At 42.1% G+C, this 144,179-nt stretch overlaps 2 protein-coding genes and 1 long non-coding RNA gene across 6 annotated transcripts; 2 read left to right on the forward strand and 1 right to left on the reverse strand.

The window, feature by feature from the left end:
• The first annotated feature begins 200 nt into the window (after positions 1-200).
• LMOD2 (leiomodin 2) lies at positions 201-7,253 on the forward strand. The gene is made up of 3 exons (XM_073331717.2): positions 201-556; positions 4,775-6,151; positions 7,017-7,253. The coding sequence occupies exons 1-3, from the start codon at positions 284-286 to the stop codon at positions 7,041-7,043; spliced, it is 1,677 nt and encodes a 558-aa protein (XP_073187818.1). The 5' UTR covers positions 201-283; the 3' UTR covers positions 7,044-7,253.
• Positions 7,254-33,223: 25,970 nt separating this feature from the next.
• On the reverse strand, positions 33,224-107,409 carry WASL (WASP like actin nucleation promoting factor). The gene is made up of 11 exons (XM_073328229.2): positions 106,827-107,409; positions 70,632-70,766; positions 68,282-68,368; positions 67,490-67,586; positions 62,742-62,765; positions 51,999-52,170; positions 46,457-46,499; positions 45,832-45,985; positions 38,617-39,140; positions 36,960-37,068; positions 33,224-35,947 (listed from the first exon to the last, which is right to left on the reverse strand). Exons 1-11 carry the CDS (start codon positions 106,944-106,946, stop codon positions 35,886-35,888), a joined length of 1,527 nt encoding a protein of 508 aa, XP_073184330.1. The 5' UTR covers positions 106,947-107,409; the 3' UTR covers positions 33,224-35,885.
• LOC140905261 (uncharacterized) lies at positions 106,029-114,885 on the forward strand. Of its 4 annotated transcripts, none has more exons than XR_013635212.1 (4): positions 106,029-106,135; positions 111,298-111,374; positions 111,450-111,573; positions 114,003-114,885. It is a non-coding gene; the product is annotated as an uncharacterized LOC140905261 (long non-coding RNA). The 4 variants fall into 4 exon arrangements; XR_013635213.1 differs by having other exon boundaries at positions 106,048-106,104; XR_013635211.1 differs by lacking the exon at positions 106,029-106,135 and adding an exon at positions 107,997-111,153.
• The last annotated feature ends 29,294 nt before the right edge of the window (positions 114,886-144,179 follow it).

The raw sequence follows: 144,179 nt of genomic DNA on the forward strand, positions 1-144,179 counted from the left end.
TATGGTAATGGTCAATGTGTCAATAATCCCCCTGTTTAAGTGACCTGCAAACACTAGTGATATGACATTCTTTCTGTCCAAATGTCTAGCTGACGTCTGATGCTTAAAACAGAGCATGCTTTCATCCCTTCATGCATTGTCGTAGCTTCCATGACAACTCTTAAAAGGGTGCCTCAGCTAGTCAGGGAAACAGTTGCCGACCAAACAAGATACAGCCCACTTGATTCAGCTTTCTTGAATGCCTAATTATTGCAACTTTCTATCAGCCTGACCAAACGGGACCATGTCTACCTTTGGCTACAGAAGAGAGCTTAGTAAATATGAATCCATTGATGAAGATGAACTCCTTGCTTCTCTGACTGACGAGGAGCTAAAGGAGCTGGAGAGGGAACTAGAAGATATTGAGCCCGACCGTAACCTTCCAGTGGGGCAAAGACAAAAGAATCTAACAGAGAAAACTCCTACAGGAACTTTCAGCAGGGAAGCGTTGATGGCCTATTGGGAAAAAGAGACCAGAAAACTCCTAGAAAAAGAAAGGTTGGGGGCATGTGAAAAGGTAGGATTTCAGAGCATTCACAGTGCCCTGGAAATATTCAGGCTCACTCTTCAATGACTTTCCATCATTTACCATTTTTATTTTCTTCTGATCTACTACAACATTTTAAAGAAAAGTCCTAGTGACAATCTTTTGCTAGAGTGCTGTAAATTAGCAAAGGGGATTTTTGGTTTTGGTCTTGCAGTGCCTTAAAAACTCTTTTGGGGAAAAAATCCTGTAAAAGGATTAGTGGTTAAAATAGTGGTTAAAATAAGTCATAATATAACAATGGTTAAAGTGAGTTTACAAAATTAGGCACGAATTGTGCGTACTTCTAGCCAACCACATAAGTTGTTAGGAAAATTACCTTTTGGGGAGTGGGGGGAAGCTAGTAGACTGCTTTTTCCTCTTGTGAAATAAATAAATAATCAGTATTGCTTTTTGAGGAGCAATAGATTGAAAGAATGATCAACAGGAAGAGAATTCTGAATTTTTAGCAAAGGAGAGGTTGGGCAAAAAAGTGCAGCAGAACCCACTGGCCAGATTTTCATGTGGTGTAACTCAGTATAGATCCATTGCAGGCAATGGAATTATACTGATTTACACCAGCTGAGAATCTGGCCCAATATCTGATTATTTCAATGGCACACTGTGTGCTGTCTTATCAGAACACAGCTGGAGGAATTTATAAGCATAGAAGCCTGGAGTTGGTATTCAGTCAATCAACATATTAATAGAGTATTCATCATGCAGTCTGTCCCAGGGAGTTTTATATAAATAGTAACAATAGATGCTGGTTGCCAAGAGCAGTATAACTCAGTAATAATAATTCAGGACTTGATTCTGTGAGATACTCAACACCCTCAATTCTCATTGACTTCAGTGTGAGTTGAGGCCACCCAGCACCTTGCGGAAACTGCTTTCAGGATTAAGCACCATAAAAGGTGACTTTTTTTTAACACCTGCACTATAACTTTCAAAGCACAGCATGGAGTTTTAGCTGTGTCAATGATTTTGCAGCTAAAGTTCCATACTGAGTTCTGCTGATTAAGGACCTGACTCTGCCACCCTTGCTCACAGGGAGTAGTATGCTGTTGGCAAGTAGTCTCATTGATTTCAAGATTAAGGGTATGTCTACACTGCAAAAAAAAAAAAAAAAAAGTGTGTTTTTAACACAGGTTAGCTAATCTGTGCTAACTAACTTGGGTTAAAGTAGCATTGAAAACACAGCAACTTGGGTTTTAATTTGGGTCAGCAGCTCAAGTTAAAGCCTATAGGGCAGCATGGATTTGAACTCAAGCTGCTAACCTGAGTTAAAAGCCAAGTCACTGTGTGTCTTCACTGCTATTTTAACCTGAATTAGCTAGTGAGAGTTAGCTGACCAGAGTTAAGGACCTATTTTTGCAAGGAGACATGCCCTATGGGTTGCAGAATTGGACACATAGGTCAGTTACTGTTAAAAATGCTAACACTCTGGATCTAGCTGTAGCTCACGAAAGCTCATGCTCAAATAAATTGGTTTGTCTCTAAGGTGCCACAAGTACTCCTTTTCTTTTTGAGACTACAAAGGGTTTACATCAGGAATGAGTTTGACCATCTTTGCATAATGAATATACTGTTATCTTACAATCAGGGAAGAATCACCGGACACAGGATTTGATTGCATATAGTGTCTGTTATACTGGTTGTAATGTCTGTGTAGACAAATACAATCACCATTATACATTAAGCACTAGCTCACATAGCCTTAGAAATAAGAACCTATTTTGATGAGATATGGACATCTGGACAGGATAGCAGAATTAGCCACTTACTTGTTTCTACTGCATCTTTAACTTACATCCAGGCAGGAATAAGAAATGGCCAGAGAAGTCCTAGTTTTGGTGTACTGTCCATAAGGCAGGATTTCTGACTTGGCAGCAACCTCCATCCCAAAAGGCAATATTGGGTTAGCATTTGGTATGAGCCTAGGCTGTAATGTGTCAGTAAAACCCACACTCTCTGCTCTGGAGGTGAGAGAGCTACAAAATGTATCCATAAATGTCAACACTCTGCCATCTGATGTCTATAAAGCGGAATCTGAAGGTGAAATCTTCCCCACACTGAAGGCAACAACAAAACTCTCATTGATTTCAGTGAGGTGAGGACTTCGCCCAAGGTGTCTGTAGCAATTGGGATATAATCTGATATAATCTGATACATTGGGATATAATCTGATCAAGATGACAGAGAGCAAGCAACTGAAGAATTTAAAAGAGAGGAGTAGCAATTTTAAACTTACTGCTAATGCTTACAGCTAGTTATGAAATTAAAGGATGGATATAATATGAAAGAGAATTGAATCCCCCCCACTTCAAACATGATTCTAGCAGGGTTCTTTTTACACTAATCTTTTAAAATCACTGTAGAATATTACCAATTAGTCACAATTAGTACACTTCAAAGTTCAAGTCACGAATAGGCACTCAGAGACCATGCTGAAGAGCGTGCTATAAATGTCTAGATAGATACATGTGTAGGAATCAAAGGGGATGTTCTGTGCAGCAGACATATTCTCAACTTTTAAACCTGTCTGTATATGCACTGAAATTATAGATATAGGTCCTGATCCTGTAATGAGCTCTATTGAGGCAGTGGTATTGAAGTCAAAGGATTTGGGGGTGGCAGGCGGGTGGGGGGTAAGGGGCCTGCCTGCACAGAGCTCATTTTAGGATCAGAGCAATCTTGCAAATTCTACGTTTTGAGCTCCCGATGAATCACACAGAGCATTTGTAAGATTGGGCCTGTGGTTTGTTACTTTGTCAAACTTCTGTAAGCATGATAATGATGATAACCCTATTTTGTATGTGTCCTGCCACAGAAATCTGCTCAAGACTGTGAGATAGTATGCAAGGTGTTAATACTGCAGGGATATATATACACATCATTAACCACACCGTTTAAATTGAATTAGCAAATGTAAAGTTATGCGGGGACTTAAACACTGATGGTTGGGCGGGTTTGCCAATTTAGTAACTTTTTTGCATGCCTCCTGTCAAAGTCAAAAACAGCATCTCTGTAAGTACGTAGCATGGACCCAATCCTTATGTGATATTTTATAAGGATTTACATATTCAATTTAATAAAGCAGTGCAAGCAGCGCCTCTGTTTTTCACCCAGAATTTTACTAAAAATTCAATATTATGGATTTATAGGATTTATTAGATTATTTATATGGATTTATGAGAGTAGAGCTCTTGCGATAGAGGGTTTATGGTCAATTGTATGCCAAGGACCATCACAAGGCCTATGCAGCACTTTACTGCCTCTTAAGCTGTCAAAATGGAGTTGAAATGAGATCATAGTGGTGCATTGGCATGGAGCTGGCCCTGTGTACTCTGCAACTAGCCCAAATTCTGGGGCTACCACTGAACTTTGGGACAGTTTGTATGGAGATCAGAATTTGGCATGTCAGACCCATCGCAATTTTGAACTTGTTAAAGTATTAAAGTGATGCTAGTGTAACATTATAGAGCATATTTTCACAAACAGCGTTTGAGTGTGCACACCCAAAATTGTGCATCCAGAATCTTGGGTGGACAGCTATTGTAATTCACCTTCTTTTTTTGCTCACATTTTCATGTGAAAATGGTATTTGTGTGTGAAATTAGGCAGCCATTTAGCTGATTTGGATGCATATACAGCATTTGTGCATGGAAGTCTGAGTTTTGGGACATGCAAAAATGTGGGGACCTAAACTCCGTGTCATTAAACAGTGGCATGTAATTTTGCACATAAAAAATGTAGCCGTTCGGTTGTGGCCACTCTGAAAAACATAGTACTTTAAGTCTGTCTGAGTGAAGCCCACATGAGCATGGAAATTCAGACAGGGAAAATCCATTTGACATTCCATTGTGAATATATCAACTTATGGGTAATTTTATGTATATCTGTGTTGCAGTGTCATGGGTCAGATCTTCCACTGGTGTAGATCAACATAACTCCTTTGACTTCAGTAGACTAAGCCAATTGATGCCAAGGATTTGGCCTTGAGAGAAAGGGGAGGAAATTAAAAAAAAAGAATATTAGATCAGATGAGATTTTTTCAGTTCTCTTAAATTTCCATGCTTCTGCCAGTTTATTTTAAACCTTTAACATTAATTTCATATAGTTTAAGTATAATTGCTGTTGGGGAAAATCAAAGTAAAGCTTAATATTTTTGCTATCATGTTTAATCCCGACACTTACATTCCTGTTCAGGATTCAAAGCAAGAAGACGGCAATTCAGAAGACACTGAGGAAGAATATTTCACAGGAACTAACAGTGAAATTTCCGAGGAGGCATATACTGAAGAGGAGGAGGAAGAAGACGAAAAAGAGGAAGCAGAAGAAAAAAAGGAACCAGAAGAAAAAGAAGAAGAAGAAGAAAGTGATGAAGATGATTCAGAAAAAAAGGAAAATGCTGCAGTTTGTGAGCGGACTGTGACTTGTGAAAGCGGCAGGAGTTCTGACCACTTGAAACGCAAGAAATGCAACATCCAGAAGGAAAATGAAAATGTCATCAATGGTGATGGTGGCAAAGACACAGAAGACACAAGCTTTAAAACGGGTGCCATCCACCCTTGTGGAAACCCAACGGTTATTGAGGATGCTTTGGAAAAAGTTAGGAACAATGACCCTGACACCACTGAAGTCAACTTAAATAACATTGAAAACATCACCATACAGATGCTTACACATTTCGCTCAAGCCCTCAAGAACAACACAGTGGTTAAGATGTTCAGTCTGGCCAATACTCGTGCTGATGATAGTGCGGCAATTGCTATTGCGGGGATGTTAAAAGTGAATAAGTATATAACGAGTCTGAACATTGATTCAAATTTTATCACAGGCAAAGGGATACTGGCCATCATGAGAGCTTTGCAGCATAACAAGGTTTTAACAGAACTACGATTCCACAACCAACGGCATATCATGGGCAGTCAGGTTGAAATGGACATAGCTAAACTATTGAAAGACAATACCACAGTGGTGAAGCTAGGGTACCACTTTGAGCTTGCTGGACCAAGAATGAGCATGACAAGTATCCTCACAAGAAACATGGATAAGCAAAGGCAAAAACGTATGCAGGAGCAAAAACAGCAAGAGTCTGGTTGTGATGGAGCAATCAATCCAAAGACCAAAGCCTTGCAGAAAGGAACTCCTGGGTCCTCACCTTATGCATCACCTAAGAGCTCACCTTGGTCCTCTCCAAAACTCCCTAAGAAAGCTCAGCCTGTCAAAATCCAGCCTCCAGCTCCACCTTCACCTCCTCCACCCCCTCCCCCACCCCCGCCCCCTCCTCCCCTCATTGTTCCAGAGAAAAAGACACCAACGAGGAATATAGCTGAAGTCATCAAACAACAGGAGAGCTCCAAGAATGCCTTACAAAATGGACACAAAAAGAAAAAAGGCAAAAAAAGCAAAAAGCATGAGAATAGCATATTGAAAGAAATTAAAAATTCCTTAAGATCAGTCTCAGACAAGAAATCAGAAGAAGGATCGCGACCCTCTACCCGACCCTCCACCCCACAAATGTCTCTTCATGATAGCCTTATGGAAGCAATTCGGGGAAGCAGCATAAAACAGTTAAAGCAGGTAAGTAAAGGACCACATTTAAATAACTGTTTATGGCTCAAATACGACACAATCCAAAACATGCATAATGAATTTTAAAGCATAGATATTTAATATAAGATTATACTTTGAGAAATATCACCATAAGTACATATTTGGGAGCAGTTTTACATTTGAACCTGCTTTCATGACTACACTTTCCATTTTAATTTGACCTCAGTTTTGACAGAACCCAGGGTGCTGACAGAACCCATGTTCAGACTTCTTGGGGCTTGGGATTCTCAGTAGAGGGTCGCTGTAGAGTGAGTATAGCAAGCAATGAACCAGAGGTGAAATTTTGCCACCTTCAGGCAAAACTAGTCTTTTTCAGCAAAGCCTTCTCTTCAGAATTGAGTTGTGAAATGGTCTTGATTTCTTGCTCAAGGAAATAAGACACCTCGATCTGACACCTCTTAAAATAGCATTAATCTACGGAGGAAGAGATGGGAATGGCTGCCTGGGCAGTGGGATTGGCTAGCTGTCCTGAGTATGTACCTAGGGTTTCAGATGGGATTGTACTGGTGTTGGCTAGCCACTCCTGCCACTCATGCAGCCATAGCTACATGGCTAGTTCAATTAAAGTTAGCATGGGTATGTCTTCATGAGAGAGAAATTACACCTCCAGCTCCAATGTAAATGTACCCTAGTCTTCTTCACAAAGTGAATGAATGTACTTCTAAATATGTATAATGGTATCCATGTACTATGGCGACAGGCACCTTAGAAATGCATGTAAATCACTGTCATATTAAAAAAGCACAATATACATAACTGGATAGACCATGATGCTGCTTCTTTTCCAGCCAGTATTGTTAATGTAATGAGAAAACCCCCCACTATCTTGTAGGTGGAAGTTCCAGAAGCTCTTCGATGAAAGCATGGAATATAGAAGAACCAAAGCTCTACAGTGGTCAAGGGAAGGTTACTGAATTGTTCAGTTATGGTAAATAGACTATATTGTGAGCTGCTTCCAAAGGGCACTCTTAGAATTGAAATATTTTATTTTCTTTTTAAAGAGATAGACCTATTAAACATTAACCAATGCTTTAAGAATGCATAAGCCTTTTAATCTGTAAATATGGAAATAAACATCTTTTTTATTTAATAAGATTTCTATTGGAGAAATAGCAGTTTATTTAGATATTCTTTTCAATATCTGATTGATTGCACGTCACTGGACATGTTCTTTACATTGAGATGTAATTGTTTAGTGATCTGTGTCTTTTTTCTTTTTTCATGAATTTACAATAAATGTGGTTTGAAGTTTTTAAGCAACCAAAACGATTTTAGTCCCGAGTTTCTGTGAGTACAAATCGGTCAGATGTTCATGTACAGATGTGTCATTGCTTAAACATCCAGTTACTGGGGTGAAGATGTTGGTATAAATGCATAGAGGTCTGATTTTGCAGAATTGCTTAGCACACACAGCATCCATTGACTTCAGTAGGATTTGCAGGTGCTCAGCACCTTTGAAAATCCAGGTATAGCTAGATTGATTAAATAATGCATTGAAACTCTTCGTCAAGAGCACAGCAGCCATTAAAAAAGGCAAACAAGATTCTTACTTAAAATATCAATGGGAATCTAAATATAATAAAAGAAGTGATCTTACATTGTAAAGCAAATGTTAGACAGACTCCATGTAGAATACTGTACACAATGCTGATCACCATGCCACATGTCAAAGAAAGCATATTATTGCCTCAGAAAAGGTGCAGTGTAGGGCGGCAAAGATAACAGGTAATAGGAACCTAAATTATGCCAAAAGGTTAAGGAAATTGGGCTTATTCCCATTATGAAAATGGCTTTGAAGTGACCTAGCCATTTACATAACAATGAAAAGGAGTGACAAAACAAACAGATTGGTGAAGTGGAAGAGGGTGTTGAATTAAGAGGCGATGGGAACCCCAGGGAGAACAGAGAATTAATACAAAGAGAAAAAGATGTTTGAAAAATACACTGGAAACTACTATCTCATAAAAAGAAAAGGAGTACTTGTGGCACCTTAGAGACTAACCAATTTATTTGAGCATGAGCTTTCGTGAGCTACAGCTCACTTCATCAGATGTTTACCGTGGAAACTGCAGCAGACTTTATATACACACAGAAATCATGAAACAATACCTCCTCCCACCCCACTGTCCTGCTGGTAATAGCTTATCTAAAGTGATCAACAGGTGGGCCATTTCCAGCACAAATCCAGGTTTTCTCACCCTCCACCCCCCCACACAAATTCACTCTCCTGCTGGTGCTAGCCCATCCAAAGTGACAACTCTTTACATAATCAAGTCGGGCTATTTCCTGCATAGATCAAGGTTTTCTCACATCCCCCCACCCCCATACACACACAAACTCACTCTCCTGCTGGTAATAGCTCATCTAAACTGACCATTCTCCAGGTTTAAATCCAAGTTAAACCAGAACATCTGGGGGGGGGGGGGTAGGAAAAAACAAGAGGAAACAGGCTACCTTGCATAATGACTTAGCCACTCCCAGTCTCTATTTAAGCCTAAATTAATAGTATCCAATTTGCAAATGAATTCCAATTCAGCAGTTTCTCGCTGGAGTCTGGATTTGAAGTTTTTTTGTTTTAAGATAGCGACCTTCATGTCTGTGATTGCGTGACCAGAGAGATTGAAGTGTTCTCCGTCTGGTTTATGAATGTTATAATTCTTGACATCTGATTTGTGTCCATTTATTCTTTTACGTAGAGACTGTCCAGTTTGACCAATGTACATGGCAGAGGGGCATTGCTGGCACATGATGGCATAGATCACATTGGTGGATGTGCAGGTGAACGAGCCTCTGATAGTGTGGCTGATGTTATTAGGCCCTGTGATGGTGTCCCCTGAATAGATATGTGGGCACAATTGGCAACGGGCTTTGTTGCAAGGATAAGTTCCTGGGTTAGTGGTTCTGTTGTGTGGTATGTGGTTGTTGGTGAGTATTTGCTTCAGGTTGCGGGGCTGTCTGTAGGCAAGGACTGGCCTGTCTCCCAAGACTTGTGAGAGTGTTGGGTCATCCTTTAGGATAGGTTGTAGATCCTTAATAATGCGTTGGAGGGGTTTTAGTTGGGGGCTGAAGGTGACGGCTAGTGGCGTTCTGTTATTTTCTTTGTTAGGCCTGTCCTGTAGTAGGTAACTTCTGGGAACTCTTCTGGCTCTACACAAAGATGGACTACAAGCCGTCAAGAACACTATCCCCGATAATGTCACGGCTAACCTGGTGGCTGAACTTTGTGACTTTGTCCTTACCCATAACTATTTCACATTTGGGGACAATGTATACCTTCAGATCAGCGGCACTGCTATGGGTACCCGCATGGCCCCACAGTATGCCAACATTTTTATGGCTGATTTAGAACAACGCTTCCTCAGCTCTCGTCCCCTAAAGCCCCTACTCTACTTGCGCTATATTGATGACATCTTCATCATCTGGACCCATGGAAAAGAAGCCCTTGAGGAATTCCACCATGATTTCAACAATTTCCATCCCACCACCAACCTCAGCCTGGTCCAGTCCACACAAGAGATCCACTTCCTGGACACTACAGTGCTAATAAACAATGGCCACATAAACACCACCCTATACCGTAAACCTACTGACCGCTATTCCTACCTGCATGCCTCCAGCTTTCACCCTGACCACACCACACGATCCATCGTCTACAGCCAAGCTCTGCGATACAACCGCATTTGCTCCAACCCCTCAGACAGAGACAAACACCTACAAGATCTCTGTCAAGCTTTCTTACAACTACAATACCCACCTGCAGAAGTAAAGAAACAGATTGATAGAGCCAGAAGAGTTCCCAGAAGTTACCTACTACAGGACAGGCCTAACAAAGAAAATAACAGAACGCCACTAGCCGTCACCTTCAGCCCCCAACTAAAACCCCTCCAACGCATTATTAAGGATCTACAACCTATCCTAAAGGATGACCCAACACTCTCACAAGTCTTGGGAGACAGGCCAGTCCTTGCCTACAGACAGCCCCGCAACCTGAAGCAAATACTCACCAACAACCACATACCACACAACAGAACCACTAACCCAGGAACTTATCCTTGCAACAAAGCCCGTTGCCAATTGTGCCCACATATCTATTCAGGGGACACCATCACAGGGCCTAATAACATCAGCCACACTATCAGAGGCTCGTTCACCTGCACATCCACCAATGTGATCTATGCCATCATGTGCCAGCAATGCCCCTCTGCCATGTACATTGGTCAAACTGGACAGTCTCTACGTAAAAGAATAAATGGACACAAATCAGATGTCAAGAATTATAACATTCATAAACCAGTCGGAGAACACTTCAATCTCTCTGGTCACGCAATCACAGACATGAAGGTCGCTATCTTAAAACAAAAAAACTTCAAATCCAGACTCCAGCGAGAAACTGCTGAATTGGAATTCATTTGCAAATTGGATACTATTAATTTAGGCTTAAATAGAGACTGGGAGTGGCTAAGTCATTATGCAAGGTAGCCTGTTTCCTCTTGTTTTTTCCTACCCCCCCCCCCCCCCCAGATGTTCTGGTTTAACTTGGATTTAAACCTGGAGAATGGTCAGTTTAGATGAGCTATTACCAGCAGGAGAGTGAGTTTGTGTGTGTATGGGGGTGGGGGGGATGTGAGAAAACCTTGATCTATGCAGGAAATAGCCCGACTTGATTATGTAAAGAGTTGTCACTTTGGATGGGCTAGCACCAGCAGGAGAGTGAATTTGTGTGGGGGGGTGGAGGGTGAGAAAACCTGGATTTGTGCTGGAAATGGCCCACCTGTTGATCACTTTAGATAAGCTATTACCAGCAGGACAGTGGGGTGGGAGGAGGTATTGTTTCATGATTTCTGTGTGTATATAAAGTCTGCTGCAGTTTCCACGGTAAACATCTGATGAAGTGAGCTGTAGCTCACGAAAGCTCATGCTCAAATAAATTGGTTAGTCTCTAAGGTGCCACAAGTACTCCTTTTCTTTTTGCGAATACAGACTAACACGGCTGTTCCTCTGAATACTATCTCATACAAATGCAAGCTAACACACCTGGGGTGAGGGGAGAGGAGGAATAATCCCAAACAGAGATTCAGTGGGATGACAAAACCAGGAAAGCAAGGCCCAGCAATCAAGCTGAAAAAGACCACCAGGTTATATGGGCTCAACTACAAGCTAGGTATGAATTTTCAGTATGATATGTTGAGAACCAACAAGAATTTGGGATCAATGCAACAGAGGTGTCATATCATTTTTTTGCCTCTGTTTTCACTAACAAGGTCAGCTCCCAGACTGCTGCGCTGGGCATCACAAAATGCGGAAGAGATGGCCAGCCCTCTGTGGAGATAGAGGGGGTTAGGGACTATTTAGAAAAGCTGGACGTGCACAAGTCCATGGGGCCGGACGAGTTGCATCCGAGAGCGCTGAAGGAATTGGCGGCTGTGATTGCAGAGCCACTGGCCATTATCTTTGAAAACTCGTGGCGAACCGGGGAAGTCCCGGATGACTGGAAAAAGGCTAATGTAGTGCCAATCTTTAAAAAAGGGAAGAAGGAAGATCCTGGGAACTACAGGCCAGTCAGCCTCACCTCAGTCCCTGGAAAAATCATGGAGCAGGTCCTCAAAGAATCAATCCTGAAGCACTTGCATGAGAGGAAAGTGATCAGGAACAGCCAGCATGGATTCACCAAGGGAAGGTCATGCCTGACTAATCTAATCGCCTTTTATGATGAGATTACTGGTTCTGTGGATGAAGGGAAAGCAGTGGATGTATTGTTTCTTGACTTTAGCAAAGCTTTTGACACGGTCTCCCATAGTATTCTTGTCAGCAAGTTAAGGAAGTATGGGCTGGATGAATGCACTATAAGGTGGGTAGAAAGCTGGCTAAATTGTCGGGCTCAACGGGTAGTGATCAATGGCTCCATGTCTAGTTGGCAGCCGGTATCAAGTGGAGTGCCCCAAGGGTCGGTCCTGGGGCCGGTTTTATTCAATATCTTCATAAATGATCTGGAAGATGGTGTGGATTGCACTCTCAGCAAATTTGCGGATGATACTAAACTGGGAGGAGTGGTAGATACGCTGGAGGGGAGGGATAGGATACAGAAGGACCTAGACCAATTGGAAGATTGGGCCAAAAGGAATCTGATGAGGTTCAATAAGGATAAGTGCAGGGTCCTGCACTTAGGACGGAAGAACCCAATGCACAGCTACAGACTAGGGACCGAATGGCTAGGCAGCAGTTCTGCAGAAAAGGACCTAGGGGTGACAGTGGACGAGAAGCTGGATATGAGTCAGCAGTGTGCCCTTGTTGCCAAGAAGGCCAATGGCATTTTGGGATGTATAAGTAGGGGCATAGCGAGCAGATCGAGGGACGTGATCGTTCCCCTCTATTCGACATTGGTGAGGCCTCATCTGGAGTACTGTGTCCAGTTTTGGGCCCCACACTTCAAGAAGGATGTGGATAAATTGGAGAGAGTCCAGCGAAGGGCAACAAAAATGATTAGGGGACTGGAACACATGAGTTATGAGGAGAGGCTGAGGGAGCTGGGATTGTTTAGCCTGCAGAAGAGAAGAATGAGGGGGGATTTGATAGCTGCTTTCAACTACCTGAAAGGGGGTTCCAAAGAGGATGGCTCTAGACTGTTCTCAATGGTAGCAGATGACAGAACGAGGAGTAATGGTCTCAAGTTGCAGTGGGGGAGGTTTAGATTGGATATTAGGAAAAACTTTTTCACTAAGAGGGTGGTGAAACACTGGAATGCGTTACCTAGGGAGGTGGTAGAATCTCCTTCCTTAGAGGTTTTTAAGGTCAGGCTTGACAAAGCCCTGGCTGGGATGATTTAACTGGGAATTGGTCCTGCTTTGAGCAGGGGGTTGGACTAGATGACCTTCTGGGGTCCCTTCCAACCCTGATATTCTATGATTCTATGATTGATCACAGACAACATAGTGGAAAGCCCCTCTCAATGCAGCACTGGTGAGTCTCCCTCTAGAATATTAATTACAGTTCTGAGCACTTCAGCTATCAGAAACACTATGATAATTTGGCGGGAACTCAGAGAAAGTTAGCCAGACATGAAGTTCAAAGGGATGTGAGTTTATGAGGAAAATAAAGAACTAAATACGTTTATTTTGTTTCAACATTAAATAATGTCTGTTCTTCCTCTTTATATGTATTGGAAGGATAAAAAATAATTGTTTCTGTTGTCCCAAGCAAATATAATCAGCTGAAACTGAAAAAATAAATGTAAGCTAAAGATCTGGAAATATTCTTAAGCTATAAGATTCTTGAGATGTGGCAGGAGGTGAAAGACACAGGTTGCTTGAGTTAAATAAATCAGAATGGACGAAGCCTACAATACTATGTTGTGGGCAATACTCGTACAATGGCAGGGGGATAGACGACATAAACTAATGAATCTTTTCTATTTCTAATTGCTTTTAAAATATACAATATAACCCATCAGAAGCAATTGATAGATGACTTAGGCTCCTTCCATGACTTACCCTTTTGCCTCAGTATCACAATAAATATAGTCTGTCTGATTATCCACTCTTTGGAAACCTCTAAAATTCTTTAGGCTTTTGAGGCCCAAGGCATAATCCACAGTCTCCCTCAAGCCCATGGAAGTTCGAAATCAGGATACTTAAAGGGTTGAAGCAATATGGCAACCTTACACTGGAACAGAGACTGCAACCAGGAGGACGTACGTGAGCCCAAGATCTTTTGCACCAGGAACCCATTCTGAAGTAAGTATGAGCTACAGTGAAATGGGAGGCAAACATGGAGGGGGAAAGCCAGTGTTTGGAAAGCAGTCTGAAGTACAAATGCAGGATTCAGGGAAAGGGCAGTGTAGGAAATTTGGAGGTAAAGAAAGATATGGAGGTTGTAAGGGAAAAGGCAAGGAAGCAGCATATACGCCAACAGGGAGAGGAAGAGGAGAAAATAAAAAGGGAGAAAAAATGTACAGAAAATGAAAACAAACTGAAAAAAGAAATGAGGGAAAGTTGCAGGTAAAAAAAGTGTTTGTGTGAAGGGAATAGAAAACCTGAAAAAGGGAAGAGAAAGCAAGAAAACACATACTCAGCTTTCAGGTCAGTAAACATTGCTTAATTTATCCATGATTTTAGACACTTCATTTATTCTAACTGCCATAATGGGAGGAGGCAAACGGACACGGACCCTTTTTAAGTTAAGTACAAGTTGCTGACAAGTTGTTCAATATTCCTGCACAGTGCTGGGGCCCACTGTGCTGATGGAGGTGAGTATTATAGATAAAATGTAAAAACAAGGAGCCCCTGATCACTTACAGTCATTCAAGATCCCATGGCACTCTTCATAATGAAGTATTACCCTATGTCCTGGTCAAATTCTAATCTGGGGCATTACATTCTGCCTACCTAAATTTCCCAGTTTCAGTTGGAGAAATTGCAAATCCTGCCCTCTGTTCACAGCTGTGCTAGAGGGGAAGGTTTCTGGGCACACTTAGTTAATATTTTGCCACCCAGCTGCAGGGAAGGTTCAGATGATTTCCCTGCCTTGATGAAGTTTGCTCTTTCTGTTGATGTTGCTATCTTCTCCCTTCCAGAGGTGGCTTACAAATGGGGCTGGAGAGCAGTTTGTCTGCATTTAACTAGATCTGCTTGCACCAAATGATAGGCACACAAAAATGTACTGGGAGATGTTGTTTAGGTTAGAATGAGACATGAGAGTTTATGTAAGGGTTTGAAAGCCTCACACAAGTGAAATATTGACAGGGTTATGTAACTAGCTCATTTAAAATCTCATGGGGAATAAGCAGCACCAGAAGCATGTATTTTTCCTTGGGCCCATTTCCTGCTTGCAGGCCTAGTTCACATTCTGTATTATTCCCTTGAGTCACCAAGGCAGGCAAATAGTTTCATCTGAAAGCTGGGCCTTCTGTTCGACCTCTAAAGAATGTGATCCTCGGGTCAACTGCACTTTATCCAGTAATCTGCTCTCCTTGAAGCTGATTGTAGTACGTTCACAATGGAGTCCAGGAATGGAAGTATGTTCCTTATCCGATTTCCTGAGATTCGTTGCAGGATGGTGATGGCGATGCGGCTATGAGACTACCTGTCTGATCAAACTCAAAGCAAAGAAAGCACCTGCATAGTAAAAGGGGTCTGATCTTGCAAACCTTTCCCTGTTTATATCAACTGGATAGTCCAAGTGAGTAAGAGCTGAAGGGAAAAGCTGACAAGGTAACCAAGATTGCTCTGCCTGGGCTGTAACAGACTGAGAAGGATCTAGGTGCAGAATTGCTGACTCCTACTCCACTCCACCAGGAATGCCCTAAATTATTTTTTCCTGTCGTTAGCCATAGAAATGACTGAGGCACTGAAGAGCAGAGATATTGCAGTTGGATGAATAAGAGGAAAGTAAGGAGCTTCTGCCACCCTTACTCACACTGAGCAGTACCTTTCTCTAGTGTGATCCCACTGAACTGGGAGAGTAGAGTACTATACAACGTGAGCAAAGTTGGCAGACTCTGGCCCTTTAGCCTTTACATAGTTACCTGGTAGTCCAGGAAAGGTAGCTGAGGTTTATAGATAGGAAGGCAGCGTATAGGTTACATGAGATTTTACGTGTCATCTTTTTTTAAATCTCATGATTTCTATTCTAACCCCATGTGTATATCCTCATGTAAAGGTTCTGGTTAATATCATGGTCCTCGTACTGGACTCTGCACACGCATGTGGACGGTAGCATGCAGATCCTGGTTGGGGTGGGCAGGAGTTGGGCCTCCCTGAGTGATGTTCTTAAGACGATTTGCCAAAAAACATATGGAAAACTCTGGAATTAGAGCATGTCTGAGGCTGCAGATGAAATGGCTTGCAGGCCCAAGGAGACCAAGATCATCCAATCATCCTTACAGTGTGAAATTCTTAGCTCAAAGTTCTTCAATATCCAAATTATTTGTATTTCCAATAGCATTTTCAAAGGCACCATCAGTGGAAGCTTTACCAGATATTTTTCCTTCAGCACAGTTAGATCCTGTCGGGTGCTGAGCCCGCTGGCCTGAACCAGCAAAGCACTTAAGCATGTGCTTAACTTTAAGCACATGAGCAGTCGTATTAACTACCCACATGCTTACAGTTAAGCTCTTGCTTAAATGCGTTGCTGCCAGAATGTTCAACACCCTGCAGAATCAAGCCCCTAATGTCCACATGTCATTGGAGTTCTAGGACAGTAATTAAAATATAAACAAGCCATTGTGCTCTGCCAAAGGACACAATGGGTTTGGAATGTTTTGGAAATACAGATCAGGGAATTTCTTGATTCTGTGTGTTCTTGGGCAAATTACTTGTGTGCCTCAGTTTTCCCTTGAGGATATTAATATTGACTTGTCTAACAGGGTTAGTGTGAATTCAAATATGTTTCTATGAGCTCCTCAGATGGAAGGTGCTATAAATATTATTATGATTAAGCTAATCAAGTATTCTGATTGGCTGAATATCTAGGTGCAATTATCAGTGGTACGTGCACAGTTCTAAACTGTTAGAGGACCACAGCCCATTACAAAACACAGGAATTCCTACATCAGCAGCAGAAAACCATAAATCCATAAGACTCAATAATTAAACTTCCAGTTCACTAGGGCTCACAACTATGAGAGGCCTGAACAAATATCTGGCAAAAAATAGGAGAAAGGTGTTTCCCAAGGAAGCAAGCTATTCTTAAGCCACCCAGGTAGGCGTTCTAGATCTACCTCGGTGAGGGTAAGAGAACATTTATTGAAAAAGAAAATGTGTGGAATTCCTGTGAGCTATCCTCCTAAGACAAGTGCACACTAGGAACTGAAAAAAACAGAGGTGACGTGTAGGGAAGGAACATGTGGGGTCACATGCCCCCAATCCCCCCAAATTGCAGCTTGGTTTGTACTGAGCATGCTCACATGGACTGAGCATGCTCAGTAACACTGCTGAAGCCGTCTGCCCTTGCTCTGCCCATTGGCAGGCCTGGGTCATCTCTGCTGGCTCCTCATCTGTTCTGCTTGAGAATGGCTGAGGTCACTCAACAGGATGGGCCTAGGAGATAATTTTATAGGACTAACCAGGTAGGACCTCTACATGGGACATAAAAATTTCCACACCAAGTCAGACCATTGTTGCATCTTGCAGGGACAAACTACTTCAAGGGGAAGAGCCCATCTTTACATCCCATTCACATCATGTACATATTCAACTGTACAAAAGTGTGTAAACCCTTCCTAGTCTTCTTGGGTGATAAAGCTTACACCTAGAAACAGAGGGACCATACCATCATTTTAACTCACATACCCATATGGTACACATGGCTGTAAAATGACCCACATCTACTGCAATTAATTTCACAGGCACTGTAAGGAAGAGTTTTTATATGTTGCACAAAGAAGGGTTATTCCTTTTACTGGGTCTCTGTTTACTGCTCTTTTATTTCATTGCATGTGCACATGTTCCCTTATTTCACAACCAGGGAGAAAAGGCGGGAGTGCTCAGTTCGCTATGCTCTTGTCGTTTTTGAATACCTCAGCCAAGTTCCCAATTCTCTTTGTCAGTCTTACTATAACTTTTCTTTATGATGTCATTTCATATGCACGTCTCATCATACTTCTAAATATTTCTGATCTGGACCTTTCAGTCCCTGCTGTATCTTCCGTGAGGTGAAGTAACTAAAAATGCACAATAATTGAAATGAGGGCAGACCACTGTAGCATTATAACTGCTGCTGTAGTCTGGGTGACAGCTTCACTGAGCTACCGTGACAATGGTTGGGAGGACCCTGTAGTTTCGGAGCCCAACACGTATGAGGAGTTTAGGTCACACCACTGTACTGCCGGCCACGGCTCTCAAACTCCCATTGAGATCAATAGAAATAATCCCACTGTACAGGTGTGCGGCCTGAAGGAATGAGCACAGTCAGGCAGTCCTGAGCAGTAATCCTGGCTTTGCCATTGGCTCAGTGTGTAGCCTTGAGTAAGTCCCTTGGTCTTTCTGGCTTAGTTTCCCCATCTGTAAAAGGGAGAGACTACTCACCCACTTCCACATAGGGTGTTGGGAGGGTTGGTCAGTTACTATCTGTGCAGTGTTTTGGGCATATAAAATGTTAGGTGTGATTACCCCATTGACTACAGTGGGAGCTGAACAGGCCCATAAAAAGAAAAGGACACTGGTCATCCATTCAAATACTAATTGGGGGGTGAGGTGGACTGCAGGTGGAAGGGGGGGGGAGGAGCCCCCACTCGCTCTGGCCCAGGGCCCCACAAACCCCTAATTCACCTCTGCTTGTCCCAGAACTTTTCTCCCCTGCCTTGCCTGAGCTGTCAATTCTCTGAAATTCTCCCACCACTGCACTAATAGGGGTGCTGAGCTAGACTTGCAATGAAGGAGTCAAAGTATCGGGGGGGGGGCGGGGGGGGGAGTCAGTGTAGACCAGAACTGCTGTTGGTGGAGCTGCAGCACTGCCAGTGCAATGATGGGAGCGTTTTAGAAAATTATCCATGAAGGTATAACTGAAATGCCACGTCATTTCAGAGGACTTGCTCCAAGTGTTGAGATCAGCTCTGTGCTGCTGCCTTGTAAGCATTCACAGGCTTCATAACGATCTGATTTTTTAAAAAAAAGTCTTTACTAATATGCCAAAGGCATTGAATCCTCCCTGAGGCCTTAGCCCATAGTAAGGTTGACATTTTAAAGTGAGTTACTGGAGTAAAGAATGTTAGACCCCTTTTTGAAACAGGAACACACAACTTTTATAGAGGCCGTCACAGTTTTAAAAGCAGCTCATCTGATTTGGTTGGAACTTTGAGCTGGGGGCAACCATGAGGCAGTTCAACCACCAGATAAATTATTAAAGACAGCATTAAAGAAATTCAAAATTGGGGTTTAGACTGGACCTGCTGTTGCAGCCATATCTATGTCATCATCTGCATCCTAACCTGGTAATATAGATGATCTAGGAAGTTTTCAAATACAAACATTTTGGTTACCTCAGCTTATCGGTTTTGGAGCAGGCCTCCCCATTGAAATCGTTAAGGGAATTCTGCTCAGTGAATGATAACATGACATATTCCATTATGTTTTTCTAGCAAGTCAAAATCTGATGCAATAGTAGTTTGTGCATCCGTAGGTGCTGGAACTAAGGGTGCTGCTGCACCCCTGGCTTGAAGTGGTTTCCATCATATACAGGGTTTACAATTTGGTTCAGTGACTCCCAGCACCCCCACTATACAAATTGTTCCAGTACCCCTGTGTACATCGACCTAAGGATTTTTTTTTAAAGTAAAGTAGTGTACAACATACTACAAATAAATAACTTCTCACTTCAAAGCTCTAAATCCTCACATTGACCTTACCATTATTTATTACGTCTTTGATTACACCTAGTTAGCTACTGGTACTTTTTTAGTTTTTCCTCATTTCCCTTCCCATTTTTGCAACAACTACTGTCAAAGACAATCAATAGCATCCCCTTTCTATTTTTCCACTACATGTCAGGAAATAAGTACTTTTGTTTGTGAGAAAACCTGGATTTGTGCTGGAAATGGCCCAACTTGATTATCATACTCATTGTAAGGAGAGTGATCACTTTAGATAAGCTATTACCAGCAGGAGAGTGGGGTGGGAGGAGGTATTTTTTCATGCTTTGTGTGTATATAATAAGATCTTTTACACTTTCCACAGTATGCAATAATAGGAAATAAGTACTTTTGTTTTACATGAAAGAGGCTTTATTTCCTCAATGTTTGCTGTGGGATATTTGTCCATTTAACAACTCCTTTCAGAAAAATACAAGAAAAGTGTAAGATTTCCTTTATCACCTTGTGCTCAGACTACTGTTCTCTATTTCACTTTTTCGTGTAAGTATCTGTGCTGGGCTTAGCCATGTCCAGGGACAAAGCATATTGCAAAATTTCTTAATTTTTTCAAAAAAAGAAAAGGAATACTTGTGGCACCTTAACATGGCTGCTACTCTGAAACCTGTTAATTTTTTCAGTCTCACCTGGCATTATTCCTGTCATATGATAAGTAAATTCACTGAAGTAAAGAAAAGATGACTTTACTATTAACTAAGGGAAACTAAATCAAAAGACCATCAAGCTGTTTTTTTCTTTCCACATAACCTGTCTGATAAAGAAACAAATGGTGAAGCTACTTTTGATAGAGCTACAAGCCAGACACCCTCACACTAATTTAGAAGGGAGTCTTTTCATGGTAAAAATACACAACAGTGAAAGCTCTTCAAATCGCTGGGGTATGTTTGAAGTGGAGCATCTTGATTCTGACAAACAGAATTTTTGTCACCTGAAACAAGAGGTTCCCATAGCAAGTGAAGTGATGTGAAACTGTAGCTGCCACTGTAAAACAAACAAACAAACACTGACTAAAATGTCACAGTGGGGATGGGGGGAAAGTAAGCTACTTTTAATGCAGTTCTCACAGTTTTCTTTTCTAGGAAAGCATGCTCTCTTTATCCTCTTTAAAGTGTTTTATTAGGAAAGAGGAGGGAAATCGGAGAGACATTTTGCTGTATATTCACTAATAAACACAATTTAAGGTTCAGGAGGGAAATATATATTTGATTTGTTACAAAATTTCCTATGAGAAGAGTCTGATAAAATAATCTATTCCAAAACTAATGACCCTTTTGTCCTTCAAGCAGAAGAATCTGCAGTATTTTCCCAGCATGCCAGTCTGCAACATTCAGAATCAGTCTTAGCTGATTTCCCCTTTTGATTATTCTCTTTTGACAGCACTTAGATACCGCGAGGATAGATTTATTGATTTTTAAATACACACAAATCTATGACAGATAAATACCCAGTTACAAATGCTCTTAATAGCAAAATGTTTTGGCAACTTTGAAAGAGTTGCCAAAACTGCAATATGAACTTGCGGATCCCCTGATGTATCGTTGTCAAGGATGGTGTTTGTATGGGCCTTGATTTAATTCCTATATATTTAAGCTTTCGTGAGCTACAGCTCACTTCATCAGATGCATGAGTTGTAGCTCACGAAAGCTTATGCTCAAATAAATTGGTTAGTCTCTAAGGTGCCACAAGTACTCCTTTTCTTTTTGCGAATACAGACTAACACGGCTGTTACTCTGAAACCTGTCAGCATGATGAAGCAATTCCCATAGACTGGCATAGGAAGAAATTCCTATAAAAATGGACTCTAGAAACTGAGAACTTTTGGGTCTGATTCTGGAAACCAACTTCTAGGAGCATCAGATGTGCATCTGACAAGGCCCTGCTCCCTCCTTGTGTCCAGGCCACCTGGCCAGTGGCTTGGCATGAGCAACTCTAAGGCTGGTAAATATGATAACAACCTTGCAGAACCTCTGTGTGTATGTGTGAATAAATATGAAATTGAATGGAATGTTATAGCTATAACTAACTACTTACTATGATTCTTTCTGTATTCACAATAAATGTGGTATTTTGCCTAATCCCCTTTAATAAGATCCTGCTGGTTTTTATTTTATTGGTATAACATTTTGGTGGAGAATTGCGAAAGGGGGAATATTGGTAAAAACCTCAGTTATTGTAAATATTGGTGTGCACACCGCCAAGTAAACTTGGCATGATATGATCTGGTTAACCAAACCTGCTGGCCTCCGGATAGGTAGCAGGAAAATAAGAAACTTATAACATATTTCTAAGCTACGATTACAGAATCCAAGTCCTATTGTTCACTGAAGTATCAGGGGCAACAAGAAGGCCTACGGGCCAGGCAGTGCTGCTCACTGGAACAAGGAGTAGCAGGATCAGAGAATCTAGGCTGTGTCACTCGCTGACCTGTGCCAGGTGTGATGAGGAAATTTGATAAGCTAAGATTTCAGAATCTAGGCTGTGTCACTCACTGAGTAATACCAGGAGTGACAAAGAGATTGAAATACCCGTGTTAAGATGTTTAAAAGAAAACAGGGGAAGCCAGTATCAGAGGGAGGAATGGAGTCAGAAGGAACTCCAACCTCATCTTTTGTTAAAGAAATTACACCTTTTAAACAAATCCTTCAAAAATTTGGGCACAGTCCTTGGACTAAACAAGCCCTAGCTGATGTCTGCACTATTTCGGAGCTAGAGGATAGATTGGCTCAGTATATCCTCATATACAAACCTTCTAGTGCTGCCAAAAGAGATGCAGCATCAATTTGGTTGTTGTGGGAGGCATGTAAGGATTCTTACCTCAGCTTGTCTTCATGTAAAGAGGAAAAGGCTTCTTTACAGGAAAAGCTAAACCAAATGGAGCAGACAATTGGAAGGTGCTGGCTACAAATACCTAGAGAGTCAGCTGGAAATAGTGAAAGAGGCCTATCCCAGGCCCTATCATACAAATAAATAATAATACTAAAGATACGTACAGTACACTGTAGATACTGAACACAGGGAAACATCCATTGGCATTCTCAACAGATGGTAATATCACCAATTTTTTTACAAGCTTGTACTTAAAGTATGACACCACTTAAGCACAAATGTTTAAATTCAGACACACATGCCAAAAAGATCATAGTTAGTTAGTTTAATAAAGCACCAAGAAGGGTTCTTTCTGCACAGGCATTCCCATTCCATCAGCACAGCCGTCCAAGAATTTAACTGAGCAAGGCAGCACAAGCATTTCATTTTAATTTGATAGTTTTAATCATATGCTGCTTTGAAAGGTTCCATGGATGGATGGCACAGTGGTTAAAGCATAGCATGGGGCATCAGGAGAAATGGGCTTGATTCTGGACTCTGCCAGAGACTTCCTTTGGGACTTTGGTCAACCCATTTAATCTTTGTGCCTCAGTTTCCCATCTGTAAAACAAGCAGTATAATACTTTGCTTCTGTACAGGATTAGTCTTAATGATTAGTGTTAGTGCTTTAGAGCTCCTGAGATGGCCGGTGCTACAGAAGTGCAAAGGCTTATCAGTAATTAAAATGGGTTAAAAACACTGTGGCTTTTTAACATACATAATCTTCCTTTTAGTGAGCTCTCCTGAACAGGGCAGGAGCATGCTGCCAGTTTGCCTTACTTTAGCAGCACAGAAGGCCTGAGCAAAGATTTTGTTTTCCTCTTCTTTCTCCAGCATTGCAAAATGGATACTACTAAATTAGAACCTCCCTGCCTTAGTAATAATAAAACCAGGAGGTCAGATTTAAAGTGCTCTGTTTGCCCTTGTGGTTCTTGGAAGAACTCCCAGTCTCTAAATCGACAGTGCAGCTGTTCACAGAAAATTATTCAGAAAGATTAATAAATTCTGTAGCTGGTTCTCAGAATATATAGCGAGTCAGACAGTTTGAAGTACCATATGGATCAAGCTGTACAGCTGAAACAGAGACTAGGCACCTTTTTACCGTGCTGCTGTAATATTTAATGTATCAAATGTAGGTAGGAAACTATACTGGAATGTAAAGGAAAGAAATTTCAGCCCTATCCAGAATGATTTCCCCCCTAGTGTCCTAAAATGATCTAAGGGGCTGGGGATTATAGATTGTGACTGTCATCATGCAACAAAAATGCTATCACACACTTCAGAACTATTGGCTGCCCTCACTCAAATACAGCCAGAGCTTTAGCATGCATAGAGGTGAAAACAGAATGGCCCCTTTCAAACCATACAATAGGCACAGGCAAGGCAGTAAGGTGAAACCAGCAGGGCCAACTCACACAGAGCTGCCAGTATTAAATCCACCCTATAAACAAAATGCCTTCTATATTTAAAACCTCCAGAAGCCCTGAGGTTTTCAGATGCACCATTACCACTTATGTTGGTCTTGTGGTTGTTAGAGGGTTCAGAAATGGAATTGATCCTTTAGTGATTTAGACTTGGTCAAATGTGATGTTACTCTTTTATCTTTGGGGAAGAAAAACTTTGGCAACAGTTCACGGCAGCACAAAAATGAAAAGTCTGATTTATTACCTACACCGCGCTCAGTGACATGGGAAGAAATGATACAAGTTAGACGAATACTGGTTCTGTAGCAATCACAATCTTGAGCAGGAGGGAATCATCCTCACCAAGGACTTTGTGTGCAATACAAGTTTAAACCTCAACTTTTGATACCGTCAATCATACTAAGGCACATCTGGTATGGTGGGTGGGGACATGAACTGCTACAGAATCCAGAGAGTCCATTTCACTTATAAGCAGGCAGGATTAGCACTGGTTCTATAACTGAAAGCCAAAAACGTGGTTCACAGAAACCATGAGCTTACATGTAGTTCAGTAAAACTGAATGCACTGGGAAATGTACTGCAACTGGCTCTCCAGGGTTCTGCTCATGCAGGAAAGTTGGGAGAAGAGATTTTGAAAATGTCAGAAAATTAAAGTAAAAAGTTTAACAGGTCAAAGTGGCCTGACTCAGGAGCTAATGTTTGCTCTTCCAGCCTTAGGTTTCTAAGTTACTGGACACCCAACAAACTGATTTGAGCATGACGTAGTATTTACAGATCTGGATAATGTAACTGCCCAGTTTAACCACATGGTTTGGCACCCTGCAGTGCTTTGAGGTGCCTAGAAATAATTGCTGCTTCTGAGAACGAGACCCAGTAGCAAGAAAGAACAAAAACATTAGGTAAGATCCATTCTATGAATAAACGTGTTTAAGGTTAATGAAATCAGATTTTTTTTAAATGTAATCCCCTTACCACAGTATCTGAGTGTCTCTCAGCCTAATGTATTTATCAGCACCCATTATGCATCACTTCCGATTAAGTACTGTTATAACCATTTTACAGATGAGAAACTGAGGCACAGAGCAGCGTAAGGGCTTGTCTATATAGTGCTACAGTGAGCTCCAGCAGAGGTGTGAATTGTAATGCACACCAGTGTCTCACACACTAACTGGCTCAAGTGGGCCCTGCTGGCGTGCACTAAAAATTTCAAACAGTCCTGCATTAATGCACACTAGGGAACTTTCAATGCATGCCAGCAGGCCTGCACAGGCCACTTAGTGTGCAACACACTGGTGTGCATGAGAGTTTACCCGTCCTGATGGTGCGCATTAAAGTACCATGTAGACAAGTCCTAAATGACTTGCCCAAGGTAATATAGGTAATCTGTGGCAGAGCAGGAAACGTGAACTTTGGTCTCTTGAGTCCTAAACTGGTGCTCTAACCACCAGACCATTCTTCCTCTAGGATAGCCAGAGGAGTCAGCAACTTCAGATACATGCGGCTCACGGCAACTCAGTTCAACTATTGAGACATTCGTTATGGAATTACAATTAAAGGCATAGTCCTTGGCAAGGGGCTGTGCAGACATGCACCACCCCGAGTTTGTACCTGGAGACATTCTGTCTGAAGAAGACAACATGCTTGACGCCAATGCACAAAAGAGCAGCTCACTTTCTCCCTCCCCGTGCTAGTCATGCTCTGCAGGCCAGTGTGAAAGGGGATGCGGACATGGCATAGAGTCAAATTCAGCCTGCCTTTTCTAAGGACCACAGGGGCAGGAGGAGAAGGCTCTCCTTATGACTTTGTCCCCCTTCCCTCACACATTGCATATACATAGAAGGGACTTGCAAAGTCTGGCCCTTAATGTGCGTGCCATGTGGCAGGGCTAGGGTTGATGAGGGAAGAAATGGTTACCTACCTTACAGTGACTGTGGGTCTTCAAGATGCATCATCTTTACCTATATTCTATTGCTGGTACTTGAGTTTGGATTCTTTTGCCCAGCAGTGGTTGTTGAGGGTCACTTCTGCACCTTGAGTGTCTTCATGCTTCCAACCAGGGCATAAAAAGCAGAGCAACCCAACCACTTCTCAGTTCCTTCACCAGCAGACTCCATGACTTATCAGATTCTGTAATAGCAGGCAGGAAATGCTATACACATGGACAACACATCTCAAAGAACCAGTTACTGTAAGGTAAGTAACAGCTTCTTCTTCAAGTGCTTGTCACATGGATTCCACTGCTGGTGACTCACAAGCAGTGAGTGGTAGGAGTCTACCTAAACAATGATTGTAGCACAGCTCTACCAAAATGAGCATCAGATCTTGACACTTGGAATAATGCTGGGTAAATGTGCACTGAACCCCAAGCAGCTGCCTACATAGCTCTAGTGTTGGAACATTTCTCAAAGAAATTCAGAAGCTGCTTGCACTCTCACAGACTGAACTGTCATTCTCCCTGCTGGGTCTATGTTGGCTAATTCATAGTAGAGGAGAACCTCAGAGTTACGAACTCCAGAGTTACCAAAACTTACTGGTCAACCACACACCTCATTTGGAACTGGAAGTACGCAATCATATAGTAGCAGAGACAAAGAAACCAAAATAAAACAATACAGTACAGTGCTGTGTTAAATGTAAACTACTAAAAATAAAGGGGAGGGTTAAAAAAATATTTGACAAGGTAAGGAAACTGTTTCTGTGCTTGTTTCATTTAAATTAAGCTGGCTAAAAGCAGCATTTTTCTTCTGCATAGTAAAGTTTCAAAGCTGAAGTATGAAGTCAATGTTCAGTTGGTAATTTTTGAAAGAACCACCTTTGTTCAGAGTTACAAACAAGACGCTTTGTTCAGAGTTACGAACATTTCAGAGTTATGAATAACCTCCATTCCTAAGGTGTCTGTAACTCTGTGGTTCTGCTGTACAGAGTCTCTGTGTTGATATGGCCTGATCTTTTATAACTATCCCTATAACTGATGACCAATCTTGGGGACATCCTAAATGGCTTAGTTCTATCTGAATAGAAAGAGTGTCCTCTCAGAACACCTTGGGTGTGAAGCTCATTATTAGTTATTTGAATTACCAATGTACCTATGTGCTAGAGACACTTAAAAGACACTGGCTTTATGGCTTATTACAACCATCTAACCCACTAACTGCTTTTTTGTACTAGGACTCATGGAAGCTACTAGATCACATGCCCTGATTCTCATGGGTGACTTTAATTTTCCTGATATCTGCTGGGAGAGCAATACAGCAGTGCATAGACAATCCAGGAAGATTTTGGAAAGCTTAGGGGACAATTTCCTGGCGCAAGTGCTAGAGGAGCCAACTAGGGGGGGCGCTTTTCTTGACCTGCTGCTCACAAACCAGGTAGAATTAGTGGGGGAAGCAAAAGTGGATGGGAATCTGGGAGGCAGTGACCATGAGTTGGTTGAGTTCAGGATCCTGACGCAGGGAAGAAAGGTAAGCAGCAGGATACGGACCCTGGACTTCAGGAAAGCAGACTTCGACTCCCTCAGGGAATGGATGGCCAGGATCCCCTGGGGGACTAACATGAAGGGGAAAGGAGTCCAGGAGAGCTGGCTGTATTTCAAGGAATCCCTGTTGAGGTTACAGGGACAAACCATCCCGATGAGTCGAAAGAATAGTAAATATGGCAGGCGACCAGCTTGGCTTAATGGTGAAATCCTAGCGGATCTTAAACATAAAAAAAAAGCTTACAAGAAGTGGAAGGTTGGACATATGACCAGGGAAGAGTATAAAAATATTGCTCGGGCATGTAGGAATGATATCAGGAGGGCCAAATCGCACCTGGAGCTGCAGCTAGCCAGAGATGTCAAGAGTAACAAGAAGGGTTTCTTCAGGTATGTTGGCAACAAGAAGAAAGCCAAGGAAAGTGTGGGCCCCTTACTGAATGAGGGAGGCAACCTAGTGACAGAGGATGTGGAAAAAGCTAATGTACTCAATGCTTTTTTTGCCTCTGTCTTCACTAACAAGGTCAGCTCCCAGACTGCTGCGCTGGGCATCACAAAATGGGGAAGAGATGGCCAGCCCTCTGTAGAGATAGAGGTGGTTAGGGACTATTTAGAAAAGCTGGACGTGCACAAATCCATGGGGCCGGACGAGTTGCATCCGAGAGTGCTGAAGGAATTGGTGGCTGTAATTGCAGAGCCATTGGCCATTATCTTTGAAAACTCGTGGCGAACGGGGGAAGTCCCGGATGACTGGAAAAAAGCTAATGTAGTGCCAATCTTTAAAAAAGGGAAGGAGGAGGATCCTGGGAACTACAGGCCAGGCAGCCTCACCTCAGCCCCTGGAAAAATCATGGAGCAGGTCCTCAAAGAATCAATCCTGAAGCACTTGCATGAGAGGAAAGTGATCAGGAACAGCCAGCATGGATTCACCAAGGGAAGGTCATGCCTGACTAATCTAATCGCCTTTTATGATGAGATTACTGGTTCTGTGGATGAAGGGAAAGCAGTGGATGTATTGTTTCTTGACTTTAGCAAAGCTTTTGACACGGTCTCCCACAGTATTCTTGTCAGCAAGTTAAAGAAGTATGGGCTAGATGAATGCACTATAAGGTGGGTAGAAAGCTGGCTAGATTGTCGGGCTCAACGGGTAGTGATCAATGGCTCCATGTCTAGTTGGCAGCTGGTGTCAAGTGGAGCGCCCCAGGGGCCGGTTTTGTTCAATATCTTCATAAATGATCTGGAGGATGGTGTGGATTGCACTCTCAGCAAATTTGCGGATGATACTAAACTGGGAGGAGTGGTAGATACGCTGGAGGGGAGGGATAGGATACAGAAGGACCTAGACCAATTGGAGGATTGGGCCAAAAGGAATCTGATGAGGTTCAATAAGGATAAGTGCAGGGTCCTGCACTTAGGACGGAAGAACCCAATGCACAGCTACAGACTAGGGACCGAACGGCTAGGCAGCAGTTCTGTGGAAAAGGACCTAGGGGTGACAGTGGACGAGAAGCTGGATATGAGTCAGCAGTGTGCCCTTGTTGCCAAGAAGGCCAATGGCATTTTGGGATGTATAAGTAGGGGCATAGCGAGCAGATCGAGGGACGTGATCGTTCCCCTCTATTCGACATTGGTGAGGCCTCATCTGGAGTACTGTGTCCAGTTTTGGGCCCCACACTTCAAGAAGGATGTGGATAAATTGGAGAGAGTCCAGCGAAGGGCAACAAAAATGATTAGGGGACTGGAACACATGAGTTATGAGGAGAGGCTGAGGGAGCTGGGATTGTTTAGCCTGCAGAAGAGAAGAATGAGGGGGGATTTGATAGCTGCTTTCAACTACCTGAAAGGGGGTTCCAAAGAGGATGGCTCTAGACTGTTCTCAATGGTAGCAGATGACAGAACGAGGAGTAATGGTCTCAAGTTGCAGTGGGGGAGGTTTAGATTGGATATTAGGAAAAACTTTTTCACTAAGAGGGTGGTGAAACACTGGAATGCATTACCTAGGGAGGTGGTAGAATCTCCTTCCTTAGAGGTTTTTAAGGTCAGGCTTGACAAAGCCCTGGCTGGGATGATTTAACTGGGAATTGGTCCTGCTTTGAGCAGGGGGTTGGACTAGATGACCTTCTGGGGTCCCTTCCAACCCTGATATTCTATGATTCTATGGTGGGGAGGCCGGTACCCAACAAAGCAGTAGGTCCTTTGATGCATATAGGAATTTGGTGCTGAATATGTCTGTGCCTAAGTCAGATGAGTGGATGACGTCAGTACCAGAGTAGTGTACCGGGAGCCTTGGAGCCAAGAGGCAATTTATGTAGTATCATGGAACATGGTCTAGAGGCACAGTCACTGGCAACTGACTGGGTATCAGAGACCCATGCTGGGCCTTGTGCTATCCTTTTCAACCAAGGATTGAGAGGATTTGTGGCTCTTCAAGGAAGGAGCCTTTGCAGGAGACTTTGATCTCTTCTCTTTCTAGTCTGGGTGCCCTTCTCCCACAGCAGGTGCACCTATTGCTCAGAAGTTTCTGCCTAAGGCATTCCAAAGTCTGCAGTGACCTCTCCAGGAGAAGAAACAGGCATCTGATGAAGTGAGCTGTAGCTCACGAAAGCTTATACTCAAATAAATTCGTTAGTCTCTAAGGTGCCACAAATACTCCTTTTCTATTTCCACACTAGACTCCCTAGCTCTTTCAGTTATCCTAGAAAAGGATTTATATATGGCACATCTTTCAGCTATGTGCCCTTAACCCAGACACACTAAACATCTAGTGTGACCATCATTAAGAGGCATTAAGGACATTAAGGACAACTCAAAGCCTGGAGATTTGTGTTTAGTTATTGTGACTGATCCCATTACCAGAACAGACATTCAGGGAAAATAAAAAAGATTTCTACTTATGAAGAAAGGAATTTAATTGCTAAGTCTCAGGTTACAAAACAATGGTAAACTACACAGCAAGAGAAGAGGCTTGGAGACTGCAAGGTTCAACTCACACACTGGCAGTGAGCAGCAACTGAGAGCACTTGGGATCACCCAGCCCTTTACGCCCTTGGCTGGAAGGAAGAGAACAATCAGGCTGCAGCTGTGGTCCTCAACGGACACGGCTGGCCAAAAGAACCAAAACTTGAGCATGTTGGGCACAGGGATACAGACAATGGAATATATATGAACATATATATGGACAACAAGTCAACTGAGATTTTCATGTACAGAAGTAAACATGGTTGTTTGCATTTTCTTTACAGTGGAGTGAGGTAGTGGAAAAGGAAACTTCAGTACAAGAAAGTGATCAGCACTTGAAGGAAATCTAAATACTTCAGGAGGTTCTGCTTTCAAGAGATGGTATTCTTCTGATTTCTACTGAACCACTACCCTGCCTAGTAAGCAGTTGGGAAAATGGAAGGTTGGAAATGCCATTGTTCAGATGGATTGCAAAACTCAAGACCCGGAGATTCCTATTCATTACAGAACTTTGATATGAAGGTGTCCCCCTTAATATTCTAGCTAAATTGCAGTTTGGTAAGAAATTGTCTACTTACAATTCCAGTTACATACAATACCAGGATTATAAACTCTTGTGTAGCATTGCACCAAGCTGTTGTGAAGCTGGCAGGCCTCACCCGACATCCTTTTAGGAATAAATTGCATCTCCATTGTATTTATCACCTTAAGAGTATTTGGGGATATCATCTTATGCACTACTGCACATTCTCATCACATTTATCCTTTTGAAGTTACACACTCCAGACCATGCTGCATCCTACAACCTGTAAACTGAAAATTGTAATTCGTAACCACCAATATTTCCCCCTCATTATATTTTCCCAACTTAGCAAGGAAGTCCTTAGAAATGCCTCCCATCCCCCTGCCCAAATGCAAGGTTAGGATCCAAACGGTTTGATTCAAGACTATCAAAATAGGCAGTCAACCCGGGGGGTGAGGGAAGGATGATTTTCTTAAGTCTTCTATACGGTCATTAAAACAACAAGGAGTATGGTGTCACCTTAAAGACTTTAAAGAATAAAGCCTTTAAGGTGCCACCAGACTCCTTGTTGTTTTTGTGGATACAGACTAACACGGCTACTCTCTGAGACTTTACACAGTCATTGCTTCCCTGAGCAATTTCAGCCCAAGATGTACGTTTTGGGACAGTTATACACCATTGACAATAGTGGCTTTGAATGAAACCAGAGTCTCAACTTTAGCTATTACTAGCGTAGTTGCAGCACTTACTGAGTGCATAATGCTTTATAAACATTAAGCCTCAACATGTCCGAAAGGTCTATATTATTCCCCATTTTAGGGAAAGGCAAAAGTGAGGAATGGAGGCTGTGCAAGTTACCCAAGTCCACACATGCAGCAGGCTAGTTGAGGAGAAAGCAAGTGTCCTGACCCACCACAGAGGTGCTCTACCTACTAGGCTACTCTGCAAATGCCTGTAAAATTCAGCACAAGAGTCTTTTATACAGAAAAAACTCCAGCTATGCTCAATTTCTTGACAATGAAGCAGTGAAATAAGCAGAATGTGTAATGTTTCTATTTTACCCTCAATTTTCTTGTTACTTTCAAATCTCTGCTTATAAAACATCCATGAAGCAACCTGACTGAATACAGTCAGCTGCTGATTATATTGTAAAGTAGCATATACTGATGAAGTTTATTACCTCTTCTCCTTAGTGAAGAGCTTTTCTTTTAGTAAGCCTCCTCATCTACGTAAACATGCTCAGAAATACTAAACACATAGTCAGAATATAAAGCAAGGTTGATACCAGTGTTTCACCATTGAATTTAATGAAAACTGCAGTTCAAATTCTATTCTTACTTTCCTAGCCTCAATCCTCTCCTTTCTCCCTTCCCCTGCCACCCTACTGCAAGCCTCAGAAAGGAAACTAAAACATTAGCTTAACCTTTTCTTGTGATGTTATAACATGACAGTGTCCTATTGTGGGGAAAAAAGAATAAAAAATAACCAAGTGTTAATTTCTCCCAAACATTCCTGAAACAATTTTTTGCTGTACTATAAATAAGACTTTATCACTGTACTTGAACTTCAGGAACTTTACTAACTAGGCCAGGAATTCCTCTGACGATTAGATAAAAGCTGTTATGATGAAAAGGCAACAGTATAAAAACCCCAAGACTCCTACACACATTTCATTCTTGAAAGTAACCCTAGTGAAGATTGTCATTCAATATAAAAAACATTTTTATTTCTCAATATTAACTAAATTGAGAGAATGTTAACATTAGTATGTTGTTTTTAAAATACATACACTAGTAACTTGAATTTACCTTGCCCTAGACTTAGGATTGTTGGGAGATATTTTGGATCTCCAAGTTTAGGAATGGAGATGTTTAGATTACAGCAGAGAAAGGTGCAAGACTTTGCAAACATGGGAGGATAAGGATTCAATTAATAGTTTATAAAAGGTCCCAAACTCTTTTTATTTGCTTTTTGGGGTAAGAAGTGGTCCTCTAAAATTCAAACATTGCAATATTAGGTACAAAGTTTGGATTTACGTTGAGAAAAGTGTGTCAAAGTACATACAATACTTGTGACAAAAAATGTTTGGGGATTATTTGGGAATGCTGGCTAGTCAGGCCACAACTGTTTGACCTTGAAGTGTTAATGCATTATTGCACTTGTCTGTAGCAGCGCTTGTTTCCAGGGGAGCTGCTGAGCAGCTGTCCCATTTGCCAGCAGGACGGGATGTTACGATGAGTAAGAGAATGTGTTTAGTCAGTGGCACAATCCAACTTTCCAGACATGAGAACTATTCGGATTTGAGGGCACTATTTACTGCTTTGTGGTCCTGGCTCAGCAGTTGAAATTACTTTTAAAGTGTGTAATCAAGACGTAGAGCTATTTTAAAAGCTGGGCTACAGTTAGCACTTCAAACAAACGACACCATTTTACACTATTTGGGTCAAATTAATTTTATTATGCTCGATGATGGATTGCCACCAGTGCAACATCCTATTCACTGTACATTTCAAAAATTCACATACTAAACATTTCAATTTGATAAACGGAAAACTGAATGATTGAGAAGTTCTTATGAATTCCATACGTACAATGAGTGGCTAGCTGACATTGTCTATGCACACAGTGTCGAGATAACTAGCATGAGGCTTTTAGTAATTGCTAAGGCTCTCTGGACGCAGCCATTTAACTAGAGTATACAGAGAGGCCTTCATTACAATGTTTAGCGGGAGTGAATCAGTGCCCGGAAACCCTGTCCTCTGCCCACACTGCAAGTGGTGGAGCACTGAAACATGCAGCCATGACATTATTTTAGCTTAATGGCAGTTGCAGGCTTCATGCCTAGATTTAACCACACAGCTGCAATTTTAAGCAGGTATTAATTTGGACTTTGTGCAATAAAGCGGATATATTTATAGAAGAACAGAATCAAATGCCTTCTTTGCTAAGTGATCCGTGGATCCAACACAGGTATCCCAAGTATACAGTGTTTAACTTCCAGCCCTCCCAACACAGGGAATGGAGATTTCTTGATGAATGCTAATTATGTATTAAAGTACAGAAATCCCAACTCTATATAGGTCAAAAATACCCTATTAAGCAATGTATTAGGAGAGCATCTGGGCCTTGTCCACTTAACTTTAAAATGCCCTTAATGCTATAAAAGAGAAAATGCTTGAAGTTATATCAAAGTCGTAGAATATTCTCCATATGCACATTCTTAAACCCACTGGGCAGTAGCTTCCCAGGCCTCACCCATAGTCAACTCAGAATGCTCAAGCCATTACAGCAGCAAAGCCAGTAGAAGTATTTCTGGCAGCAGAGGGCAATGTGAATATTACTGGAAGAAAATGAGACCACTTGGAAGAGACTTCCAAAGTTACATGCTTAAGTTACACTTGGAAGGGAGTTAGCATCGCTGGAATAATTTAACTCCTCTCACACCAGTTTTCGGCAACATAACCTTTTAAATTCTTTTCTTCTCACCCGATTAAGTAATTGATTACTAGAGACTAGATAGCTGGGTTAGAAATCCCAAGCCACATCATGCAGGTCCAGCCTGTCAAGATCAGGCCAACACTGGGTTTCAGTCAATACAACTCTGGATAACTTAAATGTAGTTTGGTACCTTGACTATAGTCAGAAAGTCTCAGGATTTTATGTGTTAACTATACTCCAAATATGACTGACTTATCTAAACATTCTGTATCAGTGAGATAACGTGGTTCTGTAAAAAGATTTTCTACCTAAATCTTACTGCAAGTACAATAATTAGTGCTGCAGACATTAAATACCCAGGCTAGAGCAGAGTAGTGTATTTTAATAGGCAGATACTCCAATTTTTACCTTACTATTAAGTACATCTTATATAAAGGTGAAACCTGTGAAACAAGAAACCCATTTTCCAATTATGAACTCAAACGCTATTCTTATGAATAGGGCCCTTGATCTTTATCACAACTCTTGGTCTTCAAGCCAATGTATGCAGACAGAATATTGCCATAATAAAGTTCAGTACATATTTAAAATGTATATTCTGATTTATATGCTTTTAAACTTTTTTTTTTTTAAATGTAGGACTGGTGTCTTAGTGTTTGGTATTACCATAACCCATAAAGACTGCAAAGTAACACCATGTAAGTTTACTTTATTATTACCAGTGCCCTACACATTTAAAAATGAATTTAAACCCAACATTATTGAAGCAAGCATTAAACGCAGCCCTTCAGCCCAAAAAATACATAAAATTGATTTTAAAAATGAATCAAATGACTGTAGCAACAGCCAGATTACAGTATAGCCCCAGAAATTTAGGCTCTTCCTCATTCTGAAAGACAGCTGGCAACAAGGACAAAACTGGTTTGTATCAAAGATGCCTTCACCATTGCTATAGCAAAAAGCCATCCTGTTTAATCTCACGCAGAGAGTTTCCTAATTAAAGCCTTCAAATATCACTGCTATCCAATATCAGACAATATTGCTACCGTATAATGGTAAGTTATTAATTTTTATAACTAGCTGTGTATTTTTGTAGTTTTATGAAAAGCATACTGCTAAGATTCGAACAACCACAATGTTGTGATGTATTGAAAACCGTGCAATATTATAATCAGCCTCAACATTCATGTAGCATTGTATTCGAAGTGAAGGGGCTCAATAAACTAAGAGCTGCATCACTTAAAGAATGTAGTACTATACTAGGTTTTAATAAGAAAATTTAGATACAGAAAAGTAGGGTATGAAAATAGTGTTTTCCTTCTTGCATTATAACTAAATTACATTAAGGTTTTTGTCAGTCTCACATATTACATTTAAACTCCCTTATTGATGGAATGGAAAGTATTCACATGTACACTGAGCATCAAGATGTAAACTTGCACACATTAACAGGGAGTAGCTTTGTAGAGGATTATGACAAACCTTTACAGATTAAATGAGGTATTGCACAGATTAATAAAAAAGCAAAGGCAACAAAAATATACAGCAAATTGGTAGAACATTTACATGATAATTTTACAGAATCCATAGACAGAAAGTAGTGTTTAGTATTTCATTCACCTTAAAAAATATATATATATATATATAATATAATATATTGATCAATCATCCCATTCGTCATCATCCTCAAAGTCTTCTTCATCATCTTCATCCTCATCTTCATCTAGAAGAGGAGCAACAGTCATTTGAGTATACAGAATTTACATGACAAAAAATATTACCTTTCCATTAGAAATCAATCCAGTAGCTGCATAGCTGAAATATGGTTACTAGCATCACAAGAAATGAAATTCACAACTGTAAGTTGCTCTTACTATCAATACCTAATATACAAGGTTCCAGTTCTGGGTGTTTTCTTCTCCAGGGAAGAAAAACAAACACAAAACAAAAAACAGTTTTTAGATATAGTGGTAAAAATGTACTTTCCAATACTCCTGCCCACCCGAGTATTGAGTGAGGCAGGGTGAAAAACATGTTCTAAATTAGGTTTTCTACTTGTGCAAAGAGGAAAAACCAAAGTTAGATGTTTGCCTCTCCAAATTTAAACTCCTACCAAAGGGGTTTCTTCTCCCTTCAAAAACAGACAAAAGTATTTCTATCGTGTCCACGGAGCACTTGTGGTTTATGGAATAGTTCTAACTTGTGTGTAGAGCTATATCTGCCTATGCATGAAGTACGTATCAGTCTTCAAATAGTATTGATTGCTGCTCATGGTAGTGCAGTCCAGAATTGCTAAAATTTCTAGAATTGTTCTTTGACTTTGGCCGATCGCAGCTCCCACTGGCCACAGTTCGTGGCTCCAGGCCAATGGGGGCTGTGGGAAGTGGCGCAGGCCAAGGGATGTGCTGGCCGCCCTTCCCGCAACCCCCATTGGCCTGGAGCGGCAAATCATGGCCGGAGCAGCGATCGGCCGAACCTGTGGACGTGGCAGGTAAACAATCCGGTCCGACCCGCCAGGGGCTTTCCCTGAACAAGCAGTGGACCGGCTTTGAGAACCACTGTGCTAGAGTACTGCAGATGGTCCAGTGGCTTGGTCTGGTATATTCTGTTTCACTATACATCTAGAATTCAATATAGTCATCAGGAAAAAAACAAATGTAATTAACATTTCATGTTCCACTGTATGTTAACAGCTACCCTTTGACAAACCAAAGCAAAAGTTCCCACAAACCTACCTGAAGAATGAATGGCTTTGCTCCTTTTCTGCATAACCTCCATTAATGCACCCACAATTCCTGAGGTGGGTGCAGCTGTGGGTGGCAAGGGCTCTTGGCCATCAGATACCTTGAAAGAAGAATACAATGCTATGATATAATTAAACAGAGAACCTTTATATTTCCAGGCAAATCCTCTTTTAGAAAACTGAATATTTTTCAATTATGGAGGGAGATTAGACGTTTGTTGAAACTACAACCTCCGATATAGCTAGAGCTACGAAAACTAAGAAAAAAGAAAGCTCGGAAACTCCATGTTTTCTAAATGTAAGTTCTTCCACTGTTTTTTGCACAACCCAGTTCCAGTTAGTCAGTACTCTGACACAGTGATGATTAAATACATACAACTAAACTCAGCAAGCCTTATCATCATCAGGAAGAGACCCCACACGGCTGAGGGAAAGTTCCATAATGTATCGGAATAGGCAAGCCTTGTTCAGTTGCATAATGGTCTATGTTCAAGATAACTGAAAACTTATTAAATTTTTTTGCTAAAGTTTGTTGACTAGATCTAGTCTTGGCAGATAAATCCTGCATCTCCCTAGTAGGGTTTTATAAAATTGCATACTGCACCCATGTATTAACAAGTCTATTAATATTTATACATCTCCATACTTCTGGATGGTACTTTACAGAAAGACCTAGTCTGTCCCAAAGAGCTGAGAACATGCTCAGAAAAACCTAGAAGCAGACCAGGCAAGGATCCGGGGTAAGGAAAGAAACAAAAATAATGTGAGTATTGCACTATTAACAAATGTTACAAATTCAGGTGTTTTTGTTTTTTTAAAGACTGCGACGGCAAGACGAGAGATGGTGCAGAGCAGGTTTGAGAAGGGATCTGACAAGAATGAGTATGCCTGCCGCACTGGAAGAGGGACTGTAGGAGCTAAAGATTGAGAAAAGTGGTCAGAACGAAGGGTGTTTGTATACATGCATTAGGAGAGAAGTTGAAAGCTGGAGCAGACCTGTGAGGATGCGGAGTCTGAAACTCATGAGTAAAGACAGGGAAACAGTGAAGAGAAGTGGAGCATAAGGAGAAATCCAGATGTTGTCTCCCATGGAACTCATCCTCTACAGTTCTTCAGAAAACTTTATTAAAGCACGGATGCTCCTGGCAAAGGTCACCATAACCTCACGTGCCACGCTAACATTACTAAACCAACATGTAATTTGATCGCAGCGTCAGAGGTGTAGGACTGCACGTTGCGTCTATACTAGATAATTCCAATAAATTAAATTTTAATCTGTTTTCAAACTAAAATCTAGAAGATTATTAATTATTATTACTACTAAGATTATTATTTAAAAGTCACTGAAAAAGAGATTTGATTTGCCTAAAAAATAATGGAAAAACCTCCTGTAAAGATTTCAGAGGTGGGCCAAAAGTCATAAATATTGAAAATGGAGAATCAATTTTAATTATGGTGTGACAACAGCCAAGACATAACATTAAAGAAAGGTGGCTTAGGATTTATCAAAAAACAAACAAAAAAAATATACAACATGTCAATTCCCTACAAATCCCACTAAAAACAAACAAAACAAAACACAAAACCACCCATTGGCTATTGCTCTAAATTAGTTTTGGAAATTTAGAAGACAAAGAGTAGATACTTACAGACTTCAGCTGTATACCCTGTCGTATCTGGTCTAAGAGCGCATCTCTTCCTGAGCTGGACACAGGTCGACTGTTCTGTTCTACTTTCTTTAACTGGGCACCTTCTCTGATTTGATCTAAGAGTGCTGCTTTGTTTCCTGCAGGAGCTGGAAATTGGTTATCAACCTCTGAAGTGAAGCCAGGTGGTGGAGGAGGACCAGGAGGGGGAGGTGGAGGAGGAGGTGGCGGAGGCACATATGAACCACTTGCTGATGGTGGAGGCGGTGGAGGTGGCCCAGATGGTGCAGATGATGAGTGCACTGGAGGTGGAGGAGGATACATCCTGTTTGGAGGAGGAGGGGGCACTCCTGCACCTGGTCTAGATGGAGGTGGGGGTGGAGGTGCTGCTGTGGGAGCTCTTGAAGGAGGAGGAGGTGGAGCTCCTCTTCCCCTTGCAGGAGGAGGAGGAGGACCTGAGCTATGTGGAGGTGGTGGTGGTGGTGGAGGAGGGGGTCCTCCTCTGGATGGTGGCGGCGGCGGCGGAGCTGAAATAAAACATACAAGATAGCGCCTAGTTATATACTACACAAAATTCTTATCCCAAGTCATTCCATCGGAGATGCATGGGAAGGAGTAAAACAGAATGCCAAAACACCTTTGTCATGTCTCTAACAAGGATCTCTGTGCCTATACAAAGTTTACTAGTCCTGATCTTGGTACGCTGAAAATATTGTCCATGTGTCTTCTTTCTCATGTATTTTACAAGAAAAGAACTGATATAATACTAGCTATCAGCACTGCACTATGTTTGTAAAAAAAAAAACCAAATAAGTCATAAACCATAAGCTGGGTCTTGATGAGTGGCTTGTGTTATCATTGGGTAGGAATTTCCCTGAATATCCATAGTCCTTTTTGTATAGGGAAATATTTTAGACCGTTAACATTAAACTTTCCAAGACATTCTCCTCAGATACACAGGCATGATTTCAGGAATATTTAGTTTTTGCTAAATTAAGGGTGAGCAGGTAGAAAATACTCATTAAATGGAAACCTAGTCATTTCTACAAAATATAAAAAAAATGCACTATTGCCCATGTGATGTTTCAACTCTTACAGTTTGAGCTTCACCACTCTAAGTGAAGCTGAAGTTATAATTAACTTGTAGATGCTGATTTGTTTTTTTGAACTGCCTTTCATCTTGCTCAGATCATGAACAATTTATTCTTTATAACAATATCCTAATGTGAAAGAATGACAGAATGAAATGACTTCTTAGATGTCCACCTGAATACATTTTTGATAACTTTAACATAACTGAATTTTGTATCGAAATGAATTTATTTGGACAACAGTTATCTTCCAAAGCATAGTTTCACTTTACTTTCAACTGGGCTTCTTCTAATAGCTTGTGTGATATTATAGTTTGTGTACTTTATTTAAATACTTAGCTATATGGATGGTCTTTAGGTTGTTTGAGAAGCGTGTGCATTCTTTTCATTTGTTATGCTTTGGAAGAAGGCGTGGGGCTCTAGATGAAGTCTGTGAAGTCCTGGGGCTCTGGATGAGGGAAGTACAAGAGGAGGAGTTGAAGGTGTAAACTCAGCTCCTCTGTTCTGCGAAATGCAGAGCTAGAGCTCCCTCCCTGCCTCGCAAGAAGGGGGAGTTCATGATAAGAGGTTTCCTAAAGTTTATGACCAGAAGGGCCATTATTAATTCTATATTACAAGGAAAGGTGAAAAAATTAGGGCTGTCAAGCGATTAAAAAAATTAATCGCGATTAATAGCGCTGTTAAACAATAATAGAATCTCACTTATTTAAATATTTTTGGATGTTTTCTACATTTTCAACTATATTGATTTCAATTACAACAGAATACAAAGTGTACAGTGCTCATTTTATATTTATTTTTATTACAAATATTTGCACTGTAAAAACCAAAATAAATAGTATTTTTCAATTCTCCCATTACAAGTACTATAGTGCAATCTCTTTTTACCACGAAAGTTGAACTTACAAATGTAGAATTATGTACAAAAATAACTGCATTCAAAAACAAAACTGTGTCAAACTTTAGAGCCTATAAGTCCACTCAGCCCTACTTCTTGGTCAGCCAATCGCTCAAATTCACAAGATATTTACGTGCCAGATGCTCTACGGATTCATATGTCCTTTAATGCTTCAACCACCATCCAGAGGACATGCATCCATGCTGATGACAGGTTTTGCATGTCCTCTGGAATGGTGGTTGAAGCATCAAGCGACATACAAATCTTTAGAGCATCTGGCACATAAATATCCTGTGATGCAAGCTACAACAGTGTCATGAGAATGTCTGTTCTCAGTTTAAGGTGATATTGTAAACAAAAAGCGGGCAGCATTATCTCCTGCAAATGTAAACAAACTTGTTTGAGCGATTGGCTGAATAAGAAGTAGGACTGAGTGGACTTGTAGGCTCCAAAGTTTTACACTGTTTTGTTACTGAGTGCAATTATGTAATAAATAAATAAATAAATTTGTAAGTTACATTTTCACAACAAAGAGATTGCACTACAGTACTTTTATGAGGTGAATTGAAAAATATGTTTCTTTTGTTTATAGTTTTTACAGTCCAAATATTTGTAATAAAAAATAATACAAGGCGAGCAGTGCACATTTTGTATTCTGTGTTGTAATTGAAACAGATACATTGGAAAATGTAGAAAAACATCCAAAATATTTAATAAATTTCAATTGGTATTCTATTGTTTAACAGTGCGATTAATTTTTTTAATCACGATTATTTTTTTTTTGAGTTAATCGCGTGAGTTAACTGCAATTAATCGACAGCTCTAGAAAAAACCTAATGTCCCTGCCAATATGTGCTGTGAGAAATTCCTTCCAGACCCCACATCTGCTGACCTTTTTCCTTTGAGCATGTGAGCAAGACACACCAGCCAGGCATCTAAGAAAGATCATTATCTGTACCTCCTCAGAGCACTGGTCCATCCCATCTCGTCTCCAGAGTTCAGATGTGGCCAATTCTCAATGCTCCAAAGGAAAAACTACCAGAACACATCTGACCAGTTATGCACAGGGGGTGGGGTTGGGGCTTCCTGATCCCTGTGTGTGACTGGCTGATGCCCTGAAGAATGAGGTTTGATTATAGTGAAATAACCAGGAAGAGGAATTTGAAGTAGGAACTGCAAGAGACACAGGTGCCTCACTGGGTAGATTCAGGGGCTCCCAGCCATTCCTCCTGTAGGTGAAGCAGGAACAGCATTGACAAGAAAACGTGTGCGCCAACCAAGTTCAACATTCACTTCCCCTCCTCCACAAGGAGGGAGGATCTCTCCTTGCTATTACCTCCCCCTTCCTTCCAAAAAGGGAGAAGGAGGATATTCTACTCCCTGCCCAAACCTCAATTTCATAGATTTTTTTGCAGCAGAAATCAATGCTGCAAACATTGTTGGTATTATGAGAATGAGCTGTATTGGGCAAATTTTCCCCTTTGGCCGCTAGAGGTCACTGTCACCATATGTAACATCTTCAGTAAGAGCTATGTATATTTTTCTGGATTACTGAAAAAATATAGGTTTCAGAGTAACAGCCATGTTAGTCTGTATTCACAAAAAGAAAAGGAGTACTTGTGGCACCTTAGAGGCTGACCAATTTATTTGAGCATGAGCTTTCGTGAGCTACAGCTCACTTCACCGGATGCAATGAAGTGAGCTGTAGCTCACGAAAGCTCATGCTCAAATAAACTGGTTAGTCACTAAGGTGCCACAAGTACTCCTTTTCTTTTTTTGAAAAAATATACAACTTTGCCATGCTTCAGAATTTGAGCTGCCGCCATAACTTGTTGCAGTCCACTTTCCTTGACAGAGTGGTGTTAAAATCTGACTTACAGAGAAAACTTTTATCTATGTGCATTAGATTCATATCTAGAGGGGGGAAAAACATGCCATATCCCCGACAACACAGTGAAAGCACCAACCTGATGACTGTGGAAATAAGAGTCTGAAGTTTTGAGGCTCACTTGCATGCAAAGAAAGAAACTTGTTGAACAAATGTTACATACTACCAAGTGAATGGCTGAATGCCTTATGGATTTTCAAAACTGTACAACTCAAAGAGCGAGAGTAACCTCACACCAGAAAACAGAATGACAGAGTATCTGAGTTTTATGAGGAAGAAAAGTGAGTAAGTGAAACGTTCCAAGCAAAAGATAGCTTTTATCAAGACTGATATAACTGAACTAAATTACTCTATTTTTGCCAATAGTTATGTTCAAAGTTTCTTAAAACCTTCTAATGAAAACAGCCTTGCTCACTTCTGCAAGAGTTAGAAATGAAATCTAAGACAGATGACTTCTATTTCAAGATCAGCTAGCAGCAGAATGGACTCAAACTCTACCCAGCATCCTGTCAGGCCTAATGCCATCGATAAGCACAGAGAATCTTGCAATAAAACACAGAAAATGAAAAATTCCAGGGGGGGAGGGGAGGAGAGGGAGAAGGAGGTGGTTTTTCAGTGAAAATCACAAAGCACTTCAAACCGCAGTCAAGGTTAAACATTACCTTGCATATTATATATAACCATTACAGATAAAAGCATTCTAGCTGACAAAGTTAAGACCTTTAGGACTATTGAACTACTTCTAACACAAAGGAGGCCCCCACCTTATTTGTCATGCATGCTAACACGAGGCAGCAGCTCTTTGTTTGACTACATCCATGCAAAGTGGTGGAACTTTAAGTTAATGCACACGTAGTAAAAGCTAGTATTGTACGCTATCTGTAAAACACCAAGGACAAGTAAAGAAACACCTCAAAGATTAACATGGTCAGGCAGTTTCAAAATTTGGTTCTTCATACATATTTTAAGTTTAAAAGAGAATCAAACTTTTAGAGGAGAGAAATACAATTGGAAATTTGCAAATCCAATGTTTTGATATAAAAAGTCCTAATCCAAGCCAAATTTCAATGGTAAACCAACACTGAAGGGTAGTTTTTGATTATATTTTTTTAGTGTCACAATTACTGTGTATTTTATTGTTAATAAATGAGTTTTTGCCTAACACTTCTTATCCATTAAGTAAGGGTCACACAGTCACAACATACATATTTTTTTAGTGACAGATGCGTAAATGACAGCTCAGTACATACCACTCCAAGGTGGGGGACCTAGAGAATAAATGTAACAAGTTACCATACTCTGAACCTGTAACTGGCGAACAAATATGAAGCAATTTACCAAGCACCCTGAAACTGCTATAATTCCAACAGCGTTAATACCGGTACTACTTGAAAAATAATCAGGAAATTATTTTGAATTTTGATATCATCAATCTATTTTTAGCAGAATGACATGTCACATTACATCCTCCCACCACTACCTGATCACTCTCTACAGTGTGTATGGTAACAACCACTGTTTCATGTACTCTGTGTATATAAAATCTCCCCACTGTATTTTCCACTGCATGCATCTGATGAAGTGAGCTGTAGCTCACGAAAGCTTATGCTCAAATAAATGTGTTCGTCTCTAAGGTGCCACAAGTACTCCTTTTCTTTCCACCACTAGTAGTTACATTAAGATGTTATGAAAAACAGCAGAAAAATATGATGGCAACAAATATTTGAATGGAGAGAGGTAAATAGTGGTGTTCCTCTGGGGCCTGTACTGGGACCAGTCCTATTCAACATATTTATAAATGATATGGAAAAAGGGGTAAACAGTGAGGGGGCAAAATTTGCCGATAACGACCATGAATAGTTTTGTAAGTCCAATGCAGACTGCGAAGAGCTACAAAAGGATCAAATGCAAAGTAATGCACACTGGAAAAATATAATCCCAACTATACATATAAAATGATGGGGTCTAAATTAGCTGTTACCACTCGAGAAAGAGATCTTGGAGTCATTGTGGATAGTTTTCTGAAAACATCCACTCAATGTGCAGCAGCAGTCAAAAAAGCAAACAGAATGTTGGAAATCATTAAGAAAGGAATAGATAACAAGACAGAAAATATCATATTGCCTCTATATAAATCCATGGTAGCCCACACCTTGAATACTGCATGCAGACGTGATCGCCCCATCTCAAAAAAGATATATTGGAATTGGAAAAGGTTCAGAAAAGGGGCAACAAAAATGTGTAGAGGTATCTTCTGTATGGGGAGAGATTAATAAAACTGACTTTTCAGCTTGGAAAAGAGATTATGGGGGGGAATATGATAGAGGTCTAGAAAATCATGATTGATGTGGAGAAGTAAATAAGGAAGCGTTATTTACTTCTCATAATATAAGAACGAGGGGTCACCAAATGAAATTAACAGGTAGCAGGTTTAAAACAAACAAAAGGAAGGATTTTTTCCACACAACAGTCAACCAACCCATGGAACTCCTTCCCAGAGGACATTGTAAAGGACAAGATTATAAGAGGGTTCAAAAAAGAACTAGATAAGTTCATGGAGGATAGGTCCATCAATGGCTATTAGCCAGGATGGGCAAGGATGGTGTCCCTAGTCTCTGTTCATTCAGGGAAAAGTTCTGTTCATTCCCTCAGGGGCACCCAGCACTGATCACTGTCAGAAGACAGGATACTGGGCTAGATGGAACTCTGGTCTGACCCAGTATGGCCATTCTTGAATACATTAAGTAGTATTATGCTGGAAATGGCTCATTTATGAATAAAGTTCCAGGAGAAACTTAACTCCGAGACCCTTTGATTACCAAGCAATAGTTCCACTACTTGAGTTAAAAGGAGAACAATCTGCAGGTCTCTGTATATTAGAAGGTACATTACTTACTGTACTAGTAAGCTTAAGTTTGCAGACGCACATCTGTCTTACATTTGATGATTCAACCATGTTCTTTACCTTGAAGTGACAGCAGCAATGGATTTCTTGAATCATATCTTTAAATATTTATGATTTTGCAAGACCATAAATATGCAATGGAAACTACTTTAAAAATTCAGATGGGAGATATTGCATAGCTTTGCAGTCAGTGAAAGTGTTACTGAAAATTACTTATGACATGCAAAACATTTTGAGGATAAAGAGAAATATTTTGGAACTATACTCATGGGTGACACTGGGACACTTATGTAGTGTTCTGTAATGCACAGAAATCTCAGACTCAATGTCAATGCAAAAGCATGAGAAGACTTCCAGAAACTGCTTCACATCAGTAACATTTTTTAATCCTTAAGTCAAATAGCTCAGTCTGATGCATTAGTAGCAGACGACTTACCTTGCCTACGCAGCTCATTTTTAACAGCTTCTACTCCTCCTGTTTTTTCAATGAAATCATAGATCACCTTCGACGTTTCTTTGTCTTTTAATTGAGCCTCTGAAATTCCACACAAATCAAATAGTTTTTTCAGTTCTGGGTCCAAGTTGTTCACCTGCAAATCAGACATGTTAGTACTATAATTTATTTATGGACACTGTTTTCTCACCTGAAGTAAACAAATTGAAAAAATATTCTTATTTTACTTATAAACCATTTTGGAGGGTTAAAAATCCCATCTAGCTAAGAGGAACAGCTAAACAAAAAATGAGACTCAAGCACAGATTTCTGTGCTGAATTCCTTAAGAAGAACAGACTTTTCTTGGTGCAGAAAGAAAATATTAAGCACAAAATTTAAGGATTAGCTAGCCTTCTACAAATACCCCCCCCCCCCCCACAAATCCTTTTAGTATTTTCCCTCCACATAGAATTTTTCCAGAGTGCATCATTCTGTAGCATCCCAGTAGCCATGATTTGCATGGTTTGCGATGGAACTTTTAGTTTTTGATGCCATTCTTGGACAATTTAGTCAAAAACATGATGCCTTTAACCATCTGATGTTATGTACAATACTGAAGTTACTTACATCAAAACCTGTGTTTGGATCCCAACCAACGTGCCCAATGTGTCTAAAAAAGCAAAATTAAAGAAATACATTTAATCCATGTTAGGGAAATGACAGTCTTGTGGTTAGAACACTGGACTAGGACTCCAGGAGCTCTGGGTTCAATACCGGGTTATGCCATAGTCTTTTTGTGAAACACTGGGTAAGTCAACAGTCAACACCTCTCAGTGCTTCAGCTCTCTATTTGTATTATGCACTATAAAATAATTTTCCTCTCACCTGTTTTCTTGTTCACCCAGATCGCAAGTCACACTCATTTGGTGGAGAGGACCGAATTCCACTACTTTTGGTTATTGAGTGTGGCATAAATTTATGACTCTATACCCCAGCATAATACAATGTGTTAACTGGAGGCTTGCACAAACATCAAGGACAGATTTTAGCTTTTATACAGTAACTACACTTCTGGCTACTATTAAAGTTATTTATTGTCACATTCAATACCACACAGTGGGAAAGTATGCTGGCCCTCCTTCTTTGGGCCACCACCATTTTTGCTCTGTTTCTTTTCCTCACCTTTCTCCATTTCTCTCCTTTTCCTTCTCTTAGTGTTCCTGTTCTATGCTGCATTTCCTTCCCTAAGCAATTCCCAGTTCCTATCAGCCCAGGCTTCTCTCCCACACCCCTACATCCACTAATACAGTTCATGTTGACATTTACGTGCCAGCATTTTATTTAACATTCCCAAGAGATTAATAGGAGACAAGAGTTCACACTTCTCCAAGCCACTGTTTCAGGCTGCCTGCAGAATCAGGAAGGCAGCACTACATTAGTTTACAAGCATTTCATGTTTGGAATGTCTTCTGACAAAAGCAAGGGTTTAAGAACACCTTTTTAAAAATCAAGCTGAGATTCTGCACAATCTGAGTAAGTCATGACAGTCACAAAAATACATCAGGTGGGATATCCAATTGAGAAACAGCATACTTCAGATTAAGTTAATCAAGACAGGGACTGCCTTCATATATGCCTAGTGCACTGGGGTCCCAATCTTGGTTAGGGCTTCTAAGTGCTACCCTAATACAAATATTCCCTTACAAGAATGATACTTTTTGGTCTTAAAGCCTGTTTTTAAGCAGCAAAATTAGAAGTCTTTTACATAAGATGGGCAAAATGAACAAAAGTCTCGTCTAAAAAAAACCCCTTATTAATCATGCTATTATTCTAAACATTCATATGAAGTGACATGAGCTATCTCTAGCTAAATCATTTTATAAGTGTTTACATAAACTTATTGTCTCATATCAATATGAAATATAATTACATATACAATTTACTCCTAATACTTATTGTACAAAGTCAGATGAAATTAACAGAGAAATTAAACATTTAAGCTAATTCCATATTTCACACTGCTCCTCAAAAGTCTTACAGATGGTGGACAGAACATCATGACAGACACTAAATTAACATATGTATGCTCATTTGTTTCTTAAATATTCATGGTCATTGCTAGTGGTATTAAAAACAATTAAAAAAAATCTTTGGAAAAACAAACATGGAGAAATATCACACAGATTACCTTTATGTATTGACCAAATTTATTTTGGAAAATGCTACATTACTCTTTCCAATAAACAAACAAAAATAAATTAGTATGAAAATGCTAAAATATTTCACATACAAGTTTTATGATTGTGTGCAAGGTAAGGCCTTGTCTACATAAGAAAGTTTCAACAGTATAATTAAGGGTTGTTTTTTTAAACCAATTTAGTTAACTCATGGATGCACAACTAACTAAATTGGTTCAAACAACATCTTTAGTTAGCCAGGTTCAACGTTGATTTATACAAGGTATATGTAACATGAATTATGCTTAGAGTTGGCAGAGAAGCCAAATTTTAGGTTTGTGAAATTTAAGTTTCAGGAAATATTTTTTGGCCTGATAAAAATGTGGCATTTCCAAAACAAAATATATACCCTGAGATCCCCGGCTGCCTGCCTGGCAGGTTGAAGTAGAACCAAGGACCCTGAAAGCCTTCACAGGTGTTGACTGAAACGGACATGATTCTTATCACTTCAGTGCTGCTCACCATCAAATAGCAGTGATGAAACCGACCAGATTCTGGCTAGTGTGACAAGACACTGTTTCATTTTTGATGAATCAGCAAATTCTGATGAAAAAATGTTTCATTGGAATTTTCCCAACCAGCTCTGATGCTCAATAGTTCAGTACTTTAACCACAGTACTTATTTATATCTATGCTGGACCAAATTATGCAACATCTACTGTGCTGTCTTGACAATATCAAGCATTAGAACTTCCCTATGTTTGTAACAAAAGCAGATATTAAACATTTATCCCACAATACTAGGTCACTTTAAACAGGGAAACTTGTGTATGTGTGTATGTACACACACACACACACACACACAACACACCCCCACACACTCCAGAATAAGACCATGTCCCACCAAAGTAAAAAACAATGGAAACATTTTATAAATTAAATTTCTTCGCTAGGAATTTTGCCTTTGTTACAGATATCTGTGATTAGCCACTGGTGTGGCCACACTAGTGCACAGTCAGTGTTGGTTTAAGCAACGATAAACTCCACTAGTGCAATTGATAATTTATTGTAATTTTGCTTATCTATGCTATGGATCTGCATCAGCGGAGCGCCATCATTAGTGACCCACAGATAGCTGAAATCTCCAGTGTAGACCAGGCCTGATGGTCATTTGAGTTTTTCCTTCTTTTAGGTCACGCAGTTCAGTTTTTCCCTATTGTCTCGTTTTCTGGCAGTAGTGCTTCTTTTATTGTTTATATTCTGGTCGGGCCAAGGAGCCTCAGTCACAGACTAGGGCCCCATTGTACTAAGCACTGTACAAACAGATAAAATGATTCCTGCCTCAAAGAACTTAAGCATCACATTTGGTAAAAGGATACATTTTATCTTCTCTTTCCTCACCTTTACTGAGCTCTCACTATATTCCACATTCTTTCCAAACACTATTAAATGAGACTGCTATAACGGTAGTGCTACTAGTTCCATGGAAGAGTTTACCAGGCTATCCCAGCGTGCTAGTGATGGAGGATGAGGGTTCAACAAAACAGGATTGCTCGACAAGGGCATAATCCCACATTGAAGAAAACCTTGATTTTGTATTAAGGGAATTGAAGGGGATGCTTTCCGTAGCTAACCCAGGGTCTTTAAATTCTCATTGCTATAATATGACTATGAAACCTAGTGGATAATCATAGAAACATAGGGCTGGAAGAGACCTTGAGAGGTCACCTAGTCCACCACCTAGTCCCCTGGGTTTTTGTTTGTCTAACCTCTTCTTAAAAATCTCTAATTACCAAGGGATGTTGTGTAATCCCTGTCATCTATTTGAGTACTTACCTATCTTTATAGTAAGATTTTTTTTCCTAATATTTAACCTAAATATTCCTCCCTGAAGATTAAGCATCATCCTCTTCATAACAACCTTTTACATATTTGAAGACTATTACCAAGTCCTCCCCCATCCTGCAATCTTCTTTTCTCAAGACTAAAAACTGCACATTTTTGTTTATTAAAAGGTTTCCTCACAGGTTATGTTTTCTAAACTTTTTATCATTTGTATTACTCTCCTCTGGATCTCTCCAATTTGCCCACATCTGTCTTTAAGCGTAGTACCCACAATTCAAGCTGAGACCTCACCAATGCTGAGTAGAGCTGAGAAATTACCTCCCATGTCTTACATACAATGTTCTTGTTAAACACATCCCAGAATGACATTTGCCTTTTGTGCAACAGAATCACCACTGTTGACTGATGTTCTGTTTGTGATCCACTACGATGCTCAGATTCTTTTTTGCAGTACTGCCTAGCCAGTTATTCCCCATTTTGTATTTGGGTAATTTGATTTTTTTTCTTCCTTAGTGTAGTACTTTGCACTTGTATCTATTGAATTTCATCTTGCTTATTTCAGACCAATTCGTCAAGGTCATTTTGAATTCCAATCTGCTTGTAACCCCTCCCAGCTTGGTGTCATCTGAAAATTTCATAAGTATACTTTCCACTCCATTACCCAAAATATTAACTAGTACCAGACCAAAGATGGATCTTTGCAAGACTACTAGATATTCCCTCCCAGAGTGACAGTAAACCATTGATAACTACTGAGTACTTTTTTTTAAACCAGTTGTACACTCATCTTATAGTAATTTCATCTAGACCCCATTTCCCTAATTGCTTATAAGAATGTAATGTGGGACTGGGTCAAAAGCCTTACTAAAAATCAAAATATATCACCTCTACGGCTTCCCCCTATACATTAGGCCAGTAAACCTGTCAAAGAAGGAAATTAGGTTGGTTTTGGTATGCTTTGTTCTTAACAAATCCATGTTGGCTACTACTATTACCTTAGGTTTCAGAGTAGCAGCCATGTTAGTCTGTATTCAGAAAAAGAAAAGGAGCACTTGTGGCACCTTAGAGACTAACAAATTTGAGCATGATGCTCAAATAAATTTGTTAGTCTCTAAGGTGCCACAAGTGCTCCTTTTCTTTTTACTATTACCTTATTATCTTCTCGTTGACTAACAATTTATTCAGATGTCTTTCTGAGTACGAAAGTTAAGCTGACTGGTCTATAATCTCGGGTCCTCTCTGTTCCACTTTGTAAAGATAGGTTTCAGAGTAACAGCCGTGTTAGTCTGTATTCGCAAAAAGAAAAGGAGTACTTGTGGCACCTTAGAGACTAACCAATTTATTTGAGCATAAGCTTTTCGGAAGTGAGCTGTAGCTCACGAAAGCTTATGCTCAAATAAATTGGTTAGTCTCTAAGGTGCCACAAGTACTCCTTTTCTTTTTGTAAAGATAGCTACCATATTTGCCCGTCTCCAGTCCTTTGAGACTCTCACCAGTCCTCCATGAGTTCTCAGAGAATCACTAATAATTCTGAATTTGAGCTAGTTCCTTAAGTACCCTAGAGTGAAATTCATCAGGCTCTACAAACTTGAACACACCTAACTTATTTAAATATTCTTTAACCTGTTCTTTCCTTACTCTAGCTTGTGCTCCTTTCCCCCTTATTGTTAATATTGTGTTAAGCATCTGGGTCACAATGAACTTTTTGGGGAAGACTGAAGCACAACAGGCCTTAAACCCCTCAGTCTTCTTGGTGTTATCTGTCATTACTTCTCCTTCCCTGCTAACAAGTGAACAATGCACACTTACTTTTCAAAAAGCATTGAGATTAAATCTTGTTAAATTACAATTCAGGAAACAGATAAGAATTAATCTAAAATGGTATGAATGTGAAATTTTTAAAAAATAATATAAGTGAAATAGGATCTAACATATTTCATGTGTAAAAAGAAATGAAATTAGAAAAGAACCGTTAAGCTATATAAAAAGATACGACACCTAACAAAATGTTAAGAGGAGGCTCTGTTGGCTAAGCAGTCAGTTTGAAATTTAGGGCTAATTTGCTAACAACCTTTTAAATAAACCATATTTATGTGGCTGAACTGTTTTTCTAAGCGGGAAACAAACAGTAATACAAGTGTCCTTACTGGAAGTTGCTTGGAGTTCCAATATCTGCCTTTGTCAATTTCTTCTTTTTCACTTTTCCTTTTTTCTTGATCTCTTTGGTATATGAAACATTGTTGACTTGTGAATTATAAAATCTGTTAGTTGTAATTTCTGGATTTTTGATATCAACAGTTGCCATTGGTAGATTTGGACCTATGAAGAGAGGACACGGATTTCACTACTGTACTATACTTAACCAAAGTGGATTACACGTTTAACCTACCAACTGGATCATTCTGCATTGCTGACATACACATATTGCACCCATTTGCTCCCCAAATGTGGTACTCTGCTTGAGTTCTGAGCGCAAGTAGATTAGGAATCAGTAGAGAGGCTCAAGATAAATTATTCATTATTCAGGACTGAACTTTAGTCTGATTTGGGGTACTGCCGTAACAATTTCACAAGCAGGACATTTGTTTTATGTCATTTTTGTGTAGAAGAAATCAAACAAAATCAGAGTAAGAAAGCTCGTTCATTCCATGATTTTCACTGAAGCATAACAGTAAGATTTGCTTGCACATAGATCTGTGTTTGAAATATGGAACACTAAACCCTACGTAGTCAGTAGCAGTGTACTTCCACCATCATCTCATCATATGGCCAACAATGATGTCTAGAGACAAGAAACCTCAGACTACCAGAGTGTCAGCCTGTGATTGAAATATTTATGATGGATGCCTGTGATGTTCACTGGACCCTAAACAATCTGTTTTTAAAAAAGACAGTAGCTAGCCAGATAGCTACTCTGTTTCTGAGATTGACAGCAGCCAAAAATTAAACAACTCTCCCAAAGCCCATTCCAACTTACTTTACTCATGTAAGCGGCCCTGTTGACATGAGTAAGGCGAGTAGGATTTGGTCCTCTGACTCATCCAGTCAATATTTCCATTAATAATAAAGAGGATACTAATGTAGAGGAGTGTAATGACATGTGGGACACTACTGGGCAAATTCTCAGATGGTGTAAGCTGTCATCTCTTTATTGAAGTCAATAGTGCTATGAGAATTTACCGGCTGAGGATACACCTGTACATCAGTACAAACCAATTCTGTTAGTGAGTCATTCTTTTGTACTATTCATTCAAGAGGAGATATTAATGTAGTAGTTCAACTGATTATATGGGAGAGTTTTATGCTTATTTCCATTGCTAGTCCCATTGATTTTGAAACATTTACTCCCACAGTTCAGCAATCCACATGAAATTTTTTTGGAAGGGACATTAAAACTCATGCTTCAAGGCCCAAGTTAATCTACAACTATTAGAGACCAGAACAAGACTTAACATCACAGACAGATTATCCCACATCTACCTCTTACAGGGTTTTTACACCTTCCTCTGAATTTTCTGTTGTTGGCCATTGTCAGAGACTGGATTAGATGAGCCTCAAGTCTGATTAAGTATGACAATTCCTAGATTCCAGGATAAGTGTTCATAGGATTGGGCTTTAATGTTGTATGTATATGGCAGCTGCAAGGATCATTCTATCTGGTCCCTGCTCAAGCTCAGGAAGGTACGTCACTGGTGGATCAACTGACTGTCAACCGAATATAACCTAAAGTATCAGATATCCTTAAAAATCCTTTATAGTCTTAAAAATGCTTCCATTTTAAAATTTTGTTTGAACCATGGGCAATTTCACATCATATGATAAAGACTGAATAATGAAGGTATGGAAACAAAGGTAAATCTGCAGTCTTGAAAAAGGAAAAAAAATCATTTTTAGCTTGTTTTTCTAGAATATCTCAATGTAGAAAAAAGTCATCTTCCAAATACACCTGTCTGTGTTTCTAGAAGTCATTATTATTTCTCTCCATCTTCAATTATTCATAGGTGGAGCTGACAGCAATGCCGAAAGTTAAGGCTGCTCAACACTTTGCATTATGAGACCCTATTTTCAGTTGCTTATAACTTTAGAAAACTTTAATCTTTTGGGCTGAAACCGCATATGCCTCAGGCAGACGTGCTTTTGAAAAGTTTTGGCTAAAACAGTTCCATCATTCAGAAAACAAAATTTGGGAAAAAATCATTGGTCTTACCCATGTTAAATTCCTACAACTTTTCATTGATACACACTAAAACCTCTGTGCTTTGAAGCAGGAGCTTGAAGTTTGGCAGGGGATTGTCATAGTACCAGGGATGTGCATTTTACAGTCCCCATGAAAGTCTCCCCAAATTTATCCAAGCTATAAGCCACTGAAAAGTCAGTTTGCACATGTTCAGTATAGAGGTTTGTTAGAGGCTGGCAGCCAAAATCCATCCCCCACTGCTCCTGCACCATCTCCAGAGTGGCTGAGCATATTCCATCCTGAGGCTGCAGGAGTGGGTAGGACTTTCTCAAGAACTGGATCTCACAGCAACTGAGGGCTGTTGTGGTATTGGCACCAGAAATGAGAGCAAGACTTCCTTCTGTTCAATGCCCCTCCTGCTGGCTCCCAGACTGCATGGAGAAAGAAGCAGCCTCACTGGAATGCAGATAGATGAGGAAAGAGGGTGGGGGAATAGAAAGAGGACTGGACAAGCTGGCAGGGAAGAGGGTAGAAGGGGCCAAGCCAGAGGAAGAAAAGAGTGACAAACAGAAAGGTGTGTAGCCACTACAGGATATTCCCCTCCAAAATTTAGAACTGAACTGAGGATCATTAGTCTCAACATTCCTTGTCTATCTAGCAAATACAATCACACCATTAAAGACAAAGCATACACACAAGGTGACTGATTAAAGTTGTACAAGAAACCTTAATTCTGGTATTTCTTAACTTTTGGGTACTTGACTTTGCAACTTTAGCATATGTTCTTCTAACAGTTGTTTTGGATGTCATATTAAATATCAATTGAACATCTGACTTTGATAAGCTGAAAAAATAGAGCACTCTGTACTAACAACTAGACATTTTTTTCTGAAGGCAACTGACTATATTCAAATACGGATATTCCTAATACTAATGAATTCAGGAGTTATTTATCTTACATTTTCCTTAATATAAGAAGGTTATTAAAATGTATTTTTGGTAGTATTAGCTAATAGGTCTCCTTTTTTAGTTGCCTGTTTTTTCAGTGGACTTTCCTTAACAGGGAACGATTTTTCTCTGCACAGCCTTGAATACGTTAAGTATTGTTTGACTCCTGAAATTTGTCCTTTGAAAGAATGCTTGTGTATTATTTTTTCAGAGACTTACTAAATATAAATGAAAAAAAGATAAAATTCAAACTAATTGTATGCTCAGTGGTTACTGGGGCAGTGAGTACATATTACTATAGCTGACAGGATTTTGTAGAGGCACTGCATATCACATTTAAAAACTGTACTTTAAAAGCTTACTGACTCAGCCAAATCTTAAACCTGAACTTATATATAATCTTGAGTTCTGTAATAAAATTTTGAAACAAAATGAAATTACATTTATATTTACATGATGCATTAACAATTACATGCTTCCAAACTGAAGTCACTACAGAAATACTTCTTAACTATTGATTTTACTCTTAGTTTTCATGACTATGGGTATACATTTGCATGATAGCAGTAGTTTTAATATATTACTCTTAAAAAAAATTATTCCAAAAATCAAATGGAATTTGTAACATTGTCTTGGGAGCGGGGGAATATATTGCATTTTCTTTTGAGATCAGAACATTTCGTATCTCACCTTTTCTGATAGAAAGGCTAAATCTTCAAATATTCAGTATGTTGAATATATGCTGCCCACACACCGTATGTAAAATGCTATAACTATAAAAGGTTGTCCATTCAAAGAGTTAGATAATTTCATAATTAATCTTTATTCAGCTGTAATATTTGAAATGTTAGTCAGGTTCCCTGATATTAACAACACCTGTTCCAAAATTCACAGAAGAATTTTTAGCTAGCTGAGAATGCTTACCGCCAGGTTTAGACCTTAGTTGTCCATGAGGAATACAAGAACCTCTGCATGAACTATCATTTTCTTCTAGTACTGCCATATTTATATCCAACAAAATTTTCCCCATCATAACACATGCACCTTCCCCATCAGCTGTAGACAACTCAATAAATGAAGATGAGAGAGGCAAATAGAGCTCATCATTTGGAAGTACTTGACAATACAGTGGCCCTAAGCATCCACGGATGTTAATATCTGTGATATCTTCTGAAGCGGCTCCAGAAAAAGTAGTACAAAACATTATTTTGTATTTTATAGAATCCTCTGTATTTTAAAGCTTTGCATGTCATCTGTCCCAGAGCGCAGACAACTCTAGAATAAATCTTATTGGTTGTAGTGCTGTATTACAGCTGAAATAAAAATTGTACCACATGGTTCTTAGAAACCTAATTCTCTGACAAATCCCTTTCTTTTTTCATCCATAAATTTTACCATGATGTCAGTATAACCAAGGCAACTCCTTCAATTTGCATAAAGAGACTTTGCTATTACCAATGAGAGTAAAACAAATCCCAGGAAATTACAGGCTATGTAATGCATATTACATAACCATTTATGCAAATTTGGTTTTAATTCTGCTTGAAAACTTAAATCCTTAATCCTAAAGGTCATTCATAACAGAGGATTTTTTTTTTTATTTGAAGTATAGCTCTACAGACAGCCTTCTCTACATGTGCAGAAAACTTCAGAGACTTTTAAACATTTTGGGTGAGATTCTGGCCCAAATCAATGGCCACTAACTTTAACGGGGCCAGGATTTCACACATGTATTAAAAAAATTGTATATATATAACGATTTTTATAAAAGGTTTTGTGAACTGGAATATAACCATTTTATACCTATATCCATCTATCTATCTAAAAATGATTATATTCCAGTTCACAAAACCTTTCATAAAAATAATTATGCACTGAGACAAAAAAGTAAAATATTTTTTCCTAGAAGAAGGAAATGTATTTTTGCTTTTTACTAAAACCTCCTAGGAGCTGGAGGAAGTTATACGAAAGAACAGTTACTTAAGCTGCAGTGACTGTGGTTCTTAGAGGTGTGTTGTCCATAGGTATTCCCTTCTGGTGCATCCCTTGCACATCTCAAGTTGAGAATATTTTGACCAGCAGTATTTGTTGTGGCCATCCCTGAACCTTGAGTACCCTCGTACCACCTCCTCTTCTTGAGGACAAAGTGTGGAGCGGGGCCAACTAGCCTTCAGTTCCTTCACCAATACAGAATCCAGGTATTATCAGACTTTGTAGTAGCAGGAAGGAGTGCAGGTTGTGGAATACATATAGACAACACGTCAAAGCCCCCCACTTACTGTAGGGTAAATCACTGTTCTTTCTTCTTTCAGTGCTTGTCCATGTTTATTCCACTTTGGTGACTTACAACAGTGAATTGATGTAAATAAGTAGGGTGCTTGAAGTCTACCAGAATAGTAACTCTAGGATAGCTTTGCCAAAATGGACATCTGACCTAGATGCCTCAAAAATGCATGTAATGATCCCCATGCAGCTGCCCTACAAATATCAGAAATGGGTACATTTTTCAAAGAAGCTGCAGAGGATGCCTGAGCATCCTCAGAATAGGCCAAGATCTGTATGTAAAGGAAGGTCTAATTTAGCTAGCTTATAACATGCCCTAATACAATTAGCTACCCACTTAAAGCCTCTGGGTGAATATTACCTGACTCTTCATCCTATGGATAAAGGTCATAAGACTTATTTGGGATCTCCCCAAGGTTTTTAGTTCTATTAAGGCAAAAGGAGAGGGCTCCAAATGTATCCAAGGTGTGAAGCCTATCCTTCCCTTGGTTGGCATGGGGTTAAGGGAAGACTGAAGATAAATGAATCATCTGATTCAGACAGAAGACAGAACATCTTTGGTAAAAATTTAGGGTGGGCCTAAGGAGAACTTTGTTTTGATGGAAGACAGTGTATGATGGCCCATTCATGAGTGGCTGCATTTCCCTACTCTGCAGGCTGATGTAATTGCCACTAGGAATACCATCTTCATGGAGAGAGGAAACTGAGTGCAATGAGATCCCAGGAAGGAAGGGGAGCTTTGAGGAAATGAGTAGACTAGGCTCCTCAGGAACTTACCTACCTTCAGGAGTGAGAATACAGTGTGCCTTTTTGTAATTGAGAGATTAAACACCTATAGTCTACTGAGGACCACTGCGCCAGCCAGACTGACCATGGTTGATGGCATCACATTAGTGAAGTTCACCGATCTGTCCCAAACCTGCAAAATCCACAAATCTCTAGGGTGGTCCTGCAGGTGACAACAGCTGGGGGACCCTTTTTGAATGCTGATGGAGAGTTTGAGACCAGTGACTACGGTGCTTTTGTCCATCCTGGCAAGATGGCTGAAGAGCATGCAAAATGACGTTTGAATATAACGAGCGAGATCATGAAGCTTCACATGAAGTCAAACCACTCTACGCTCAGGATTTTGCACTCACAGCGTGTATGGAATGCCTTTAACTGATCCAAGTCTGCCTGTAAGAGGGTCCACGTTTCTGTATAGCAATGCGGGCAGAATGCAGGTTTGATAGATCCTTGTCTCAGCATAAACTTTTTTGCATCCATAAATGGACTTCATACAGGAGGCAGCAAGACCTATTCACTGAGCAACATCTGGTTTGCTGGAACTGTTTGAATTCTACTTGCAGCCTTGGTAGAGTAACTAGTTAGTGCTCTCCATAGTACTCAAGTGCCCCTGCTCTGAGGGCTCTGGTGGCCCAACTCCAAGGTTCTTTACCTTGGTCTTCTGCCATGAAATGTTTAACTCCATAGTATGGACAGCATCTACCTGCCAAAGTCTGTCTCCTTCACAAGCAAGGCAGTGTCGTCTGTGTAGTCTTGGTTGATGAATGCTTCTTGACCAAACTGATTCTGATGTATGAATCAGCAAGTTCCAACATCTAGTTAATAGCTCAACAGAATAGTGGAGGAGTGAGAATGCACCCATGCCGCACACCTGATGTTGTGCAGAAAAGTGGTGAAAATTGAGGACCAATGCATACTCTTGCACCTGTTCTGGTATTAAGATTTTGCACTAGCTTTCCCAGAATATCTGGAATGCTAATTATCAGTATGAGCCAAAGTGCTGACCTTTTGGTGGAATCAAAAGCCATTTTAAGGTTGATAGATGCCAGGTGAAGCAGGTGGTTAAATTCTCGCTGCAGCTCAACCAGAAGCTGGAGGGTAAGAATAGCATCCATCACTGACCATCCAACAGTGAAACCTGATTGTTGTACACAAACAATACCTATTAAGGAGTACCTGCATCCTACCAAGCGGAATGTGAATGAACATCTTTCCAGGGACCATTAATGCTATTGGCCTGTAGGTGCACCACAATGTGTGAGATGCTTGCCCTTGTTCAGGGACATTGTGATGCCATCTTTCCATTTTGCTGCTACTCTGATGTCCACACTTAACAATAGTTGATGCAGGCCAGTGCTCACTGGTTCCAAGGCACCTTTGATCAGCTTGAGTGGAATACCATCAGGTCTGTTCTGAAACTTTTGGATGGCCTTTTGTAATTCCAGGGACTAACACTGATCCTCTGTCACTTGAGCATCTGAAGTGGTGTGGTTTGCCAGGTCAGGCAGCTCTGGACAGTCATCAACATGTTTGTAGTTCAACATGCTTTCATAATGTGTTTTCCATCTGCCCAGAACCGCGTCCACTGATGAGGAGGGACAGCAATCTGGTTTCATAATAACGATGTTAGAAGGCTTTTATGGCTGCCAGCCAGGAGCTTGATTGGTCCGTACGCAAGATGTACATTGTTATTCTTAGGCCATCCTCTGCTTCATCAGCCAGGGGTTTGATGTAGATCTCATGGTCATGTTTTGCAATGGGCCAGAAAATGCCTTTGTGTTTACATTCCTGTACATCTCGCAGATTCCATGCTTCTACTTTTGCACTAATATCACACCTTAAGTTTAGAAGTTGGTAATGTTACTCCTTCAACAGTAACTTGATTGCTTTATGGCAAATGGGCCTCTGTGGCAATAACCATTTTGTAATGGGTGAGTTCTTTGACAAACTGTCCTGTACCCAATGCTGTTTAGTGTTAATGCATTCCATGTGGTGACATAGAACACGCGTCTAACATCTGGTTTGGACCATCAGGAAGCTGCAGTCATTGGGGTATTTCATTGTTCTGGGAAACTGGAATTAGCAGTAGCATTATTGATGGCTGACTAGACTGTCACCAGATCTGCCTACCAAAGTTTCCTGGGCCAACTTGCTGCTTCCAGGATTATTACCATAAGGGGTTTCCTAAGCTTTCTCAAGACGCTTCATATTAGAGGAATCGGTGGGTAGGCATACATTACCCTCAGTGATCCTGGGATGAGGAATGCAATGGATTGTGAACCAGAGCTCAGACCCTCCCTGGAACAGAAATTGACATTTTGCCTCTGAGGAAGTCCACGACTAGAAGCCCTCGCTGGTGGAAGTGTTCTGTATGATGGAATCCTTGACTGAACATTTGCGATCTCATGAGAACTTTCTGCTTCGTGATTTGCTAGGGTATCTTCTTCTGACAGGTGCAGAGCTACTAAGGTGATGTGACAGCCTAACACACCAATTCCCAACAGAGAAGGAGGATAATCAAGCCCTTGCTTGTTCACATAGAACATTGTTGCAGTATTATCTGTCATAGTTCGGCCCCGGACCATGGGCAGGAAAGCTACACAGGCTAATCAAAAAGCTCTAGAACATTTATATGTAGGGAAGGATTAAGTCTCCTTGAGTGTCCAAAGGTCTTTTTGATTTGGTCTTAGTGAGCTCTCCACAGGATGCAAGGACAGTGTGTAATTAATGAGGGGTTTAAACCAACAAGTTTTGCAGAAAACTTTTTTGGAATGAAATTAATATGGTCTGATTTTTCTGATACCAGCTACTTTAAAGAATTCTGATAGCAAAACCTTTCAATAAGTGTCACAGTTTAAAATATTTTCTTCTTTTAAAAGAAGAACGAAGGACAGTTCTGCTTCCCTGTTGATGTTTATGTGTTTTCAGCAGGGAAGACTGGACAGGCCTAAGACATCAAACATGCTCAGCTCATTCCTTTTCAGGCTCTTCCCCAGACACAGAGGCCTGCTATGTGGCAGCCTCTTCAGCAGCAGCATTGGTATGAGACCAACCAGGTTCCAAACTCCTCCCCAGGACTTGCAGAGTAATTCCACTGCACCACAGCATTTCCCAGGAATCACTGCTTTCCAGTTTCAATCCCATTCAGTTCTCAGTGTGCTCGATATCAAAGGTGGGGTAACCCCCTCCCTCACCTCTCCACTGTGCACATGCACATACTTGTGCCTCCTCCTCCTCCTCCTCACATCTGAAGAAAGATCCACCCCTTATGCAACTGCTTGTTTCCTCAAATCCCTTAGAGAGGCTGAAGGGACACCCCCTTCTGTCTTCAAGTCTTTCTGGTGAAAATAGCATGCCTCCTTTCTCCCTGCAGCCTAATGCCTGACTGCCTTCTCCATACCTATGGATGAATCCATCCCCACACCACCCACTGCCTCCCCTCTCTCCTAGTCCATGGTAGTGGTAGAAGTGAAAAAGAAAGCATCTTTCCTGGCCTGACTGTTTGAAGTTTCTCCCCAGGCCCCATGGATCAGTCTGGGGTTGTTACGCATACCCCATTTAGTGCTAGATGCTCCCCAAGCCCTTGAAAAATATTTGGGAGTGAAGGGGCAAGCCATCCAGCCCCATTTCTCGCCACTGCCATCCTGGTGTGGAACTGAAGGGGGACTTCTGAATATACACAGGCTCCCATTACTCCTCAACCCTGTGCAGGGGCCTAAGAAGTGAAAAAAGGGACTTCTCCCGGCTGCCCATTGCTTCCTGGCTCCATGCAGAGACTCTGGGAGAAGGAGACACTTCTCTGTTCTTAAACTCAAACAGCAACTCTTGTGCCTTGAGAAAATTGTGCATGTGCGCTCTTCCACTCAGTGCAGGGCCAAGAGTGATGTCTCATAAGTACTGAACATGAAGACAAGGGAGTTCTACTGACCAGCATAACAGAGAAATCAACTGTACACAAAGTGCTGTCAAATGGATAAAATAACCGAACTGAGAAGGAGATTTTTTTGCTGGCTTTGCAGTTATTGTAATCTTAGATGCTGCAAATAGGTTGAAACAGTTTTCTGGAAGATCAGGCAGAGCACATGCCCTCAAGTTTCTAGTAGCACTTTGAGCTGAGAAGACAGTAAACTTCACAAAGTGAACTAAAGCCATTTTGTCTTCCTAAATTAACAGGTAGTTCCAATGCCTGTTCTGCTTTTATAAGCAGCAGCACAAAACTGTCAAGACTTAGATCAATTTCACTGTTGCAGTTCAGAACCTTACAGATACTTGTGAAAGATGAGAATGTCAATTTTACACTGTTAAAAAAAATCACTGCCTATTAAGACTTAAGCACTCCTGTTTTTAAGATAAAAAGGCCATACCCTCTGATTTTATTGTTGTTTGCAACTTGATTGCTGCAATTTGGAATTCATTTGTATATGACTCTATGGTTTGCCTTACTTGTAGACAATTCCGAACCTTAGTTCTGATCTCATTCAATAGCTGGCCCCCATCTTCACTGGTAGTGGTCATGAACTACTGTACAGGTAAGTAATCATGTAAACATTAAAATTCTGATTTACTGGATTGATCCTTTCAGGACTGTTTAATACAACCATTAGGTTACGTTAAAGAAAGCCAAAAGTCAGCGATTATGTCTAAATATGAAGGAGTTAAGAAAAATGAACTGCAGTAACCCTATGCAAAAGCTTACCATTCAGTGGGTCCCGTCTTTTTTCTGTTAAAGAGACAAAACAAAAAAATATTTATTCAAAAGGTAAAACTGAATTCTTCAACATTACACATCTCCATAACTTGTAGTTTTACAAATTATAAAGACTTCCTACATCTGAATTTTACTCTTCTAGTAATATACAAATTATCCATAATTGCAATTTTGTTTTATTTTAGTAGTTGTATTTTTTGTCCAAGAACAGAGGAAAAGATACCAGATTTAGCCCATTTATAAACTGATTTAAATCTGAAACACAAAGTTTAGCACAACAGATCAGTGAAATCATGTATATATCATGAAAGCCCCCGATCCTGCAAGAGTTTACAATTGGGACTCCTCATGCTTACAGCTAAGCATATGCTTAGTCTTTGGAAAGTCAGGGCCTTAGATTATATGCCACAGAGAGCCGAATCACAGCAAAATTAGAAATTACAAAACTATAAAACCCACATTAGGAAAGAACTAGTTGTTTGAACAGTTTACACTGAGTAGGACTGTGTGGACCTAACTATTTTTCCAACTGAAAATTTGATTCAGGCCAATTTGAGGCCGTAACATCTTGTACGGTGAAGTGTTCAAATAATGTTAGTTTTCAAATGAAAAATAAAAAAAATGTGTCTGATGCAAAGATTGTTAAAGCAGACTTCTAAAGAGAATGCACTATACTCTGTAAAGTCCTCTCTGAACAGACACCATGCTTTAGTCATTTATGTAAAACTACTCACAATCTGAAGTGCTTATATAGTGCCTTTATCAGTAGATCTCACAGCACTTCACAAAGGAAGCATCAACCCCATTTCACAGATGGGAAAACTGAGGCAGAGGTGAAGCAACTTGCCCAAGGTCACCCAGCAGGCCAGTGGCGCTGTTGGGGTTAGAATACAGGTCTCCCAAAGTCACAGTCCACTGCTCTATCCACTAAGAAACACTGTCCCCACTGAAGCAGAAAATATTACCATTTTGAAATATTAGAATTTAATTGCAAGTATTTCATATAGATCTAAAGCTGAACAAGCCAAATAGGGCCAACTTGGCCACCAACCTACGGCAACCTAACTTTAACAAGCAGAGGGGTCAGCTTTGATGTTCAACTCTACTATTTAAAATGGCTTTCCCTCCAACAATATTATTCTCTTCTTCACCCATATGCACTCTTCTGTTTGTAAATGCTTATGTGAGACATATTTGGGATCAGCTCATTTCTTTTTTGGAATTAAAGTGGGAAGGTTTATTTTAGATTTACTTTATTGCACAAATGGGTGTGTATTTTTATTCATCTATATTAGCTTCCTGATCATCTCTCCTAACGCAGCAGGCAGCTAAATATGAAGTTTCTGGTTTAAAAGCAGCCTTGATGTTAAAGGCACTGAGCACCCACACTACAAATGAAGTCAACCGAAGTGGCACGTACTCAGCGTTTTTGATTAAGTATGGATTTAAGATGACTAACTTCTTCAAAGCAGGGTGACTAATTACAACTTTCACAGCTACCTATTTCCAGTAAGGCAACTGAAACTGAGCATAAAAGCTCTGGTGAATAGCAACTGGATTGCAGGGGAAGTAGCAGCTTTCCTCCTGCAGTTAGATGTTCAAAGAAAAGCTGCCAGCTGTTACTCTCTAGAAATGGCTGGACGGTTTTTAAGAAGACTCTCGAGATCTAAATTGGGAGTCAGTGTAAGACTTCTAGTTCTGTTCCTTCAGAATTTAAGGTAAAGGCAGGTAAGGAGATCTTTTCAGGGGAGGTGAAGGGAGAAGGGACTGACAAGAAGCAAAGGTCACAGCTGCAGGTCTACAAGAAGGTTAAATGACCTTCCCAGCCAAAACCTGTAGCATTTTAGAACAAAAAACTCTCCCTAACACCCCACAAACCAATACAGCTTGGGTGTGGGGGTGGAAGATACAGTAAAGACTCTTTGCTCCTATTTCCTTTTATTTTATCCATTTAGCTACATGGGCTAAAGACTTTTGTTTTGTGGGAGTTCTCAACTGTGCTTAATTAGGAGTCAGTCACAGCCATGTACCACCAAAAACCTCCAATCACCCAATCAGAACATGTTCAGTAATTGTTCTTTCCCTCCATACTACCTCTCATTTTATTCTCTCCTTCCTTCACCCAGATTCTCTTTCTATCCATCCATTCCTCCTCCAACTCAATTTCTTTCTCCTCTTGTTTACTACCCAGTCAATCCATCCTCCTTTCCTCGTTTACCTGCACCCAGTCCTACCAGACCATTCTGCTACACTCTTCCCTCCACACTGTACTTTCTCTTTTGAGGAACACCAGGGGCCTCCCCTCTTCTTCCTGTCTTCCAAATCTCTATTTTAGCCTTGCCAGATGAGCTCCTGGGGTAGCTGTTGCTGCTGCTCCTGGGCACCTCTGTTAATCAGTGTCCTTATCACATCCCAGCACTTCTAGTAGGAAGCGGTTGGCAGAAAACGGGGAAGAGCAGGAAGCAGCAAGTAGGCATTCTATGTGCAAGCCTCAGCTCCAAGACCTAGTTCACAAGGGCATAGAATTGTCCTGCTCAGCCCCTGCCAATGATGAAAATCCTCAAGGGACACCTGGAAACTTTCCCAGTAGTCCTGCGGGCTAGTCAGAGCCTCCCAGGAGTACTTTGGCAGTGTGACCACTTGCCAATATGTCAGGTGGCACCTGTTCCATGTGAAGTTTATTTTGAGATATACACTAGAGCGGTAGGATTCTTGTAAAAAGCAGAAAAAAAATGAACATTCCAGTGTTTGGCATTATTAAAATAATTCCTTGGAAGTCTAGAGTATCACCCATTACCAAAACTGCTCAATATTTATGACTATTCTAATACCATGTGCAGACAGCACTAAGAGCATTAGAATACATTATTTCTACATCTGATGAATCAAGGTGGAGATACATCAGAAGCATTATGTAAACATATCAAATTACTAATCAAGCTATACTGTGTAGTCTTTAGATAAGTGAGAAATACAGTAGCTATAATTCAAACACCCAGAATTAGATAAAATCCTGTCTGAGGTATATACACATTCAGAACTCCATCTGGTGGCTTGATCTGAGAACTTCACGAGTTCTGTACATGAAAGGAAAAAAACCTAGAAATGAATTAAAAAGGAGAAAACCAATCAACTGAAAACTATATAATTAAGTAGCTGTTGATTATGTAGCGTTTTAAATTAAAATGGAGAAACTTTACAAAAAGGATGAATAAGTCACAGTGTTACTATGGTGCATAAAACATGAAGTTCAAACACACAAAGCGGTACAGGTTAATAATGGCATGCTTATATTGTGTTGTAAAGTAAAAGTGTCTTTACATGAAAAATACTACATTAAAAACTAACATTTTTATGAAATCATCTTTTTTCTGTATTTTTGAAGAAAGTTTACCATGGCCAACATCGTTCAGAAGTCTGCTCTGCAGCCATATATGAATAAAGGCTTTTCAAGTTTTAAAATGTTGCTTTGCTTTAGTATCATCTTTATGAGAGTGAAACTTGGGGCTTGTGAAAGTTGCAAGGCTGATAGCCTTGGAGAATATATTTACCCAATGAACAGTTAAAGCACAGACACCATTCCTGCGAGTTTCCACCACTGTACCTCACTAACACATTCTAACTCCGGACGTTCACAAAAGGACTTAAGTTTTGTGATGCCAAGTGTCACAATACCTAACTTTTAAGTGCCTAGCTAATCACAGGAACTACACTGCAGGTGTATTCAGGTTTTGGCCTCTGACTGATTACCAATTGTTAGGCCAGCAGATTTGTCACAGCTTTTTTTTTTTTTTTTTTAAATCAAAAATAATGGCACAGTCATAGTAAATTTAGTAAAAGTCACTTGACTGCTATCTGATTTTTGATAAATATCCTCTTTGCGTCATCAAGGGGGCATCAATCATTCACAGCAGCACCATCTATCCCCGGAGCCACAATCCTAAACTTGGAGCCAGTGTCCCTTGGCGCTGGACATAGCACACTGCTCTGGGTGTTGCAACTAGGTTCATGGGGGGTTGCAGCACCCTCTAGGTTTCACTCACCCAACCCTCCATCATGATGGGAGGGATGGTTGGGCCATACCTGGAGCAGGGAGCCAGCCCCACAGGACACAGGAGCTGCAGAAGCCACCACTGTGGGATGAGACACTGACAGAGAAAAAACTCAAACGGGGGAGACAAAAGTAACAAATTTTCTGTTTTTTTTTTTTCATGCCATAACACACATGTAGCCTTACCAATTGTGACTAAGACATTTCTCCACTAATAACTCGATTGATGCCAACAATCAATTTCACATGGACTACTGGACACACCAGATAGTAAGAGATTTCAGTTACTAATCATTTGGGCCAAATTTAAACAATAGAGTTAGTTAAGAGAAACCCAGAAATGAATGGCTGGTCAGTTTAATTTGCCCACAATTTACATAAAGATTTCCAGTTCACAAGTAAACTTTCTTTACCCCTTCCTGTCTGTACTTTCAAATACCACATATTAGAGGAGCTTCAAATTGCAAAGAAACTTTAAGAGGAATAAACTTTTGTATTACCTTCAGGAAATTTGTACTGTATATTTTTCTATATCACACACACGAAATAAGCTTACACAGGGAAATTAATGCCTAAATATGGCAATAAGTTCTTAAATAGCTTTCAGATATAGAAGCATCAACTAATCCCCCAGACACCCATAGCCTAGCCTCAATTTAAATGACATGTTAAATTGAATATTTACCAGATTTTCTTTGCCGTCGTCCAAGCAAATCAGTTATTGTTTTCCGGAATTTTTTAGCTTCTTCTTCATTAGCAAAATTAAGACCAACCTGGCATGTCTGAAAGAAAACATCAGTTTTTTCCCCCCATAGAGACCAAGAAAGTTGTTTTAAAGTTTTCTAAAAAAAGCTTAAATTGTGAAATATTCTAAAAATTAAGTAAACAGACTTTGTTTATGAAGGAATAAGCTGGAAACAATTAAGACTCATCACCTTATAGTTGTAAGTGAAGAACGTAGAAGCAAATATTAATGTCAAATTTAAAAACATTCAAATTGTGGATTTTTTTTAACAAGATGCGTGAAGTCCCATTTTGTCATATCTGAGCAAAATTTCAAGTACAAAGAATGACAAAAATGAAAATTTTACGTTAAGGGTACATAAAAATTGCTTATGTACTTGAAAATGCTCGTTTGGTGACACTAATGAAGCAACTATCAGTTGCAACTGAGGATGTTACTTCCTTGCCAGAGAAAGAGCACATTAAAGAGGTTTTTTTGTGCTCCTGTTCCATTCGTAGTTTAGATGTTCTATTTTATCAGTGACATTAGAAAAAGTTCTTATTTATAATTAAATCTGCAACAAGTTGCTAGAAAGAAGATATAGGTAATACTGTACTTTATAAAATTGTTTGATTTACAAAGTGAAAGGTGAAAAAACATATGAGATATTAAAAAGTTATTGTACAAAGAAAAAAAGCAGGACAAACATTTTAAAAATAGCTATTCAAGAATTAAGTTACTATTGAAACTTACATCTCCAGCAAAGGTATGAAAATATCCTTTAGGACTATTATATACAAAATTATTGTACAGTTCCTGCTCCCACAAGAGTTTCCCATCCTGGAAAGGAAAGAAATGCAGATACTGAAAACTGAAGATAGTAATAAAAAAAAGAATGACTAGACAAACTTGTATTGCAATAGTGCTCAGAGGCCACAACTGGAGACCACAGTCCTATTTTGCTAGACACTGTACATGCACAATGAAGAAGAGATGGTGTCTTCCCCACCGAGCTTACAATCTAAGTCAGATGATTACTGGAGCTTGCAGGAAAGCCAAATTATTCTTACAGGTTACTATATTATTGCCCAAGTTTCCAGATATTATCAAACTATATCCTTCAAAATTTTATACATATACAAGGACACTGGTCAAAATTTAAATAACGGGATAAAATAAGACAGAGGCTATGGAGCCTTTCATTTATAGGTAGCGGTGTCATATCAAGGTCAGGTTTGTAACAACTGGAAATAGTTACGAAATTTCACCTTTGCGGTGTTCTAATATGTCTGAATGAAAGGTGTTACACGAGTGCAATATCAAAAGAATAGGTGGTCTCAGCCCAGTGCCTAATGATCAAGTGACAAAAATCACAGACGTACAGCTCCTCAGCGCTCAAGTCTCTTGAGCACGGGATTTAGGCACCTTTGAAGGCTTTATCTCTGTCTGAATTGACACACATTGGCAGGGTAGAATTAAATATCAGATAATTACACAGCATACTTAAATATGAAAAATGCCCCCAACAATTTCCTTCCCTCCCCCATCATAGAAACGTGGGGCTAGAAGGGACCTCAAGAGATCATCTAAATCATCTCTCTGTGCTAAGGCAGGAATAAGTATACCCAGACCATCCCCGACAGAGGTTTGCCTAACCTCTTCTTAAAAACCTCCAAGGATAAGGATTCCACAACCTCACTAGTAACCTGTTCCAGTGCTTAACTATCCTTACAGTTAGGTTAGATAATAGGAAAAGCATTCTATATCTTCCTTGCTGCTGGGGTGAAAGTAAAACACATGACTTACCGGTATGAGGGCTGGCGCCTCGGACGGAAGGGGCAGGGCTGGGGGGGGCAGCGTCCCCCAGCCAGACCATCCACACTAGCTGGCCCACGCTGCGACAGTCCTTTAAGCAGGGTCCTTTGCCATGGCAGTGCTTTAACATCGCTGCCCCCGCATCAGTGGCCCTGCTGGTAGGGACCTGGCAGGGCTGCCAATGGGGGGGTGGGAGGGGCACAAAAGGGGCAGCGATGTTAAGAACAGCAGGGTGTGGGCCGGTACTGTCGGCCACTTTTTACTGGTATGCTGTACCAGCCTGTATTGGCTTACTTTCACCCCGCTTGCTGCGAACTAAGAGGACAAACAGGGAGAACGACTGATCACTGTCCATTTTGTTAACCTTTTTCATATTTGAAGCTTATGTCTCCCTCATTCCTTGCCTTCTCTTCTCTAGAACTGCACCTGTTTCTTCTTTCACCTTTCTTTACAGGTCATGATTTCTAAACCTTTTATCATTTTGTTGCTCTCTTCTGGTGTGTCTCCAATTTGTTTACATCCTTTCTGTAAGTGTGGTGCCCACAACTTAAGTGGAGGCCTCACCAGGGACAAGCAGAGCTGAACAATTACTTCCCATGTCTTATGGCAATCCTGTTAAATACATCCCAGAAGGACATTTGCCATTTTCACAACAGCACACACTCATGTTCAATTTGTGACCCATTACACCACTCAGATTCTTTTCTGCAGTACTGCCTCTCCAGTTATTCCCCATTTTGTATTTGGGCATTTGATTTTCATACTTAAGTGAAGTACTCCATTTGCCGTTACTGAATTTCATAGTGTAGATTTCAGATCAATTCTGCAATTTATCAAAATAATTTTGAATTTCAATCCTGTTCTCCACAGTGCTTACAACTCCTCCAAGCTTGCTGTCATCCACAAATTTTATAGGAAGACTCCACTCCATCATCCAAGTCATTAATAAAAATATTAACTATTACTGGACCCAGCACAGACTCCTGTGGGATGCCACTTGACAGGTTCTCCCAGTTTGACAGTAAGCCATTGATTCTGAATACAGTCTTTCAGTCAGTTATACACACCACTCATAGTAATTTCATCAAGACCATATTTTCACAGTTTGCTATCAGAATGTCACATGGGACTTTATCAAAGTCTTACTAAAATCTAATAGGTGTAATTCTTGCATTACTCACTTTATAACATCCCTTTATGTAATTCATGCAAACAATTCAAGGAAACATTTAATATAAAATGACCTTATCTTAGCAAGTAAAAAATTAGACAGAGAAATGTTTCTTACCTTGATGTCAAATATTCTGATAAAATAAGACCTTTGTGGATTGTCTTTTACAAGGCAGGCTACTCCACAGCATTTTTTTGACCACATGGCATTGCGATCTGCTGCATATATCTGGACAACTGCTGAAGACATTGTCTAAAAAAAGATGAGAAAGTTCACACTGGTTAAAGCTTAAAATTAAGAGTTCCACATTCCTTCTTCTAGAGAAACCTACACCTAGTTTGATTCTATGTATCAAGCAGCAGCAACAAATCACCAGTTGTCAAGCTCAGGTCGTCTAAACTTTTTTTTTTATATCATAGAATCACACTAACGTCAGAACGGACCATTATGATCGTCTAGTCTGACCTCCTGCACAACGCAGGTCACAGAATCTCACCCACCCACTCCTGTTACAAATCCCTAACCTATGTCTGAGCTACTGAAGTCCTCAAATCGTGGTTTAAAGACTTCAAGGTGCAGAGACTCCTCCAGCGAGTGACCCATGCCTCATGCTGTAGAGGAAGGAGAAAAACCCCCAGGGCCTCTGCCATTCTTTCCTGGGGGAAAATTCCTTCCCACCCCAAATATGGCGATCAGCTGAACCCTGAGCATGTGGGCAAGACTCACCAGCCAGACACCCAGGAAAGAATTCTCTGTAGTAACAGGCCATTGGGCATATTTACTGCTAATAGTCAAAGATCAATTAATTGCCAAAATTAGGCTATCCCATCATACCACCCCCTCCATAAACTTATCAAGTTTAGTCTTGAAGCCAGATGTGTCTTTTGCCCCCACTGCTCCCCTTGGAAGGCTGTTCCAGAACTTCACTCCTCTGATAGTTAGAAACCTTTGTTTAATTTCAAGTCTAAACTTCCTGATGGCCAGTTTATATCCATTTGTTCTTGTGTCCACATTGGTACTGAGCTTAAATAATTCCTCTCCCTCTCCGGTATTTATCCCTCCGATATATTTAGAGAGAGCAATCACAGCTCCCCTCAGCCTTCTTTTGGTAAGGCTAAACAAGCCAAGCTCTTTGAGTCTTCTTTCATAACACAGGTTTTCCATTTCTCAGATCATCCTAGTAGCCCTGTGATCAACCAATATTCTGAGGTACTTCTCCTCCTCTGTTACTTCCAAGTGATGCGTCCCCAGTTTGTAACAATAATTCTTATTAATCCCTAAATGAATGACCTTGCACTTTTTACTATTAAATTTCATCCTATTACTATATCCTTTTGTAAGATCCTTTAGATGTCCTTTTAAAAAAGAATAGGATTTTGAGAATTCTTAACTGGACACCAGCTAGTAGAAATAAATACAAGCAAGAAGCGGATAGGTAACTGGGATGATGGTACAGGTGATGGAGTTAGCATCTGTTTGCAAAGCACCTATGCAAAAGTTAATGGGAACGTGAGAACACTCAATAGAGAGAATTATTTAATTGACTCAATTAGGACTTCCTTACACTAGGATTTTTAATAATGTTTTCACATGTTAATTAACATGTTTCCTGTCAACTCTAGAATTTATGATGAGGTTAGTTAACAAACAATTAAAAACAATTGAGGGGTGTCTCCAATGGGATTTTTTTTTAAAGATGAGAAACAGCTTCATTTTTCAGGTTTCAGAGTGGTAGCTGTGTTTGTCTGTATCAGCAAAAACAATGAGAAGTCCTTGTGGCACCTTAGAGACTAACAAATGTATTTAGGCATAAGCTTTCAAGGGCTAAAACCCACTCCATCAGATGAATGGAGTGGAAAATACAGAAAGTTTTGCTTTTTTCTGCAGCAAGTAATGTTTTAGAAACTAGGGAAAAGCAGCAAATCCCTACTCTTCTGCATCAACCACCATTGAGGGCCACACACATGGCAATTTATGCTTTCCACTGATACTCCACATTACTCAACTTCTGCAAGATTCATGCATAAGTAATTCTTAGTCTCATTTCAGGATCCAGAAACTTGGAAGCTCTGCTGGCAAAGCTCTTAACTTATTCATGTTTACTGTACCAATAGATGTTGCAAGTCAACCACTATGAATATCAACTATTTGAGTCTAACTTCAAAGCCAGTTTATTTTTCCAGTTTATAAGAACTGCCTGTATCGTAGCCTGAGAACATTGAACCAAGTCTCAATTTTATATATCTCAGAATTGTAGTACTGGAAGGGCCCTCAAGAGGTCATCTTGTCCAATCCCCTGCACTCATGGCAGGACTAAGTATTATTTAGACCATCCTCAACAGGTGTTTGTCTAACCTACTCTTAAAAATCTCCAATGATGGATATTCTACAACCTCCTTAGGCAATTCATTCCAGTGCTTAACTATGCTGCCAGTTAGAAAGTTTTTCCTATTGTCCAATCTAAACCGCCCTTGATGCGATTTAAGCCCACTGCTTCTTGTCCTATCCTCAGAGGTTAAGGAGAACAATTTTTCTCCCTCCCCTTTGTGACAACCTTTTATGTACTTGAAAAATGTTATGTCCCCTCTCAGTCTTCTCTTCTCCAGACTAAACAAAACCATTTTCCTCCCCAATTTTCCCTCATAGGTCATGTTTTCTAGACCTTTAATTTTTTTTTGTTGCTCTTTGCTGGACTTTCTCCACATAATTTCATTTAAAGTATGTTGACTGATGTGTCAGATTTTTTTGAAGTCATCTGATTTCAAGAGTTCAATTTCTGACAAAACATCCTGTGACATTCTGCATTCCAAAGCACCCCATATTTACCACAGTGATGTAATTATGATATGTTTTGTACAAAATATGCCTTGAGGTATTATTCTAAAAGTCTTGATCTGCTAAACATTAATATCTCATTGGATAGTATGTGCTGTCATTGTATGTGAAGTTATAAAGTTTTGCTATGTATGTGTTACTGAAAGATACTGTAAACTTGGAAACACCCACAACTAGCCTTTCAGGTACAACAGTGAAGAAGCTAGACAGTGCTAATGGCCCATCAATAAAGACAATGGACCACGGAAAAGGCTTGTCCTCACCTGAAAATCTTTCAGACAGCCTATGGATAATGACAGGTTTCAGAGTAGCAGTCGTGTTAGTCTGTATCCGCAAAAAGAACAGGAGTACTTGTGGCACCTTAGAGACTAACAAATTTATTAGAGTATAAGCTTTTGTGGGCTATAGCCCACTTCACTGGATGCACAGAATGGAACATATAGTAAGAAGAAATATATATACATACAGATAAGTTGGAAGTTGCCATACAAGCCATGAGAGGCTGATTAGTTAAGATGAGCGCTTATCAGCAGGAGAAAAAAAAAACTTTTGTAGTGATAATCAAGATGGACCATTTAGACAGTTAAAAAGGATCCTCACACCTTCTTGTCAACTATCTAAATGGGCCAGCTTGATTATCACTACAAAAGTTTTTAGTCATCGGAGGGTGCCATTGATATTGCTCATACTGGAAAGAAGTTATATTTTTATGAGCACACCACATTTCTTGGTCCATGAACCAGGTTTGGTTGTTTATTGTTACATTACCCTTTTTTTATGCCAACACATATATGTTGGTTTTATATAATTTCCACCAACCATATTTTTTTTACTGTAAATTTATGGTGAGATTACCTTATTTTAAATTTCACTTTCCTTTTTTAACGAAGGTACCCCATTTTTATTGGGCTTCTATTGTTTTCTTTCATTCTAATTCAGGTATTTATCATAATTTATTTTCTTCTGAAACTATTTTATAGGACCCTGTTTCATTTCCCCAGGCGCTGACATATATTACCAGATATACTTCCTGTGCCTTTCCACTGGTTACACCGGAAAGGACAAGAGTGCACTGGCGTATGGTACGTGTACGCACTTGCACCTTCCAGGTATCTTTGAATGACTGATTAATGTAAGGGTTTTGTTTTTTAGTTTCACTACTACTGAGGGGGACACCTGGGCCTCCCAGATGCATTCCCTAAGTTAGGCAGCAAAACAGCCTTTCCAGACCCTAAAGAATTAGTCCCAGACATACATAAGAAACTTCTACTCAATGCACAACCAACCACACTAGAGCATATTGCAAGTGGGGGAGGTTTAGATTGGATATTAGGAAAAACTTTTTCACTAAGAGGGTGGTGAAACACTGGAATGCATTACCTAGGGAGGTGGTAGAATCTCCTTCCTTAGAGGTTTTTAAGGTCAGGCTTGACAAAGCCCTGGCTGGGATGATTTAACTGGGAATTGGTCCTGCTTCGAGCAGGGGGTTGGACTAGATGACCTTCTGGGGTCCCTTCCAACCCTGATATTCTATGATTCTATGATTCTATATGAAGGAGAAGGAAGAAAAGGAGGAGAAAGTAGGACAACCTGGGTGACCACTCCATCTGAGTCAGATCAGGAGTTCACAGCAGATTGGCTAGCCAGGTCTATTCCCAGAGGGATGACATCCTAGGATCTAGATAGAATATAAACATTCTATAGGAAAAAAGTGAACTGAATGTACAACACAATGGTGTCAGAACAAATCTCTAGACCAGTGGTTCTCAACCTTTCCAGGCTACTCTACCTCTTTCAGGAAGTCTTATTTGTCTTGCGTATTCCAAGTTTCACCTCACTTAAACTAGTTGCTCACAAAATCAGACATAAAAATACGAAGTGTCAGAGCAAACTATTATTGAAAAATTGCTTACTTTCTCATTTTACCATATAATTATAAAATAAATCAATTGGAATATAAATATTGTACTTGCATTTCAGTGTGATACTTGAGCCTGTTTTTCACTTGTGGGCTTTGTCTGAAGCCTGAGCCCCACTCCCTGGGGCTGAAGAATGTAACAGCTTCACAGAGCCCCCTGTGGTGTGGGGTCCTGTTCAACTGCCCAGCTTGCTACTCTCTAATGCCAGCCCTGCACTTGCAATCCTCCTGAACCCATCCCAGGATCCCCCAGGTTGAGAAACACTGATCTAGATGAGTTGAGTACCCCCTGGAAGATCTCTGCGTACCCCCAGGGTTGAGAATCACTGCTCTAGACAGCTTAAACCGACAACTTTAAGTATAAACTCCTATTTCTCTCAATGGAATGAACTCCAAAGCCTGCTAATTGCATGTTTAAATTTCAGTGTTAACAATTTCACCTGAGTAAAGGAAACAAAACAGAAGTTGGGTAATCATATGAAAAACTGCACAAGGTACTGTGACTGATCTCATTTTATAGCATCCTAAATGGATGGAGCTTGTGCAAGTATTTGGCAGTGTGGTTTCCAACTCCACCATCATTATGAGGGCTCTACTATTAGACTATACTGTTCTTGTCTCATATTTGTGTTTTCCAATAATCACTTTCACTTCTTGGTAAGACTCCTTAACATAGGAACATGATAGTACCGGCCCTTCAACCTGGCCAAGTATTCAGAAGATGCTTAGCAGCAACTGGGAGAAGTTCTCACTTTCTACATCATCCTGGAAAGGAATTCCTCAAATACACCTAAAATGTATACACATCAAGTCTGGTATCTCATTCATTTGACCTTCCTGGAAATGTTTAGCCACCAAAAGAGAATTGGGGCAGGAAAGCTCCAACTACCCCGAATTCTATTACTTATTCCTTGGAACCAGAAGTTTTGTTGTAACTATGTTTAAAACGTAAGTCTTAAGCTATGTCTACATTTAAAATGCTACAGCTGCAGCACTGCAGCTACACTGTTGTAGTGCTTCAGTACAGACACTCACAACAGGAGGGGTTCTCCTCTTACTGTAGTTAATCCACCTCCCTCAGAGGCCTTAGCCAGGTCAAGAAAAGAATTTTTCTGTCAACTTAGCACTATCTACACCGGGGTTAGGTCAACCCAGCTATGCTATTCAGGGGTGTGGATTTTTCACACACCTGAGCAACGTAGCTGGGTGGACCTAACTTTTCTGTGTAGGCCAGCCCTTAGATGTTGAGAAGGAAAGGACTGTGGGGAGGAGCATCATTAGAGACTGGAAAGGTTTCCCTGTCTAAAAGTTTATCATCCTTTCTTCCCAAGACTGCATCTGCACTGGCATAAATGGGAGCTACGATATTATGTCACCCATTCCCATTGGTGCAGTTTGAGCTACTCTAGCTACACTACAACTAGAGGTTAGGCATTTTTGCAACTTGAGCAGGGCTAGATGACACTGTACAGCTTCAACCACTGCCATCACCACTCAAATTACAGGTCTCGTTTTTGCCAGCATAAACAAGGCAGAAGAAAGCAACAGTCCAAAATGGCAATAAGGAACTTTGTATCCAATGGAGAACCTCTGTACACTGATCTCCCATTCCCCTGGACCTCATGAAGTGGGACAGGCTCTGGGATTCACACGAAGAGAAGGGACGGGCAGGAACATAGGCTGAGAAAATATACATTACTCCACCACTGGGGCATGGAGAATGTCCAACGGCAATAGCTCCAGAAGCTGTATAATATTTCTGTCATCTCTATTAAATGTTACAGATATCCTCTAAAGGGTACCCTCCAGGGTGAGCTGCTAAACTCTGCTGAGGAGTTTGGAGTGGGGAAGGTGGAAGAAGGGTGACAAAGCTAATGCAGATGGCTCTGGCTTCCCACCCATACACCCATCCAGAGAGCCACAGGGTTTATGGGCTGGTACAACACCCTGTTCCACTTTCACCCCGATGGAAAGATAGATGAGACAAGGAAAAAATCTCAGATTTTCTTCTCAACCTCTTCTGGTGGGTCTTCCTCAAAGGAGGGTTGATCAGCTACACAAAATATATTAATCAGAAGGCTTGAAGAGTGCAATGACGTGTTTACAGCACATATGGAGATTTTCCTGTGGATAGACACATTTGACTTTTGGGTCCTTGAAAGACCTTACAGTATTTTGAAGCAAAATTTAGATCTCTCTTCGATGGCTTTTAGATTGTGCAGCTATCAAAGCTATCAAAGCCTGGCATTCTGCAGGTGGTTTCCTGAATCTTCATAGAGGACATTAGTCCCACATTTGGTACGTTCATTTATTGTAGCTTTAGATGCTATTTTTTGTGATTTAGATAAAATTGTATGAACTTTAACTTTAAAGCTATTACAGATTTTGATTAATGACCTGCCAGTATTTATTGTGTTTTTAAGTTAATTGTGGATTTAGATGGATTGACTGCTGAGGGACAAGATCGAGCCTTTAAATGAATAAAACAAACCACATTTCAACAGCAGTCCCCCTTAATGCATTTATCTTAAAACACCGTGTACAGAGTTTTTACTAGACAACCTTTGTTGTGGGCTCTAATTTAAGACAACCTGTCTCTCATAGCTGAAATGTCTACTCTACTTGAGAGTTGTGTTGTGAATATACATTGCACATATAACTTTTTATGCTCTCTTTACTGTTAACTTTCCAATTTTTCTGCCTGAAGTCAAGAGTATTTATTGAGAGAGAAGTCCACAACAAAAGGATGCTGCAAACTTTTACTTCACCGTTCAAATAAAGGTGACTGAGGAAGTGCAATGGAGAGCTACCACAATACTTCACTCAGAAAATGTGAAGGATTTTAAGAAGGGGTAGAACAGAGGTCGTGTCTAACACATTCACTCTGAAGACAAAACATATTTAAAAAACTAAAAGGCAAGGGACTAACAAAAAGACAACCCAACCCTTTGCAACAGATTCTCAGTGCTTCTCCAATCAATACAGTAGGAATAGAAATCATCTGCAAAAGTTCCCTGCTCAGGATTCCCTGGGTTGTGGAAATCCCCAGTGACCATAAAGTCACGCCAGAGGGGTTGGGGGGAAGAAGAGGATGAGTGGCTGGAGATGTAACTCAAACAATACAAAGTTAATGCTGAAGAACATGGAAAGTTGAGATTGACTATTTTAAGATTCCTTCACCTTCAGTGTTTCAATTCCAACATCTTCAGTGTTTTATAAGGAGAGATTAAAGAGGCTAGGACTTTTCAGCTTGGAAAAGAGGAGACTAAAGGGGGGATAGGATAGAGGTATATAAAATCATGAGTGGTGTGGAGAAAGTGAATAAGGAGAAGTTATTTACTTGTTCCGATAATATAAGAATTAGTGGCCACCAAATGCAATTAATGGGCAGCAGGTTTAAAACAAATAAAAGGAAGTTCTTCTTCACTCAGTGCACAGTCAACCTGGGGAACTCCTTGCCTGAGGAGATTGTGAAGGCTAGGACTATAACAAGACTTAAAAGAGAACTGGATAAATTCATGAAGGTTAAGTCCATTAATGGCTATTAGCCAGGATGGGTAAGGAGTGGTGTCCCTAGCCTCTGTTTGTCAGAGGGTAGAGATGGATGGCAGGAGAGAGATCACTTGATCATTACCCATTAGGTTCACTCCCTCTGGGGCACCTGGAATTGGCCAGTGTCGGTAGACAGGATACTGGGCTGGATGTACCTTTGGTTTGAGCCAGTATGGCCATTCTTATGTTCAAATTTTCATTAACTGGGAGCTCTCTCTTTTTTGGAGAAGTTGAAAAGGTAGGTATGTCATTGATTTTCATACTGATGAGTTTTCTCTGCATGGTTTATCCATAGGTTTTGGTTAAATTAACAGTTGTGACGCTTTATATTTAGTTTTTAACTTTGAAGTTTTTAAGATGCCTTGAACAGGAATACATCTAGAAGTCCACAATAAAAAAAATTAAATAAAAAAGGCATATAATTTCTTAAAAAGGTCAGACTAAAATTACAGACCATTTTAAACTGGATTTTTTTGTACGGGGAAAGAGAAAGCACACCATTTATTTCAATGAGATACTATTTCACACTTTTATTTGCAGAAACGTATCCACAATCTATTCCATAAATTAAACATACTGCTTATTTTTCCAGTGAAGCTGCTTTCAGGATGTTTGTAAGGATTTTAAGTCACCTGTTAAGAAAGTTACCACAGACACCCCACAAATTCCTCCTTGAGAAGATGCAGTATGATAAGCAACTTCACATCCACATTTTCTGAAACATTCACATTTTTGATCATATATAGCCTACACAACTTGCAAATGTTATTAATGCAGTTTGATAAGCACTCAACCTGCTATATTCAAGGAAATAGCAATCCCCATCACTTTCCCCAATATTCAGACTACAGGAGCTGCTCTTATTGTGGTTCACAAAAGTCCTACAATTAGGATGTGGCTAGACAAAATACCAAATTCCAGTTCAAATCAGACAACCCCAGGACTGGTTCAAAGGTGGAAGGAGGGGGGAAAGGCCCTTAACTAAACAAAGCATAATTTAAACTTCCTCCCCACCCCCCCGCAACCTCAATCCCTACCTAGAAAACAAATATTACTGAAGCCTTCCAGAAACAGGATGTAACCATAAACATGTTCCAGTACGACTATGCCACTCAAAGCTCTCTCGTAAATATTTGACTAAATCATCTCTCTGCCAATTTGTCTACAAAGATTTACTGCACTAGATACCAGCCTGACTTCCTTCTACCAATAAAGAGTGGCATGTGAATATTGTAAAGACCTGTTTACATCATTCACACATATAACCTCAAGTATATTGTTCCCGCCTATAAACCTACAAAATATGAATAGTCAAAATGCGTAGCTGCACGCATAAAACATAATAGTTGTGTCATGCTACTGAAGTTTTAAAAAACGGTTACTTTCTCATCACTGTTGTTCTTTGAGATGTGTTGTTCATGTCCATTCCACATTAGGTGTGCGCACGCCGCGTGCACGAGCGTCGGAAACTTTTTCCCGTAGTGGCTCCCGTTGGGCTGGTGGGCGCCCGAGTGGCGCCACTGCGCCGTGCATATCTATACCCCCGCCAGCCTGACCCCCTCCAGTTCCTTCTTGCCGGGAACTCCGACAGAGGAGTAGGCGGGTGGGTGGTGGAATGGATGTGAACACCACATCTCAAAGAACAGTTACGAGAAAGTAAGTAACCGTTTTTTCTTCTTTGAGCGCTTGTTCGCATCTATTCCACATTAGGTGAATCACAAGCTTACCTCTGGAGAAGGGTAGGAGTCACAAAACAACTGCTCAGAGGACTGCTCTGCCAACCGCTGCGTCCTCTCTGGCCTGCTGGTTGACTGCGTAGTGGGTCGTCAAGGTGTGCACCGAAGACCAAGTGGCTGCTCTGCAGATTTCCTGGATCGGGACCTGTGCCAGGAACGCCGTGGAAGTCGCTTGCGCCCTGGTCGAGTGGGCCGTGACCGCTGGGGCCGGAACACCTGCGAGCTCATAGCACGCCCGGATGCAGCTTGTAATGCAAGATGAAATCCACTGCGCCACCACTGGGGGCCTTTCATCCTCTTGGCTACAGCCACGAACAGCTGCGCGGATTTGTGAAAGGGCTTGGTGCACTCCAAATAGAACGCCAGGTACCAGAGGAGGAGAGCCTCGCGACAGAGTGGTGAGGAACGAGCCCCGCCCTGTTTGTTTATATAAAACATGGCAGTAGTATTGTCTGTCAGAACTGACACGCTGTGACCACTCAAAGCGGTGTGAAAGGTCTGGCAGGCAAGACGAACAGCCCTGAGCTCCTTCACGTTGATATGGAGCGACCGCTCTTCTCCGGACCACAACCCCTGCGTCATGAGGTCCCCTAGGTGAGCCCCCCATCCGTGGTCTGACACGTCCATCACTAGCGTCAGGTCCGGTTGTGGGGCAGCAAAGGGGATGCCTTCGCAAACCACAGGCTGGGACTGCCACCACAGCAGGGAGAACAGCACGTTCCTTGGGGCTGTCACTACCAAGTCCAGGAGGTCCCTGCCCGGGTGGTATACCTGAGCGAGCCACGCCTGCAGAGTCCTGAGCCTCAGTCTGGCATGCCTGACCACGTGCGTGCGTGCATGCTGCCATGTGGCCCAGCAGCCGCAGGCAGCACCTGGCCGTTGTCATTGGAAACTGGCGCAGGGAGGCCACCGCTTGCTAGATAGCCCAGCATTGGAATGCCGGAATTCCACTCTCCATGTGAGTACGAGCGTGGACTTGGGGACGTTGACCAGGAGCCCCAGCTCGCGGAACAATCTCAGGGCCACCTCCTCATGGCCGCACTTCTGCCTTGGATCGGCCTGCCAGGAGCCAGTCATCGAGGTATGGGTTCACCCGGATTCGCTGCCTCCATAAGAAGGCTGCCACCACCGCCATGCACATCGTGAACACCCTTGGGGCCACGGCTAGACCGAACAGGAGAACCGCAAACTGGTACTGTTCTTGGCCCACGGCGAAGCGTAGGAACCACCGAAGTGCTGGGTGGATGGCGATATGAAAGTATGCGTCCTTCATGTCAAGGGTGGCGTACCAGTCCCCTGGATCCAGAGAAGGGATGATGGCGCCCAGAGAGACCATGCGGAACCAGATGAGTACACCTTTCTGCCAAAAAGGTCCAGGCTTTTCGCCTCCTTGGCCTTAGGGGCCGGGGCCTGCTGTCCATGGCACTCCCTTTCATTTACCGCTGAAACCACTAGGGAGCATGGACTCGGGTGGCAGAACAGGAACTCATAGCCCTTAGCTGGGGCAAAGTATTTAAGCTCCACTCCTTTAGCTGTTGGAGCGCTGGAGGCCAGGGTCTGCCATATAGTCTTATAGTTGGACTGAATGGTCTTCATGAGCAGGAGCGCTATTCTGGATGAACCTTCGGGGCTCAAAATGTCCTCCTGTTCAACCGTCTCCTTGGCCTGCAACCCCAAGTTTTGGGCGACACTGCGCAGCAATTCCTGGTGGGCTCTATGGTCTATCGGCGGAGGACTGGACATCTCTATACCCGCCATCACCTCATCAGGGGAAGACAAGGAGATTAGCTGCTGCTCAACCCCCTCTGGTTGGTCCTCCTGCTCCCCATTTCCTGTGGGAGGGGCCTCCGGCTCAGGCCGGGGTGGGAGTCCATGGAACAGCACCGGGCTCAGTGCTGGTCTCTCCGGTCTATGCTGGGGGGATGCTGGAGGCCTGGATACTGATGCCTCTGGCACCGTCTGGCATCGGTGCAGGGACCAGGACCGCTGCACCGAGTAATGTGTGCCCTGGATGGGGCCCCTTGGCGGTCCTGATAGGCCCAGGGGTCCAAAAGGGCCAATGGCCTAGCGGCCCCCATTGGGTTGCCAGCTCCCGAGGGACCCTGCTGTCCGGGTCCCGGTGTGGGTAGCTATAGCAGCTAGAGTCGGCACTGGACTGCAGCGATGCCAATCGCAAAGGCCATGGCGGTGTCAACAATCTGTGCCGGAAGGAGAAGGAGCGGCTCCTGGCTTAGCGGGAGCGGTACCGGTATCCCCGGGACCGGGATCTGGACCGGGACAGGAGTTCCTTGGACTAGGACCGTCTGCGGGAGTCCTCTGGCGAGGGCCGTCTCAACTCCTCCCGGTGCCAGTCTCTGGGTGGTGCCGGAGAGCGGCATGCCCTTTCCAGTGCTTCTTCGCGTTGACCTGCTGCCGGTGCCGCAACCTCCTTCTGGGCCGCTGGCAAGCTCCGCAGAGTTGGAGCTCGACCAGGACTAACTCCGGGAGCGGTGCCGGGACGGTGTCCTCAAGCGGCACATCGTTGCCGGCTTACCCCTCGACGGCACTCAAGGCATGGGTGCTGGAGGGTTCTCCTGATACAGGAGAAGGCTCGCTACCAACAGCTCGATGAGGTCCTTTGCAGCCTCAAAGGTGCCAGGCACCGAGCACCGAGGAAGCCTGAGCTGGCGTCGGGCACTCCAGGCCCGGCGGCTGCAATGCGGCCTCCAGCAACAGCTGCTTTAGGCGAAAGTCTTTCTTTCCTTCCTTGTCCTTGTCTTAAACGCCTTGCAAATCCTACACCATACCGTTTGATGTCCGTCCCCAGGCAACGTAGACACGAGTTGTGGAGGTCACTAACTGGCATAGGTTTGCGGCAGGTGGCGCAAACCTTAAAGCCGTGGGCCTGCGGCATGCCCCGCAGCCTGGGGCAGGAGCTGGAGGCCTCTATGCACCTAATGACTTGAGTGTCCACAATCTGTATATAAACGAACTGATAACAGCTACTCTAAAGGCTAAGGGACTGCTCTTCTACGAGAGAGAGAGGCTGTTCCAGCGCCACCATGGACGGTAAGAAGGAACAGGAGGGGGTCACGCCTGCGGGGGTATATATGCACGGCGCAGTGGCACCACTCGGGGGCCCCGCCAGGAGTCGCTAAGGGAAAAAGCTTCCGACACTTGTGCACACCTAACGTGGAATGGACGTGAACAAGCACTCGAAGAAGAAGTTTCAGTTACTTCCAAGAGAAAAAAATCAGACGTTGTAGACTGAACACATGTTCCTTGCAGGTGCTCTTCTTTCCTACCCCATAGGGCAGTATGTAGTTAATACTCTAAGAAATTCAGATATGCCCTGCCTTATTAAAAAACTTTTTTTTCAAAACAATGGATGTTGAGCAATATTTAAGTAACAATTTCTGATATGGGGTTTAAATCTAGGACGTAAGGAACATTTCCTTGAGCTTTTTCTGTTAATTTGAAGGAATTTGAACCACCCCACCAGTTTATTAATAAAGACAGTCAAAAACCTGACATTAAGCATTTGGGCATGTAGCACATTTGGCTGCCAGCACTGTACTTAGTGGACCTGGATGGATAATTTTACACCAAATCCCTCACAGAGCCGAACAGAAGTTCTGTATGGCTTCGTCCAACTTGCTGTATGGCTTGCGACTTTTGTAGAAGTCATAGCACACAGAGCAGTGCTTGAGATGGGGTCTGTTCTGTCTTGGAGTGGAGTTTGCTTGCCCATCATGGACAGAGCCGTCCCAGCAGAGGCAGAGCTTGAAGATAGTGGACTTCATCTGAATCATCCCAAAAGAGAAGCGTAGGTGGGAGTGGGGCACCAAAACCCACAACAAACAGAAACTCAGTGAGCTTTTCTTTCCTTTAGATTCAACAGCCACAAACCTTGGTAAGTGTGCCCAAATACACTTCAATTACCTTACCTAGTTAAAACATGGAGAGGCAATTTTCTCTAACTGCATTCCTGCCTGATATTAATACAGTTAGCCGCCATTGTTACTCATCCATCTATTGGCCTACTATTTTTGGGTGGGAGGCACAAAGACATACTTCCATCCAGAAAGATTTTAGCTCCAGAACTGAGGATATGCACTTTCCCTACATTGGGTATCCAAGCAGGTAATGTTTGAAGAATATCAAAAGGTTCCAGTGTTAATCTCTTTAAATGTGACAAGATTTATCCAAGTACAGCACATTCCTTTATTCCTTCAACAGCTACATGTGTGATGAGTGGTTCTTATCTAAAACCCCATTTTTCAGAAAAAAATAGCTTAAAACATTTTTGGTAAAACACACAGACAAAGCCCCAAAACAGCATGCATTGTCAGATATAATTTAGGAAGATGCAGACTGCTTTTTTATCTGAGACATCTTTAGGTTTTAATAAGTCACAAGACTATGGAGTGCTTTCCACAAACAAAAACAGAAACCAATAAAAGACTCAAGTTTCCCTGTGCCATCCTAGCCAGAAGTTACTCATCTTATGCAGGAATGATGGTTCTTCGAGATGTGTCCCCCTATAGTAGGCCAAAAACCTGACGGGAAGAAATTGTCTCAAGTAAAATTGTATCCCATTTTGCTTATTTTGCCTTATACTCCATTTTGCTAGCTTTGAATTAGTAAGAAGAAATTGTTTTGAGTTTATTCTTTACTGATTGTGTTAATGATTGTTTTTAGAAGGATAGAAGTTTTATGGCTGTAATTGCCTTATTTACTGTTTGGTGTGAGTGAAGAATGTATGGCAATTAACTGAGAAAGGAAAGTCAGCTAGGCCAGATGGTCAAGAAGGGAATGGAGGAGTAGAGAGGTGTCAACTTTCACCCAGATGGCAGACTGACGACCCTAAAGCAAAAGCATACACCCCAAGGACAAGATAAAGAGTGAAGCCAGAGGGACAAGATAAGAAACAGCTGTGGATAACTCCCAGTAACAACTCAAATAATGCCGATTGGAGCAACCTGTCTCCCGGGACAGGGAATACACTGCAAATGCCCACCAATACTGGGATTAATTCTTTGCCGTTATGACACTTTTTGAAGCCTGAGGAGCCAGACATATCCTTGTCTTGGGGGGGGGGGGGGGGGAGGTGAGAGGCTCACACCAGGGTTGGCGGGAGGCTAACCCTTTCTGTTTTTCTTTTTCGGCACAGCCAACTTAAAAAAACCCCAACAATTAAGCACTAAGAGAAAAGGTGCGTCAAAGCAGCAAACATTTGAAAAACTACAGAAGTGAACTATCCACGAATGGACAGCTCTAGCTCTGTCTCCAGCCTAGAGTGGTTGAGAAGAACCTGAGGAGTGAATGCCAGCACACATCGGCTAGACTTACGGCTGGAGGGGTACCACACAATCAGTACGGACTGCTACTGAAATTCTCTGACAGACAGCACGGAGACATACACACACCTACAGTGGAGCACTTATAGGGACACTACTCAAAGAAGAAGTTAAAGATTATTGCACAGTGGGTTTTTTAAAGAATTCTATAACTCACACAACATGAAGATGCAGAGGTGTTTTAAACTACTAGTGTGGGAAAGCTAAGTCAAACACATGGGTTTGCATTCAAGTCTGCACACAGAGAAAGGGTGGTCATTTTAATTGCACCACAGGAAGTTTCATACTCCTTGTCCAGCTGCTGTGAGAGTTCTGTCTCCTGCTGACACACAACTTAGTTTTTATAGTGAAAAACCACTGTTATGTGAGGTCATTATCTTAACAGAGAGATTCTCCTCTTATAGTTAGCTTGCGTGCTGTGCAGAGCTTTGAAAAAGAATATTGGTACAGCAACCTTGAACTGGGTTGTATTTGATGGGAAAGAAATACAAGGAACAACAAATTTGTTGTTATCCTAGCAACATTGGAGTAATTTTTCCCAGAAAGTTGTGGGAGAAGAATAACCTCTCTCTCCAAGTGACAGGAATCTGCTCAAGGACCATGGCAGTTTCCGCCTATCCCCTCACAGCCCATATGGTTCAAAACCCTTCCTTTCCCCTCATTTCTTCCCCTTTCCTCCTGCCAAGTGTCCAGTTTACCCTCCTCCCAGCAAGTGCTTCATTTTCCTCAGTGTCTCCATCAAATCCTTCCCTTTCACTCGAAAGGATCACTTTCTGCAGATGCCTCTCACCGGTTTCCCATTCACCATGGTGTCTGCCAGAATTTAAAGACACGCAGAAGAGACCTTTGGGAAAAAAAATACACCATATCTTGTACCATCCTTGCATATCAAAGCAAAATAGGCATGTCAAGGTTCCTTCCCCACTCTGAACTCTAGGGTACAGATGTGGGGACCTGCATGAAAATCTCCTAAGCTTACTTTTACCAGCTTAGGTTAAAACTTCCCCAAGGTACAAACTATTTTACCCTTTGCCCTTGGACTTCCATTGCCACCACCAAACATTTATCTGGGTTTATCGGGAAAACGGTGTTTGGAAACAGCTTTCCCCCCAAAATCCTCCGAACCCTTGCACCCCACTTCCTAGGGAAGGTTTGGTAAAAATCCTCACCAATTTGCATAGGTGACCAGAGACCCAAACCCTTGGGTCTGAGAACAATGAAAAAAACATTCAGTTCTTGAAAAGAAACATTTTAATAGAAGAAATAGTAAAAAGAATCACCTCTGTAAAATCAGGATGGTAAATACCTTACAGGGTAATTAGATTCAAAACACAGAGAATCCCTCTAGGCAAAACCTTAAGTTACAAAAAAGACACACAGACAGGAATAGTCATTCTATTCAGCACAACTTAATTTCTCAGCCATTTAAAGAAATCATAATCTAACACATATCTAGCCAGAGTACTTACTAAGTTCTAAGACATTCCTGTTCTGTCCCCGGCAAAAGCATCACACAGACAGACACAGACCCTTTGTTTTTCTCCCTCCTCCCAGCTTTTGAAAGTATCTTGTCTCCTCATTGGTCATTTTGGTCAGGTGCCAGCGAGGTTATCCTAACTTCTTAACCCTTTGCAGGTGAAAGGATTTTTCCTCTGGCCAGGAGGGATTTTATAGGTGTTTACCCTTCCCTTTATATTTATGACAAGGCACAAAAGTTATTTTAAAACCTTTAGACCCAATTAAGTGAAGGCACAAATTCTTCATAGGCCTACTCTATGTTAGTATACTTGCTAGTGTAAGGAAAAAATAAATTAAGGGTCCAGAGCAATACTGTACCTGTTAAATTGTCAGTGGGAGAAGGTGAGAAGTTTGAACAGCAGGAATTCCTGTCTCATAATTCTAGCTCAGGAACTAACTGCCTGTGCCTTTGGCATGCTACTTAATTCATTTTCCCACATAAAAAGTGGTGATGATTACATCGCAGAGGTGAGGTACACATTTGCTGGTCGGTGAAGTTCTTTGCATCAGAGTGTCTATCATGGTTAATATTCCTAGGGGGTTTGGAACACTTTTCAAGAGTTCTGACTCCACAGACTTTGATAATGTTGGAATAAAAAACAGCTCAGAGCACTTTATAAAAAGAGAAAATGTTGGTCAACTAAATCATTTTTATTAAAGCTATCACTTTTATGCCAACACAAACAAGCACACCCTTCTTAATATGAACCAACTTCCAGAGAAGGCTAATAAAAGTAAAATCACTATGAATGACAGACAAAGATATAAGCATGCCACCAGAGTCCTGACAGCTCGCTCAAAAGCAAACCCAATTAATGTATATAAAAGACATAAGGATATACAAAACAAAAGTTGGGCTTGCTGAAATATTTCCTCTTAGTTCAGTAATTAATGTACAATAATTGCTTTGTTACTAACTAAAATCAGAAATAAGCAAGTCAGTAAATGTACATAGGGTCAATTTATAGCAAAATGTTTGAATCTGTTAAGATGCCTACCCATCCTCAAAGGCCAAATTTAGAAGGGCAGTTGTGCTTTTGGAAAAAGTAGCAAAGAAAATTTAGCAGTTATAATTACATCATCATTGGATGGATTCAAAAGCTATTGTGCACCGTGAAGACAAGCCGTTCTTGTACAAATCTTAACAAGTTTGAATTGAAAAGTACTATAATTCCTTTTCAAGTACGATGTACTACACATGTAAATTCTTTGTAGAGGCTGTGGGTTTACTTACTGGGTTGTTTTTGAATTTTGCCACATTGTTCATTAATTTCCTCCACACTATACATCTTAACCCTAATCCTTTTGGTTGTTTTTCTTAAGACTGAGGAAGCAGGAATATTAGGGAGGAGACTCAAAACCAAGTGATGAAACACAGCGAATTACCACATGGCTAGAAGTCATCCTGAACTCTCCTCACAAAAACCAGGACTCTATAAACATCCATGGGGGAAATTTTCGACACAACAAAAATTAAAGCAGAGCCCTAAAAGAAAGAGGAGACTTAGAAAGGAAACCCTGAGGTCTGATGAGAGACACCTAGGAATTGTCATCCACATCATAGCCAGGATCAGGAATAAAATGGAGAATTATGAAATAACCTGCCAACAGAAGTTTCATCCAAATACTCAGTTTCTGTTTTGCTTATACCATGAAGCATGAGGGTTGTATCACGATACACGATATCATTATACACGTATCAGACACAGACTATGAAAAAGTTCTAGTTTTGAATTTTGGAGTTCTGGATTTATTAATTTTTTGAATCCGACTAACCTCTGTCTCAGTGCTACTCTGTAACAATAAGAAGTTAATAAGTAACTAGTTAAAATATATATATTTCTTTTAATCAAATTTTAAATTTTTATTCCTAGATTCTTGTCATGCAAAAACAGTAATTCTTTCATTTGCCATTTGTTATTTTGTGTTTGATATATTTTCCCCTTATTAGGCTCCTCTCTAAACAGAACGCTTACTGAATGAAGTCATACCAGGGTAATATTTGGATATAAGTTATTTTATTGATGGGGAATAAAAATAAGGAAAATTGAAACCTTGAGATGCAGCTTGCCAAGCAATGCAATTTTCAGATACAACTGGAGAACAGAAGCTCAGAAGCCAGGTTGGACTATTATGAAAAAAACATGCAAATATGGGATGAAGAAAAGATAAATTAACTTTGAGTAATTGTAACTCTAGTGTTATTCTTGACAGCATTTGCCTTTTTAATCTGACATCTATTAACCACAAGCAGACATCACAAGGGGCACAGTAGTCTGAAAAGGTTGAGAACCACTGCTTTAAAGTGCTACAACTATTCCATTCGGGAGGCAGGATAGCTCAGTGGTTTGAGCATTGGCCTGCGAAACCCAGGATTGTGAGTTCAATCCTTGAGGGGGACATTTAGGGATCTGGGGCAAAACCTGGGGATTGGTCCTGCTTTGAGCAGGGGGCTGGATGACCTCCTGAGGTCCCTTCCAACCCTGATATTCTATGATTCTAGGAATGGCTCCATTCCGAAGAAACAGAATAATCTTATATTATCAATTATAGAAAAGTGAATATGTGCAGTAATTTAAATACACAAGCCCTGAACACAAAGAAAAAAAGGAATTTTCTGTTTGAGAGAGTCCACACAACTCCTGTTATAATTTAACATACATGGTTACTTGTGAAACTTCTAGCTAAAACGCTAAATTATAAGATATTTTTCCATATCCAGTATTAGCTTTGATACAACACAATGTACCATCACAAACAGAAAGCAGACTCTGTACTGATGATAGTATCAATGTGCGCCTCTGCTAACTGCAAACTGTGGCAGATAGACAGGCAGCTTCTCAAGTTGGTAGATCTCAAATCCTTTAAGTCTATAGATCAAAGATCAGCACTTTAAACTCTGCCTGGAAACCAATAACCAGCCAGGATAAATCTTGGATACACTTCTCTGAAGGGAAATCATTTCTTCTTAAGCAACATAAGATCAGCAGTTTGACTTAAGAACTAAAACCATGGAAAAATGTTTATTTAGAAGACTAAAACATGCATAATTACTATATCATAACAAAAAAGAAAAATACCATAAGGATGCTAATAGATTCTAGAACAGACTGACTGATTTTCCATCTCTATGAACAACCAACAACCACCACAAACGAGGTTATATTTTTCTAAACAAATATAACCTAAAAACTAGCAGCTCAGCACTAATGAGTAATAGTATAACAGCAAACTAATTTGCATATGACTGAGCACTGAAGAGGTAATATAGCAGTCAGGCTTCAGTATGATTCCCGTAAGTGTGTTAATACATTTAAGCAACTTTAAAACTTCAACTTGAAAAAAAACAACAACAATCAATGACACTCTTAATATACCATACTGTGTACTAGTATATGACATATTTGATTTTAGTCCAAGGAAAGCTTACCAAGCGAAATAGTACTCCAACCAATCACATTTGCTTCCTAGGTTAAGACTATTAATTTGAGTAGCTGCACATATATTGATATTATATAAACCTTGTTAAAAGGAAATTATGGTTCAAAGTCAAGCACTCAATTGTTAGGAAATCCAGAATTACAGTTGTCCATTCAAGAACAGTTTTCCAGTGCACCTGTTCACAAGTATTTGCAGCTTTGTGCAATATACTGATCAGTGAGTTACAACTGTACATTATGTCATAAAACATACAACCAACCTGAATTTAAGTTTTGTCCAGAAGTGAATTTTCCCATAACAGATACTGTTACAGCCTTCAAGGTGTCAATAACGCCACTCAGGTTTGTACTAGTTACCCACTGCTCCACAGAAACAAAAACAATATTACGCAAATTAGAAATACAACAAGCTTCCAGTTTTTACTATTCTGACCCATAAAAAACATTTGAAGTTCACTCAATTTAGGAAAGACAAGCTCTGAAGACAAAATACACTCAATACTTTCAACCAAACAAAAAAAACCCTCAAAACCACACCACATTTTTTGCATTAAGTACAGATTTCCATTTACACTTTGCTATTTACTACTCCTTTGGGCTAGTCTTGTGAGTTTTTTAGTTAATTCAGACTACAGCTTGAAGCAAGAGTGCTGAGTGTTAGCGTTTCAGCTTCAATTCTACAGCCAAATAACTCTTAGTGAATATTCTCCTTTCTGTACCATAGTCGGAATGAAATATGAAAACAAAATTTTCAATCTGGAGTTCAATGGAAATTTAGTCAACAAGTATCACAAGTCTAAAGAATATCAATGCATACTAATCACATTTTAGATCTGAAGTGTTATATACATCTATATCCATTTATGCAAGTATTGGAATCTTCTTAATTTACTGAAATTTATGAGGGACTGTTCAAAGGTTAGTGGCCCTCTGATGCGACAGAAAATACAGCAACAGTATTGGAGACAGGTCAAGGACTTGTCAGCTCTTGCATAAATGGAGGACTTTAGAAATAAATTTTATGGTTTTACTGTGATAGATGTACAAATTGCATGTCAGCAATATATCACACGTGTGCAGCAATCTGCCTCACTAGTTTAATCAACTGAGAACCCTCATCTGTGCTTATTTAATCATTCAAGTTTAGAACTACACATGCCATTCATTTCTTCTAATTTAAAGAACTGATTTGTTGTATCAGCATTGGGCTTTTTGCCAGAAATCAAGCTAATGCAATCGATAATTCTGCAGTAACATTTAAATAGTCTACAATTCAAACTGGAACTTTGGTTTGTGGTAGAGTACAAATTCATAGACTGAAAAGATGATGAATGGTGGAATATAATGCCCAAAGGTGCAGGCCAAGGTTATCACTGCCCAAGGTAGGTCAAACTATAAGGCATTTTCTATTTCTACTGTAGGCCTAAAATCCTTCATTCCTAAATAAAGAGCCTGATTAGTGTAAAATTGGGACTAATTTGTAAATCGATCACCTCAACTTTCCTCTTCCCAAAATAGGTACATGGCAATTGCTAAGTACACAAAATAAGAAGTTTAACTGACTAGTGAAATGACTGAAGAATCATTTAGTCTTATTTTCCCTCTAGGAGAAAAAGGTCATTTGGTATATACTCTTAACTATCAACTAAAGTCAGTAGCAGAGACATTTGAGTAGTTTCATTTTTCTGATCTTATTGTTTCCTTTTAACAAAAGGAAGGAGGAAGCTAATCTGCGGTATTTCACTTTAAAAACAACTACCACAAAACCACACCACTATAGGAGGTTCATAACTTTCTTCCTCTGTTTTCAATTACCAAAAAAGCAACTCTGTCTTTATATAGAGAGGAGCTTTCTCAGATGTATCTGTGCATATTCAGCATCATAAATAAGCTGGGCAGAATTTTTTTTTTTTTAATAATTGACATGTCAATGTTTATTTTTAAGCATTTTTATTTTTGTTGATTTATATTTTCACAATTGTTGGAAGTTACAGTGGGGACAGTCAGTGGGGGGAGGTGAGGGGAGATGAGAATTATTTAATGACAGATGCCGAGATTCAAAAAGTTAAGGCTTTATAACAGTTAAAACTGAATTGTAAGCATTACATTGCAAAATATACAAAGCAAATATGCTTAAATCAAATTCTAGTAAGTTCTCAAGTAGTTTTCTTACTTTGTTCATCTGTACATTTCAGTTATTACCTATGGAAATATTCTGTTTGGCTTTGAATGTATACAGTGAAATCAACATTTACTGATAAAAATCTAATCCTTCCAAGTCTATTCATAAACCAAATGATGTTTCTCTTGGCTTTTGCTGGGGACAACAGTGAGCAAAGGAAGACTGTCTACATACAAAGTCTGACCATATTTTAGAGAAAGAGATAATAGTAATGAGAATACAAAAAAAAAAAGGAAATAAACTTGCATTACATTCAAAGCAGTACTACAAAGTTCTGTGGTTTCAAAGCTCATCTTGAAAGTAGCAGTTGATCCATCATCCATCCAATATTTGTTCCATTAATGTATTACTGGTAAGTCAAGTTTTTATACACTTCATAAGAACCTTAACATTCCATATTAACTTTAAGGCATATATTTTAAATTTAAGTCAATCAGCACAAAACCTAGTTCCAAAGAACACAATTTACTCATCTAACATATAAAGGGTTCAAGTTTACCGGCATAACTTATCTAACACAACTTACCATTACCTTGAGAAGTCAGCAAAAAGACACTCCTTACTGAAGATTATTTACATGGAAACTAAATTTCAGCTGTTTTTCCTATAATTCTGTCTAAAAAGACTCCGATTTTAAAAAAGATAAGAGGTATTTTTCCATATTTACAGAATTCAAACAGCTACATGAAAGTTCCCTTAGTTTTTCAAAATATGAGGGAAAAAAATCTCATTTTTAGGGGGTTAAGGTTAGGTATAGAAGTTTCTACACAAAAGGAAATTTTAACATTATGAGCATGTGAAAATATATGTTAACATTAAAAAATGGAAAACCTGTGAGGAATATTTCTCACCTTTGACCATGAGCCTTGACAGAATCTTCTAGCTTTCGACTGGCCATATCAAAACCATAGAAGATCCACCAACTATACTGCTCAGCAAATTTATATGAAACAAGAATGCCAGATGGACATTAAGGGCCATAGTCTGCTCAATAAAAAACACTAAGATCTTTTGATATAGACCATAAGAATAAAGATCTCAATGGAATGGGGGTGCAGGTTTTAAGAAATGTTGACAGGATGTTATGCTTATTAGTGTATAATGTCATCACAATCTTTAAGAGGAATCTATCATGAGTTCTTAGCCCTACTTTATCCTTGTAAAATCTGAAACAAAGTGAAACTGCCATTAGGGCCTGAAATCCTGCAAATTGAAATCACTTTCCTGGTTAAAAGAAAAGGAGTACTTGTGGCACCTTAGAGACTAACCAATTTATTTGAGCATGAGCTTTCGTGAGCTACAGCTCACTTCATCGGATGCATGCCGTGGAAACTGCAGCAGACTTTATTTATACACAGAGAATATGAAAAAATACCTCCTCCCACCCCACTGTCCTGCTGGTAATAGCTTATCTAAAGTGATCATCAGGTGGGCCATTTCCAGCACAAATCCAGGTTTTCTCACCCTCTACCCCCCCACACAAATTCACTCTCCTGCTGGTGACAGCCCATCCAAAGTGACAACTCTTTACACAATGTGCATGATAATAAAGTTGGGCCATTTCCTGCACAAATCCAGGTTCTCTTACCCCCTCACCCCCCTCCCCAAAACCACACACACAAACTCACTATCCTGCTGGTAATAGCTCATCCAAAGTGACCATTCTCCCTACAATGTGCATAATTAAGGTGGGCCATTTCCAGCACAAATCCAGGTTCTCTCACATCCCCTCCACCCCCATACACACACAAACTAAACCTGGATTTGTGCTGGAAATGGCCCACCTTAATTATGCACATTGTAGGGAGAATGGTCACTTTGGATGAGCTATTACCAGCAGGATAGTGAGTTTGTGTGTGTGGTTTTTGGGAGCGGGGTGAGGGGGTGAGAGAACCTGGATTTGTGCAGGAAAAGGCCCAACTTTATTATCATGCACATTGTGTAAAGAGTTGTCACTTTGGATGGGCTATCACCAGCAGGAGAGTGAATTTGTGTGGGGGGGGGGTGGAGGGTGAGAAAACCTGGATTTGTGCTGGAAATGGCCCACCTGATGATCACTTTAGATAAGCTATTACCAGCAGGACAGTGGGGTGGGAGGAGGTATTTTTTCATATTCTCTGTGTATAAATAAAGTCTGCTGCAGTTTCCACGGCATGCATCCGATGAAGTGAGCTGTAGCTCACGAAAGCTCATGCTCAAATAAATTGGTTAGTCTCTAAGGTGCCACAAGTACTCCTTTTCTTTTTGCGAATACAGACTAACACGGCTGTTACTCTGAAACCTTTCCTGGTTAGTGACCCTCGATGCAAAAAACACCCCAACATAAGCTCAAAGGAACTGAGAGGTCCAAGAGACACTTTCATCAGCTTTTTCAGGACCACATTAATATTCCACAACACAAGAAGCTTTTTAATAGGAGATTCCTAAGATGACTAGCTCTGCATCTATGTGACAAGGGGCTGCAGAAAAGTCACCTGCTGTTAGCTCACCCATGGAAAGTTGAGCTAGCAGCCAAACATACTTAAGTTAGACTCAGTCAAGTTGTGTGGGACAAGTAAGGGGGCCATACTGGAGTGGTACAGCGCAAACAATCCTCCTCACCTTGGCTCTCCTGGTACACTGCTTCTGAGATGTCAAGAAAATCACAGCCCAGGTTGGAGTCACAGGTCCACTTAGTCTGCTTTGCACTGTTTGACTAGTGCACAGTGAACATAAACTGGACAAACGGAGAATTCCCTCTATCCAAAGATAATAAGTAATACCTTGTACAATCTGTGATTACCTTTAAGATCCCAATAATGACCTGGCCTCAGTTATGCAATGACTCTTTCATTGCTTATCTGGACTACAGCAATGCAACATATGAGGGTATGAAGCCATGAGCCTTTAGGAAACTACAGCTAGGACACAGTTCTGCTGTGTCTCCTAAGCAACACAGAATACTGCAAGCACATCAGACCTGCCCTTCACTCTCTACACTGGCTTCTTACACAATATTAAGTTCAAAGCCTTAGTCCTTATCTTCCAGACACTGAGTTGTCTTGGCCCAGGATATCTAAAAGAACACTTAATACACGGGAATGAGGACAGTGGTCAACAACTCAGTTTCTCAGGTGGAAAGGAACGTTCTACCATATGGCTAAAGGTCATCTGTGCAGAGCTTTCTCAGGGGCAGGTCCAAGACTGTGAAATGAACTACATGAACTAAGGTAGAATTACAAACGTCACCCCCTTCCATTTCAAGTGCAAGACACACCTCTTTGACCTGCTTTCTCTGTCCAACAAATAACAGCATGTACATTTTAAAAACCTACCAAAAGAAAACTATATTGCACATACAATTCTCCTGCTAGGGAGAGAATGAAAGAAAAGAAAACACATGTGACTGATGTTAGTCATGTCATTTAAGGCACTATTTGAAACCACTCAGATTTTATGGTAAGGAGGGATGTATTAAAATAGCATATAGAATAAACAGAGAAGCCCTCTACAGACAGAAGTGACATAGCCATTATCCACTGGGGGAAAATCTGATCTGCTTCTCCCTGACTCAGGAACCCCTTGCAAGGATTTATCATGAACCATTTCAGCCTCTCTGATACCTGTCATAGTTCAGGGCAACTGCACCAGTATTTTCTGCCCCCGCACCCCAATCCGTAAAGGGACCCACTCTAAGTTTCTCAGCCATTGCACTTCTTGGGCAGAGAACCACGTCACTCCCACTCCTGACTGGGGTTTTTCCAGGCCACACATTTCTCTGCCTACACTGCGTTATTCTCAGCAAGCCTGACCAAACAGGCCCGCATCTGTACTGTGCTCTCTCCAGAAGCTATCAACAGTGTAATTGCCCACAGTTATAAGTAAGGCTAAGATTATGTCATGGAGGTCACTGAATTCATGACTTCCAGAGACATTTTCTGCTCCGGTGCTGGAGCTGTCAGCAGGCAGCTCCACAGCTCTTGGCTTCTGCTGGCAGTGGACCCCCAGCAGCTCCTAGCAGGGCAGCAGGGGGACCCCAGAGCTCACAGTCACGGCAGGTGCCGAGGGGTCCCTCCACAGCCGCTGTGTATGGGAAGGAATGAGGGGACCCCAGAGCGGCCAGCTGCTGGGGAGGAGAGAGGGGATCCCAGAGCCCCCAGCCGCTCTGAGTGCTAGACCTCTTCCCTTCCCATTTTGTCAGGGATCTTCTTAGTAAAAAATCAGACAGGTCACTGGCTTCCATTAATTTTTGTTTATTTCCTGAGACCTGTCCCTTACTTTTACTAAAAAGATCCCTTACAAAATCTGAGCCTCAGTTATAAGTTACCACACAGCTCTTTCTAAACAAGCACATTTATTCTTAAGGTGAAAGCATTACAGAAAAAATATATTAAAACAAGAAAAGAACTTGCATGCATGGTAATAAGCTTACCAGAGATCACCCCCAATTCCAACAAGGTCTCCAGTAAGGGTCAGTCCTTCAAACCACACCAGCAGGTTTTTCTGTGGTTACAACAAGTTCATAACAGATTTAACTCACACCAAGCATACCCATACAAAGGTTAGTCTTTCCTTTATTCAGCCTTTGCCTATTATAATCTTCAGGTTCCGGGAATGGGTAATCAGTAGACAGTTGTCCTTTCCTCAGGGGACAGCTTCAAAAGATTGGGCTTTCCCCTACTCCTAGATACTTCCCAGGAAATCCACTTTACACTTATTGTCCCAAAAGACCATTCTTGTCTGCTCAATATAGTCCTTTAATTTTCAGGCCCACAATAATATAGAACCTTTGCACTAGACTCCAAAGATACTCAAACTTAATTCAATAAGGGTTTTCAAGGATATTGACATCTATCACACTAACGTCCTCCTCCTTTGTCAAGAATATAGCTAAAAGGAATGTTTTGTGACACAAAGGCCACTTCCACATCTGCAGCGCTTCCTGATCCAGTAGGCAAGAACTGGTAACTCCTTCCTTGTTATGTAAAAACATGAAGTGGTCTGAATGTTTCAACTAGAGATTCCAGATCTCTGTCATTAAACCATACAGTTCTACCCTCATCTCTAGAAGTTTATGTGCAACTGCTATTTTTGGAGAGATCAAGTTATTTGGGTGTGGTGTCCTTGTGTGTTGGTCCCCACATATCAAGTTGGATGCATATGTAGTTGAATAAATTTGGATGTCCATTCCTAATTGTCAGATGTCCTTGAATTAACAGTACGACATTATCCAGGTGAAATGTAAGAGTGCTTGTCATGCTGGCTTTCACACGGATTTAATAGTCCACTGTGGCTGCCTCACAAGGGGACATGCCACGTGCACTAAGAATAGCCATGAACTTTAGACCCAACTTTTAAAGCATGGTCTGACCAGTCATTTGTTGACTCGTGCTCACCCTTTTTAACAGACTAGCAGCATTCTCGATCCTGTCATAAGGAAGAACACCGAGTTCAGCTACGTCTAGTAGGACTCCTATATACTCCAATTGTTTGCTTATTACAAGGTAAGACATTAGGTAGTTTAGCATGAACGTAAGAGACCAACACTCCAGCGATGATACAGTTTAACCTTTGACAGACTCCAAAGTGGCGCCCCTGATCAACCAATAATCCAAAGAAGAAAATGCATGAACTCTGCAGGTACAAAGCACAGCCTTTGCATTTCCTCCCATGGAGGAAAAGGTAGATGAGTGAGATACAAACCCAAGAAATCAGAGTGTGACTTCTGTCTCCTTTTCAAAAGGCAAAGGAGCCACCACTTGTTTCCCAAATTCTCTCCAGTGCAAGGCAGGTCATCAATCTCTCTGGACTTCTTGTTGAAACCCCAATGCTTGCAGCCAAGTGCTCTGTGAGCATAGTCAGCTGCCTTCTATATTCACACCTGCATTAAATGCTGCCTGACCCAACATGGAGCCAGGTTTTTGTTTTTTTAAGTTTTCCAACATTTCTCTTGAAGAAGAGAATGGACCAGAGTAAAGGCCTTCATACTAAAGTGCACCTGGCTATAAAGACCTAGTAGTCTATGATGCAGGGTGTTGCAGATACAGTCCAGCTTCTTCCCTTTAAATTCCAGTGGTGCATCTCAGGATTCTGGGATGCACTATCACGAATGTGGCTGATCTTTCCTCTAGACACTAACACTTCCAAAGTCTTGTGGGGAAGGTGGGAGATACATCTAGCAGTCTCCTCAAGAGGTACACACTTCTTTGACCACTTCAAGAGAGCAGCAGAAGTTTAAAGAGGTCTGCAAAGTAATCCAAAAGAGGGTGTGAGAGCTCTGCAGTCCTACTGGATGGCAGTATCCAGATCAGATACCTCTTACTGGATATGTCTTCACAGCAATGTAAGCCTCAGGCTAGTAGGACTCAAGTCAGCTGACCCATCTCAGGGAACCCTGGGCTTGAACATCTACACAACATTTTAACTCTAGTTTAAGGATTTTCTGACCCATTCTTAAACCTATAGTTCTGGTGTCTACACTGCAGTGCACAGACCTGAGTCAAACAAAGTAACTATCCCAGAGAGACTAGTGCCCCCCACCCCTCCAGTGTTGACACTCTAGCCCTAAGAATGTGTTGCACTGTGGGAAAAATCTACTGCCCACCCTATTCCCTAACTTTGATGGTGCTACTGATGGGACTCAGGACCCTAAAGAGCACATGAGTACATAAAGTGCTTAATTAGCTACTTTGATGGCTGTCTCAATAGAATGACTTCAGTTCAATAAAGCTTTACAATGAATGACAATCTAATTGAGAATTGCGCTATTTGCCTCTAAACTCAGTCACACTGAAAGGAAAATGCCCATGTGCACCTGGCTCTAGTGATAATAAGGACATCAGTCTCTAGAGCTGTCAAACTATTAAAATGAAACTTTGCAATTCTTAATTTTTAAAATGGAATGTTCAATTAAGGTGTTTTTGTTTGGTTCTCTTATTTACTATTGTCTGTTTTGAAGTTTGTAAAATCAAGATTTCAGAAGAAAAAGCATACACCCCCCCCCCAAGCCTGCTGCCAACGGTGGAACAGTAAAGTGCACCCCCCAAAGCTTGGGATGCAGTGTGCTCCAGAACTCCCCGAGGGATCCCTTATCACTGCCCCTGCTGCACTCTAGGAGGTAGGGATAAGTAATCCCAGAGGGGTTGTGGGGAATTTGGGGGGCTGGCTCCCACTCACTGCCATCATAGTGTGCTCTGCCCAGCCGCCTCTACACATGCAGACCCAGAGACGGCAGGGGAGCCTGGGAGCAAGGGACAGAGAGCTCAGTTTCTCATATTTCCACTTTCCCCACCCAGCCACAGCAGTGACTCTCCCTTTGGAATGAATCACACCCAGTCCTGTCCAGAATCTGTCCATATTCCTTTCAACTTCAGAAGGGCATACAAGAGTGAGGCACTCTGGGTCTACACCAAGAGAAATTTTCACCTAAACACGCAGTGACACACGTGGAGCTCCTCTGAAAAATTTATGAGTACTGTGTGCTGACCTGGTATTTGGGATGTTTATTGTCTGAAATATACTGCTTTAGTTTACTAGCACGCTGTAGGGAAAGATGAAGAATAAGCTAAGGATAAGCTACCCTTTAGCAAACACCTGAGGGTCGTTACAGGACAATAACAGAGCCACTGGCTCCAAGGAGCTTGGCTCAGCCTCCCATTGAGCCTAGAGACCCGGTTTTGACAAAATGAGCCAAAAGTCCGGGAACTGACAAGAGGGTCTCCCCTCTCAAAAAGTGAGATAGTTATTTGGGGAAAGCCAAGGTTCCACAAGGGTGTCTGAAGAAGTGAGGCTTGCCAAGGCCACCATAACAAGATGGTAGGGCGTTAGGTAAAACAGATGTGTGGTTAGAGTATTTATTGTTTTAAAATCCTTTCCTTTTAAGTACTTGGTTTCCACTATTAAAATTAAATACTTTGGTTTAAAAAAGGCTGCTTGGTCACTGTATTCACTATTCACAAAGAGAAGAAATGCAAGTGCTGGGAACGGTGAACCGCAGCCACAGGGAACTTAGGCGCGCCATGCCTGCAGGCGCTCCAGGTAAACAAAACAACAATGTATTAGATATTCAATTTAATGATTTCATAGAGTGTAAAATCAACAACTTTTGGTGTACACCTGTTTATAAGCTGACCCCTGCTCTTTGATGCCTCACGTTTTTATCAAAAATATTCGGCTCATGAACGAGTATATACAGTATGTTGATGTCATTTCCAGCTATGTAAAGATATGGAACATAAGAGAGAAGAAAGAACTTAAATGCTTCAAATTATTTTATGATTAGAACATGGTACTTTAAACATTAAATACTGCACTGATATGAAAGTGCTGTGAAAAGGTGTCACAAATGTACATATTAAACAATCACTCTATTCTCATGACTAGAGTTGGATGGAGAAAGATAATTCTGTTTCAGTATGTCAAAATATGGTTTAGTTCCACTTTGGAACAAAACTCAAATTTCAGAATTCTCTGCAGAAAGGAGTGGAATCCCTGCTCCAGAGCAGTGGACTCTGGAAGCTCTGGCCTCAGGGCAGCCCATAATATATGTTGCTGAGGAGCCCCTTCCAGGGAGATGGAGAGGAAAGATGAGAAACTCTCAGGAAATTAGACAGGTTTTGAAATTTGCCTTGCAGGCAGTGTTCCGTCAGAAGTTCAGTCAAATGTAACAGTGTCTGTGATTTTAATCAGCAGATTTTAACAAAAAAACTAAATTATTCCAGCCAGCTCTAATGATCTGAACAGTTATATACTGTTGCTCCCACCCCTCCCATGTAATTTTAATGGTATTAACCTTACATTAAAGGCACATAAGAATTGTGATTTTGAGACTGTCAGTATTAATTTATAATGTAGTTCTTTTCTGCAGACTCTGTTGCTTTCTATTTGGACAGAATATGAAGAAAACGTAAGGTGCTTCATTGCCTTGTAATAAACTCTTGAATGCACTAGTTCAATCTATTAGAAAGTTTTGAAATATATGTAGGAAGGGCTATACATATTCTATGGCTGTGGAGTAAGCACAGAACCCACACTTGCAGCTGTGTGATAAGAAGGTATCATTTTAAAAGGCTTTTAGCTCTTTCAGTTGCAGAGGAAATCTTACAAACACGAACTGAACATAAGCCCATGGAGAGCTGTCTTGAAGAGTTTGATCAGACAGCACAAAACAGCTATAAGAGTTCTTAATTACACAATTCATCTCAATGGGATGTTAACGCTGAAATCGAGTGTCAATTTAAATATTTGTTAACTATAAATTGCCTCAGGAGGTTATGGAATCTCCATCATTGGAGATTTTTAAGAGCAGGTTAGACAAACACCTGTCAGAGATGGTCTAGATACGGGTTTCTCAAACTTTTTCTTTCTGAGGCCCCCCCAAAATGCTATAAAAACTCCACAGCCCACCTGTGTCACAACTGTTTTTCTGCATATAAAAGCCAGGGTCAGCATTAGGGGGTAGCAAGCAGGGCAATTGCTCAGGGTCCCATGCCATACCATCCTGAAAGGGTCAACATTACCAAATTTACCAACAAATCTAAGACCCCAATATGGACACCCTACCTTTATCACTTGGAAGAGATAATCAACCAAAAGCCATCTTTGTGCCTATATGCTAGCATGGGCTGAAACCCTCCAGGTGACACTACACTTATTTTGCCTACCACCTTCTTTAATAAATCTGTCCCAAAGAGGTGTGTTAGACCTTTATAGCTGAAAGTTTAGCACAAGAGTCAATATCAAACAACGGTAATGAGGACACAGATAAACCCACATATTTGAGATGTCAGCACCATGTTCTCCCCAGCAGTAGTGTCTAAGGGCTTGTCTACACTGGCACTTTACAGCGCTGCAACTTTCTCGCTCAGGGGTGTGAAAAGAGCGCAGCAAGTTTTAGCACTGTAAAGTGCGAGTGCAGACAGTGCACCAGCACTGGTAGCCACGCTCCTTGGGGAGGCAGGGGTTTTTTAGAGCACTCAGAAAGCTGTCTCCCAGAGCTCTGCCACGACTACACAAGCTACGTTAAAGCGCTGTCGCATGTAGATTAGCCCTAAATCTATTGCTAATATAAAAGAGTGTTTAGGGCGACGCTGACGTTCCCCACCAGCAATGCATCCCATACCTCTTAGTTTGATTTTACTAGCTGTGTAAACAGGTCCAAGTAACAGTAATAGCTTGAAGTCTGACAGAACATCCAGTACAACGTATTAGTGAGCTAAACTGGTAAAAACAGACTAGTGACATATGTCCCATCCAGACTTGGACCTGAACGCAAACTCATGTGCACAGTCAATCCAGTCTAAATCCAAGTTATTTCAGATCTCAAGAAGTTAGGTTAACTTGTCATAGTGAGAAATACTTGATTGTCTGCAGAAAATGGCAAGTGCTCACCAACTAGAAAAGTGAAGAAATACCATGTATGTTACAGAGAAGAAAGCATGCATCAGCACAGCGCACAACTTTAAATACTCTGATGTTGAAGCCTGTCAGGTCACTAGTACTCTATGTTTCATCTGTCATATAGATGCATAGCACAGCAATTTACGAGGATGATACAGGAGGAGACAGCGTTAAGGATGATGGTTGTGGAATACTGGATGGTCCTAATGCCCCCAGAGCACTACACTCAAGGTATCTGAAGACTCTAATCCAGAAGATTCCATAGGCAGACTTTAGTTACAGGTCCCTACAACAATAATTAAGGTGTACCTAATTGCAAATTGGAGTGTGCTGTGTGGTCAGTAGAGCTAGTTGGGAATTTTTAGATGAAATGTTTTTTTCATCAGAAAATGCGGATTTGTCAAAACCAAAATTCTGTGGAAATGTATTGTTTTGACAATTTTTTTGTCAAAAATGTCTTGCAGATAGATCCAGGATGGTATTTCTGGTCACAACCAGCAAAAAACATGCACACAGAGCCTAAGGGTTAGGGAACTCAATTGGGTGTGGGAAACCCAGGTTCAGGTGCCTGCTCTGCCTAATTTAGAGCAGGAGACCCACATTCAAGACTATTATCCCAGGTCAGTGCCCTAACCACTGGACTCTTGGCTATTCCAGGGTGGAGTCTGATTTTTTTCTACAAAAAAAATTTAGGCCTAGTTTTCATTCTGATACAGAACAAAAACAAATGCTGAAACCTCAATTGTTTTTTCAAACTGTAACTCCTGTTTTCTAGGCAGTCCTACTACTCAGACCATAATAAAAGCATAATCTTTCTTGAATTCCTAAAATCTTCAACCAAATTAAACAACAAGATTCAGAGTATGCCACAAATATGAACAGAATCTAAGAAAAGATGGGATAAATCCAGTGTTGTTTGGCCACCATGGTTTACAAAGTCAACCCAGAAGAGCTGCCGTCGGCACTGACATCCTGAGACCGTCAAATAACTACCTGTGTTTCACAAAAAGAAAAGGAGGACTTGTGGCACCTTAGAGACTAACCAATTTATTTGAGCATGAGCTTTCGTGAGCTACAGCTCACTTCATCCGTGAGCTGTAGCTCACGAAAGCTTATGCTCAAATAAATTGGTTAGTCTCTAAGGTGCCACAAGTACTCCTTTTCTTTTTGCAAATACAGACTAACACGGCTGTTTCTCTGAGGCACTCAGAACTCATAAACACTGATGAATTAAGCAACTTCTGAGGTTATCACCACTATTCACATTTTGCAGACAAACTGAAACACAGGTAGGTTTCAGAGTAAGCATTATAGGAGAGCAAAGTATTAAATCTCAATGATTACAGTACCAGATCAGACAAAAACTGTTAGCTTGGCTAGAAAGTCTTAGATGTAGTAGAATGGCGTGTAAACAAACAATTCTCCCCCAGGAAGTATCTCTTTTTTTGTTTTTAAAGAGTAATTCGTATTTTTTTTTTAAGCCAAGCCACTAAGTTTTCTTCTGTAATCAAGCATATATGAATTCACTGACCTGATCAAATCTTATTTCTAGACCTCCAAAACATGTTTAAGCATAATTTACTATAGTGCAATTTAGTGAGTAGCTCAAGTAGTTGGGTGAAGCTGGCCCTAAATTTACCCTCAAAATCTTCTCATCTTTCCTCTTCCTTTTCATGCTTTATGACAACACATTTTGAAACATCTAAACACCTAGAATAAGGTAATAGTAATTTAATTACTATAATATAATTTTATGTAGTCTGCCTGCACGCAAATATTGCATACTTCCAGTTCAATCACCATATTTCCCATACTTCCCTTACAATTTAGAAATTAGTCAGTTTGATCAGACCTCACTTAAAATATGTAACCTTTGTGACTTCTGCTAAGACTTGTGCATGATACATTATTTAAAAATAAGTATTAAATTATAATATAAACCATACATACAATAAAAATATAATATAAATTATAAAAATATTAGGTGCCTATTACTGATGTTCTAGGCACATGACAAAGAATAGCATCAAGTCAATGTACCACACTATGCTGTAGCCTATCAAGGAGTTTGATACCAGATTAACAAGGGCTGATTCTGAAAATCTTCAAAAATTATGAGGAGTATTCCATAGATCTGATTCCTCTTTGCCAAAGATCTGAACAGTAATTTTTCCATTTTTGCAGCCCCAAAGCAGCTTATCCTCTACCTTTAGAATACAAGATGTCATTTAAGAAACCTGAAACTAATTAAGGTGGCTAGGACCAGGTATACGAATGGCTTTTAAAATCTTTTTATTGTATTTTTGGATGAACGCAGCAATGGAGTTACTGCATCGGCAAGTCTGAATCCATTGTTTGGGCTAACAAATTCATGTGAACAGACAAGCTAAAAACAAGTTAGACCCAACTCTGCTAACAGTTTTCCTGTAGCTTTATGAATTCAGCTTTGTCCTACTGCAGGTGCAATCTGGCCAGATTTGTTCAACCTTGTCAACTAATTAAACTTTTCTACCGGAAGCTGCAATAGTTCTATTGTTGACTAGCTCCCATACCAAGTCAGAGATTAGCTGCACTGCATACTGGGCAAGCCCTCATCACACATACCTACAGAAGTACTCAGCAGCAGGTAGAGGGAGAGGGGAGGAGGAACTGAGCTGCCCACAGCATTCGGAGACCAGCGGTTGGAAAAGCAGGTCTGAGCAGATCTGCACCACCCAGGCCAGTGTAATTAATACCCCTGCCCCTCTCCCATAATGACATTCCCAGCTCCTCAGCAGTTGAAGTCCCTAAATCTGGCCCAACTCCCGAGTCCTCCAGAACCAGCAGGCGTAGACGCTGGCTCCATTGCGCATGGCAGCATCCCAGGAGCCAACAGGGGGGGAGAGGGCGAGGCCTGGCGGAGAATTTCGGGGAAACGAGCCCTCCGTGCTCTGCTCGGGGGAAGCAGAGCAGCGGCGTTTCCTACTTCAAGAGCCCGGGGAGAGGCAAAGAAGCGCCCAGTCACCTGCGCCCTAGGAGGCGGCGGCCCCTCTCCCCAGCTTCATTCATTCCTCACGCCCCTTCCCCCTGCTCTCCCCGCGAGAGGCAGGAAACCCCCTGAGCAGGGCACCGGGCCGCCCTGGGCGAGACACCAGGCCGCCCAGGGAGCGAGCTGTCCCTGTGCCTCCTCGGGCCAGCGCCCTGGGACACGGGGGAGCACCTCGGCCAGGCAGCTGCCCACGGGGCCCGGCGAAAGGCCGCGGCAGGGAACTGCCCCCACCCAGCACAGGGAGCCCACCGGGCAGGGCCGGGCCCCTCTCGGGGTGGATGAATGACCCCGCCCGAGCCCTTGGCCCCCCGCCCTGCGCTCGGCTCCTCCCCAGGGGCTGCCGCCGCTGCCCCGGGCCGCGCTCTGCCCTCGCCGCCCGGGGCTCACCACGCATTTCTTGCCCAGGAAGCCGAAGAGGCTCTCGTTCTCCTGCGGGGTGAGGAGCAGCGAGCCCACGTTGCAGACCCTCCGCGGCGGCGGGGGCTGCTGCTGCTGGCTGTTGCTCATGGCCGGGGCCGGCCGCCGGGGCTCCGCGGTGCCCTCGCCTCTCGCCGTCCGCGTCCCTTGGCCCAGCGGCCTCACAGCGGCCGCATCGCGGAGTCTCCTCTCCTCGGGGGGCAGCTGGCGGCGCCCGGCAGCCCAGCGGCGGGGCGGGGCGGGGCAGCACCGGCTCCCGCGGCCCGATCGCCCCCACCCGCTCGGAGCAGCGCTAAACTTCCAACTTCGCCCCGGCTCCCACGGCCGCACAATCCAACATGGCAGCGGGGGCGGGCGAGACCACACGGCACCGGAGCGAGAGGGGAGGCCGGGACTTGCGCCGCCGCCGCCGCCACACGCTGACGGAGCCCGGCCCCGCCTGCAGCCCCTGTGCTGGGCCGCGCCTGGCTGGCGGGGAGCTGGTGCCGCTAGTGAGCGGCGCCGCCCTCACCTTCCCCTTAAATACCTGCCCCGCCGCCTGGTCCGACCTGCTCTGCCTGTGCGGCGGGGCGGGAGCGGCTGGCCGGCCGAGAGGGACCTAGGGCGGTGCCGGGCTCTTGCTTTGGGCACTAAGGCGCTTGCAGGGATGCCAATGGGCTGGGTTGGGCGGGGAGCCTGCTGCGTTGCTAATGCCTGGGTGGGTGCACAGAAAGTGGGGAAGCCTGGGTTGGTAATGGCGGGGCGGGGGGAGCCCGGAGTTGTGAGTGGCCTGTGGGGGCCAAGGGATGGGGGGAGCCTGGTTTGCGAATGGCCTGGGGAGCAAGGGATGGGGGGGCTTGGTTGCAGAAGGCATGGGAGAGGGAAATGGTGTGGCGAATGGCTTGGGGGGAGGGGGCAGGGGATGGGGGAGCCTGGGCTGAGAATCACTTGGGGATGAGGAAGCCATATGTTGTGAATGGCCTGGGGGAAAGCCTGGGTTGCAAATGGCCTGGGGATGAGGAAGCCCTGGGTTGTGAATGGCTGGGGGGAGGGGCCAAGGGATGAAGGAACCGGGATTGTGAATGATCTGCGGGGAGGGGTTAGGGGATGGTGGAACCTGATTGCAAATGGCCTGGGGGGCAGGGGATGGGGAAAGCCTGGGTTGCAAATGGCCTGGGAGGGTATGTGGTGTGGGAACCTGGGTTGCTGATGACTTCTGCCACTTCTTCTAATGAAGCTCTGTATTAGCTCTCTGCTATAGAAATATCCTTATGTTGGTTCTAATCTGCAATGTGACAGTTGCAGGTAACATTCACACACAGGTTTGGGGCCCGATTTGGCAACTGTCTCTGAAGTCAACAATTGCTGCGGATGTTCAGCTTCTCTGTAAATCAAACCCAGGGTGCCTGATTTTGCTCCCACTGATGCCAATAGCATGCACAACAATAACAGCAAAAACCCAACAACTCCAAGGAGCAAGGGAGAGAGATTTGATCCTTAAGTCCCATTAAAATTAACTGGAGTGTGATTGATACATTTTCTTAGTTGTAAACTATTTTCATTATCTATAATTGGTGTATGACTTTTCAAGGAGGTTTTACTTTATGGAGTATTTGAAGGGGTATTGGTTTTGAGTGAAAGGGAGAAAAGGAACATTAGATAGAAATAAAAAATTTAATGCAAGGTAATTTTGTAGTGACCTGTAACTTAAAAATTCTATGAATTTTTTTCTTTCATTGTAGGAAAATTCTCTTTCCAGCATACATCTGGCAAATTTTCAAGCCAATCTAATTTCCCAAACCAAAGTTGTAGTGTGGGTAAAATAGGATTTTACTGGGAAATGTATACAACCCTAAATGTAGAGAGGCTATTACAACTCTATAATAAATCACACATGTGGAGGGCAGGAAGTAGGATAATGGGATGTTAGACTCTGAAACACAGGCCCTTTGAGGCAAAGGAACTTTCCTCTTAGCTAGTACTAATGGCTTATTTCCTTCACTTCACACTGACTCAACAGACATTCTAGGCTTCAGAGTGATGCAGACAGGTGATCCTGGAATTTTATTATATAAATACTGCAGTTCCTCATCCCTCTTCTGTGTAAGCTTATGCACCCTCTGGACACATGCTGAGAGAAACATTTTAGTGGAAGCCCCTTATTAGAACATTGGCAGCATTACATTGACTGAAAATATACACAAATGATCAGACATGGAAATACTTTACAAGCTACTGCAGCTGTTTTTGTCTTACAAATAGTGCACTATTTTGTAGCCAATAGCTACTGTAGATAAATTTATAAACCTGGCTTTACTGCTGGTCAGACCATGTACTGGGAATTTGACAAACCTCCAGCCATTAAAACCTGGGCAGATTCATCTTTTGTATTGTCCCTTGTTCACCCTGACTGTTGTCACATTTTCCCCGCTTCCTATTGACTGTTCCTCACTTCCTGTATTTCTTCCATCCATTCCCACACCCGAATGTCCTGGGCTACTGGCATTATTTCTTCCCCTGTCCAGCAATCATTCTGAACTGTTAGAGAATCTTCAAATTCCAATATTCCACTTCTGTTATTATAGGGTCTCACCCAAAGGATCTTGCTTACTGTTTTAATTGTAGTAGATAGGCGGGGAGAAGTGACTATCATTGTGTGAATCCCATTATTTATGCAAAACGCTCTTCTGTTCCTGCAGCATTGTCATAGTACTGGGATAGAAAATATCAATAATTGGCCAGGGAATCACTTTTTTGTCTCTTGTAATGGCATTTGCAGCACCAACAACAAAGAGCTGCTGTTCCCCAGTCCCAAATAAATCTCCTCCTGCTAGGTCACCAACCAGAATTATGAGCTACTGTTTTAAGAGGTTGAGAAAAGCTCTTAGGGGGATTGCTGTTTTATATACTGCCCAGGTGGGCTTCTGAACCTTAGATTTTTTTTTCCTGAAAAGTTCTATTCCTGTTTCTCCTGGGCTTTGTTCTGGATTTCTCCCTTGTCCTCTTAAGATTCAAGCTGAGTGGTTCACTGGTGACAGTGACTACAACTCTGTCACTATTTGTGGGAACTGGTGGCTGTTCTTAGAGTCATGCAAATGTATTTGTTTTTTGAACCTACTTATAAAAGTGCCCATCACATAACACCATGACATACATTCTTCAATATGAGCAAGTTCAGTTATTTTTGTAGGCCTCTTTTATAAATGTGAAATTTTAGTAATTTTTTATTTCTTGTTAGTGGACTTACCTTTGTAAACAAAACATATCTATTAATATCTTGATTGTGGTAAGGTATAGCTTGACTTAGTAAAGCATTTGACATAGTCCCACATGACATTCTTGTAGGCAAATTAGGGAAATATGGTGTGGATGACATTACTATAGGGTGGGTGCACAACTGGTTGGAAGACTGTACTCAAAGAATAGTTATCAATGGTTTACTGTCAAACTGGGAGGGTGTATCTAGTGGGGTTCATCAGGGATCAGTCTTATATCCTAAGTTCCCTGTAAGCCTATTAAGCACCGTGCAGGCACTCAGGGAACCTGCCTTTCTCCTGACCTGTTGTGGCTGGGAGAAAGGCACCCCTCCTCTGGCCCCAACCTAACCCGGCCCCCGACCCAAACCCAGCCCCTGCCCAGACCTGATGGGGGAAGGGTGCCTATCCTGCCGCCCTGCACCCCCACCTCCTCCCGGAGCTGCTACGGCAGGGAGAGGCACCTCTCCCCACAGCCCAGCTGCTGCTGTGAGGAGAGAGAGCTCGGGGGAATCCTCTCTCCCTGCCATAGCCCCAGGGCAGCCTGCATCCCAAACCCCTCATCTGTGGCCCCACCCCAGAGCCTGCACTCCCATTCAGAGCCTTAACTCCCACCCCAACCCTCTTCCCCAGCCCTGAGCCCCTTCCCACACTCCAAACCCCGTCGGCCCCACCCCCACCACATGAATTTTCTTATGTGCACCAATATGGAGGTCACACATCACCTCCATATTGGTGCACTTAACAAAATTCATTCCTCACATGTGTGGGAAAAATTAGAAGGAACACTGCTTATATCCAGTTGTTAACCTGAAACTCAGAGTAAATATGCCAGCTACAATTCTGGTTTCAGCAGCAGGATGTTTTCACCCTTCAGGATCTATCACCTGGGGTTAGATAGAAGTTGGTGCGCCTCCCACCTCCCTTGTGTGGTGTAGTGGACAAAAGAGATAGAGGATTTTTCCAAAACAACAACAACAGATTTATTTAAGGGCAATAACAACAGGAACAGAAAAAAATCATGAACCATAACCAAATAACAAGTCAGTTGTGGTTTAACAGAGGTGAGTATAAAACTCAGGCCCGAACTAACCAAAACCTTTGCAACAACTAAACAAAAGACAACAAAAGAATACCCCAAGATACTTTGCTGTCTCTAGGTTTTCTTAACCAACAGGAATGAGGTTAAGATGCATTTGTCTTCACAGGTGATCCACGGGCTCATGGGATGTGGAAGCTGAAGTAATGGGACCCGAAGGTGAGAGCCCTCAGACTAGTCCCAAAGGTAAGATGTTGGAACTCAGGAACACGATGTTTAATGTAAATGACTAGATGTTAGTAGTCTTTAATTTCTTTACAGCTGCTGGTGACCGCACAAAAAAGACTGCACCTTGACTGTCTCTATAACGGACACCCCCCAAGCAATGGTTGCTCAGACTAATTTAATTTAATTTTTTTAAAGACGCACACGACAAAGTTCTAAGGTAAGTAGCTCTACAGGAGCCAGTTGGAACTAAGTAGGACAAGTAGTAATGGGCTTAATTTGCACCAAGGAAGATTTAGGTATTAGAAAAAACACGCTCTAACTAAAAGGGTAGTTAAGATCTAGAATAGTCTTCCAAGAAGTATCCTCATCATTGGAAGTTTTTGAGAAAAACTTGGACAAACACCTGTCAGGGATGGTCTAGGTTTACTTGGTCCTGTCACAGTGCAGAGGGCTGGATTTGATGACTTCTCAGGATCCATTCCAGCCCTATATTTCTATGATTCTATGAATTCTGGTTATTAATTTGCACAAAATCTTTTATGACTTGTCATTGGTTGTGAATTAAATGTCAGAATTAATCTGAAATTATAAATAAAATTAAAGAAAACACAGAGAATAGAGGTGGAGAAGCCTGTTTAATATTAAAATCAGTCTCCCTGCATTGCATTGTCTCATAGATAGGGCCCTACCAAATTCACACCATGAAAAACACATCACAGACCACGAAATCTGGTCTCCCCCATGAAATCTGGTCTTTTGCATACTTTTACTCTATACTATAAAAGTACCCTATACTATAGGGTAAAAATATACAAAATTACACTGCATTTCTAACACTGGGGATCCCGACCCAAAAGGGGTTCATAAGGCTATTGGGGGGGGGGGAAGGTCACAGTATTGCCACCCTTACTTTTGTGCTGCTGCTAACGGCAGTGCTGCTTTCAGAGCTGGGCAGCCGGCCAGCGGCCACTGCTCTCCGACCACCCAGCTCTGAAGGCAGCACAGAATTAAAGATGGCAATACCGTGACCCGCGTACAATAGCCTTGCAACTCCCGTTTGGGTCAGGACCCCCAGTTTGAGAAACACGGACTCTTAAGGGCTTTATATGTTTATATTTTGCTGTTGTAAAATACCATTCATGTTTGTTACAACAATGTGAAATTTAAGATTTAAATATCTGAAACCGTGAAATTGAAGATTTTTAAAATGCTATGACCGTGAAATTTACAAAAATAGACTGTGAATTTGGTAGGGACCTACTCATAGAATATTTTGAATGCTTTGTCAAGTCTAGTTTTAAATGCCCAAAGTGACTTCCATTACATCCCTTTGGAAACTCATTGAGGATTTTTTTTTATTGAGCCAAATTTCCTTTCACTTTGTTTTTTCCCATTACTCTAATGATAAAGTGATCTTTATCAAAATGTGTTAAAGCCCTACATGACTGTGTAATTTTTTTAAAACAGGAATTCAAGATAACTGCTACACGTGGCAGAGTAATGTTTTTTAATTTTTCCAGCAGACCAAGAGATAAGTGATTTGGCCACAAGAACAAATAAAATCAAAGGCCAGTGCAGATCTTAATATAAATGTCTTTGTTCAGATCTCAGAGAAGATAGAATCTAAGTGACACAACATATGAAGAGCAAGAACATCATAGTTGCTGCCACATAAATATAATTGGTGGAGACCTGAAGTGAGAATGTATGATTATTGTAGCCACATTGAAAGAGGACATCAATGGTATAGTAAAAAAAAATGGGAGAGTGTAAGGGGGACCATGTTTCCCTCATCGTCCTTGTGGAGGATGTTACTCCATTTCCTCCAAAACCACTTGTGGTAACCAAGAAAAAACTCCAGTTGTGGTTGAAGATGTGGTTTGAGCTGTGACAACAAACACTTCTCTTTTTAGGAAAACAGCATTGTTTCCCCCCCCCGGCCCCAAGAGAGACTTTGTCTGACAGAGCTAGTTGTTCAAATGGCTATTGAATCAATGAGGAATAGATGTGTATATAGTTATTTTACTGTCAGGAGATTAATTCATTCACTCATTTACTCTCTGGGTACTGAACCTTTAAATATATGAGGAAATGCCAGCTTGTTGCAGAAGCAACTCTGAAGTATCTACTATTTTATTGTTCCATTCAGATATAATCACTGTATTCTTTTTCCCATGGAGACTTTATTTTCTCTTTCTTTCTTTCTTTCTTTGAAATAAAAGTTGGTAGATTGTGGTATGCAGGTTTCACTCTTAACTGAAATTATGCCAGAGAAAGTTCTGTCACAGAAAGACATGAAACAACCATACAGCCTTAACATAGGTACTAATTATGTTTTACTTTAATTAGTCAGTAAAGCCACTGATAATTCTCTGAGAGTCCTGGACTGGGTTACTATTAACAGGAAGCATCTCTTTTTGAACACTGACAGATCTGCCGACCACATGGAAGTGCACCCTAGCCACCAGAGTATCCCGACTGAAGTCTGAGACTCTGTGTGTTAGGACAATAGGGTTTTTCATTACCTTTCATTAACACTGCTGGGGTGCCAGCTGGAGCTGTGTTTTAATTGTGCCTGCTGTTCATTTCTTCCTGCTTACTGTATCTTTTGTATATACTTTTAAACCTTGATCTGTTTATTTTCAGATAAAGAAGGAAGAATGTCCATGTTTGTACCCATTCCAGTTTGCTCAGCAGAAGACAGCACCAACTTAGTTTTAGCTATAGAGCCAGAAGGTTTCACTGACTTGGAATGTACTAGTGAAGAATAAACCTAGTGGTGATACTGATTTGACCCTAGAATCACTAAGGGGCAAATCCAGCCCACTTCTCCATAGCAAAGAAGAGTCCATGTGCAGTCCCTGAGTGGCATGGAACCTTGTCCTGCATGAGCCCCCTGTTCAGTGATAAGGAGAGGTAACACCAGATTTTCTGGCAAGGAACCTCCTATCTCTGCTCCTACACCCTTCCTGCATAGGAGCTGCACAAGTGTCCTGGCCATTGGGCTGCAGTAACCTTTGTGGAGCAGTTCAACAGCTGCTCTACAGAGTGGAGGGAAGTATTTTTCTTTCCCTGCCCCACCACACCTCAGCACACCACCACAGGATTTTTTGGACAGTTGGCATATTGTTTGTATTTTGAGCTTATTTTGTTTAGCTGATTCATACCTTGGCGGAAGTGTGATTTCTGATTTTAAACCTGGAAACAATCAATAACTATGTGCTTGATTGTATATATTTATTTTGATTTATATTCACATCTGTGAAAAAGGGCACCTATTCCTGTCTATAAGTTTGACAATTCTTAAATAATACAGAAATGAAAAAGAACGTCCTGTAAATCCCTCTTCAGCCTCTAATCAGCATATTTACAGTAACCAACAACCCCACAGCAAAACTTTGGCATATTGCCATTTAATTTTCTAGATAGGCCTCACAATCCCTCAAACTGATTGTCACACCATCTGGAGTGGTGTATGACTGGGAGTGCCTACCTCAGGGCAGTCTGTCCGAACAGGAGAGACACCCCAAGCTGGTGATATGTTCTATAATTAGATTTCACCAAGCCAGAAACAAATATGAACTCCTTGGTCAAGCTAATAGGCTTACCATGGAGTCACAGACAGTCCCCTAAGACTCTCCGGTCTATCTTGCCACCCAAACAATCTGGACTTAGCGATAAATGGTCACTTTCACAAAAAAAAAATCTCACAAATTGTAGGTTGCTTCCAGTTCCAAGAGACCAGGCACTTACCACAGATCAATTGGTACCCTAGATCTTACACCACAGACAATACTTATAGCCAATCCTGTGTGACAAAGTTCCTGCTCTACCTTGGCGGGTCTTGTGCTTATTGATGGATTTGCTCTCCTTGGAGCTTCACGGCAACCCTCAGCTTGGCCGTTTTTCTGAACCCACAGTCCTCCTGTGTCTGACCAGGAGTTGGGAGGATGTGGCAGAAACCTGGCCCGCCCCCTACTCCGGGTTCCAACCCAGGGCCCTGTGGAATGCAGCTGTCTAGAGTGCCTCTTGGAACAGCTGTGTGACTGCTACAACTCCCTGGGCTACTTCCCCATGGCCTCCTCCCAACACCTTCTTTATCCTCACCATAGGACCTTCCTCCTGGTGTCTGATAATGCTTGTACACCTCAGTCCTCCAACAGTTCGTGTTCTCACTCTCAGCTCCTAGTGCCTCTTGCTCCCAACTCCTCACATGCACACCACAAACTGAAGTGAGCTCCTTTTTAAAACCCAGGTGCCCTGATTAGCCTTCCTTAATTGATTCTAGCAGCTTCTTGATTGGCTGCAGGTGTTCTAATCAGCATGTCTTAATTGTCTCTAGAAGGTTCCTTTCTGTTTCAAAAAAACAAAAAAACGTTCCCTATTACCTTACTCAGGGAAAAGGGATCTACTTAGTCTGCTCTCCTGCCGCTACCCTCTGGTCTGGGCTTTCATTGCTTTTTGCCCCTGCTTTTGGCTTCCCCCGCGACCAGGCCAGATGCTCTCCCGCCTTTCTTTTCTTTTTGTTGTTTTTTTCTCTTTCTCTGCTGTTACTAGAGTGCTGGCCGGCTGCCAGCCGGCTGTTAGCCCCCCGCCACCCGCCCTCAGACGCTGCTGCCGCTCCAGCTGAAACAATGCCCCCTGAGGAGGGGGGGGCCTACCAGCCCGCTTCCCCAGAGGGGGGGAGTGGAAGGACCCAGACCCAGCCGCTTGCTGTTTGTCTGCGGACCCGTCTCCGGTCGAGTGGACTCTTATCACTTGCTCTGGCATTTCTGGAATGCTGCTGCTGTAAAAAAGAAAGCCCGGAACAGACAGAGAAAAAGCCATCCACCGGAGGAACACCGCCCGGGAAATCTACAAATCGCAGTGGAGGGGGCCTAAGACTGAGTAACTTTTGAACTGTGCTCTTGACTGTGTCTTAATCGTGCAGGGACACAGGGGGTGTGGCACGGAGCTACCCCCCGATCCAGCTGTGTCCTCCCAACCCCCACACTATGATCTTCACCCCCCCGCACTCCACCACCGCACTCCACCGTCTTTGCTGGCTGTCTAACATCTGCCTCTGGACTCAGCTGCTCGCCCTGATTCCACTGCGTGGGCCAGAAGCACCAGCCAACCAAACAGGACTCTCTGGACAAGCGTACGGTGGTTCATGTGCCCCCCCCCCAAATTGTCCACCCCACAGCTTGTCCCTTTCTACCTGACCCCAACTCCTGTTAACCACCTGCCACCGCCCCCGCTGGGGCATCGGCAATGGAGGGCACCGGGGTGACCTCCGCCACTGCCATGCCCATCGCCTCCCCAGACTCTAGGGAAGCCCCACAGCCGGTGGGAAAGGCCAGGGCAAGAAGAAGGGGAAGGGCCCCGCTAAAACCACGGGGCCCTCCATGGCAGGGGCCACCCCCACTGCTGCGGTCCTGCCACCAACCACGGTGTCCTTCCCCGCTGCCCCCTCCACCAGCTCTGCGGGTGTCCCTTCCTCAGCCCCCAGGACGTACGCCCGGGTGGTGGCAGCCCCCCTGCTTGCCGCCTCGTCATCTCTCCCGCCCACCGCCTCCGCCACCATCAATAGCGGCCGGGGCCCCTTTCCCACCATGACAAGGAAGCATGGTGTCCGATGCCTCCTGGTGCCCGCCTCGCCCCATGTGAAGACCTACGTGTGGGCATTGGCAAGGGTGGTGGGGCCCTCGGCCATTGGGGCGGCCTCCAAAATGTACGGGAAGGTCGTCTTCTTCTTAGCATCGGAGGCTGCCGCCCAGGAAGCGGTGGAGAGGGGCCTGGCAGTGGAGGGGGGTGTTTGTCCCCCTAGAGCCGCTGGAGGACCTGGGCGTCCTCCTAGTCCTGACCTCTCTCCCTCCTTTTCTCCCCAATGCTGCCCTGCTACCCACCCTTTCCACCCTGGGGAAACCTGTTTCTGTTATCAGCCCTCTCCCATTGGGCTTCAAGGACCCCATCCTCCGTCACATCTTTTCCTTCCGCCGGCAAGTGCAACTTTTACTGCCGTCAGTGGCACGTGACGGAGAGGCGCTTGAGGGGTCCTTCCTAGTCCCCACCAGGGGGCCCGTTACCGGGTGTACTTCTCCACGGGGGAAGCCCGGTGCTACGTCTGCTGGGTGTCGGGGCATGTCCGGGGGGACTCCCCCCTAGCCTGGCAAGGAGGGGCACCTGGGATCCCTGAGACCCGGCAGGACATCGGCCCCGTCATTGCCGATGCCCCTGGCCGCCCGGTACCCGAACCCGCCCCCCCTCCTCTTCGGACCACCACTTCTCCCGCTCAGGCCCAAAGGGCACCTCCCCTACAATGCCCAGACGAGTGGGAGAGCCCCGCCCTCGCTGCTGACAATCTAGCAGGGCCTATGGAGGAGGGTGTGGCAGAGATACCACCAGCATGGGAGAGAGCCTGCCCCAGGGAGAATCCTCCCTCCCTTATGCTACCCCACCTTTACCCCCTGACACGACCCCTGCTAACCAGCCCCCAGATGATGCCATGGAGGGCTGGGCCCTAGTCCAGGGGAAGCGAGGCAAGCGGAAGGCTCAAGCTCCGCCACATCTACCTGAGGCGGAGGCCCCCCGGAAGACCAGGAAGGAGGGCACCGATGCCGAGGCTTCCGCTTTGCCCACGAGTGAGTCCTACCCACCGGTGTCAGCCAGGAAAGACACGGCAGCACCCACCGGAAGGTAGTGTCTCCCCTCCACGGGAGACCCTCCCCTCCAAGACCCTCGAGGAAGCCCCTTCTGTCCTGACGCTACCCAAAGCCCCCGTGAACCTGGAGGCAACCGTCGTGGCGGCTGCCAGTAGGGAGAACCCTGGGGCAGCGGAAAGTGTCCTCTCCTCCATGTTCAAGGAGATCGAGGCCTTAGATTTGACCCTGGTCGCCCAGAGGGAGGACGACCTTTTGCCAGCAAATCTCGATCTGGGCGATCTCACTCCACCCCTCTTTTCCCCAGGCTCCCTCCCCTTAACTGCTGCTTCTGCTCCCACCTCCGAGGAGCCCCTGACTCCTCCACTGACCCGGCCACTGATGGCATTCTGCTGACGACCACCGAGCCTGCTCAGGTGACAGCTGGCGCCATGCGGCTGGGACACGAGTCGCCAGGGGAACCCCCCGTTGGTGCGGAGTAATCTATTTTCTTCCCGGTCAGGGGCCCTACAGAAGATAATCCACCTCCTGATGCTGTGGCCGCTAAATCCACCACAGAGCGCGCGCCCAGTGTCACTGAGAGCTCCCTCCCCACCCCCTTAACCCTTGAGCTTGATCAGGAGGCGCCACCATCCAGCTGCTTGCCTCCCGAAACCCAGAACCTCGCCCCTGCCCCTGCCCCTACCCCATCCAATTTACCTCCTGCAATGCCATTGCCCCCCCGGGGCTGTTTCCTTCCCTTTCCCAACCGATGACTCCCAGGGAGCAGCCTTTGTGTTCTCCTGCCCCGACTCATTAGGAGCTGCTATTTTCCCTCTGCCGCCCCCTATTGCCCCAGAGCTTGAGGCGGGCCTAGAAGCTCCAGCCCATCAGGCACCCTGTCGGGGGTCTGCACCCTGCTTGTCCGTTTTAGTGGACCACGGGGCTGCACCAAGGGTCCTGCCGGGGAACAACCGGGAAACCATAATCCCACCCGCCCATGAGCTGCGAGGAGAGCTGCGGAAGTTTTTAGAGGATGTCTGTGGCTCCCGTAACAAGGTACAGCTTGTTCTCCAGCGATGGGGGGACTTTTCTCAAATCCTTCGGGCCACAAGGGCTCTCATGGGGGCACGTAAAGGGACGGGGAAGCAGGATGTCACGGCCTACTGGCGGGTCCACGTCTTCCGTGAATAATTACTCACCTACGGGATGGGTCATGGACTGTTGCGCGGCCCGCTAGGAGATGCAAGCGTCCCTGCCGGTGAGGATTCCCCCCGGCCCTTCCCATGACACCTCTCACCATCGCAACGTTGAACACCCGGGGTTGTAGGATGGCTCTCCACAGGTCCCAGGTGCTCTCCTTCTGGAGGGAGGGTACTCTGTGGTTTTCCTGCAGGAGACCCATATGGATCCAACCGCCGAAGACAGTTGGTGGCTGGAGTGGTGGGACATGGTCTACTTTAGCCATGCCACGGTTCAACAGGCTGGAGTGGCAACCCTGTTCTCCCCTGACCTACGGCCCGAAGAAGAAGGGGGCTAGGGGTCGCCAAGGCCGTGCCGGGTTGCCTGCTGCATCTCTGGGTCCATATGGAGGGGCTCGTGGTTAACCTCATTAACGTCTATGCCCCGACATCGGATCCGGAGCGGCTGCAATTCTACATGCAGGCATCCGCCTTCCTCAGCACCTTAGATTCTCACGAGTGCCTGGTCCTGGGAGGGGATTTTAGTACCACCCTCGAGGAGCAGGACCGCTCGGGGACCGAGCAGAGCCCAGCAGCTGCGGACACCCTCCGGGAAATAGTCGAACATCACTCCCTAGTGGACATCTGGCATGACCACCACCCGGATGACACTTCCACGTTCACCTTTGTCCGGGTGGAGGCCCATCGGTTGAGCCACTTCTGGTTGGACCGCATTTATTTATCACGCTTCCATCTCTCACGAGCCCACTCCTCCAGCATTCGGTTGGCCCCATTTTCTGACCATCATCTAGCCACCATGACAGCCTCCCTCTGTGCGGAGAGGCCAGGGCCAACCTATTGGCATTTTAACAACAGTCTGTTGGAGGATTTCTTTGTGATGTCCTTCCGGAAATTCTGGCTGGCTTGGCGAGGGCAGTGGCATGCCTTTCCCTCAGCATGGCGATGGTGGGACCTGGGGAAGGTGCGCGCGCCCGGCTTTTCTGCCGCGACTACACCTGGGGCACCAGCCAATGGAGAAATGCGGTGATAGAGCAGTTGGAACGGGAGGTCTTAGAGCTGGAGAGGCATCTGGCTGCCAGCCCTGAGGACCCGCTCCTCTGCGGAGCATGCCGGGAGAAGCGGGAGGAGCTCCGGGCCCTCGAGGACCATTGGGCCCGGGGCGCCTTTGTTCGATCCCGCATCCGCCTCCTTCGGGAGATGGATCAGGGCTCCTGGTTCTTCTATGCCCTGGAGAAAATGAAGGGGGTCAAGAAACACGTCACCTGCCTCCTGGCAGAAGACAGCTCCCCCTTCACGGAATTGGCAGAGATGTGCGGGAGGGTCTGAGCCTTCTATGCAAGTCTTTTCTTCCCGGATCCGACTGACCCTGGCACTTGCAGCATGCTCTGGGAGGAGCTCCCTACGGTCAGCGTGAGCGACCGAGACCAGCTAGAGTTGTCTCTCACTCTGGCCGAGTTCTCGGAAGCCCTCCATCGTATGCCCACTAATAAGTCTCCAGGCATGGACGGGCTGACCGTGGAGTTCTACTGCGTGTTTTGGGACGTCCTCGGCCCAGACCTAGTCACTGTCTGGGCCGAGTCTCTGCAGAGCGGGGTCCTCCCTCTTTCGTGCAGGCGAGTTGTGCTTGCCTTATTGCCGAAGAAGGGGGACCTCCGCGATTTATGAAATTGGCGTCCCATCTCGCTCCTCAGCACGGACTATAAAATTGTAGCGAAAGCAATCTCGCTGCGGCTAGGGTCTGTGCTGGTGGATGTGATCCACCCAGACCAGACCAACACCGTCCCAGACCGCAGTATCTTTGATAACCTATTTCTGGTTCGGGACCTTTTGGAACTCGGGCGTAGAGACGGTCTGTCGTTCGCCCTCTTGTCCCTAGATCAGGAGAAGGCGTTCGATAGGGTGGACCACGCGTACCTCCTGAACACTCTGCGAGCATTTGGCTTTGGACCCCAGTTTGTGGGTTTTCTCCGGGTGCTGTACGCCTCCGCAGAGTGTCTGGTTAAGCTCAATTGGACCCTGACTGAACCGGTCAGCTTTGGGCGAGGAGTACGGCAGAGGTGCCCCCTCTCGGGCCAGCTGTACGCTCTGGCGATCAAGCCCTTCCTCTGCCTCCTCTGCAGGAGGTAGACAGGGTTGGTGCTGCGGAAGCTGGAGCTGCGGCTGGTCCTGTCGGCGTACGCTGATGACGTGCACCTCATGGTCCAGGACTCGGGCGACGTGGCGCGGGTGGAGGCTTGCCAGGCCATCTATTCGGCAGCCTCCTCTGCCCGGGTCAACTGGGTCAAGAGCTCTGGCTTGGCAGTAGGAGACTGGCGGCAGGCAAGCTCCCTCCCACCCGCGCTTCAGACCATCTGGTGGAGCGCGGGTCCGCTGCTCTACCTCAGCGTTTACCTTTCTGCCATGCATCCCTCTCCGCCGGAGAACTGGGAAAATTTAGAGGGTGGGGTGATAGAGCGGCTCCGGAAATGGACGGGACTACTCTGATGTCTCTCCCTTTGTGGGAGAGCGCTGGTGCTTAATCAACTAGTCCTGTCCAAGCTCTGATACTGGCTCAACACCCTGGTCCCGGCCCCGAGTTTCCTGACCAACCTCTGGACATCGATTCTGAGGTTCTTTTGGTCAGGAATGCACTGGGCCCCTGTAGGGGTTCTTCATCTACCCCTGAAGGAAGGAGGACAGGGCCTGAAGTGTCTGCACACTCAGGTCTGCGTCTTCCACCTTCAGGCCCTACAGAGGCTCCTTTGTGGTGCAGGCAGTTTGGCATGGAGCATACTGGCGCACGCCATCCTGCGCCGCATCCGAGGGCTCCGATATGACCGGCAGCTCTTTTATCTCTGTCCGGGAGGTCTTCCGCGAGACCTCTCCGGGCTGCTGGTCTTCTACCAGGACCTCCTCCGGACTTGGAAACGGTTTTTAACGACCAGGTCCATGGCGGCCACCAAGGGGGCAGATCTCCTCGCGGAGCCCCTGCTACACAGCCCCCAGCTCCGTCTGCAGGTGACGGAGTCCCACTCGGTGCACCAGAGCTTGATCCTGGTAGAAGTCACAAGAGTCGGAGACCTCCTGGACTACGACCGGGGAGACTGGCTGGATCCCCTGACGCTCGCTCGGCGCATGGGGCTCTCCAGACCTCGTACCCCCCGGCGCGTACTTCAGGAGGTGAAGGCTGCTGTGCCGCCCGCTGCTAGAGCTTACCTCGATCAGGTCCTGCTCGAGGGCACTCTCCGCCCACCCTCTACCCCAGGCCCGCCGGACCTTTTATTGGGCCCCTTCCCCGTAGGCCCAATCGACCCCCTCAGCCCTTTACGGCAGCCGGTATGCTTGAACTGCAGCCGGTATGCTTCCAAACCGCGCCAAGGAAACATCTATACATGCTCGTGCTCCACACCCTCACCCTAGTGTCCCGCCCCGACACAAAGTGGCGAGACCTTCTGCCACCTTTGGAGGGTGAGCAACCCCGGTGGGCCAGCCTATATTCCACCTTGGTGTTAGGATATAGATATTCAGGCCTGTCTGTAAAGGCCTATACTCTAAGAATTTAGGTGTATTCTTATCACTTGGCTAGTTCTAGAGGTATAAAAGAAAGAAATCACTGTCTGCCGGTGTAAGGGCCTTCTCTTACTGTGACAGTCTGTGGCCCTGTGCTTAGGCTCAGGCCTTTGGCTAAGCAGCAGAGGCAGCCATAAGCTGGGAAGCGAACGGTCACATCCTCACATTCCAAACTAGTCACACTGAAATAAGGTGCTATTCGGCTGTTAGGAATACAATCCTGTCCTGATAGTTCCTATCACCTCCAGAGAAAGGGAAGTGCCTAGAAAATGTAAAAGGAAACTTAGTTTGATAGCATCCTGTCTGGCAAGAACTTACTTATCCATAGCTGGGATGTGAAATCCTCACTTCTGTATTGTCTTGTCATTATAGTTTCCACTTTGCTGTTGTTTGTCTGTATAATCTCTGTCTGGTTCTGTGATTGTTCCTGTCTGCTGTATAATTAATTTTGCTGGGTGTAAACTAATTAAGGTGGTGGGATATAATTGGTTACATAATCATGTTACAATATGTTAGGATTGGTTAGTTAAATTTCAGGAAAATGATTGGTTAAGGTATAGCTAAGCAGAACTCAAGTTTTACTATATAATCTGTAGTCAATGAGGAAGTGACTGGGTGTGGGTGGGGGTGGGCATGTGGGTGTGTGAGATGGGAACAGGGAATGGGGGTAAGAAAATTGGAATCATGTTTTGCTAATGGGGGAAATGGGAACAGGGAATGGGAGTAAGGAAGTTGGAATCATGTTTGGCTAAGGGTAGGAATGGGAACAGGGACACAGCTGTAAGGCTCTGTGGTGTCAGAGCTGGGAAGGAGGATACTAAGGAAGGAAACTGGAATCATGCTTGCTGGAAGTTCACCCCAATAAACATCAAATTGTTTGCACCTTTGGACTTTGGGTATTGTTGCTCTCTGTTCATGTGAGAAGGACCAGGGAAGTAAGTGGGTGAAGGAATAAGCCCTCTAACACTTGGTTCCGAGGCCCGTCGTGGACATCAGTTGGCGGCTCCTTCACGGAGCTGTGAACACGGGCACGTACTTGGCGCGGTTCAACCCATCCCGGATACTTGTCCCTTTTGTGGTGTGAGGGAAACCCTGGCACACGTATATTTGGAGTGTGCCAGGCTGCAGCCCCTGTTTCAGCTTCTCACAAATCTTTTATTATGTTTTTGGTTGCATATTTCCCCTCACCTTTTTATTTTTGCACTCCCCATCCATGGCCTCACAAAGTTGCGGGATCTCCTAGTTCTCCTCCTGGCCCTGGCTAAAACGGCCATCTGTAAAACCAGAGAGAGGAGGTTGGCTGATGGAGTTTCCTGTGACTATGGGGCCGTTTTCTAATCCTCGGTCCGTTCACGTATCCGGGCGGAGTTCCTCTGGGCGGCGTCCACCGACTCCCTTGATGCTTTTGAGGAGTGGTGGGCGCTGTCCGAGGCTCTCTGCTCGGTGTCCCCCTCCGGCTCCCTTTGTTTTGACCCTTTGATTGGGGGAGAGAGTAAGGGACCCCAGCCCCAGCCATTGCTGCTGCGGACACCACCACCTTTGAGGGGTCCTTTCACACGTGGGTGCACGTGCAGCCCCCCCCCCGGGTTGTCCACCCCACAGCCTGCCCCTTTTGTTGAGTACTTTTAGAGGAGGGAATTGTTGGTGACACTGGGGCGTGGCGCCAGGTAACTCGAGGGGGTGGCAAACCTTGAGAGTCGATGAAGACCCCTCGCTCTGGACCACCAGGTAACTCGGAAGGGTGGAAGACCACGAGAGTCGAGAAAGCCCCCCGCTCTGGGCCCAGGCAAGCTTGAACACTTCCCTTCCCTGAAGCTAATGAGAAAACAATTGTGATTGGTTGCAGTGTTACACATTGCATATGCTGTTGTTTTGTTTTGTAAGTGTGTTATGCAAATAAAAAATAAATTACTCTCCTATAGCCATCTGGCCTGACCCTGTCACACCTATAATAAACTCTCTAAAGGTTTATTAACCAGGAAAAAGAAATGAGAGTTATTTAGAGGTTGAAGCAAGCAAACTTACAGACACAAATGAGTTATCTCAATCCTAAGAGTGACAGAATTGTAGTGGCAAAGAGTCCTGTGGCACCTTATAGACTAACAGATGTATTGGAGCATAAACTTTCATGGGTGAATACCCACTTTGTCGGATGCCTGTTGTAGAATTGTAGTGTTATGTCAATTCAATTCATAGTGGACCCAGGGGTAACTCCTGAGGATCTCTGCCTGAATTTAAAGTCTCTGGTCATGTCAGTGCGAAAACAGCCAAGAGAGATGGAAAATTTTCCTGCAATTTTGTTTTATTTCATTTATTCAGCTTCCAAGTCCCCAGAATAAACTTCCTTGCACATAGCATTTCCAAGGTGCATTAACCAATTGTTTGTATTGTGACATTCGTTCATGGCCCATCAGATTTTGATAGCCCTTTTGGGTGGGCAAGGGAGGGATGGAGATGGGGACGATTCCTGTGCTGGGTTCACAAATTCAGAGCAAATATTTTCAAAGTTATAAAGCAAAACTGACATACTTATTGCAAGGGCCCTACCAAATTCATGGCCGTGAAAAATGTGTCATGAACCGTGAAATCTGGAATCCACTGTGAAATCTGGTCTTTTTGCACTTTCACGCTATACTATACAGATTTCATAGGGGAGACTCTTCTTCCTGTAACTCGGGGTCCTGACACAAAAGGGGATTAAGGGGGGGGGGTTGCAAGGTTATTTTAGGGGAGCTGTGATCTTGCCACCCTTACTTCTGCGCTGCCTTCAGAGCTCGATGGCAAGAAAGCGCCAGCTGCTGGCCAGGTGCCCAGCTTTGAAGGCGGCACTGCCAGCAGCAGCGCAGAAGTAAGGGTGGCAGTGGGCAGCTGGAGAGTGGCAGCTGTTGGCCGAGGGCCCAGCTCTGCAGGCAGCATCACAGAAGTAAGAGTTGCAATACCATTCCATGCCATCCTTACTTCTCTGCTGCTGCTGATGGTGGCACTACCTTCAGAGCTGGGCTCCTGGCCAGCAGCTGCCACTGTTCGGCTACCAAGTTCTGAAGGCAGCGCCACCATCAGCAGCGGAAAAGTAAGGGTGGCAATACCATGACCCCCCCCCCAATAATTTTGTGCCCCTCACTTTCCCTGTGAAATTTCATATTTAAATATCTGAAATCATGGAATTTATTATTTTTAAAATTCTAGGACTGGGAAATTGACCAAAATGGACCGTGAATTTTATAGGGCCCTACTTATTGCATAGAGAACTGACATTGCAAGTGAGATTAGTGCATGCAGCAATTTACTAGCATTTCATAGAGTCTAAACACAAAATACATCCTGATAAGACTAATACCTGTTTTGAGCAAAACTAACAAATAGGTGAACTGGTCTGCTCTCTAGCTATGAGTTTGCTAGTTCTTAGCTAATGCGTGCCATCTTGGCAAGAGCTGGCACCTGGTTTGCCAATGTCACACTAATAGTATAAAAGATTTCATTAACAACTAAAAGCTCCCACTGGATTTGAAATGTGGATTCTCTTTTGTAATGTCACCAACCTCCTCACCCCAACCTGCCTCTCTCTTAGCCAGGAAGGAACATGTTGGGGGAGAGAGTAGTATAATCTTCATGTTCATTCAAACTTCAGCCCTTCTGCTGAGACTACTAAGTATGATGTGCAAACCGTCCATTAAGGACTGATTCAATATCACTAGTTAATTCACATAGGCCTCTGAACAGCTGTCAAATGGTAATGACGGTCAGTCAGTAAGTATCACCCCCTGGGTTGGATCCTCATAGTTGACTTGGTGGGTATCATTCATTACAATAACTATAGTTCTTTTTGATGTTTATCTTAAGAAAAATGGCAGTTTTCAGCCCTGAATGTGACATAAGTTCACCTGAACTGTTGATAAAATATCAGAAAAATAAATATTATTTAGCTCAAACATTTTTGTAAGGGTTTTTAATAACCTTCTAATATGGCCAGATTTGCATTAACTTCTATGCTGTATTTTCCAAGAGACTGGATAAAATGTTCACATCCATATTTAGGAGAGAAAATTTTCCTATAGAACATACAGTTTCCTGTGTCTTTGTTTTTGTAGAAAAAAGAGAATTTGTTTAACAAATATGGCAGCTTGTCATCTGTGGAAAAAGAAAAAGTAAACACAATATCTACCTTGAAAAGAGAGATGAAAGTGATATATAAGAAAATCACTTGCAAAATGTTATGCTGACTGCTAGGTACTGGGGATGATGAGTGGCTGGGAGGCTAGAAGATCAACAATCCGTCTTGTTATTACACAAAGTCTGAGTGAGTCTGAGAAATCTGCATTTTCTGAAGACTTGTTTAGATTCCAAAAGAAAGAAGATTCTTAATTAAAGAAGATTATACAATTATTTTAAGATCTTATGAATGTCTAGAAGAATGTTAATACAAGCAGCCAAATTATTCTAACTAGTGTTTTCATAGCTACCCTATCACTACACTTGATTAACTAGTCTCCCCTATTATAAACAATTGTTATGAAATGACACATAAAAATGAGGATGTGGTATGCAGATGCCCACTTAACATGCTTGCCAATTAATTCAAAACAATATGAAGGAGGTGGAAAAGTTGGGGCTTTTTTATTTTCTAGCAACTGTCTAGCTACTTGGTCTTATTGTTATTTATTATTTGCATTACAGTAGTGTCCAGAGGTCACAAACAATCACATACGAGAGCCAAGGTTCATCCCAAAAAGCCTTAAATTTTACACTTGCTGTAGATGAACATCCACTGTGATCTTCCTATTAAAATGTTAAAACTTTTCAAGTGTGCTTGTAATTCAGTAATCATGGGTGCTCAAGTTGGACAGACTAGTCATCTAGCTTCTCTCTTTCTTTTCGTCCCTCTCCCAAAAATTGGCAAATGAATGTTACACAACTTTTGTACTGTGGTGAAAGTCTCTATTTTTAGGGTGTCAGAATTCATAAAACCCTTGTCTTAGTAACTTCAAATCTGACAGAAATTCTAACTCAGGGCCAGATATACTAATTTTGAGTTGATATGACGGTTTTATGGATTTTAGAAGAGTGTCAGAATTGGATTTATAATGGAAACTTACCTGGAACATTTGCGATGGCGTGTTTGCTGCTACTCCATAATATGCACATTGAGCTTACTTATTCAATGATGTTCTGTGTCCTTGGATTTTTCCACGTGTATAATAGATAATACCAAGTCCGCTGACTTAGAATATTTTTTAATTCGTTAGACTAAAACAAGCAGTTGCTTGGAGACTAGAAACATAAAACACAGACAATGAGGCTATCTGGGAAAACATCAATGCTGCTATATTGCCTTTTCATAGAGGTCAGGGCAATGAGCCAGAGGGAGGTTTGGTAGACAAATAGGAAACCCAGAAGAGAACCAGTTTGTCAGCATTTACAGCTGATTACCTTGAGAATAATTTTCCTTAAGTATAGACTGTGTTGCATTTGTTTAGGAGGAGTATGTTTGTTCAATAAACCTCCTAAAAACTAAGTCTATATTCTATGTGGTGTGGAATCATTTGCTCAAAACTGATGAACTAAGGGTTAATGGGATTTTTAACTATGTCAGCTAGTTTGTCCCTGGACTTGATGGGGAGTGAAAAGAGCCTGTTACTACAAGAACAAGGAGTATTCTGGGCTGAATACTCCTAGATATGAGAAGGCAACTTGCTAACATTTCTCACATAAGACAAAAGAGTCCTTATCATAGTTGTATATGTTGGGAAAGGTATTCTTAGGTTTGTGACTGCCAAATATTTTTATTCACAAAGTAGCAGAGAAGGAACAAGGAGAGACTTAAATTCAAATAGAGACTGAAGTTAGAAATAAAAGGAAGTCAGAAGGGAAAAAAAGTAACATGAGTGAGAATGTGAGGTGGAGTAAAAGGTGTAGCCGTACACTTAGCTAAAGTAGATGGTTATATCACCAAAAGGAAATACCAGGTGTAAACATTTAGTCTGGGAAATAGAAACATTTGTCCAAGAATTTAGTTAGCTAAGACTGAGAACTGGTAACTTGGTAGATATATGAGAGAGAGGATCACCCTTAAGTTAAAGAGAAAGACATTTCTGTACCTTAAGAGGATGATTTCGGATATGTGAGTGTTGTCCACTGATTCCTGCTGGTTCCAGTGACCAAACACAAAGTGTCTCAGACCATTAACTGAGAAATTGAATATTAACAGAAGAAGAAAGTTGGAAGCCCTGTGTCTCTAGCCAGCTGCCATTTGCCTTGTGCCATTGACTGCCAGCTGGAGAGCCAAAATACTGCCGACACAAAATACACTCATGAGCTTTGAGTGTGGAACTTTGCTGGAATAAAGATATTTGTTTCAAATGTTAATGTCAAGCTAAGATTTATTTGTTAGAATGCACATGACTTTGGTCATATTCTCATCTGCATAGATGCTGTGTCTGGCATAGATGTGGTAGGAGGCAAATGTCATGCCATCTTTATGCCACATTCCCACCCAACAATTTTGCTGTCAGACAGGGGCTCAGTTGTCCATTGATGTAATTTAGAGACAGCTCAAGACACCTTTAAATTATGTCCAGCTGTACTGGGCCTCAAGGAGTAGTTTTGACAGCCTAGGGTCACTGGAATGGAGCAGTGTTACATTCATGCCTTCCTTTTCCTGGGCCATGTCCATATGCTAGGACAGGGCTACAAAAGAGGGCATTACATCAGCTCTATGCCATCTGGGGACCTTCTTCACGCTAGAGAGTAGCTCCTTTGCTGACTGGGGCAAAGCAGGTAGAATGCAAGCAAGGGACAAGGATCTGGCCCACAAATTCAAAAGCTGTAATCTGCAGTTTTCTGCAGAGAAGATAAAAATCATAACATTTACACTGAAAAAGGTATCTGCTGAAATAAATGATAACCCACTCATCACGTTACTTGGATGTACCTAAACATTTGCCTCCTGAACTCTGTTTGCTTTATATGATAATGTTTTCATTTATTCAAAGCATAATGCAATTCATTATCTGCAGTTTGGTTAATTTTTCAGTGAAATGAATGAGCTGCCTTACTCACTATATCCTAATGTTATTTACCCTTTTGATTTCTTGTTGTTTGAAGGGTAGTAATAAAAACGGTCTCTGATTTACCAAATGGGAGGAGTCCAGAGTCCCCTGTCTTAAATTATGTGGATGACTCAGTGATTTTGGGTCTCCTGGAGAAAAATCAGTCTGTGAACAAATGTTTCAAAAGATTACGTTTATTAAGACTTTAGCTGCCACAGTGGGACAACTGGTACTATTGGAAAGCACATAATAGAATGGCAAAAATATATTGATATATAAATAATATAAGACAGATATATTAGTTATATTTTGTCAGTCTATTAAGTGCCTTCCCATAATACCAATACTGTACTGTATTATTTACTACAGTGTGTCTATATACACTGCAGTAAATAATACAGCATATAAGAATAAATTATAATACCATTGAAGCCAGAGCTTATTTTGATTAGCTAAACATTTATTTTTTTAATTACAAGGAAAATCTTCTGTTTACAGTTTACCAGCTTGGTCTATTTTCTTCTCACTATTCACTCTCCCGGTCCAGAACCAAGGGATGAATATGTTCCTCCATGGAAAGAAACATCTGTTACTCTGTGATAAGTGTTGGATGGACCATGTTTACAGAAAATTAAATGTAAAATCCTAATATGTTTCCTCTCTAAAGACTAAAAAATAGGGATTTTTTAATTTTATGGCTGGGTAGGCATTAAGCTGCAGTATCTTGGTGGACAGCCTTTGCATATTGTATAAAACCATACATAAATTTAATAAGGTTGGGAGTTGTTGGGCTAGCGCACTTCTACTATCTAATCAGAAAGATGTGATATCTAATAGTACAGAACGAGCCAACACATTGCAATTGTTTAAATAACATTTGCCTATGGGAATAATGGGTGAAGCAGCACAAGACAAGTGAAAAAAAGTGTTTGTTTTTTCTTTTAAATAATGTTATTTCCTTTGCAAGCTTCGTTTGAAACAAATATATAATTAAAATGCAAATAAGTATCTTAATGCATCACAGTGGATGAGATTTTAAACATACAAAAGTTGGGAAATTCAGAGATACTCAGGCCAAATTCAGCTCATAGATTCGGCAGTTGTTGGTGTAACTCTACTGAAGTTAGCTTCACTCCAAATTTATACCAGTGTATCTGTGATCAGAATTTGGGCCAGGCACACGTAAATAATCCCCTCACCCATATATCGTAGCTTGTCTCTCTGTGCAGATTGTTAATGGTAAAGTCTTAAAATACATGTTCAATGTGACTGAGTTGCGGCAGGACTGAGTTGCTGCAGGAACCATACCTGAATTTCTTGACTTTTGTGTATTCAAAATTTCAATCATCACGTTTTCTTACTGTCATTAGAGATAAGCTCAGTGTAGAACACTGGATCTGAGCTCATGCAAATGTTGGGGAAGTTCAGGTCTAGATGTTGGTCCAAACAGTACAGCTCAGGTATGCAGTATCTCTACAGTAGGCCATTTGGAACAATAAATCGGAAGAAGATTGAATTTTAAGTATGGATTTCAATCGGAATTTAAATCTCGACTCTAGCATTTGATGTCCTGCCCTAGCATTAACATTTTTTCTTGTTTCCTTCCGTTTCATTTATATTTATTTAAAAAAACAAAACAAAAAGAGAAGGATGTGGCTGAGAAAAAAGTGAAAACACCTAAAACCAGGAGACTATAATGAGAGCCCATCTTTAAGTTTAGTGAATGCTTTAGCAATACCATAATGTTTCAGCTGAGTGTTTTTGGCTTAGGTTGTGTGATTATTTTTATTTTATATTCATTATCTGAAGAAGAAAAGGAATCTTCTTCACTGACTCCTTCATAAAAGTTTAAAGACAGCATTCCATTTTTTAATTTTGTTACAGTACGTATGCTGGCATAGCAACTTCTTCCTATTGATTGTCTGTGAAGTGACTCAGCATGCTATTTCACTTCCTGGATTTAGTAAATATTTATCTGAATTTAGTTGAAGATAAATCGAGGTGGGAGAGGGCGGAGAGGGAATCCTTATTGTACTAATAAGACGTTAGATCATAAATTCCAAAGAGGATAATTTGCTGCCTTAGAGCCTGTTCTATTAAAGTTAATGGAAAGATTGGCTTCAATGGGCATTGGATAAACGCCTTGGACTATAATATGAGAAACAACAACAGACAACTATGCTGTTTCCTTCTGGAAGTCTATTATCCCACTCAGAGCCAAGTACAGGAGGAATGATGTTGTTAATTTTGAGCAATGCTTAACCATATATTAAATGACCGCTGCAGCATGTTGTAAGAAACACACATCATCAAGAAAGACACATCATTCAAAATGTAACAGACAAAAGGGGCAGATCCTTCAACTGGCATAAATTGACTTCAGTAGAGCTTTGACAATTTACATGAGCTGAGCATCCATCCCAAACAATCTAATCTTGCTTTCATTAAAATAAATGTGATTTTTACTATTGACTTGAATGAAAAGGCTTGGGCCCATAGAGACTTATGTTGTTGTCCAGTTAACAGTGCTTGAAGATCACTCACTACCAAGTTGCTCTACTGCTGTCCATTATAAAATCTAAACCTCCTACACTGGACCTATCAATACCATTGAAAGCATTACATTGAAGGTCAAAGAAAAGGTGTACTGTCCTTTTGATCAGGACACACAGGTGAATGAGGACAGACACAGGGATGGATTTTAAGCTGCAGGCCACAACATTATAAAAATTTAACATTGGAAAGGGGCACTATTTGTTCAGCTCCCTAAACCCCTTGAACAAGTGATCAGTCAGACCCACAGCAACCTGAAAACACAGACATATACAAAAGATGTGAAAATCCCAGACCAGAGTTTTAATAAATGACTGTGGGAAGCCAGAACCAGTTGGCTCTCATCTCTCAGGCTGGCCAATGGCAATGGGGCACTTAGGGAGGAGCGGCCTATCCCTGTATATACTCCCCTTTTATCTTAAAGCTGTCCAGTAACTTGAAGATCCAATCAAGTTGCCCATCCATTAGATTGGTGGATGGCATTAGATCTGAATGGCAGACTGATGGCAATTCATTTTAAAAAAATAAAGATCCTTTCAAATGCAGTGACTAATGAAGGGAAAACCTCAGAAGGCTCATAGGTTGGCTGGCTTTGGAGGCTTTTGCAAATCATAGTTTATAAATCTTTAAATCTCTTTGGTCTGGGAAGTAGTCTCACAAGAACAGATTTCCTCCCAAAGTTTCTGTTGCTTTCTGGTTTAAGCCAAGTCAAAAATACTGCAAGAAAAGCTGTATTTTCACAGTGCCAGTTCTAAGGTAGCCCAAAATGAGGAAATCCAGAGCACCTGATAATTAATGGTTATTGACAGTTAACAAACATGACAGGCAGGGTGACAAATGAAGTTAACCAAGCATTTGGGAACTTCAAAACCAGCTTGGATTTGGTTCACTTTGAATTCTGGATGAAGGTTCAGGTGGGTCAATTCTTATTTTGTTCAAACTGACTTGGACAAAATTTGGAAGCCTGGATGTTTATCTAAGAATTTTCTGAACTATTCACACCTCTTCTGTGTGCAAAGTTAGGCTGGGAATCCCTTGAGAACAGGTTTTATGGAACAATTTCTATTGCTTCATGTTTGTGATTAGGCCAGAAAATACCACACGAGCAGCCTTCTGGTTTCAATCTCTCTTTCTGCCAGGAAGCACTGAAGCATGTGAAAATGTGGGTGGAGTAGGTGATCAGAAAGTCTTTGTAATTATATTTTTATTAGGCTCAGTGTGACTACCAACAGTTTCTTGATAGGTATGTTTTGTCTGACAGCATTTATAAAACAAACAGAAGATTAAGTGAATATATTTGTCAAATATTAAACAGCAGTCATTAAATATTTTTGGTAAGACTGGGGTTATCTTAAAAATGGATTTTCAGAGATCATTTTGTGTATCATCTCAAGTATCCCATGTAAATCCACGTACTGTGTTCAAGTTACCAAAATGGCATACATCTGATCAATTTTTGGGTGGCTGTGCTCTAAAGGCTTCTGACAAAAGTAAATGTTTACCTTGTGTTAATCCTCTGTAGAATTCTGTGGAGCGCTGAAGAAATATTAGAGACAAATGAAAGAAGAGTAGAATGAAACACATTAAATGAAGTCTAAATTCACTTTAAGAAAATTTTTTACTATCACCCACAAGATGGTGCCACTTCCTTAATTTAGAATGCAATTGTACTCTGAAAACTATGTAAAAATGATACTTTTATTAAATTAATCCCTGTGAAAAGGGCTATGGACAACATAAATCTCATGTAATCCTTCAGAATAGGTTTTAAGAGGGATTTAAATATTGCGTAGGCCTTGTGCTAGCCCTCTGCAAAATTCAGTCATATTTTTTGGCGTGAAAGACAAAAATAAGCTTCACTACATTGTGTTCTTGTTAGCCCTGAAGAACTAACATAACTAAAAGTGAGTTGGATTCTGTTCCTTTCTGTGTATCTCCAAAATAATTGTTTACCAAATTCTAAAGAATTATATCCATGCAAATATACTGAAGACAGCAGAACTGCACAGCTATTACTGATGGTATAATTTAAAAAAATGAGATTGCCATGTGTAACTGAGGGAATAGTTTGGGTTATAGAATTGTCTTTACTGGTGATGATTAATAAGGTGGAAAGAACCCAGCTTTACTTTCAGATCCCTACTGGGTTTTCAAAGCTGGCAGTTAGAAAAAATGTTTACTTATAAACTGAGTACATACAATACAGAAATAATTGAAAGACAATAAATATATTCACCCATAATGCCATTTTAGTCACGTTTCAAACTAAAACCACATTTGGCTCTTTTGGGACGTTAAGTGCTGATCATGGTTGTACATTAGTTCATTATTCAAGACAAAAAACTGTAAGACTAAAAAACCTATGGTCCCAGTTGATTATAGACAATATTATATCCATAAAAACTATGTGAAAAGAACATTAAAGTTGAAAGTTAGGAGATACCAGAACTCAAGTGCTCATCTGCGCCTATTCACCCCTGCTGTTCCTAGCTTCTGCCCCCTTTCATCTCTGCTCCTATCCATGCCACATCCTCCTGGCTCCTGCCCCACTTCCTCTCTGTGCCAATCCATCCCCTTGACTCTCAACCCCCTCTACTCCTATCCACCCTCCACAAGCTCCAGTGTCCCCTTCTCCCTTTGCTTCCCCCACGCTCCCCTTCTAATCCTCCTCACCCACTAGCTTCTGCAACCCACTCTCCCTATGTCTCACCCTCTGCATTCCAGTGTAACTGTTTCCTCCCACGTGGTGCCTGGGTGATAGCCAGGGCAGGGGAGAACTGAAAACACAGGAGAGAGAGCCTCTCCACGCTCAGCACTGGTGCCTGACACTACAGCAGGCTCTGGGAGCAGCAATTGCAGGGAATCTCCTGCTTAGCTGGAGCATGCTCAGTGCAGATGGATGTTGGGGTTTTCAGATAATTTAGCTGCCAAACTCAAACCAATCTCTGCTGAGCATGTGCAAACTGAGATTTTTTGGAGCTTTATAGCTTGGCCAAATCTGGGTGAATTTTCAAGGGGATGGCAAAAGGCCCATTCCTGATAAAGGAACATTGTCCCCTTGCCACATTTCAAGCAAGGAGATGCCAGAGCTTGTCAATGAAATGGTTGTAAAAATTTTCTTAATATGAGCAAAAAAACCCTAAACAAACCCATATTTTCCCCCCTAATCTTCCTCTTGGTTGAATTGTTTTTGAAGAAACTTTACAAAAATAATCATCCCGAGGGAGACTCCTGGCAAGGAAACTTTCAGCCTGAATGGTTCAAATTTGGCAATGTTATAAGCAACTGAAAATAGGGTCATATAATGGAAAAGTGTAGGGAAAACTCTAGGCATTGTTACCAGCTCTGGTTCAAATAACAACACGGATCAGGTTTGGTAAGGCTATTGGAGAATTCATTTACTTTTTACTAGAGCTGTCGATTAATCACAATTAACTCACGCAATTAACTAAAACAAAAATTGTGATAAAAAATTAAATATTTTGGATGTTTTTCTATATTTTCATATATATTATATTCTACGTTGTAACTGAAATCAAAGTGTATATTATTTTTTATTACAAATACTTGTACTGTAAAATTGATAGACAAAAATGTCCCCTGGAATGGTGGTTTAAGCATGAAGGAACACATGAATCTTAAGCGCAACTGGCACGTAATATCTTGTGACACCGGCTACAACAGTGCCATGCGAACACCTGTTCTCACTTTCAGGTGGCATTGTAAACAAGAAGCAGGCAGCATTATCTCCTGCAAATGTAAACAAACTTGTTTGTCTGAGCGAATGGCTAAACAAGAAGTAGGACTGAGTGGACTTGCAGGCTGTAAAATTTTACATTGTTTTGTTTTTGAGTGCAGTTATGTAACAAAAAAAATCTACATCTGTAAGTTGCACTTTCATGAAAAGAGATTGCACTACAGTACTTTTATGAGGTGAACTGAAAAATACTATTTCTTTTGTTTTTTTACAGTGCAAATACTTGTAAGCAAAAGTAAATATAAAGTGAGCACTGTACACGTTGTATTCTGTTTTGTAATTGAAATAAATATATTTGAAAATGTTGAAAACATCCAAAAATATTTAAATAAATGGTATTCTATTATTGTTTAACAGTGTGATTAATTGCGATTAATTTTTGTAATTGCGTGATTAATAGCCATATATTTTTTAAATTGCTTGACGGCCCTACTTTTTACCAGTGGGAACCGAATGTGTATTTAAGTTAGAGAGGTAATATTTTCATAAGTGCTTAAATGACTTGGGAGCCTAACTCCTATTGCAGGTCACCATGATTTAAGCACGTAAGTCTCTTGGGGGCTTAAAATGTTACTTGAGAATAAAATCCAAATTGCTTCTACTCACATGGCTATAATTAGCTATAATAGAGAAACTAAACAGGCAAAGAGTGACTAAAATGGTATCAGTGATACTGTTGCACAATGACACATCATAGAAACAGAACAACAGGGAGAGGTAATTTGGTTAAAAAATGTGGGTGACTCCAAATATGAGGCAACTTATTATCTTGTGATAATTACCCACCCACACACCTGAATTCTTCCTGTCTCAAGTGATGCCCTAAGCTTCATCTATATTTTAATCTTTGCATATCTAATTTTCCAGCGAACCTATTCAAAACATGGACCGTATATAACTACATTTCCATCCCACTACATGTTGAAAGACATTCAGTTAACTTATTTTTCAAGTATTTGCATCAACCACAGTCATTTATATGACTTTCAGCAGCCCCGTAGCTGTATACGTATTCGATTAGGTTAGCTGCGGGCACAGGGACATGTCCCAATCTCAGTCATACAGGATGTTTCCACACCTTCTGAATATTCCACTTTTCTTATGATAGTTCCAATTTCTCCTGATCATGCCTTAGGCCTACTGAAAAGACATGCTGTTTGTGAAATTTAAATTGAAGACTAAAATCGTCTCAAAATTAATAAAGAGTATTTTTTGTTTTAAGAACAATAACAAAAATTTCATACAGCTGTTGGATTACCGTTAAAAGGAACTCTATATTAAGCCTGTAAAACATAGGCTCTTCAAAATTTGTAACAGGAAAATCACTGACAAGATTTGGTAATTACAAATATAAGGCTTTGGACTTTGGATAACAAAAATCCCCTGACAAATCCATATTTGCAGAAGATAAAGAAATGTTGACATTAAAGAATCCTAGCATGCTGTCCAGCCCCTCCGCTCCCCGTAATAGATTAAGGGAGTAAAGTAGGATAATATAGACTGACATAAGATTGAAATATAAAAGTGAAGGATTGCTAAGGATAAGATTAAAAACTTTTATAGTTGCAAATCATTAAAATATAGCTATGGATTGATGTGCTAAAGCAGTGGCCCCCAAATTTTTCAGGGTCGCACCCGTCTTGCCCCTGTCCACGCGCCCCTACCCCCCGCAAGCTGGGGTGTGAAAATGTATACAAATCCAAGTGCCAAACTGGAGAACCACCTTATCAGGAAATGAAGGAACAGGACTGAAGGACCACTCCAACGGATCAGAGTAGATCAAAAAGTTTCCATGCAGCTTTTAGGCATTCCACTCTTGTGAATGTTCTTTTTAATTTCCAGTTAACTAGCCTCCTCATTTGTGTGTACCCCCGCTTTTTGAAATTAAATGCTACTGTGGTGGGTTTCTTTGGTATTTTCCCCCTTACAAGGATGTTTAATTTAATTACAGTATGATCACTATTAATGAGTGGTTCAGCTATATTCAACTCTTAGACCAGATCCTGTGCACCACTGAGGACTAAATCAATAATTACCCCTCCTCTTATGGGTTCAATGACTAGCTCCTCTGCACCCCATCCTGAGGTGAAATGTTCCCAGGCCAGATGAGGATAGTTGAAATACTCCATTATTACTGGGTTTTCGGTTTCAGTAACTTCTCTAATCTCCCTGAGCATTTCACAGTTATCGTCACCATCCTAGTCAGGTGGTTGGCAGTATATTTCTACTGCTATACTCTGATTATTCAACCATGGAATTTATATTCATAAAGATTCTGTGGTACTGTTTTATTCATATAATATAGAAATATATTTGACGCTATGCTTTCTTTCAAATATAGTGCCAGTACCCCATCAGCATGACCTACTCTGTCATTCCTATATATATTTTACCCTGGAATTACTGTGTCCCACTGATTATCACCATTCCACCAAGTTTCTGTAATGCCTATTATATCAATATTCTCATTTAATACCAAGTACTCAAGTTCACCCATCTCAATATTTAGACTTCTTGCATTTGTATACAAGCACTTATAACATTTATCAAAATTTAGTTGTCTCCCTTCATGAGATATAATTGAATGTGACTCTCTTTCATTTGACTGTTTTTCTTCAGTTCCTACCTGTATTTTATCAACTTCTATCCTCTCCTCTTAAATAGGGTATAGAGAATTCCTGTTAATAGATAGTCCCCTATGAGCCATTTCTGTCCAAACTGGGTAGTCCTCCACACCTGTGGCTTTCCCCCAGCACTTAGTTTAAAAATTCCTTTAGGATCTTTTTACTTTTACATTGCAGCAATCTGGTTCCATTTTGGTTTAGGTGGAGCCCATCCTTCCTATATTACAGGCTTCTCCTTTCCCGCAAAGTTCCCCAGTTCCTAATAAACCTAAATCCCTCCTCCAAATACCATTGTCTCATCCATGCACTGAGGCCCTGAAGTTCAGCCTGTCTAATTGGCCCTTCACATGGAACTGGAAGCATTTCAGAGAATGATATCATAGAGGTACTGAACTTTAATTTCTTGCCTAGCAGCCTAAATTTGGCTTCCAGGACCTGTCTTCTACTTTTCCCTATGTCATTGGTACCTACATGTAGCACAACCATTGGCTCTTCCCCAACGCTGCGCAGAAGTCTGCCGAGCTGTCTCGAGTGATCTGCAACCTTCACACCCAGCAGGCCATTCACCATGCAGTTCTCCTGGTCATTACGAACCCACCTACCTATATTTCTAATGATCAAATCCCCCATTATTATTACCTCTCTTTTCCTAATAATAAGGGCTCCTTCCCCCTAGAGAAGTGTCTTCAGTGCAAGAGGATAGCATGACATCATCTGGAAGGAGGGTCTCAACTATGGGATCATTTTCTTCCTCTCCAGCTTGATGTTTTCCTTCCGTGAGACTTTTGTCTTCCTTAGCAGCACAGAGGCTGTCAGACTGAGGGTGGGACCACTCTACTGTGTCCTGGAAAGTCTCATCTATATACCTCTCTGTCTCCCTTCACTCCTCCAGTTCATCCAGTCTGGCTTCAAGAGCCCACACTCTGCCTCTGACAGCCATGAGCTGCTTGTAATGAATGCACACATATGCCACCTGCCCACAAGGCAGGTAATCAATCGTACATGCTGCATTCAGTGCAATAAACTGGCTAACCCCCACTCTGCTGCTGGACTTCTGCCTGCATTATTTTTACTGTTGCTGGGGTTTTTGTTTGTTTGTTTGTTCTTTGTCTGTGGTGATTTTTTGGGGGGAAGGGGAATGCGTATTATTGGCCTAAATGTAGAGAATTTTTTTAGGTGTATCTGGCTCTCATGCTACCTCTCTAAACTCCTTCATAAAACTCCTCTGTCTGCTGCTTCAGTTTGCTAGCGCCTCTGGCCACTTACGAGCTGTTTTTTTAAGCCCCTGTTCTCCCTGCGTTAGTCCTGCCCCCTTGTGAAGGGATCCTAAAGGGGCTAGGGATTAAAGGATGATGGGCAAGAGCCTCATTAGGAATCTCTCAGCTTTGCCTAGCAGGCTGCGAGGCTCAGCACACAGCCCCCCAAACAGACCACACTATGAACTTCAATCAAGCAGGCACACAGTGAGCAAGCAAGCTCACAGCAACAAACAAACTAGCAGACCGCAAACTCACACAGGGTTACAACATTGCTCCTCCTTCACCTGGAGAACTCCCTTCTTTGCTGCTCCTAGTCACTAGCTCAAATAGTCATTAGAACAGGGACAAACTTGATCTTCCACCTCCCATCTGAGTGCTGTAACCACTGGGTTATAGAGTCAGTGTCTCTTTTGTGCTCTCTATTTCTCTCTGACCCAACTGATATTTATTTATTGGGGTGAATCCAACAGATCAGGATTGAAAGAGAAAAACAGAGAGGCTGACCCAAGAAGAAGTGGTGGGATGTCATAAAGGAAGACAAGGAAGAAGAAGGATACTGCAGAGCAGGAGGTCAGTAATGCTAATCCAGAGTCACCTTCTGAGTATTGAGAAGTGTAAGAACAGAGTTTAAGATATCCAAATCTTGTCAGTTATGATTGTTGCCATTAAAGATAAGTGAAAAATCTGAAATAAATATAGGAAATAGAATACAAAAGAAGTATTGAAACCACATGAAGGTTTCATTTTTTTTATCGCATGTGGTCCAAATTTGGTGCAGATATATTTGAATTAAATAGGAAGGATTACCTCTTATGAATGAACTCCTGCTCTGATTTTTTTTTAAACTGAACTATTGCACAACACATCAAGTAGCAGTGTATGATATACTGCAAATTGCAGTTCGCTGGCCATGGGAGTCCAGATAAATGAATAACAGATATTGGCCCATGAGTAGCCCATTTTGGTAATTCTCTCTGATATATCAAGTTAGGCACACTGTATAAAGCATCATCATCCCATCCAGTATGTTCGCAGAAAAGTCAGTACAAATGACAAAGAATTGTATACCAAAATAAACAAATAAAAATAAAAGCAAGTTCTGATGCAATCAAAAAATCCATTCTTAGTGCTGTAATAATATTGCAGGACACCTCACAATACTATAGTAAGATCACCATTTCAGAGACTAATGACTGGAAGAACAAAAAATGTTATACCGTACAACAAGCTTCTTGAGACTAAATAAATAAATACAAATAAATAACCTTGAAGTAATTGCAAAAGAGCCATATGCCCAGAAACTAGAACAGAAGATATACTATTACAAAACATCCAACAGTTACCCCCACTGCAAGTGGAAGAGAATGATAAATTTCAAATAGATAGTGCCTGGAAGCTTACCAAGGTAACAGCTATTCCATTTGCACTAAGGTTATATGTCAGAACCACTGCTGAGGGTTAGTTCTGTAAGATGAACAGAAGATATATAAACAAAACCAAAAGCCTGGCTGTTTCTTGAAGGTATCCACAATGCCCGTGCACTCACAGAGTAACAGAAGGCCATCCAGGACTACAATAAAAATCCCAGGAGCAGCAAGCACTAGCTCCTGGTGGCAGAACTACCTCAGTGGCCAAACAGTGCAAAGCAGAAGGAACTGTTTCAAGACCAAATAGTGGCTGCATGACCACAAAGGTTCTGAGATGACAGATCTTTAATAAGGAACAGAATAATCTGTCGGGAGTCAGGTAATCAACCTTGATCTCCATACTAGATATCCTGTTGTAAGCAGGGTCTGAATGAGCTCTGCCCCGACAGCTAGTGATGAGCTGGGGAGGGGAAAAGGCTTCAGGACCAGACTATATTTACATGAACACACCCACTCTGCCTAGGTATGAGCAGACAGTGCTTTGTTGCCAAAGTGACCAATTTTGGATGGTGTTGGGTTAAAAATTACGTTAGTATTGAAGGCAGGGGTATTGAAATGTTATCTTAATTGCATGTGTAAAGGGCAGCAGAACTGTAGTAGCCTGTTCTGATTGAGGGGATCACCCTCAACTTAATTGAACTTGCTGAACAGAGGGCTCAGATACCAGACCACTGTGAAAAGTAAGAGGGGATGTCCCGGCCTGGAGGTGTGGGCTCTGCCTAAGGTCCTAGGCCTGGCTTAAATCATCCCGCCGCTCTGTTCAAAGATAGAGCTAATTAAGACTCCATTAGGAGTCTTTGTTTTGTTACGTGCTCACTAGAGTTGAAATCACCTCTTGTGGGACCAACATTTCTGCCCAGCCTGCTTCCACCACTAAGAACTGAAAATCACTGAGAGATGGGTGGAAACTCAAGAGACCGACCCACAGAGGTCACAGTAGAGAAGGAGGTGGCAGCAGAAGGTGATGGTGTGCATCAGTGACGGCTGGCAGGGTGGCCGACGGAACGGCAAGCGGCCCACAAGAGCGGAGCAGCCAGCAGAGCAGCCAGCCAAATGACTGGCGGAGCAGGGCAGCCAGCAGAGTGGCACAGTAGCTGGCCAGCAGGGTGGCAATTCCAGAGCAACAGCTAAGACAGCAGAGTAAGGAAGGTGCCTTCTCCCCCCAGACTGGGAGGTGAACTCAACTTTTGGTTGTTGGAATCAAGAACTTGAGGCAAAAAACACTGCCCAACTCACTCACTTTGCTCACGGTTTTATGTTTATGAACCCTGCTTGTGGCATTTTCCCAAATTAATGCCAGGTTACTTCCCTCCTTTCATTAAAAGTTTATTTTCTACACTCAGACTCTGTGCCTGTGGGAAGGGAAGTATTGCCTCTTAGAGATGCCCAGGGGTAGAATGTAATTTTCCAAGGTCACTGGGTCGGAGCTTGAGCTGATTCTGTGTTGTATTATTGAAAAGGAACCTCTAGATATTGTTCTTGGCCCTGGTTTCTGCTGACTCCACCTGGTAAAAGGGTTACACCTATTTATGTATGTATTAATAACTGGATGTATTAATTTGTGATTATTATTTTTGTTTGGTGTTGTGTTATGTTTGCATTTGACTTTTCAAAATGGGACATGAGGAGGGAAATGTGACAGTAGTCATCAGAATCAGTAGATACTGAAACCTGCCATGTGACAAAGGTGTACCTGTAACCTTTTGTAACTCTGGCACATACCATGTGACTCGGACCAGGCAATAAAGGCCAGTCCCTTGCCAGCACTCATGTCTGTCATGCCTTTGTTACAACATCTGAAAGCCTGAGATGTCTTAAGACAGTTTCTTTGAAATGCCGGACTCTTATTCTGAATCACCATAAAGTCAGGTGCTAGTACCCTGAATAGAGATACATAGTAACTTCTGCTAACTCATAGTGGAAGATGGATCTTGTGGGCTCCAGTCTTGCTATAAAAGAGGTTTAAGCCTCCCTTGAAGCAAAGAGAATTAGGGGCTGTGTCAGAAGCATTTCTGAAGGGACTGTTGAGAGTGGGATGATAATTTAGACTGAAGTTTATGTGTTGTTATTTGTATTTGAGTCACCAATAAAAGCAAACCCTTCGGGGGGCTAAATTTGGACTACATATGGTATAGGCATAATCTGTTCAGAGCAGGGTGGGAACTTCAGCTGTTTACAAGCTCTTTACAAATAGCAGAGGTATAAAATAAATAGTGAGGGCAAGGTAGTTTGTTTTAAAGTATCATTCCGGATAAATGCAACCTATCCCCTTTGGAATGCCTAAGGACACGGGTCATTGTAGGAGGGAAATGATCTGCTACTTGAATAAAATTTAGACTGCCTTAAATTATTGAACCCCTTTATTAGCTACCTGACAAATAAATTTAAATTTCTAAATTATGTCTCCTTAATTAATACAGGTTTCAGAGTAGCAGCCGTGTTAGTCTGTATTCACAAAAAGAAAAGGAGGACTTGTGGCACCTTAGAGTCTAACAAATTTATTTGAGCATAAGCTTTCGAGAGCTACAGCATTCATCCGATGAAGTGAGCTGTAGCTCAGGAAAGCTTATGCTCAAATAAATTTGTTAGTCTCTAAGGTGCCACAAGTACTCCTTTTCTTTTTAATTAATATACTTCACTAATTACTAATCCTTCTAAGGATTTAAGACTGTCAAGAAAATAAGAAATCCTGATGTACGAAAGTGCAGGTTCCAACCTGAGTATCATACATGATCCTTTGTCAGATTACCTACATGGTCTACATGGTGCATATAATACCCTTCTAA

Source organism: Lepidochelys kempii, chromosome 1 (genome assembly GCF_965140285.1).
Source record: "Lepidochelys kempii isolate rLepKem1 chromosome 1, rLepKem1.hap1, whole genome shotgun sequence".
Classification (NCBI taxonomy): domain Eukaryota; kingdom Metazoa; phylum Chordata; order Testudines; family Cheloniidae; genus Lepidochelys; species Lepidochelys kempii.

What these genes read in the sequence shown, in the direction of transcription:
- LMOD2 (XM_073331717.2), top strand. Translation starts at nt 284, where the DNA reads ATGTCTACCTTTGGCTACAGAAGAGAGCTTAGTAAATATGAATCCATT. An exon ending in GGTTGGGGGCATGTGAAAAG is followed by an intron (nt 557 to 4,774) that starts GTAGGATTTCAG and finishes ATTCCTGTTCAG; the next exon opens with GATTCAAAGCAAGAAGACGG. An exon ending in GCATAAAACAGTTAAAGCAG is followed by an intron (nt 6,152 to 7,016) that starts GTAAGTAAAGGA and finishes ACTATCTTGTAG; the next exon opens with GTGGAAGTTCCAGAAGCTCT.
- WASL (XM_073328229.2), bottom strand. Translation starts at nt 106,946, where the DNA reads ATGAGCAACAGCCAGCAGCAGCAGCCCCCGCCGCCGCGGAGGGTCTGC. An exon ending in ACGACGGCAAAGAAAATCTG is followed by an intron (nt 62,766 to 67,489) that starts GTAAATATTCAA and finishes TCTCTTTAACAG; the next exon opens with AAAAAAGACGGGACCCACTG. An exon ending in AAATGAGCTGCGTAGGCAAG is followed by an intron (nt 39,141 to 45,831) that starts GTAAGTCGTCTG and finishes GTTTTATTTCAG; the next exon opens with CTCCGCCGCCGCCGCCACCA.